The sequence below is a fragment of the Chanodichthys erythropterus genome, chromosome 12 (genome assembly GCF_024489055.1).
Source record: "Chanodichthys erythropterus isolate Z2021 chromosome 12, ASM2448905v1, whole genome shotgun sequence".
Taxonomy (NCBI): Eukaryota; Metazoa; Chordata; class Actinopteri; order Cypriniformes; family Xenocyprididae; genus Chanodichthys; species Chanodichthys erythropterus.
The window spans coordinates 33,302,677-33,424,572 of NC_090232.1; the positions used below are offsets into that span (position 1 = coordinate 33,302,677).

Sequence of the window (121,896 nt, forward strand, 5' to 3'; positions counted from 1 at the left end):
ATATAATATTTGGTGGAGGATTCGCGAGCAACGTTTTAAACTTGGTTTTCGGTAAAAGAGCAATGTAGAATAATTTTGTATGATTTAACTTACATGCGCGCTTTATTCAGTGAGAAGACGCACGGGTCCTCACTACGCACCGTTAACAAGCTGCTGTTTGTGTCTAGAAACACTGCAGGCATAGCCTTGGTTGACCGTGAAATAAACTGCAGTCCATTAATATTCAGACTTGTATGCGAAAAGGCGACAAATTTTCTGCAATACAGCTAATATTAATTTCCGCTTGAATAAACGAATTGAATCGTGTTCAGCGAGTTTAGAGGGTCGTGGCGAGATTCCTGCGATCACTCTTTCGAGGCCTCATTATATTTACCCGCTATTAAATCTGAATTTCTTGTGTCGTCCAAAAATTCACAATAGCCGGTTTGCTCCTGGGTTACGTCGTTTGGACTAGCTACCCAAAACCACGTGATCCCCGTTACAGATCTAATCGGAAAAGCAGTCCGTCTGATTTAACGATTGATGTGTGAGAGTTCGGAGCTATATCAGCATCCTGATCCAATGTTGATTTGTAACCCGCGGCGAAGGAATCCCGCAAGCGTTACATATTCGCGTGCATTAAAGTTTGCACCAAAGGGACTGATTCCCAGAGTTGTGTACCCGTGAGTAAAACGGTACACATATATTTATTAAAGAATCCGCTGAGGTTCTATAGTTGTAATCGTGACCGTGCAGTTAAAACAGCGTAAGGGTCAGAAACCCACAAGCGCGCTCGTTTTTGTATCACGAATTAAAGAAAGGGGATGCAGTAACTCTGACCAGACACCAGAGGGCAGTCTGCTCAGGTGTGCCACCCCTCCCTACTTATTGGTTGTGTGGACTCAGTGACGCCACCGCGTGGACGTTCTGAGTTAAAGCCGCTCCATACTTTGAACTGAAATTATCTCCAAGTTATCTTTTGCTTCTCTATACTGCGGGGAGTTGTAAAAGTAATTTGCTTTTGGTGGTTATGCTTTCCAATCATTGTTGGAATGTGGTTTACTGATTTAAATTTAATTTAAACACGTTTAAATTTTTAATTTAAATTGTTTCCCTTCCAACAAGGGAATTCACTTTCTGAGAGTGCGCCCCCTGGTGGACACTGTCAGATAAGTCAATTCCCTTTCCCTTGTATTCTTTTTCCTGTATTCACAGATCTACTCTATTTTATTTTATTTCAGTTTATTTATTTTATTTTTATTCTACTTTGTGTTATTTCATCCATTCCCTTTTTGTCTTTTCTCTCTCTCAAGTTATTTCTTTAGTTTTACTTTGGAAATTCATTCCCTTTTTTTTTTTTTACTTAATGTTTTATTTTATTCACTCTTAGTTCTGGGTCCTGTGTGTTATTGGCTGGCAATAATATTCACGCACACCCAAGCCTCCCTTATTTCATACACTTATTTTGAATTTAATTAAATAACATTTAATTCAATTTTAAAATTAAGTAGTGGCAATCAGTTGGCATTTTGCTATCAACAAGCAATTCTCTTTAGGAAAAATCTGCAAATAGGGAAGGCTTTCTCTTTTCTTTCTCCCATTCTGTTATTCTATGCACTCATTTAAATTTAATTGAACAAGTTTAATTCAAATTTGAATCAAGTGCCTCTGAATTATCCTCTTTTCGCTATTTCCCATCCTGTTATTCTATGCACTCATTTAAATTTAATTGAACAGAGTTTAATTCAAATTTGAATCAAGTGCATCTGATTTGTTATTGTTTTATGTTATTTTTACTTTTGTTCTGCTTCTAGCTAGTTCCTTTTATACCCCTACTCTTTTATCCTACACACTTAATTTAGTTAAATTCTATTTAAACAAGATTTAAATTGAGTTTTAAATTTACAATTAAGTCGTGTTTACCTGACTGTTTGTGCACTTGCAGATAAGGCCCTTTAGCGCCCTGGGGTGAGCTGACGGTTGCTCCAGTGAGTTCCAGTGAGTGGAGCTACCTGGCCTGGCGCTTCTTACACTAACCGTGTGTGAATCGTGGACATTCTGACCTTGTATCACGGGCAACACGCAAGGACATCAGCGAGTTGTGTATCAGGTACAGGGAGGCAACGAGACCCGGGGTGACAACAAGCGGCAATTTTGTTTAATTTCCCTGCTCAGGCTTCTGCACGACAGAACCGCCCGTTTGGAGTAACTGCCCGTAAAGGGGACAGACTCTGAGTTCAGGGAAAACTCAATCTTGACTGGTCACTCGGGCCGTTGGCGCAAATACCTTACCGAAGTGCGCAATTGTACTGGTGTTCCCTGTTTGAGAGGTTGCACCGTGGTACAAAGGGGACAGGTGGCCACGGACACCGCAGTAGAGTGTTTGATCGCCGAGGAAAGGTGGCCTGCCATTGAGTTCTTATCTGAGCACCCACAATTCTCCCAGGCCTAAATTAGTGACATACAGTCACTTCACCTAATTGAAAGCCACAGAAAATTACATATTCTTCAATTACTCAGGTGCGGGCCAACCCTTAGGCTCTCGATCCATACCATCCCTCTAGGTTTTATGACGCAACAGTGCACTCGCCTGACACCGTCATAAACCCAGCTGGAATAGGAAGTTTAAGTTTCACTTCTCCCCTCTAGCCCTTCTGTTTTAGTTTATTGCGATTCTATTTTTATTCCTTTCTATTTGTTTACTGCTCTATTTCTCATTTAATTGCATCCACCCTGTTCTGTTTTGCTTCTCTACTGTGTTTGTTTCTTTCAGTTCATGTAAAAGCAGAGCCTGTGAGAGCCATCACGGAAAACCGAGTAATAGATAGACGGCCGAGCAGCGAGAGTCATCAAAGGACTCTTAGGGCTACCGCCTGTCAAAATCTTTATTCAAATCCGGCACTCACCCACACAAATTGACCCGCGTGGTCCTTTTGGCTATCGACAATTAAGTGTCTAGCCTACATTCCACTAACTGTCTGCACCAGTTAACTGGAACCAAACCAAAGAATTATATAATCATGCATTATTATAAGTCGTTAGCCCTGCGCGTGCTTGCATTGGTTCTGTTTGTGCTGTCTTTCTCTCGCCAACAGCAAGCTAACGTGTTCAGAGCAGCCAGCCCCAGCACCCATGGGGACGGACTCAAGACTGGGTTGGGCTCCCTGACCAGCACGATCCTGCCCAACGACGCTGTGGATCCCCAGCACCTAAGCAACGAGCAGCTGGACGACAACCTGAATCGACTGATGGCCCACGATCCAATGCCGAGTTGCAAAGAGTGGGCGAGAGTCATCCGAGCCATCGCCCACAACCTCAAGCTCCAGGCGGAGGACGCCCGGAGGAATCAGGCCCAGATTCATCGTCACCACGATCAGCGACTCGAGACCCAGGACCAGCGTTGGACAGCGGACGAATCCAAACCCGAGCTGCAGGAGGAGCTGCAAAGACTTCAAAAAGCCCTTGCAGAGCTCCACCTGGAGGTGGAGCGTAGAAAACTGACTGGAAAACTCCAACACAGCGAAGCTCCCCTAGCCAAAGCAGAGACTACGCTGAAAGACAGACACACTAAAGCCCTGACCTGTGAAAATCATCTCAAACAGACCCAAAAAGGAGTTACGGCTCCGAAACAACAAAGAGACTATGTGAATGAACTTGACACTGGTTACAGAGTACTGAAAAGTGGCATGGGAGGGGAAACACACATCACCGAGTTTCCCCTAACCAGTCAAGAAGCCCTAATTCCAAATGGGGTTAAAAGTCCACTGCCCAAAACGTCCAACGGCCAAGAACCTTCGCCAGCAGCTGTCACATCCAACTGCCAGCACCTGCGACAGGTTCTGATCCAAAAGCTTTCTGACCCTGCATCAGATCAAGGGCTCCCTGCTGCCATGGACCTAAAACGGGGAAGACTGAATAACCCATACACTTTCTACAGCCGAATGCAAAGAGGGTACTACGGAGCACGTAACCAGCCAGCAACGGAGGAAGATTTCATCTTCAACCCTCTGCTTCTCCGAGAGCTGCACCCTGCGGTGAGTGATCATCTGGCAGCCTTGGCCTGCTCAAGCAGCATGTCTATTCAGCAGCCGCGAGACTTGGCCGACGAAGCTCAAGCCAAGCAGAGAACTGCGTCTAAAAAGACTGTAGAAAATCCAACCAGTTACCCAGACTCCGATCACTGCCCAGAAACCTGTCCTCACCTTTTTGAAAGACTGAGAAATGAAGCTGAAAGACAAAGCCAGACTCTCAAGTCACAAAGATGTGAGCTGAATGTGCAGTCTCACAGTCCAAATGAGGTCCACCTTGAACACACAGCTCCCATGCACCACACCATTGGTCGAGTGAGCCTGGTACCTCCTGTGTGCGTAGCGCAAATGGACACGTTTCTCTGTTTCACCCACAAAGACCCGCTAGACTGTTTTGAGCCCTTATTGAACGCCAGACCGCTGAAAATCTGGGCTCAAGTGTGTGAACTTCTGCCTTCCCAGTCACCCAGGCCACCTGAGCCAGACGGTCAGGTCACAGAGGTCGTGGGAAATCTCCCAGCTAACCGCGGGAACCCCGGCTCAGAGCACAGTTCAAGGTCGCCACCCGGCGTACTTCAACTCACCATAGACTGTAACTCTCTCTGCTCCAAGGTCACGACAGACTCACAGCTGAATGATGTAACTACAACAGACATTATTCTCACACTGGGGGCAGACAACTCAGCCTTCAGCCACACGCTGTTAAATGCTCTCAGTGAAGGAACACCGGACCTCCCATTTGTCAACAAGCAAACACACTTTCCACTAGACTTTCGTCTGCCAACCATGATGACTGTCAAGGACATCTGCGTTTTGAACTTCAAATGGAACAACCGGCATTTTACCCATCACTTCCTGGTCCTTCCAGACCTCCTGATGCACTCTAATGCTCATATGGACAGTGCAAGTGAGTTGTTGTGGGCCCCTATGACTGTACAGCTTCCTGTTGTTCCTGTCAACACTGCCAACTTCCTGTCAGGCCAGACTATCCAACAGGTCTGCATCCTGATCAACATACAGGAACCTGTAGTACCACCTTACACCAAAGGGGGTGCTGTTTGGATCAACATACAGGAAATTGTAGTACCACCTTACACCAAAGGGGGTGCTGTTTGGCTCAACAGGCAATGTGGTCAAACCCTAAGCCACATGCTGGGCTCCTTCACACTGTCACCTGAAGGCGTGGAACTTGGACTTGCTCTAAAAGCCACACCGCTAACTGAAGTGTCACCCTACGGAGTTCACAGCTGGCTCAACGAATGCATGGTCACAGACATCAGCATTCCCAAAGCCCACCATCTAGAATGGATAATGGACCACGGCCCCTATGACTTTGAACGCAAGTTAACAGTCATTAACTTAATACCAGCTGCCATGGTCCCAGAAGGAAGCTTAAGCAACACAAGTTTCACAGCATCCTTCAAGAGCATCTCCATCACTTCCATCAAACTGGTACCCACAGAACAGGTGCACAGAACGGAGCTGATGGAGGACAAACACCTTGCAGTACCCACAGTCGCTAACCAGCCTGCCTGTGAAACTCAGGAAAGCGCTGCACCTCGGACAGCCAACCTGACAGCTTACACCACAACAGAGGAGCCCTTCCCAAGGTTTGAGCCTAAAGGCCAACAGATCCAGAAAGATGCAAGTGCGCTAAAGAATGATGCAGACTGTCGAAGACTCAGAAACGTCTTGCACAAATTCAAAGTGACATTTGACAAAGACCTTTTATGCTGTGGTCTCACTAAACTTCACACAGTGCATAGTGCAACACACCCAAATGCTCCTCCCACCTTAATCAGGCAGTACGAAGGTCACATCGCCCCACATGAACCAGTACAGGAGGTTGTTCATTCAACAGAAGGAAAAGGTGTTATCTGCCCATGCAACAGCACCTATTCAGTCCCTACCTGGTCCACTGTCAAACCAGACAGCAAGTGGCGACCCACCAGCGACTTCAGGAGGCTGAACCAGCAGGTGCCACTGCCACAACGTGCCAGAAAGCACAAGTCTGCACGGAGCAGAGATTCAGCTGCCTGTCAAAACTGCTATAACAGCACACCAGCGTTGACACTTGAGATACTGGTACCCCAACAACAGCGACCAGCCTGTCACAGATACCTCAAAGAGAATGCGTGCCAAGGAATGCCCACGGCCTACGTCGATGGACGTTCCTACAACCATGAGGGCATCTTACAGGCAAGTGCAGGGGCACGATGGTTAAACAACCAACCCTGCCAACCACAGAACAGCAGGTGGGGTCCCCAGTCATGTCAATATGGTGAAGCAGCAGCGACCCTCAAAACCTTTCAAGTCTCCTCTGTCCATAACATCAGAGAACTCATGTGCACAGACTCACACTTTGCCAGACCTTGTTTCACATGCCATCTTCTGGGCTGGAAACAAACTGGTTTCAAGACTGAATGCAACAAGCAGGTGAAACATCAACACATGTTCCAGACACATGATCACCTCACCCAAGCACACGACATGATCGTTTACTGGGAAAAGGTGAAAAGATGCTTAAAGCAACCAGGGCGTGACAAAGGCGTGAACGACCAAATTAATGCCCTTGCCAAGACTGGCACCCTGCATGACAAGCTATGGTCACACCCACCCCATTCACCCACCCTTAGTGTGGCAACAACAACCCGCAGCCAGCGGACTGTTCCTGCAACATTTCCCGCCTCACTGCCACTGCCACTGACAACCAAACTTGCCAACACTTCCATGCAAAATGTTTTGTACCACCACTCATACCCCTCCAACCTCCCGTTCACGGCACCTGGTCCCATGACCGACCACATGCTGCGTGTGGGAGTGAACTTTCTAAAATATGTCCCTGATGTCTTCACAGCGCCAAAGCTTGTACTGCCACAGGGCCAAAAGGGGGGTGAACTGATATACACCCACGACACACCATGTGCCAAACACCATGGCACCAGAACTATTTATGAGACTTTGGAACAAGTGGCGTACTGGCCCAGCATGCAGAAAGATGTGGCAAAGTATGTCAGAGAATGTCAGGTTTGCTGTCAAGTCCAAACTGTAAACCCAAACTACAGAGCTCCACTGCAACACAGAGGAGTCACGTTTCCACGGTCAGTCGACCAGAAAGACTGGACTGTAAAACCTCATCTGATGCTCATGGCCATCACAGACACCATACAGGAGTCAACTTAGGTGTTCCCCACAGAACTACTGATGGCACGGCAGGTGCCACTGCCGTTGCATCTGTACCAACCAGGAGACTTGAGTCTCATCACAGCCTGCTCCCCTCATCAGCATCACAACAAGCTCCGCCTACAACTGAGAAAGCAACTCGCAACACAGAGCCAAACCCTGCAAACCACCTGCAAATCCTGGAAAGGTATTGCGGTGGTTCTCCGCACTCACAGTTTCCTGCTGATCCAAACTGCGAACTCAAGGAAGCAACTGTTTACAGTCCTCCAGAATGACTTTGCCCAAAATCAGCTGGTTATAGCTCTGTTGACAGACCTGCTGCGAGAAATTAGCTTCTCTATGGACAGAGTGGCTATGAATAGGATTCCTCAGTATCCTACACAAACTGTGCTGGACTTTGCTACTGGCAGACCCAAAGACACGGTCAATGTCAGGTGGCGGCAACGTAACACCCATGCCAAGAAACACACCTCAGTTGCGGTAGCCTACCACAACAGCAACCCACGGCTGTGCCCGGCTCCCCACTTTCGCAGGTGTAGTTTCACCAAAGACTTTCAGTACTTCTGCCCAAACCAGCTCTTCCTCAGAAACCACACTGAAGGAATGGGCCGGTTGCAGCCCATGACCAGCGACACACGCTGCCCGGCCAAGCCTCGCACCCCAGTCATCGGAACACAAGCCGAGATTGTGGGTGATCAACTGCTCATCCACACCCCCACTCATGCTGCCACCCTAACCTACAATCAGCACCGCCACTCATGTCAACCTGCCCAATCCAAGTAAGTGGATCCAGGTACCCCTGGGTTCCACCCTTCATCGTCTCTCAAGCAAAGAGGACCAGTCAGAACTGGAAATCCCATCCTCCTCCAGGAATCACCATCACACCTTAGATCCAGGACTGGAACTGAGGATTGACAAAGGGAGGTCCCAGCTAAGTGACAGTACTCCCATCGATGCAGCCCTCCAAGCACTGCCTTTCCTGACCAGCTCACCTAAAGCCCAAGCTTGGACTGCTGCCAACACAGTCCATCGCTTCTCCATGGCAATCAAGTACACACTCGCCCTGGGCTTGGCCTTCATCCTATACCAAGGGATCAAAGGGATGCAAGAGTCCATGAACAAGGGCTTATCTGCCCTCCCTCAAGGACCAGTAGGAACCACCTGCTGCGTGACCATCCGGATCCATGTGCCATCGAACTTGGTTACCGTCCAACGAAGTCCGCACAGGAACTTCGTTGGCCGAAAGGGGGAATCTGTAGCGTATGCACACGTATCAGGATAATCAATAAACTTTGGAATGTTCAGAACGCTTTTAGCATGCTGGACTGGGTTGTAAAACCCCCCCAGAGACTGACCAGATCCACATTCGAACACCCCACACACACAGGGACACACAAAAACACACACACAGACAGACACAGAAACACACAATCATACATTTTCAACTGTATTTGTAAACTACCACTATGCTGAAATATATATTTCATATATTTTTAGGGCCTATGCATGTTTCCTAGTGTTTAAATGAGTGTATTTGTGCTAGTGTGCATTTTAACGATATAATTTTGTCTGTAAACCATAACTTCTCTCCTATGCCTTTCTGACCTATCGAGTTTGGTCTCTCCGTAAAGCTCCGGACACGAGCTATTCACTGAGATATGTCACACCGCTGATAAATGCATTTTTCTATGTGTTTAATGATACTGTGAAGAACGCACTCCATTTGGAGATCTGATCTGAGAGTCATAAATCATGCAGATTAAGTCGTGAGGCCAAACAAAGGAAAAGCTTTCCCGCCAACTTTGCACCCATGTTATTGGCTACCCCACCTCAAGGAGGTGTGTCGGCTTATCTGTCATAAAAGCAAAGACGCACAATTTCTTGTGTGTTCTCTCCCGATTGTCTCACGAGCATCTCGTGCACGTTTTTCCCGGACCCCTCCGGTGACCACGCGCTGTCATCGCGCTCAGCTTCGGGATCGCCATCTTCCAGCGAAACTCACTCTCGTCCTCAGTTCAAACCTTCCCGCTGAACGGAGGAAGCCAACGAACTGCACCAGCGCTAACCTGAAATTCGACACACGCAACCAATGCAAGTATACTGCCGTTTCTCAATCTTAGATGATGAAACTGTTTCCGTGCTGGCTTAGGACTGGTTGTGAGTTTGCTACTTGCCTTCTCTCTCTTTCCTTCTCTACTTCTATTCTTGTACATAGGTGTGTATTTTCTTGTATATATATTTAGATGTATAACCTCTGTATTCGTAGTTTGCATATATTAAAACGTTATTCATGCTCGATTGTTCTGTTTGTTCTTTCAGCGGAAAACCCAAGTCACTTTAACGTTTTTTCGATCGCTTTATTTTAGTTATTTTCATGGCCAGAGAATAACTCCGTTTATAATATTCTGTGAGGGACTTAGTTTGCTGGACAAACGAGCAGTTTCTCTAAATAATTATTAAACCAGAACTAATCATATATGTAATTGATTATAATTCGTTGTAATTGATTCACAATATATGTTTAATTCCCCATTGGGTCGATATATGAATCATAATGTATTCATAACCTTATGAATTATTATATTCATATTTCATCCATAAATTGATTAATAACCGCTACATTTCGTTACAACAACATAACCTGGATGCATAATATTTTGTAAGTGCACAGTTTAAATGTATAAGTTTAAGTATGCACAGTTTAAGTGCATAGTTTTAAATGTATATCTTTTTTCCACAATATTTAAATAAATAATATAAAAAGATATAATCTTGTTCATCACCCAGATGCATCAGTGCATTATCCAGGCAGATCACTCCGGATTCTTTTGGTTGGAAAAACAGGGGCAGGAAAAAGTGAAACAGGCAACACAATCCTGGGACAAAGGGTTTTTAAATCAGCGTTATCATCCTCCTCTGTGACTGGACAATGTGAAAAATTTAATCGAACAGTTAATGGCAGAAAAGTATCTGTCATTGACTCTCCGGGTCTGTTTGACACCAGCCTGACTACAACTGAGGTGGTCAACAGAATTAAACTCTGTATTCCACTCTCTGCTCCTGGTCCACATGTCTTCTTAGTTGTGATTCAGCTGGGCAGATTCACTGATGAAGAGGCAGAAGCTGTTAAAATCATTCAAGCAATTTTTGGCGAGGAATCATCCACATACACCATGGCACTGTTCACTCATGGAGATCAACTGGAGGAGAACATTCACACATTTGTGCGGCGCAGCCCAAAACTGCTCAGTTTCATCAAAAAGTGCAGTGGACGATACCATGTGTTCAACAATAAAGAAGAAAATCCTGAACAGTTCATTCAGTTGCTCGACCAGATTGATAAAATGGTCAATGGAAATGGTGGGCAACATTACACCAGTGAAATGCTTGAAAGGGCAGAGAAGGTGATTGAGGAAAATAAACAGCTTATCCTGAAGGAGAAAGAGGAGCAGAAACAGAGGGAGATAGAAGCTCTGAGGGTTCAACTTAAAGGTGAGGCCTATGAAATAGCAGTACAACAGTTAAACGAAGAATATGATCGGCAGGCAAGATACCAGGCTGAGATTAACTTTCCATTCATGGTCGGTTTTTTTACGTTTTTGTTTAATGCATTAAGCAAATTAGTTTTTTGATTACATTCTGATGTGACTGAAAGACTGAACAATTATTTGTAATATTCAAAAAATATTAAAATGTCCTGTTTTCTTATGTTATATAAAGGTTACTCTAACGTTAGTATAAAATTGTCCTTGTTTGTACTCAAAATATAACATTCTTTGAATGTTTATTTGTAACAGTCTAAAAATGTTAAAATGTCTGCAGTTTTCTTGTCCTTATTAGAACATTTAAAGGTTAATGTTAGTAAAATATTCTCCTAACCTTACTTGTACTCAAAAAATAACATTCTCTAAACGTTTAATTGTAATTTTCTGAAATTGCTAAAATGTTGTTCAGTTAAAGGTTACAAAAACATTATTAAAATATTCCTTCTTCACAAAATAATGTTCTTGAATGTTTATTTGTAACATTTTACAACATGAACAGAACTTTTAAGCGTAACAAACAGTTATAGCATAACATGCAGAGGTGAGTTCTTTCTTTTGTAAGACTGATGCCGGAGTGCCTGAGAAAACAAAGGAAATGAACATTTGAACTCTCTCTTGCAAAATTAGCATCCTGATCCGAGACACACCTCAGCATTGCCTTAATCTAAATTTCCCTTCCTTCACCCACTCTTCCCCCATCTCTTCTCTCTACATGCAGAGATGACCTGAAATTCACCCAAAATCTATATGGTTTAATGTGAACAATCATCAAAGATGATTGTTTGGTATCGTTTTCAATCTCAGTGCAACTGGTACAATGGTCTCGTCTACATGGAAGTAAACCAAAGGTATTAAAGGTTTTAAGAGTTTAGAAATACTTTGGTTGCAACCATGGGTGTGCCCCTTTCCCAGGGTTCATCATCCAAATTACCTCCTGTTCCACAGCAAGGTGCGAACCCCCTAGGTCTGTGACCCTAATCAATGGAAATTCTGATTGTAAGTTCATGCCCCACATTGGGGGATGTTTTGTCTTGGTCTGAGTATTTAAAGAAATGTTGCAAAAGGCTCAGGGTGACTCTGTATTCAGATAAGCCCACATTGCTGAGTGTCCAGGACACTCAGCAATGTGTATTTTACTAATGTCAGGTATGCATCTTACTCTATTTCTGAGCAATTGATGTTTTGTATTGATCATCTTTGAATTGATTATATAATTGGCATGATACATTTTCCTGACTAATAAATTGTCACATTTGATTTTATTCTGACTCACTCTGAACATATTGACTTCAGTAGATTACGATGTATACATTGTTACTGCAAATCTGCATCAGGTTAGTAACTGTCTAAAGTCCAGATTTGAGTGGAGCATAGGGCACACCAACTGTGATTTTAGAGCTCCGGCTAACGCTTGGCCTTAGTTCAAGTGTACTTAGACTGTAAAGGCTAAAAAGGGAATTTCCATCAACAAAATGTTGATCAACCAACCTACATAGGGTGAGCCTTACCTCTGTTTAATGTAATGTTACTCTAGCTAAGTGTACATGGGAAACCATGGCATAACCAAACCAAAGCTACTATGAGAGAAGTAATATTGGTCGGCTTATCTGTAGTAGTGGTTGTGACCTCTGTCTAGAGATAGTGTTACTTTAATTCAAGTGTATACAGATAACAGATAACAGGGACTAAACAAATACTTTTAGGCCCCATTTACACTGCACGGTTCAAGTGGCCCAATTCCGATTTTTTCCTCCCATGTGGCACAGATCGGATATGAGTCACGACCGTGTAAGCAGGAAAAAAAGCGCATGGATTCCGATTTTCACAGATCAGTTTCAGGCCTCTTTCATATGTGGTTATAAATCGGATATGAATCGGATACGGGCGTTTGCGCCTGCAGTGTCGCCTACTGTCGTGAAGAATTTGTGTTATTTTTATGTAGGGATGTAACTATTGCATTAAAAGGGCTTCTATATGAATTCATGTCAATAAATTAAGCTCAATGTACCATTGAAATTGATTTGTGATGTCATATAGCAGGGATGGACAACTCCGGTCCTGGAGGGCCAGTGTCCAGCAGAGTTTAGCTCCAACCCTAATCAAACACACCTGAACCAGCTAATCAAGGTCTTTAGGATTAGTAGAAAGTTATAGGCAAGTAAGTTTTTATCAGGGATGGAGATAAACTCTGCAGGACACTGGCCCTCCAGGACCGGAGTTGTCCATCCCTGCCATATAGGCTATTTTTGGTACGTTTCGCCCAATGCAGTGTAAAAAGGAGACATCCAATACAGGTCACTTTTAAAAGAAATGTAAGCACGTCGTCCAAAAAAATCGGATATGGCCAAAAGATCGGATCTGTGCATTAAGACTTGCAGAGTAAATGCGGCCTTAGATAGAGCAAGCATGAAAGTGGCCTTCTAAACAGTATAGTCAATGTAACGACTGAGACAAATCAGACACAATTATTTGTTATAGTTAACCAATACTTGTTTAAAGCCCCATCCCCCGGGAAGACCAGCCTTAGTTATATTGCCCTGAAGAATGTGTGTGTTGCATGTGGAAAAGCAGAGACACAAGGAAACCTGCATTTTCCACACAGAACACAGACGTTCCTGCATTAATTTATAGACAGACTGTTCTATAAATTAACATACATATTCCCAGGAAATGGTATCCATTATTACTGTTGTGGTATTGCAGTCATTGTATTTACATGTTTCATGATTTTTAAGTTTTATGACATTTAAGGTAACTTCAATTATGACATGTTTAGTGTCTATGGGTTCATATCGAGAAGATTTAAAGGGGTGAAAAAGTGTTTTTTTTCTAGGCTTTACTGTGTTCTTGGGGCGCAGTTTAACATGTCTTTTGTTGTTTTTTTGAAAACGCTGTATTTTTCATATATATCTTACGTTAATTCTACACCTCTGTTTCCACTGTCATATGAACGGCTCGTTTGACTTCCTGCTTCTATGAAGCCACTCCCTCTGAAATACGCAATGTGCTCAGATTGGTCAGCAGGTTGGTAGCTGACCCAGTGTATCGGGATTCGCTGAAGCGTCCAGAAACGTCCTTACCATCCGTTTCCTGAGTCAAAATGTAAATAATAGCGTCTATATTGTTGCATCAAATTGAGCCCGAATTAGACCCAAAAGAAGAGGGTCAATTGCAATCGCGGCTTTTAAAGGATGTTTATGAATGGTATTTCATTTTGTATTTGTATCAAAGTGTTTAGATATGCTGTCACTGCTGTTTGTTAGCTTTCAATATACAGTTTTATCCTGATTAAAGCTTTACTGTAGCCGAATACATGACTGAGTAGTCGCATTTTTGTAAAGGTAGCGTTTAATTTATAGCATGAACAACTGTTTGTCTATGAACATAGAAGTTTGTTGGTGTTTGTTGGAGAAGTATGCACTATAATACAGCTAACTGGCTAGCGAAGTAAAAACAAGTTGGTCTTTGTATATGTCCTTGCAACCAAAAATAGCAACAGAACTATAGGTTTAAAAGACATGTACAAACAATAAAATGTACTTACAGTTTGAAGCTTCTGCTTTTAAAGTTGGAACTGCTTCATCTTTCAGTAATAGCCTTTGTGCATTCAGTAATAGCCATCCAGCATTGAACTCGTGTAGATTCTGGAAGCTGTCTTCAGTGCCGCATCCAGTGTAGAAAATATCACAGATTATAATGGGTTCTATTATCTTTTGACACGTCGCCTCGCGCTGCACTGCTCGCGTCCGGTGTACTCAACTCTTCCGCTTCCACATGCTGCACCACATGGCATGGGTTTATGATGTCACCAACCCGTTGTAGTCCAAAACAATATCTCCGTTTGCATTGAACTTTCAGCACTGTAACTTTGCAGATACTGTTTATGCTCAACCAGCAACATTACACACTAACTAAAGTTAAAAAAGTGAAATCGCATTTAACCACCCCTTTGTGTATGCGGTATGTCCATACCTGTGCAACACATTAGTATTAGAAGAATCTTTAATAGTTCTTCTTTGCAAAGGTGTTTTATTACTGAGGAAACTGATGATTCTTTTCCAGATTGCCTCTGACTTTTTCCTATAGCTCCATTAACAGTTCCCCTTCTGGTTCAACTTGATCATTACTCATTTTTACCTATGTATGTGTGTGACCTTTGTGTATGTTATGTGTTTGTTAGTTTAGCTGTGTGTTTGTGTGTTAGTTAATAAAGAATTGTGAACAATACATATTTGGTTCTGACTCCGTCTGCTAATAAATTGCCTCTTAAGTGATTTAGATCCTGACTACATGCTCTGAGTAGTACTGTACAATAAGAACGTCGCATTTCCATAACCTGGAAATGAACATTTCTTAGAATTAATAGACAATCAACACTGAGTGTCCACTGGACGAACAGGTTAATTAATTGTAATATTAATCTTAATGTAGCTACATCCAGTTAATCCGATCAACTGATTTATATATGAAGAGTTCAGATGCAAAAGCCGCTAAACGCCATCTCTGTCAAAAACGAGATAATGACATTGAACGAATGCTTACGGCACGTAGTACACGTTCAACAAATCACATGCTTCAAATCCTCTAAATCGCAGCGTCAGCCCATTCATAAATATCGGTTTGTTGGCAAAAGCCTCTAGACGCCACTTCCCTTTGGCAGCAAAAGCCGCTATATTCCGAGAACCAATCAGAAAGCGTGAAACGAATCATATGATTCCGAGCGGTTTCAATATAGCGGCGCGCTGAGGAGATTTTTTTAGAGTCAGATTCAGATTGAGTTTTTAAAATAAAAGATGGAGTACGATGAAATGGATCAGCCTGTCCTACTAATATTGAATGGCAGAAGAAAACGTTATTTACCTCAAAACTCCGCCTGTCATAAGGCAAAATAGCCTACAGTGGAAATGGCTTGGTCGCAATTGTATCATGCACTCATAACAGTTCTTCATGCAGTGCCGTTACTTTGAAGTAATCGGATTTATTATATATCAAACAACAGCTCTATTTCACCATAGACAAAGTCAAACAAGATGATATTCTTCTGTCTCATATGGAAGCTGTGCCATATAAACGGAGGAGGCAAAAAGTGGAGGCTGAATAGAAGAGACGTGTACAAAAGGCATCATTTTAAGCAATTGTTTGCAGATGGACCCAGTGTGATTCATTAACAAATTACTCTCATGAACCAATTCTTTGAGAGTCAAAAACACAGCGCAACCAAGTTCACTTACGATTTTTTTCCATATTTGTATGTGCATCGGAAATTACTGCTTCCCGGCTAACTCAGAAGTCCTGTGAGAAATGTAGTCCCATCCGAATATGTCTGAGATTAATTTTTGGCGAGCTGATTCAGCGACCGCCCGCTCCACTTTCATCATGGATAAAGGTAGCCTATTTTTGCCATCCGACGAACCAATAACATGAAATCAATACGGAGATCCCGATGATCCGATCACAGAAACTAATAGCAGAGCTGGGGTCAGAATCTAAACATATTTTAGTTTTTCTCGATTGCTAACACATTATAAGTGATTCAGTTGGTCCAGTTTCCCAAACCATTCGTTCAGTTATCAAAACAAAGACACATTTCTCAAAACATTTAACAATGACAACATTAGGTAGCAAAACTGATGACACACCAGTCAAAATCTCTAATTTACAGGGGTTTTAAACTTAAAACAGTACCATGTAGGCTACTTTAGATGAGGGAAATTTCACGTTGTACACCCTCAATGTTGTGATTGTCAACTTTCTTTGTAACCATTTGTTATATGTGTACTGTATTTTTTGCAGCACTGAGAAATGATTGCCTAGGGATATAGTTGTGTCAGAAGACCAATACACTGCTATAGTACTGTATAGCTACTGTAATTAAATTTAGCCAAATGTGCAGAGGATGCTGAATTTACTTTTACTGCAATTGAAAGTATGCTGTATTTTGGTGCATACCAAGTTCATACTTATTTTTCTCATGCTTTTCATCTACTGCAAGATCAATTTATAATAGTAAAATGAAAAGGAATTTTAGTGTTTACTGGGCAGTGCAGTAGTCTGTGTATTTGTTATGTTTTGTGTGTCATCTGATGCCAAAGTTTGATTTTGTCAGACAATAAGTTTTTGACTAGAACATTTTATTTTGACCTGGACGTTTGAGGTTTGTGCAAGTTGGTGTATAGTTTTGATATTGTATTTTGCTGTGAAAAATGTTGAATTGTTTCATGAAGTGTGCATTAGCAATCAAGAAAAACAATAGAGACTGAAAAGTTTTAAGGACAAATTTATGTTGGCTTGTCATAAACCCAACTTCAAGTCTTGTTTAAAAAATGTAAGAACTTTGGTCAGTTATAGTCCAGAATATATGTTGTGGATGATTGCTAAAGTGTTGCTAGGAGATTCTGGGTGGTTGCTAGGCTCTTGCTATGCAGTTGCTGGGGTGTTGCTAGAGTATGTGGTTGATAGGGTGTTCTGGGTGAACACACACAGACATTCCCACCTCTGTTAATAACAGAAACTCAACAATTGTTTTGTTGCTCTTTAACTTGCACTAAAATTAGATTTTTTTACCATTGAAGTAGCCTGTGTAATATTGATAAAACTGCTCATCTCCTTTAGTAATACAAGTTCAGACTCATTTAGAAGTTTTTCATATAGTTAATTTACTTGGTGCCAAGATGGATATTGAAATTTTGTTATTTATTAATCAATTTATTAATCAATATATAGATACTTTTTGGTAATGCAATGTTTGTGAACACAATTGTGTATGTAAGGCTATAAATCTCCAAAAACTATGCATGAGCGCTTGCTTTGGTATTGTCACCCCTCATAGACCTCATGCCACCCCTTTGCCACCCTATAAATAATATTCTAGATTCACCCTTTTGGATAAATCGCAATATAAGGGGGTGCCAAAAAAAATCTTGCCTAGGGCGCCAAAGAGGCTAGGGCTGGCACTGAATACACTACACGATTTTTGCCCCGATTTTCCCCCCGATTTATAGTCTGAACAAGTTGACGCTAGTTGACAAAAGTCAGAGCCAGTCTGCAGATTTGAGCCGACAGATTCCATGGAAAATCGCGTAGTATATCATGGTCATAGACTCCGATTTTTTAGCTTCAGATTTTGATTCTATCCAGTCGGAGGATATCAAACATGTTTGATATTTTGAGCCGATTTTAGAACACACATCAGTGCACTATATGTGTTGTTGTTATATAAATACAGTACACGATACAGTCATACGCTGCCCAAACAATGCAAATCAAGGGTGCAAAGTCAAAAAGATCGAGAAAAAAATGAGACTACTGTACAAAATCGGGTAATAAGGAAAAACTTACCTAAAAGAGTCTGGGAACGTGACGTCAGCAACACATTGCATTCTGGGACTTTAGGTCACGGACAGTACAGTAGAGACTGGGAAATAGTGGAGGAAGATGTTAAAATTTATATTATACAGTTAAAAACATATTAGAATGGTGAACGCTGGCTGTGTTATGAACTATCTGCCTATACTGACCAGTGTGGAAAACGGATGTGAAATGAAGCGCCATTTTATCCCATTCTCGGGACATTATAAAAAGCTTAACGTGGCGTAATGCTGGCGTAATGTAAGTAAACATCATACTAATAGCCCAGAATTTGAACGCAACGCGTTTAATTTCACGTTAAACGTTCTCCTCCCCTAGAAACTAAGCAGATTAGCCCAGAATATGAACAGAACCCGTCTTATTACACGTTAAGTCACTGTCCATTAAGTTTTTTCTTTATGAGAGGTAAATGCTTGTGTTAAATGTGCTGCGTTCATATTCTGGGCTCATCTGCTTTTCTGTAGTAAACACCAAACTAATAAAGCATACTAAGTTTTGTTTGTCTTGGTAAATTAAGCCACGTTAAGCATGCTATAATGTCCCTCATTTTCTGCCTTCCAGCTTAGAAACGACACAATGGTGAAAGTGAAACTCAATGAAAATAAACTTGACCAAAATGTGGCGTTGTAATTTGTATTTATTACAGATTCATAACTTCTGATCTGTTTGAATATGTACGTGCTCACGCCATTAATAATGTACGAAAACACGTTTAAGAAAATGTTATTTGTGAAATAGCTCATTGCGATCACTCTCCGTGTTCATAAAGCAGCACATCTTTGATTCATGGTTAAGCTTGGTTAAGCTCTCTGTAAGAAATCATGTATTTATTCCATTTAGGTCCAGTAAAACTTACTTGGTGTAGCGACTCCACAATATAATTCATTTCAGAGCTGCATTACAGATGGTCATGCTGTTATGTTATCCCTTAATGCTTTAACTTGAAGAAATCAGGGCGATATGATGATATGCTGGCTGAGATCAATCTATATTGTGTTTATTATTTTATCTGGCAGATATATCGGTGCCACTTAGTTATTAAAAACTGAAATAGAGAAATCTCTTTGGTCCTATGTGTGGTCCGATAGAAGGCGTCAGTATGATTTCTACGTGTGTGTATCGTGTCCTGGCCACACGACTGAGCGATCGAATGAACACAAGGGATTCAAATATTAGTCCTTTATTCTCAGCAAGTACAAGCAGCTCTTTAAAAAAATTAACGTAATTACAGTCGTTTTTTCATCTGGTGAGTTGTATTTATTGTCATTGTACGCTCCTGAGCGTGACATAAAACATGGCAGCGACTACCCAGAATGCAACGCGCAGTGACGTAGTTTGCCAAGCTCTATTCAGCGCACGAATCGGCACGAATAACAAGCTTGGCGCCTGACGAGTAATCATGGTAACTTAATCATGTTGAGACACTAAAATATACCGCTTACAGCCGCTAGATGGAGCCGCGCCCGCGAGATCGCACATGACATTCATGAATGAGAAAATGCAGAATCTGCCGTTTTATATTTGTTTGCGGCAGTTTCGTCACACAGTCGGGTCAATACAGCTCACGTCGCTCTCAAGTTGAAAAATACGGAAATTCTTTTTCATAACGCAATAAAAAAATCACTGAAGAATAAGTGGAGCTCCACCATGATAGAAAAATTGCTTCAGTAAGTACTGTACTGTTAGCTTTGTCTTGAGTTAGCAAACCACATTCTGAGGCAAATCCGGATTCATTTATTATTAAATATGTTAATATTCATCACTATTATACATTTACGCCAGAAGAATTATTAATTATATTACATTAAATGTACATAGCGACTGATTATGATAATTGATTACATTATAGGTAAAAACTTTAATATTTATAAAACTACACAATTTACCTCTAACTCCTGTTGTAATCTGTCCATGCTGACTGTGTCTACCCACCCCTGTCCATCTCCAAAAGCATTTGCCTCGCATCTTCCACTACTAGGGTGACCAGATTTCTCATGGTGGAATACGGGACGAGTGCGCAATATGACCATGATATAAGAAATTTTATTTCACTATATTATATATATATATATATATATATATATATATATATATATATATATATATATATATATATATATACACTGCCCTCCAAGAGTTTGAAAACACCCCTGGAAAAGTCTGGTTTTGGACGATATCAGCATAAATTCTTATAATTTTTTGGTGCAAATACATTACAGTAACTTGACATTATCCAGCAATAATAATTTTCATGTGTTCATTTCATTTCATTACATAATAATGGCAGTATATACATGTCAAAGTCAGACATGCCCCTTTGCCAGCTGTGATGCCTGGTTACTGGTTTAAACTTGGCCCAGGTTTGTAAAAGATTTTTGGGTCAGCACACCTTAATAGCTTCAACAATTGATTGCCAATTAAGTTTAGAATACAATGAAATAATTAGAACCCAGTTTAGGTCAGATAGCTGCTAATGCTGGATATTTTGATGAATCAAAAATTTAAGTTTTTTTCTATGCATAAACTGTTTATGTAATAAAATGTGTTTTTATAATTTGTGTTGTCCCTTACTAGTGCAAAATTATCACAAATTAAAAAGGATTCATTGTCCAAAACCCCACTTTTCTAGGGCGTTTCCAAACTTTTGGAGGGCAGTGTAGATATAAATATTTGTTATATATTGTTATATAAAAAGAAATTTACAAACAAGTTACAAACAATACAACAAATACGACAGAGATTAAACTTGTTTTTTCACATTTGAATATACTGACAAATATTTAATTAGGCTACTGTCCCTATAAGACCGAATCCATGGATGTAATATAGGCTACTGACACATTTCCTGTTTTTACCCACCTGTTTACGTCCACTTAACCGACTGTATTTACGTGAGATACTCCGCACGATGGACATTTTGAAAAACTATGTGTGCATTTGACCATTCAGGCACGAGGAGAACTGATCGCGCGAAAGAGAGAGAGTGCGTGAGAGAGAGGCTTCTGGTCTGTGTTATTCAGCGTGATTCCGCCTATCCCGCCTTCACTAATCGATAACGAATTGTGATTGAATGGTAACTTTGTTCTATGACGAATTGATTAGGCTGTTCTTGTGTGACAGAACTCCATCACCCAGTTGAAAGATGAAATACGGGACAAAACATTTTTTTCTTAATAAGTCGGGACACTAAAAATAGAGCTGAAATACGGGACTGTCCCGGGAAAAATGGGACGTCTGGTCACCCTATCCACTACTCATCTCTTGCATTTGTTTCGCCTGTCTGTCATGCGTCTCCTAGCAACCAAGCATGTGTTTCTGTTTGTGTTCCGAACGATTTTAAAGTCTGGTAGTGTATGATGCCCGGCTTTTCTCTGTAACCATTTACAAAGTCGGCAAGTGTATGATGTCTAGTGTTTTAAAAATCTGTTCAGATTTTAAAAATCGTGTAGTGTATTCCAGCCTTAAAGGGTATTAGAATAAACTAACCTGAACTTTGGCGAAGAAACCCCCACTTTCAGCTTTAAATGCACAAGACTTTTTCTGAGAATGGAATCTCAGATTAGCAGCACGGACAAATAAACTAACCTGATCTTGGGCAAAGAAATCCCCACTTTCAGCTGTAAATGCATAAGCCTTTATCTGATGACGGAATTCCAGATTAAGCAGCATAAATTTACCTGTGTCGAAGAAATCTCACTACAGTGTTTGTAATGGTGTTCTGGGCGATGCTCCTCAGTCACCGATTAAGGCCTTTTTACTATTCGTTACGTCACTGTATTCATATGTGACCCGATCTGGCGAAATGAGTCGGAAGTCGCAACGTTCTATTTTAAGATATGGGCCAATAATGTGGAAAAACAATGAAAAAAATAGATTTTTTTTTAAGCTAATTTCAAAGAACCGACTTTCAAAAATAATCTCCAAAAGTTTCGTAGTCCAGATAATTGAGTAAAGGTATTTAAATGGCTATTAAATTTGACATGGTTTTACTAAATTCGCTGTAAATTAATTTCTCAACTCCTCTGGTCACTTATGAGCATTTCCCGGTATCCCCTGAAACGTCATTATCTCTGCTCTACAAATATGGTGTTACACGTTGTATAGAACCAATCAAAAAGCTTAGAAATGTAAACACACTGACCTAAACGCTGATTTTTATCAATGGTAATGCCCATTTCGACTGACAAGCATGCGATTGATCCAGCCATCCTCCTGTCAGACTAGCGCGCCTTATAAAATAAAACCCCCATTTGCGTGTCTCTCTTTAAAAGCCAATAAAAATTGAATCCATATAGGTAGCACAAAAATTATTTTTGCATACAAAACCAAAGACTTTAAACTTTCATATCAAGCCTCCAACATGCTTCTGTTGCGTTGTTTTCACCCTCTAATGAGTCTGAGTAATATGCGTTTACAACAAAAACAGCACAGCCGCTAACTGAATACAAGTATGTATATTTCACGTGCTCATAACTTCATGAAAAATGCACAGATCATAAAAATGGCACATCAATATTTAAAGCAGACTCTCAAGATTAAAATGAATCCAATATCAATATAATATATTGCGTTGATCACAAGATATTACTCACGGAATGATTTAACATACTTGGCTAAAAACATGTCTCTCATCTCTCCGGGATGCAGTGTGTATCCAATGTTCCCGGACCCATCCATGTTTGTTTTCCAACGTGGAATAACACAAAATAGATATCATTTTAAAGCTTAGAATCTCATCTTTTTAATGCATCTAACCTTTTTGAAAAACTCCTAAAGCTTGCTGAGAAGCACCTCTAAACCGGAGTTTACCGCCCGTTGGCGCCACCTGCCTTCAGGTCTTAAAGGGTTAATTCAGATAAATACTTTCAAATAATTTGAGCTTCAGCCTGGTTTAGCATTTATATATATAAAAAATGTCTTTGGTCAAATTAAGCTGTAAATTAAATAGTTTATCCCTTTAAATGCAATGGATTTTGAAAGATATCAACAAAAAAAAACTTTAAAAGCGATTTTCTCAGGTTTTCAATTGGAAAAAGAGGGCAGACAACCATAATTCAAATGGGTATATCTTTAAAACCATTCAAGGCTTATTGTCTCATCTTTCCATTGATACCAAAATCTCAATTTTGAAATTTGGGTCACTGTGACTCATTTTGCTGGATCAGGTCACATAATAATGTGCTGGACCGGACATATGAAACACACGCAACAAATTTGTGGTGTAAATTCTAGCTTAGCTAACTAGCAATCCACCACTGACTGTGAAGTGATGTGCTGTTGTGATTTGTGAGTTATGTGTGACCACACTGGGGTTCTCAATGCGGACTTGCAGCACGGTTAGAACTCTGCTCTATTCTGATCGTGTTGCAGGCTGGCATTGGTCTCCTGGCAACACATGAGAACAGAGTGTGTTAGAGCAGACACCTCTAAAAGTCTGATAGCAGCACCCATATCACAGACTGTTGTACAAACAACAAACCGCGTGTAGCCAAATCTAGCTCAATAGAAACCCAGTTCAAACCCTTTACCTCGACTAAAAGCTGCTAGCACCCTGCTAGCACCTAGACACGTGCAATTTGAACTGTTGATGGGAACACAAAGCATTGTGAAGCTCAGAATCAAACTAATCAATTGAGTCACAAACGATTCACTGTTTCGAACCACTCAAAGCGCCCCCTGTGAGTCAGAACAGTAAGCATAGTGAAGACTTAACGAGACATCTTTAATAAACCATTAACAAATGTTTTATTGAAGTTGTAATCAATTAAATGTGATCAATGAATCATGTAATATCCTTAAACATGAGGTTTCTGTTAAGATATGATATTTCAATAAACTGTAGAGCTTGTTAATAAAAACTGGACTATACCAGACAAACATGACAATACGTCTCGCATAACCTGATATTGCGGAGTTCAACTTGTTCCTGGGTCAACATTTTTGTTCATCCTGGAACAACATTCAAATGAACCAATCAGATTTGAGGGACAAGTTTACAGATTATGTCAAGTTTAGACTTAAAATCATGAATTGGTGCTTCTACATCAGTGTTATTCATCTATCACTTCCCTCTGATTTTTGGGATAACTTATGGGTAGGGTTAGGTTTAGGGGTAGGAATAGGGTTAAGACTAAATTTTGTTGTTCCAGGATCAACAAAATATGTTGACCCAGGAACGCATCTAACTCAGCAATATCAGGACGTGCAATACGTCTCTTCCCTTTGTCAAATGTGTCATTTAAATGTGTTATACACATTTCATATACAAGTCAGGTATAGACATGGGTTCATAGGACTTAGAGATGAACCATTGACATTTCAAATCATTTTGAAACAGCTATGATGCATCATGAAGCCTCGTTTACTGAAATCACATAACTTTAGCACATTGAAAAAAAATTTGGAGTAGGATTTACTTGAAAAAAGCTTGGAAATTTTTTTCACTCGGAAAAAGCTAGTAAATTTACAAACATTTGCCAAGTAAAAGACTAAACATGATTATTAGTAGCTTTAATTAGAATTTTTTAAGTTAAGTTCACTTGGTAAATATTATTTATTATTGACTCTTTGTTTGTAAATTTTATTTAAGTAATGCTTATAAATATATTATGATTTATTGCATTTCTTTTACTTAAGAGTCCTAGTTATCTTTCTTAGTTATCCTAAGTAACCTTTACTTTAAATATTATTTAAACATTACTTAATATAATTTGTGATGTATTACTACTGATGTTTTCTAATTAAATAAAATAATTAAAAAAAACACTGACAGACATATTCCTTGAGTACTTTTATTTTGAGTACTTTTATTTAAACTCTTGAAAAACATACTAAACAAAGGGAATAAAAAAACAAATGGACAAAAATGTACAAAGTACAGTACAAACTTTGCTCATATTTATATTAACAAAACTTTTGAGGACATTCTCACTTGAAGAACAATTGAGCAAATAATTGACATTTTTTATTTATTTCTGTAGAAAAAAGTACAAAAAGTGCGAGTACCAAACAAAATGGCTAACAGAATTACATCAGTAGCTTTCTCTGCAAAGAGGTAACCTTTGGAGCAAATATTAAAGCATCCAGCCCAAGAAAAATTTTCTGAAAAACTTCAAATGCGTTTCTCAGCTTTGAAGGATAGCTCAAGTTCAGGGAGTAAATGAAGCCCATGAGCATAAGGCATGCATTTGTGAGGTTCTTGCATCCCGACAGTACCTCAGTTCCCTCAATGATGATGAGGATGTCAGCTATGTTGGCATCTGCCTCTGCAGTGCTCCCCAATACAATGATCTTCATTACGTGATTGGTGAAGCCATCTTGAATCATGTCTCTGCTGACATCCTGTCAAATACACAAATGAGTTCAAAGTGGTTACAATACTATACAGTAAGATGAATGTTCCCTTTAATTTTATGTGATAAGTGCCCCACACAAAGAATTGGTCTCACCATCATTAAATCTGTTATTAACCCTTATAGGGTCTTTGGGGTCTTTTTAGACCCCAAATGACATTTGCACAAAAAAAAATAATAATAATAATAATTCTCTTTGTCCAAATGACATGAAACTTTGTACAGTTGTTAACACTTTCTAGATGTACAAAGAAAAAACTGGAGTGATATCTTGTGTTAATGTTGGTGTAAAAAAAAAAGGTGACACTCAGGTTCTTCGGGATCTCCACAGACCCCAGGCAACAAAATGTCATTTTGTAAGAAAATAATTGTTTTTTAAAAAACAAATGTCACTTTACTCTGTTTATTAATGTTTTTACTTCATATTTGAGCAGTTTTTGGAGAATTTATCATATCTTTTAAATTTATATAATTAAAACCTAAACCTACCCATCACAGGAAACTGTGCACACTTTTACTTTCTCACAAAAACTCATTCTGTTTTATTTATAAGCCTTTTGAAAAGTGGGGACATGCTGAATGTCCTCATATTTCACCTCTTTTTGTAATACCCATGTCATTATACACATTTATGTCCTGATATGTCACAAAACACACACACACACACACACACACACACACACACACACACACACACACACACACACACACACACACACATCATGCTATGCTATACTAATGAAATTAAAATATTTTATTGTTTTAAATGAGTGAAATATGAGTTCCAAAAGTTATAAGTACCTACATATTACCATCAAGCAAGCAAAAAAACTAAAACAAAAAAAAAAACTAAGGTTTACCTCAGATTCACAAAAAAGAGCTGGCCATCTCTCCTTGAAATCTTTGACAGCAGGGCAGTCATTAATGATTTCTAATCTTCGATAGGAGAAAGTCTTCTCCATTTTCTCACTGATGACCTTCTTGTTGTTTTTCTTCTGAATTTCTTTAAGAAGATCAACTCTCTCCTTCTCTAAAGTTTCCTCAGTTTCCCCAAATGGAAATGGGGGCAAGTAATTTACTTCAGCCTTCCTGGGGCGTTTCGTGGCTTTGGGGCAAGACTTTTCATTTGTCTTCTTTCTTTTCAAAGAGTTGACCTCCAGCTCTGGGCAGGAAAGCTGACTGCCTCTTAATTTTGCTCGATAATTGCCCATCTTATATTTAATCCTCTGTTGCCAACCATACTGTCCATTAAATGACCCTGGCTCTTTGAGGCATGGGTACTTTTCGATCAACATCTCTACTACGTTCATAATCTGGACACCTGTTGGGTACGCAGTGAAAAGAAATATTGTCTCAGCTAGTGTCTCAAGGACACTTCTAGTTACTCTTGGATTGTTCAAGAGGGTGCCATCCTTTTGGTAGGCTTTGTTTCCTTCTGAAAGCAAGAGCTCTGTATCAAATGAGAAAGTTGGAATTTTAAACTTTGCTGGCCATCCTTGAGAACGGCATGATGTGGAACTCTCAGACGAAGATAGCAGAACAGTGTCTTGGGAACTGCTGGATCTGGAGTCTAAAGAAAGGAATGAAGTCTCATTTTCAGAAGGACATAGCACAACGGTGTCCTGAGAACTGCATGATATGGCATCAGACTCATTTTGTAGGATTGGTTCTTCCACAGCACTCAGATTCAGGGTGATGGGTTCAGTTTGTACCACTTTTATAGTACATTTATCCTGTACATCATCTATTGAGCTCAAGGTAAAAAACTGGCCCCCAAAATCCATGTCTTCATACATCAAAGTAAAGCAGTCTGGAATATTAAATGTTTCTTTGATTACATGTTTAAGGTCCTGAAGAGTACTGGGGATGCCTGAGGGCAGAACCAATTTGCGAATGTCATTCTCTTCAATAACAATTCGCAGCTTTGCTGGGGTACACATCTGCAACAGAAAAAAACAGCAATTAAAATTCAACCTAATTAAAAATGTGTACACTACAGCATTAACATCGATAACTATGCACCTAAAAAGAGGGGCAAATATAGTGCTTTAAGGTAGTCAGTCGTCTTCCTGCAACACTGTAAGCAGCCAGGGTATAGTAGTCAACCATTTCTCTTTGCTCTAGTAACTGAATGTTGGCTGTGTGTTCCAACTCATAACTCCTAAGGTGCTCGTTGTACCATGTGCTTAGTAGTCTCACTACAAAGACCAGTTCATTACAAACCAAGATAGACTGTATCATCTCACAAAAATCTGGCAAATCTGCAGTGAAACCATGACATAGCAACATTCCAGGTTTATAGTTGGTGCCTAATAAGCACACATTATTTGCAACATGTACCATTGTGACACGTGGATACCGATGTTGCACCAAATGTTTTATGTCATCCTTTAGGACATCCACAGAGACTTGTGAAGTTGTTGAGACTGAAAGTGATGACTTGATCACATTTGATTCATGAAGATGCAATGCAATCATGAGCTGGTGTTTTTTTGCAAGGGACATCAGTATGTTCCTGAAACAACCTGTTTGTCTGACAGCTTTTTAAAAAAAGGCATGTTTAGCTTCGAATCTCATGGTCCACAAGGCTGCCAGTGGACCAAATTCCTGAATGAGTTCAGGGTAGTGCTCAAGATAGTGGTGTTTGGGAAGAAGCTTTTCTTGAGGAAAAACTTCCAGAAATCGGTGTCGGTGCTCAGAAATCAAAGAGTCAAGGTAGCAAATGCTCTGCTCTGTATGAACTGGGGCCATCACAAGTTCCACAATGTCTTTTAAGGTCATTAACATCTGCCACACTTCATCATCCTCAGGTACTTTCAAGCCTATCATGAGAGGCAACAGACGCAACATACACCAATTTTCATGTGCATTACCTCCTACAGATTTTTTTTGTGGAAAAATTAGCAGGAATCAAATGTGGACGATTTGTTTGGTCACTCCACTTATAAGGGAACTGTCGAATGCAATTATTGAGCTCCTCAAGAGAAAAATATTTCTTCTTGATAAAGGCTTGAAATGACAATGCCAGTTCCACTGGAACAAGACCTTCAAGAAGGTCATGCAATGCATCTGGTGGGTAACCAGATGTTACATGAAAATGATCAAGTTTTTCAGACAGTGCACACTGTTTTTTTACACCATAGCAATGTGTGGAAGTAGGACTTGACAAAACTGTCTCAACATGCAAAGAGTGCTGCTCTTTATCTCTCCACTGAAAAAGACCAGATCTTACTTCTGTGGTCTGAAACTAGGACCTGTCTGCAAGACAAAATCGACAGACATGAGACCCTGTGAAGTTTTCAATGAATCCTCCCACAGAATGGGCTCCCAAATTATCAGCCACCACGCTGACCACAGTGCCTTTCATGACTTTTCCTAAACTTGGAATAAAAATACCATCTTTTTCCAGGCTTTGAAGATCGGTTAACAGTGGCTCTAGAACTTTCTGAAATCCAAATCGCTTTGTGTCATCTGCCTTACAAAGAATGGCTAAATTGATAAATGCCAATGTTGATCGTGCATGTGCTGGAAAGTTTACTAACACCCAGTAGACAGCAGTGACTTTGTGAATCTTGCGAGAAGTTCCCAAGGGATTGCACACTTCGAAGTCATCGATGTACAGAATAAGACTTAATCTCTCAACATCTCCTGTGAAAAATTCATTTTCATGAAAGTGAGATCCATCATTGAAGGACTGGTAATGTGATGCACATTTAGTATTTTTTTGAGTGACTAGGTCCTTTTCTTCGATATTCTTCAAGACTTGCAACAAAGAATGGAGTACCGGAACATACTGGGATGTCCTTTTGTCTTTATTGTCCAGTATGTATTCTTCTGGTTCAACAACTGAAAAATTCTCTTTCATAAATTCTCTCCTCTTTTATGCTGTTGAAAAAGGTCCATCTTTCCCTAAAGCTGAACTGACAGGGTTTGATTCACACAGATTTTTCACCAAATCTGAGATAACTGTTGGATCTATGTCACAGTTATGGCTCTTTAAAGTGGACTCAACAACATCTTTCAAAACTGGAGCAGATGCAGAGGAAGATATGAACTGAAGCTCATCTACAATTTGATCAATGCACCTGTTTGACACGTTGAAATTACTTTCCAACTTTAGAAAAAGTTGACCAAACTTCTTCTTTATAAGTTCAGTCAAATTATCTTGTGCTTCATCCAAAGTTTCATCCAGTTCTGTGTCATCCTCAGAGACCTCTGAATCATTTTGCAAAACAGAGGGATTTAAGTATTTTTTCAAGATTAAAGATTAAAATCTTCAAGGGAGTGGTTACTGTGTTTCCTGTGCTTATGTGTAGCAAAGGTTGAATAAATGCTTGTGCTGAAGCTGCAGTTTTTGTATACACAACTCACTACCTCGTACCTCCTCAGATGGTTGCTAAGGTGCTCAAAATATTGCTTCTCTGAAGTGAATGACAATGAATTGCATAGAAGACAACTAAATGAAAGCACCTCTGTTGGTTTGTCTGATTCTGTGTGGTGTCGGGACAAATGTATTCGAAGAGCATTAAATGTTTTAAATGAACAAGGACAATCAGCATAAAGACAAGGGGTCGATGACTGACAGCCATAATTTCCGTGTTTGAGTCGTAAATGTTTTAAAAGTTGTAGTCTTTTGTTCGACTCAAAGCTGCATTTTTTACACAACCACCTCATGCTGTGGCACCTAAAGGAAAGATGCACACACACACAGACACACACACACATTAACCAATTCAGAAGATGTAAACTAGGGATGCTCCGAATATTTGGCCACCGGAAATTTTCGGCCAAAATACTTTTATTATGAAACAATACGGCCGAAATGATGATGCAAACAGAAACCGCGAGATGAGCTCCTCTGATGCATCTGTAGCGGACGTTATTCCTTTAAATCGCAGCACTAAAGTTCTTACAGCTGATGACTTTGCCACTTTCTTCACACATAAAATAACAACCATCAGCGGCCAATTCTCCACACCACACTCTGACAAGAACATCTTAATTGAAAACACACAAATTCTCCCCTCCTTCTCCATGCTTTCTGAGGCAGATGTTTCCAAACTCATTCTTTCCAATCACCCTACTACCTGTCCGCTAGACCCTATCCCCACTCCTCTTCTTCAGGCCATCTCCTCCTCAATTCTACCTGCACTCACTCACATTATCAATTCCTCCCTTCACACTGGAACATTTCCCACAGCTTTTAAGCAGGCTAGGATTACCCCACTGCTTAAGAAACCCACTCTGAATCCAGCTCTTTTAGAAAACTACAGACCAGTATCCCTTCTTCCTTTCATTGCTAAGACACTTGAGAGAGTTGTATTCAACCAACTGTCTACTTATCTCTCACAGAACAACCTCCTTGACAACCACCAGTCTGGTTTCAAGAGTGGCCACTCTACTGAGACTGCCCTGCTCTCAGTCACTGAAGCCCTGAGACTGGCACGAGCATCTTCAAAATCATCAGTACTCATCTTGCTGGACCTGTCTGCTGCCTTTGACACAGTGAACCACCAGATCCTCCTGTCTACACTCATGTCGAAGGGCATCACGGGAACCGCGCTCCAGTGGTTCGAGTCTTACCTCTCAGGTAGGTCCTTCAGGGTATCTTGGAGAGGTGAGGTGTCCAAGTCACATCATCTTGCTACTGGGGTACCTCAGGGCTCTGTGCTTGGTCCACTTCTCTTCTCCATCTACACGTCATCACTAGGATCGGTCATTCAGGATCATGGTTTCTCCTACCACTGTTATGCTGATGACACACAACTCTACCTCTCATTCCAACCAGATGATCCGACGGTTGCTGGTCGCATCACAGCCTGCCTGACAGCCATTTCTGCCTGGATGAAGGACCACCACCTCCAACTCAACCTTGCAAAAACGGAACTGCTTGTGATCGGTGCAAACCCAACACTTCATCACAACCTTTCAGTTCAACTTGGGTCTTCAACCATCACTCCTTCCAGGACAGCCAGAAACCTTAGAGTGGTGATGGATGATGGTCTAACCTTCACAGATCATGTTGCAGCAACGACCCGGTCCTGCAGATTCGCCTTGTACAACATCAGGAAGATTAGACCCTTCCTATCTGAACATTCCACACAAATTCTTGTCCAAGCTCTTGTTCTGTCCAGACTGGACTACTGTAATGCTCTCTTGGCTGGCCTTCCAGCATGCACTATCAAGCCTCTACAACTGATCCAAAATGCTGCAGCAAGACTGGTCTTCAACGAACCGAAGAGAGCGCACGTCACTCCTCTCTTCATCAGTCTGCACTGGCTGCCAGTAGCTGCTCGCATCCAATTCAAGGCTCTGATGTTTGCTTACAGAACGACAGCTGGCTCTGCACCGCTATACCTTAACTCACTACTTCAGACTTACGCGCCCTCCAGAAACCTGCGTTCTGCAAGTGAACGGCGCCTTGTGGTGCCATCACATAGGGGCACAAAATCACTCTCACGGACCTTCTCCAGGACTGTTCCTGGCTGGTGGAATGACCTACCACGCTCTATCCGAGCAGCCGAGTCTCTAGCCATTTTCAAAAAAATGCTAAAGACGTATCTTTTTCGTCAGCACTTGACCCAGTAGTAGTAGCACTTACCTTGACTAATATTCTTCTCCTATCTGTGTATTTATTTATTTAAAAAAAAAAAAAAAAAAAAAAAAAAAAAAATTTCGCTATGAGCACTTTACTGACATAACTGTGACTTCACTCAGCACTTACATACTGTTGTTCTCATGTTGATTTAATTGATTCTACTACTCTCATTTGTAAGTCGCTTTGGATAAAAGCGTCTGCTAAATGACTAAATGTAAATGTAAATGTAAAAGAATATTTCAGACGGCACTTAGAGGCTTTTGCATCTGAAGTCTTCATATGTGTGTGTGTGTGTGTGTGTGTGTATTATCTACAGATATGTGGCATACTCCAAGGTTAATAAAGTTTTGTATAGGCTGTAAGAAACATTGCCAACTTACCTTGCATGAGCTTGGATGGTTAGTGCAATCTGTGGAACATATGGTAGAAATGTCAGAAATATATATATTTTTTTTTTTATAAATTTTTTTTTTTTGAATAAATATACTGATCTTATTGATTTGAAATTTGAACAGTTAAGGTTACCATCATGTGATAGTTAAGGCTGCCTGAACACGTTACGCTGTACCACTATTGTATAGGTTCAATAAGACATATAATCTCAGTCTAACTTGATTAAAATGCATCAAATGCTTATCGATTTTATCGATAAGACAAAACAGTGTAGTTGATGTGGATTAAGGGGGGATTAATCGTTTTCTCCATCACGTTTAAAGTTAATGGCCCACCCTCAGGGCTTGGGTATAATCACGGGTTCGTAAATATAGCTTTTGAGGCTGTACATTTCCAGTTTCTAATTAGGAAACTTGTATTTATAATTCAGATGGCACAATTATTTATTCAAAGATGAACAGGCCCATGGGTTCTATTGCCATTTGTCGAGACGCGTCGCGCCTCTCTTATCGTGCAAAGTTCATCTTACGTTCACTGTTCATTAAACATATCCGTAGATTACATGGAAAATACAAAAAAAACGCAACTAAATTGACCAATACACAAATATTTAATAACTTACCTTGTAAAAGTCGCATAAGTGTCGACATCAGTCGTCGAGAAAATTTTCCGTTGGCTTCCTCCGCCTGGCCGCCTCTTCTGCGCGCCACTTGAACGGACCATGAACGCATGCGCATAGTTTGCTTGGCTTCGTGGAGTAAGTTATACTTGGGTTTGTTATTTTTTTGCATTAGTTCATTAGATGACAAAACACTAAGTAAATATTACTTGGGCAGTTCCATTTGAATTTACTTGTGTATTTAAGCACAATAAATAAAAACGAAACCTCAAGTAGATTATTGAATTAAACGTGACATTTTTAAGTAAAAAGACAAAATAGTATTTGCTTGTAAAATGTACTTAAATGATGCTATCTTTATTTACAAGTTCCAAAAATCATTTTTTACAATGCAATTCGACACATGCTCCGAATCACTGATGCAAGACAAATGATTCACAGGGGTGCGAAGCTTCACAAGGCACGCCTCAAAGGCACCTACCTCTGGTTTAAACCATTTGTGTGTGTGTGTGTGTGTGTGTGTGTGTGTGTGTGTGTGTGTGTGTGCGAGGTGTCACTCGCTTTAAGTCTGAGTATCTCTATTTAGTCAAGTTGAATTTAAATTAAATTTAAAATGTAATTAAATCAACTTGTTTAGTTTCCTATCTCCTAGAGCTACAAGGAAATTCCAAGTTTACTCTTTATTTTTTGAACCCTATTCCTCTATTTTATTTCTACCTCATTCTAATACTTCGTTCACCTGACTATCCCTATGCAGCCAATTTTAATTTAGTTAAATTTGAAAATTTAATTAAATCAATTTTGTCTATAAGGAATTTCTAATTTTGTTTGTATTTCGACTTTATTCCTCCTCTAGGTGTAATTTTATTTCATTCACTTTCTTTTGTTTAAGCCTGAATATCTCTATTCAGCCAAGTTGGTTTTAATTAAACTTAGCATTTAATTAAACCAACTTGGGTATTCACCTTCCCTTTAGGTTCCCTTGAGCTAAAAGGACCTTCTGTTTTTACCCTATTTTTTTTGTGTTATTCTACCATCACCATCTTCCATCTTCTAGTAGTCTAGAAACTGTTGTTTCCTTAATGAGGTATAATGAGTTATAGGTTATTACTATCCTAATTCCTATCTCTTAGCTCCCCCTCCTTACTCCTTAGTGCCGAGTACATGAAGTACGGTCACCGTCCAAGGCACTTTTGGCTCCGGAAAGGAATAGAGACTCTTCCCTTTGTTTCTTTTCCTTTTGACCTCAAGGCATCTGGCATCTCTCTGTTAGCCTAGAGATTAGGTCATTACTTGAACAGGTGACACCTGCTAAATAGAAAACTAACTAAAACTAAATAGGTAAAACCTTTTTTTTTCTTCCTTTCCCCTTTCTTATTTCATCTTATTGTTTCTTTATACCAGTTTGTTCTATCTGTTACCCTCATGTTGACAACCTATGGAAAAGAACCATCAGTATTCTGAGTAATAGTTTAACAACATGTACCAGCCAGTCATCAGTCAACACAGCTTACAGCTGTCAACAAATATACTCAAACCCCTTAGTTGTGACCAGCACTAAGTCTCATACTGGCTCCCCCTACTTCAGCTATTCACTCCCTACATGGCCCAGTTAGCTGTACAAATTTGCCTGTGCCATCTCTCTCTCTCTCTCTCTCTCGTGTCCCCATAAGTGTTGTGCCAGTTTGACTAGGACATCCAGCCCTGCCATCCAGGACCCCCTGGAGACCCAGCAGAACAATGTGATGGACACCCTTCAGCCAAAGCAGTCAACAACCTGCAACAGCAGAGCAAGAAACGGCGAGATCAGCAGTAACAGCAGACACTTCACACCGGGCCTGAGCCACAAAGATGTCATCTTATCCTTAGCCCATGCTCATACAGGCTTCCAACAGCAGGTAAATGAACAGACTCTGCAAGTCACAGAGTTCCACAGAGAACCAACCCACTCAGTGTGAGAAGGCACAGGACAGATGCACGGACCCTAACAGAGCAGAGCAACTGAGGGAGGTCACCAGTCTTCAGGAGGCTCTGATAGTTGTTGAACTTCACTAGTTAAAGAACATAAAAAACAGTTTGAATGTAAAGAGACACTAAAGCTACGGCCCTTGAAGGCCATCCGCATGCAGAGCCGAAATCCAAACACTGACTCAGCAATTCAGCAGTGTGGGAGACAAACTTGTTGTCATCCAAAAATAACTGAAACAGCCCTACACAAAGGGGGGAGGAGCCAGAGCCCGCAGCCTAGCAGACCACAGCGCCCATGCCAACATATGAGATATTCCTTTTGCCTGAAGTCCCTGACTGGTGTGACCCACCAAGACAGGCTCTCTGTTCTGGATCACCAGAATCACAACGATTTCTGACTTAACAGCCTGAAAACCTCCAATCAGATGATTAGCAGCTGAAACCAGTCAGCATAAAGGACTTCTCAGACCCAGATGTCTAAATGCAGATTGAGTGCTGCCCTCGACACCAAGCAGGGCAGAAAGTCCCAAGGTTACTGCCACAGACTCAGAAAAACGTGGAATGAATGGAGGACACCAACAGGACCTTTGCCTCCTACACCAGTTAGTCACCTTTTTGGGCAGCACAACCTGCCCTCACACAATGCCATTCATGTGACCTGACACAGAAGGCCTGTATCACACAAGGTCCCTCAGAAGGGGTTCTTAAGACCCCATTGACTTTGAACTGCAAACACAGTAATTGATGATTCCGACATGACATTTGACACAACGTTTGATTCGCATGTAGATCGGTGTTTGCTGGCTTGTTAGATGCAGATGAAACTATAACTTGAATTGAAGCCTCTGCTATAACAGAAAGAGTCTCAACACATTTTAGCATATGTTCAAATGGTATCAGTTAAGTTAATCTGATTTTACAGAAGAAAACATAATATCAGTATTAGTCTGTTTTGACGAAGGAATCTCAGCTCAGCGGCATGTAAACTGTACCAGAATTGATTATTCTGCGTTGGTTGGAGAAATATCAATTGCAGTATTGATTAACCTGTTTCTAATGAAAAATCTCAGTACAGGGTTATATGAATGTAGATTCAGATGAAGGTTTCCTTTCTACAGAGCAAAGGCCTTAGAAATTATTGTCACGGTAAACACGAAGACAAAAGATAGATCCAAGTGCAGCAGAGAGATTTAATAAATGGTAATCCAAAAGCGTAATCCACAGAGCAGGCAAGGGTCAAAGTCCATGAAATCAGTCCAAAACAAACAGGTACAAAATAACACAAAGAAAACCCAGAACAGACAACCGGGGAATCAGAAAACGCATGACATTAAACAACGAACCACAACCAAAGACAGAAACAGCTTAATATAAATAGACAGACACTAATGACATGATACAATACAGCTGTGTGTAATGACATTGGATAATGAGTGCGGTGAGTGTGTATGGAAATTGCAGTCCATGTAACAGGTGGAAATGAAAGTCCGGGATGGAGTGCCCTCTAGTGGGTGATAGGGCACTCTCACTGGTGATCATGACAATTATAGTCAGAGGGACTCATTCACCTAAACTTTAGCTGCATCTACAAGCATAGCTACCTGGTGATTAATACTATGTTTCATTGGCCGATAGAAACATCAGTATTTATTCACAAGATGAGAATTCAACCAGTTTTGACTCATGGCAAATCTGTGTAACTACTCTTTAAATTAGTCAAGAAGATGTTTCTGTCACAGACACGCCAGGCTCCACTGACATCCTCATCTACTCCCGGAGCTTGGCCGAACATCGCCACCACGTTGCGGAGGTCCTCCAGCGCTTACGGCAGTTCCATCTCTTCCTCAAGGCTGAAAAATGCTCTTTTCATCAACCCTCCGTTCAGTTCCTGGGGTACGTGATTGATCACAGTGGCATCCGGATGGACGAGGGGAAGGTCTCCGCTATACAGTCCTGGCCCACTCCTACTACTATCAAAGAACTCCAAAGATTCCTAGGCTTCTCCAACTTCTACCGCCGGTTTATCAAGAATTACAGCACTATCGTCAGTCCACTCACCAACCTACTCCGTCACCAGCCCAAGTCTCTGTCCTGGTCTCCACTAGCCACCAATGCCTTTGAGACCCTGAAGAAAGCCTTCACCACCGCTCCCCTCCTCGGACCTCCCGTTCATCGTGGAGGTGGACGCATCTACCACCGGAGTGGGAGCGGTCCTTTCACAGCAGCAGGGGACACCAAGTAGACTCCATCCATGCGCCTTCTTCTCCCGCAAGCTCAACCCGGCGGAGGTCAACTACGACATCGGTGACCGCGAACTCCTGGCCGTCAAGCTTGCCCTTGAGGAGTGGAGGCATTGGTTGGAGGGAGCTACTCACCCGTTTCAAGTTCTCACTGATCACAAAAACCTCGAATATCTGAAGGCCGCTAAGAGACTCAACCCTCGCCAAGCTCGCTGGGCTATGTTCTTCTCTAGATTCAACTTCTCCATCTCCTACCGTCCTGGTTCTAAGAATACTAAAGCTGACGCCCTATCTCGCCTCTATGCTCCTGAGGAAAAGCCCGAAGAGCCTGATACTATTCTGCCGGAGTCCATCTTCGTGAGCCCCATCCAGTGGTCCGAGGAAACCATTCCCTCCGCCAATGCCTCCACACGCACTCCGCCGGGTTGCCCCCAAGGCTTGCAATACATCACACGGGCACGTCGCACTCCACTCCTGCACAGCATCCACTCTTCACTTGGCACTGGTCACCCGGGGGTCAAGGAGACCCTCTCGTTGCTCAAACAACGCTTCTGGTGGCCCAACATGGCCAACGACGTCAGGAGGTACGTGCAGGGCTGCAGGGAGTGCGCCATCTCCAAGAGCCCACGCCATCTTCCCACCGGCAAGCTCTTTCCTCTGCCCGTTCCTGAGAGACCCTGGTCACACCTGGGAGTGGACTTCGTCACCGATCTCCCCAAGTCTGACGGTCACACATGCATCCTGGTGGTTGTGGACCGCTTCTCAAAGTCCTGCCGATTGATACCCCTGGAGGGTCTACCTACCGCCATGGCCACCGCAGAACTAATGTTTAATCATGTTTTTCGCTATTATGGATTACCTGAAGACATCGTCTCCGACAGAGGACCCCAGTTTGTCTCCCACGTCTGGAAAGCCTTCTTCTCCCTCCTGGGTGTGACCGTCAGCCTATCGTCTGGATACCATCCTCAGTCGAACGGGCAGACGGAACGGAAGATCCAGGAGATCCTGCGTACCTTCTGTCACGGCCACCAGAACTCCTGGAACCAGTACCTGGGTTGGGCCGTGTACGCACAGAACTTCCTCCGCCAAGCCTCAACTGGACTAACACCCTTCCAGTGCGTACTCGGCTACCAACCCCCGATGTTCCCCTGGGACGGGGAACCCTCCAACATTCCGGCAGTCGACTACTGGTTCCGGGAGAGCGAGAGGGTGTGGGACTCAGCTCACCACCAGCTGCAGAGGGCCCTGCGCAGACGCAAGATGGCAGCCGACCTTCGGCGCTCCGAGGCTCCTGTCTACCAGCCAGGGCAGAAGGTCTGGCTGTCCACCCGGGACATCAGGATGCGTCTGCCCTGCAAGAAGCTGAGTCCCCGCTTCATTGGCCCATTCACCATCCTTCAGCAGATCAACCCCGTCACCTATCGTCTCCAACTTCCGGCACAGTATAGCAGAATTCACCCCACATTTCACGTGTCTCTACTCAAACCTTACCACCCTTCTGTTGTTCCCTCCACAGAGCCTGACGTGGCAGCCGCCGAGCCCCCCCTTCCACTTCTCCTAGAGGACGGCACAGCCTACGTGGTCCACGAGATCCTGGATTCCCGGCGCCGTGGTGGTAAACTCGAGTACCTCGTGGACTGGGAGGACTATGGTCCTGAAGAACGCTCATGGGTTCCCAGGAATGATATCCTTGATCCTCTTCTGTTACAGAACTTCCATACCAACCATCCAGACAGACCTGCCCCGCGACCCAGGGGAAGACCACCACGACGTCGGGGTCCGCGGCCCTCAGGAGCGGGCCGTGGGAGGGGGGGTACTGTCACAGACACGCCAGGCTCCACCTCACCACAGTACCCACGCACCCAATCACCAGCATACTAATCACCGCCACCTGCATCTCATTCACTCTGCAATCACCAGCACTACAAAGCCACCACACTCACACACACTCACTGTCCGGTCTCGTTTGCACTACTACATGTATATGCTTACCTTAAGGACTCCCCATCGACATACTTACCTGCTCCAGCGATCTCCTTCGTCTCCTGGTCCCTTCGTGTGCTTACCCTTCTGTGTGTGTGAGTGTCTCCAACGTCTCCCTCCATCTCATCTCAGCTCCTGGATCTACAAACCAAACAAGGACAGTATCACTTTATATTCATCTCTCAAGAACCTGATAACAGCCATTTTCACTCTGTGTTCCACGCATTGTTCAATAAAGCTCACCTGGATTGCTTTTATCTCTGCCTCCGTGTCTATATCATAACAGTTTCAAGTAGAGAGAAGAATTTTACATGAGTAAAATTTGCAAATGTCCAACCATAAGTGCATCTTACTGAATTTAAGTTTGAATTATTGAAGTGTAAGTGCTCTATTTTAACTTGATGCGTAACAAATGTGCAGACATTCTTCATGAACTGTAGAATTGCTCTGACATGCACTGCTTCTCATGACAACAACTTGTCAAAGGAAGTACTAACTCGACACCTTGTGACATCATATTGTAAACGAACCAGGCTAGGGAGCTAAGTTAATAAATATTGCCTATTCCCAATACCACTTCATTCTGCTGTTTTAACCCTCAGGGGTCTGAGGATTTTGGGGCCCTGGAGAAGTTTTGACATGCCCTGACATTTGTGCTTTTTTCAGTTGTTCATAAACATATTAATGGAAAAAGTATCATTACACTGTATTCAGCACAAACTAGGCTACAATAATATGTGAGGAACATGTATGTACATGTTTGTGTTTTTGAAGGAATAACATTTATGCGTGGTTATTGAAAAAACAAAAAACTTAAGTCACTGAAATAAAGCCAAAAAATATTTATTAAATCTGTGTTCACAAGACTTCTGGGTATTGGAGGTTGTAGACTAGAGTTTTTGCTTCAAAATGAGGTAAAATTATGCTGCCTGCTTGTTCATATAAAACAACAGAATTTTCTAAAACATCTTTGGTCAAGAAACACAGTATGCGTGGAGGCGTGAATCATCATGAATAATGGGTGATTCTCACCTGAGAAGACAAAAGAATCGCATAAAGAGCTCTAATGACCTGCATAAATAATGAGCTCTTTTAGACAGGTAGGCTGTGAAAAAACCCTCTGTGATCATGTCTCAAAGCTCATCATGGTGTAAAAACAGAAGAAACAGAAATACTGTGAAATATTATTACAATTTAAAATAATGTATTCTATTATATACTTTAAAATATAATGAATTTCTGTGATGCAAAGTGTCTGAACAGTTATGTTACCTCTATGGCATTTCATATAGGCTTTTAGCTTAAAAACATGCACATTTGGAGAAATATTGATGGATTCTCATATGTTTATTTCAATTTTCTATACAGAGGAGTATTATTTATTATATTAACATATATATATAACATATGAGAATCCATGATGAGATTTGAATCATGATCACAGAGGGTTTTTTCACAGCCTATCTGACTGAAAGGCCTCATTAATATGCAAGTCATTTCAGGTTATTATTATGTGATTCTTTTGTCTTCTCAGGTGAGAATCACCCATTATACATGAGGATTCACACCTCCACGCATACTGTGTTTCTTTACCAAAGATGTTTTAGAAAATTTAAATCTCTCTATTGTTTTCTATGAACAAGCAGGCAGCATAATTGTTACCTCATTTTGAAGCAAAAACTCTAGTCTACAACCTCAAATACCCAGAAGTCTTGTGAACAAAGATTTAATATATATTTTTTGGCTTTATTTCAGTGACCTACATTTTCTGTTTTTTCAATAACCACGCATAAACGTTATTCCTTCAAAAACATAAACATGTACATACATGTTCCTCACATATTATTGTAGCCTAGTTTGTGCTGAATACAGTGTAATCCATTAATATGTTTATGAACAACTGAAAAAAGCCAAATGTATCAAATGTATATTATATTTCTCTCAAATCGGGGGTTCCGGCAAGATGGCGAACTGAGCACACATACTTTGCTGTGTCTCTGATCTTTAGTCCCAGATTTTCACATTACTTACTCTTCTTGTTGTAAGGAAAAGGAAGAACGCGTTTTTGTTAAATATTTTTGTGCGACACTTAAAAAAATGCCGAAACCAAAAACGGCTGCTGCAGGTGATACTTCTCTGGGTGTACACCCGTTGTCTCATGACTACGCTGCTCCTGCCAATGAAGAGATGATGGAAACTCAAAAAGTGAGGAGACCGATGGAATCTACACCTACTAAAATCCCTGTACCTCAAAAAAGAGTAAAAGGGGACGCCCAACCTGAGGTTTCCAACGCTGCCATTCTCGACGCGATAAATAACCTGACCGCCATGATGGAGTGTTTTGGGTCGCAACTTAAGCAGAACACGGTCATGATTGCAGAACTGTCAAAAGGCGTGGAATTTAACGCAAAAGAGATCAAGGACTGTAAATCTGCGTCCAGTAACCTCGTAAAAGAAATGTCTAAGATGGCGAAGGAAAATGCGGAGCTGAAGGAGCGAGTTCAGGAGTTGGAGCGTTATAAACGACGTTGGAATCTCAAGCTCCATGGCCTAAAAGAGAAAGCTGAAGAAAGAACAAGGGACGAGGTACTTGCGATCATGGCGAAGATCAATCCACAATGGTCTGCAAAATTGGAGAGTATGGTGGACTCGGTACATCGTGTGGGAAAGAAGGAGGCAGGGCACAACCGACAGGTGATCATCCAGTTCACCATGAGACATTATAGAGATGTATTCTGGCGCCTTACGAAGAATTCTTCAGTCTGCAAAGACTTGAACATCAGCTTCGCCAAGCACATCTTACCAGCGGACAGGAAGGCTAGAGCACTACTGTGGCCGCAGATAAAGCAGGCAAGAGAAGCAGGTCATCAAGTTTATTTCAGGGGTCCATATGGCTTCGTCAATGGGAAAAGAATTTCTGCTACTTAAATGGTATGCGGTCTGACATTAAATGGACATAAGAAGGACAATTTAATGTTTATTTAGGGACGTAAATCACTACTTTCACAGCAAGGTTCATTGGTTCTTATAAACTCTGTTCTTGTTCAAATGTTCAATTTAAAAACTGATTTTTGTTTTTCATCCTTTAATGTTAGGGGTCTTAGAGATAATATAAAACGCAAAGCTCTTTTTTTATTTTCCAAAAGTAAAAAGGCACACTGTTTTATGTTACAAGAAACTCATTCCAGTAATTTAGATGAGAAATTTTGGATTAATCAGTGGGGGAACAAAATTGTATTTGATCACGGTACAAATCGTTCCGCGGGAGTTGCAATTTTGTTTCATAATTATCCTGGGAAAATAATTGCACACAAAACCAGCAATACTGGCCATTGGCTTATATGTGTTCTTGCTCTTGATGACCTTATTATTATAATAGGGAATATATATGGTCATAATAATAATCATCAAAAGAGGGAATTGATATCGGAAATATCTGAAGTCATAAGGGGCCTGAAACTTACATATTCGACGGATAATGTTATATTAGGAGGGGATTTTAACATGGTTCAGGATGATTGGTTGGACCGTTTTCCTTCTAAATTTAATACTCATCACTACAATCCTGTATTATTTAATTTCTGCTGTTCATTTGGTCTGTTTGATCCTTGGAGAGATTTATACCCCAATTTATGTCAGTATTCTTGGTCAAAACCAGATGGAACAAGTAAATCAAGATTGGATTTTTGGCTTATATCATGTCATATTAAAGAAAGTATTTCTGGTTGCTTTATATCCCCCGCACCAATTTCTGATCACTGTATGATTGGTTTAAATTTAAAGTCTCTAACTGTACAGAGTCGTAATAAGGGATATTGGAAATTTAACACCAGTCTTCTTAGATCTGAGGCCTTCTGTCAGATTGCAGATATTATTGAAGATTGTTCATTTCCCTCTAATATCAGTAAATGGGAATATTTGAAATTTAGAGTTCGTAATTTTTCTATTTCTTTTGCCAAAAAACTTAAAAAAATATCCCATTTAGAAGAAGTCAATCTGATTAGAGAAATAAGTGAAATCCTATAATAGTCACTCTGATGATTTGGAGAGAGCAAAATTTTTACTTTTACAATCTAAACTTGACAACATTTGTATTCAAAAGGCAAAAGGCGCTTACATTCGCTCAAGGGCCAAATGGATAGAAGAAGGGGAGAGAAATTCGGCATATTTCTATGGATTGGAAAAGAGTAGACAGGAAAAAAATAACATACGTTCTTTAATTATTGATGGCAATGAATCGTCCAACGCAAAGGATATAGCAAGAAACGTTTTTCTGTTTTATAATTTATATAAATCGACATTTTCTAAAATTAATGCAGACGTTTTTTTTTTGATAATATTAAACCATTTATTCCACAAATTAGTGTGGAATTTAAAGAGATTTGTGAAGCAAAAATTTCATTACAGGATTTAGAGGAGGCTTTGCAGTCTTTATCTTCTGACAAATCCCCTGGCTCAGACGGTCTAACGGCCAATTTTTACAAATTTTTTTGGGACTCAATTAAGCTGCTTTTATTTAAAGCTTTGACAGAAATTACAGAATGTTTGTCACTTTCTCATACTATGAAGCAAGGGGTTATAATTCTCATTCCCAAGCCGGGCAAAGATCCTAAGATATTAGAAAACTTGCGGCCCATCACACTGTTAAATAATGATTATAAGTTATTAGCACACATTTTCTCTAATCGTTTGAAGAGTGGTTTATCCCAGGTTATAAGTGATATGCAATCAGGGTTTATGAAGGGTAGGTCGATTTACAATAATTTACGTTTGGTCCAAGATCTGATTGATTATAGAGACAAGATTAATGATGACGGTGTTATGTTTTTCCTTGATTTTTACAAAGCGTTCGATACGGTCGAACAACCTTTTATTTTTTCTGCTTTAAAATTTTTTGGATTTGGGGAAAAGTTTAGAAGTATAATTAGTAGCTTATATCGGGACACAAATTGCTCTGTTTCTTTGCCAGAAGGGACCACTCCACGTTTTAATATAAGTCGAGGAATTAAACAAGGTTGTCCCATCTCGCCGTTACTTTTTATTTTGGCTGCTGAAATACTCGCTCTTGCAATTAAAAATTCAGATATCGAGCATTTAAAGGTTTTTAATGATTCTATAGTGATCAGTCAACTGGCTGATGACACAGCTTTATTTTTAAAAAATGCTGATCAGGTTCCAAAAACTCTCCAAATTATTAATAATTTTTCTAATGCTTCGGGTCTGTGTCTTAATTTAAGTAAATGTGAAATAATGACATTGAAAGAATCTCATCTTACACAAATTTGCAATGTACCAATTAAATCTAGGATTAAATATCTTGGGATTGTAATTACCAAAGACAAAGAGGAATGTGAAGAATTAAATATATCTAATAGAATTGCTGAATGTAAAACCTGATTGGATAGGTGGATGCAGAGAGACATTTCTATATTTGGTCGAATTTTATTGACCAAAGTTGAGTCATTATCTAGATGCATTTACCTGGCAGGATCCCTTCCTATTTCTGATAAGAAAATTAAGTTAATTAATCAGATGAACTTCAACTATATTTGGAAAAGAAAAGTTCATTATATTAAAAAAGCGACAATAGTGAAAGATTACAAAGAAAGGGGGTTTATAGGCCATAGACTTTGATTGCATGAATGGTACTTTCAAGGTTAATTGGCTTAAAAACTTTCTAATAAATAACAATAGTTTCTGGTTTTACACTCCTAGGAATATCTTTAAAAGTGTTGGTGGGATAGAATTTCTGTTATGTTGTGATTTTTCAATACCAAAACTCCCTCTTAAACTGTCAGAATTTCATAAACAGGTTCTTTTATACTGGAAGTTGATTTATAAACATAATTTCCCCGCCCACAATTCACCAATTTGGAGGTATATTTCATTTAGGAATAAGTCACTCTTTTTGAGAGAATGGTGGGAGAGAGGTATTTGGTCTGCTGTTCACCTATTAGATAAGGAAGGTTGTTTTATGAATCACAAAACTTTTTGTGAAAAATATAACTTTTATTGTGATTATAAACAATTTAATATGGTATTGAACTGCATTCCAAAGGCTTTTGTACAGATGGTTAGTCACACCGTGCCCAATCTAACTCAAGCTCTGCATTCTTTAAAAATAAATGGCCAAGATTTTTTTACAAGTAGCTTGCCAAATAAATTAATCAGAACTTTATTAACCCAAGATAAATTTCCAAATCAAGCCAGTCGAAATAACGTAACTCAAATTTTTCCCAAGAATTCCATTCAAAAGTTAAGAACTTTATATCTCTCTTTCCCCATACCCCCCAAAGCCAAGGAAGTACACTTTAAAATTTTCAATGATATCTATCCATCGTCAGAATTTCTTAGACATAGATTTAATATTGACCACAATAATTGTACTTTCTGTAATTCTGACATTGAAACGACTGTACATCTTTTCTTTGAATGTATATTTAGTAGAGCATTTTGGTCTGATATGTATGAGTGGCTTAAAGTTCCTATTAAGGTGAATTCTCAGTTTTCTAAAAATTATATAATTTTTGGTATTATTATGGAAGACATACATATTCAGTTTTTGCTAAATAATTTTCTTATTTTGGGTAAATTTTTCATTCACAAATGTAAGTGCCTTAAGACAAAACCATTATTTTCTGTCTTTCAAAAAGAATTTTGGTTGTACTGTAAATCTTTAAAGTTGTTAAAATGCATAACAGGAAGAAAACTACTTAGCTCATTGAGGAAATTTAAACTAGAAGACCCTAATGTGTAATTTTTTATTTTTTTTTTCTTCTTCTTTCTCCCTCGTTTTACTCTTATATTTTGTTGTGCTCTGCTCTATTGGATTCTCTTAAAATTGTGTATTGCCTTATTGTACTTCTTTCTTTCTGCAATAAAAAAAAAAAAAAAAAAAAATATTTCTCTCAAATCATCATTAATGTACATGCTGACTTCACCCTGTGCTGCAAGATACATTAGTTTTACATTTTTAGTTTAACAGCTTGAATAAAGTCTAAAAATATACAATAAACGTAGCCTTTTCTTTCCTTTTGCTTTGTTGTGCCATTTTTCCATGTACACTAACCTCAGTGCAAAATATTGAAGCATAGGCATATGTAACGTTTCCCTGCTGACGTAAAACACTCCCACTGTGCAGCTCTTCTATCAGGAGTCGATTCAAAATTGAGCTTGCGCGTATATAATGTAGCAGCGCTGAGCTTCGCATCTGGTGTGTGACCCCCTTTAGAGGTGTTTTTGTTCTGATGGAGAAGGGTATGACAGTCTGATGGCACTGACAACACAGGATGGAAGAACCATTAGTTGTTTTACCTTTTTTTTGTAAACAGCGTTTGACTTAGTATTTGCACGTTCAACTTGTAAACACAGACTCAGTACTTCCGCCTATGTCAAGCGTGACAGTTTCAGTGTAATTGCGCATTACGTGATGTCACGAACGCGCATTGCAGAACAGAGCAAGGCGAGCATTTGTACTTATAAAACTTAAAGGGGTGGTTCAATGTTTTTTTTGTAGGCTTGATTGTATTTTTGGGGCGAAGTTTAACATGTCTTAATGCTTCGTTTTTTTTTTTTTTTTTTAAATGTATTTTTCATATATTTTAGCTTTATTCTATACCTTTGTTTCCACGGTCATAAGAAAGGCTCGTTTGACTTCCTGCTTCTATGAAGTCACTCCCTCCGAAATACGCAATGTGCTCAGATTGGTCAGCTGGCCCAGTGTATCCAGAGCCACCGTGATTCGCTGAAGCGTCCAGAAATGCCACGCCCCTTACCTTTTGTTACCGGTTACGTAGGCTTCGGTTATTGCTGTATCAAATTGAGCCCGAATCAGAGGTGCCAGATGAACAGCAATCACGGCTTTTAAAGGACGTTTATGAATGGTATTTCATTTTGTATTTGTGTAAAAGTGTTTAGATGCTGTCACTGCTGTTTGTTAGCTTATATACAGTTTTATGTATATATATATTATGAACATAGAAGTTTGTTGGTGTTTGTTGGAGAAGTATGCACTATAATACAGCTAACTGGCTAGCGAAGCAAAAAGGAGTTGCTCTTTGTATATGTCCTTGATGCAACCAAAAAATAGCAACAGAACTATACATTGAAAAGACATGTACAAACAATAAAATGTACTTACAGTTTGAAGCCAATAAACAGCAGCTTCTGCTTTTAAAGTAGGAACTGCTCCATTTTTCAGTAAAAGCCTTTGTGCAAATCCAGCATTGAACTCATGTAGATTCTGGAAGGTGTCTTCAGCATCACATCCAGTGTAGAAAATATCACAGATTATAATGGATTCTATTATCTTTTGACGCACCGCGCTGCTCGCGTCCGGTGTACACAACTCTTCCTCTTTCATTATGCTGCATGACATGGCCTCGACCACTTTGTTGCGTGTTCCAGGGGGCATGTTTTGCAGGGTTTATGATGTCACCAACCCGGGAAGAAGCTCGTTGTAGTCCAAACCGGTTGTTTTTGTAGGCAATAAACTGCCAAGACAAGATCTCCGTTTGCATTGAACTTTCAGCGCTGTAACTTTGCAGATACTGTTATGCTCAAGCAGCAACATTACACACTAACTGAAGTTAAAAAAGTGAAATTGCATTGAACCACCCCTTTAAACTTTTTTATTATTTATTTTTTTTAAATGACCGATCGTTTCGCTAGATAAGACCCTTATTCATCGTCTGGTATTGTCTGGTATCGTTTAAAGCCCTTTGAAGCTGCACTGGAACTGTTTGGTGCCCATTGAAGTCCATTATATGGAGAAAAATCCTGGAATGTTTTCATCAAAAACCTATTTCTTTTCGACTGAAGAAAGAAAGACATGGACATCTATATATATATATAAATGATCAGCTATTAGTCAGACCTCTGCCATTATTACATCATCTTTTTGGATAGGTGCCATTGTGAAAAATGTGATACCATGCCAACATCATTTATTTGTTTACATATGTTACAGTGGGTACGGAAAATATTCAGACCCCCTTAAATTTTTCACTCTTTGGTATATTGCAGCCATTTGCTAAAATCATTTAAGTTCATTTTTTTCTCATTAATGTACACACAGCGCCCCATATTGACAGAAAAACACAGAATTGTTGACATTTTTGCAGATTTATTAAAAAAGAAAAACTGAAATATCACATGGTCCTAAGTATTCAGACCCTTTGCTGTGACACTCATATATTTAACTCAGGTGCTGTCCATTTCTTCTGATCATCCTTGAGATGGTTTTGAGTCCAGCTGTGTTTGATTATACTGATTGGACTTGATTAGGAAAGCCACACACCTGTCTATATAAGACCTTACAGCTCACAGTGCATGTCAGAGCAAATGAGAATCATGAGGTCAAAGGAACTGCCTGAAGAGCTCAGAGACAGAATTGTGGCAAAGTACAGATCTGGCCAAGATTGCAAAAAAAAATTCTGCTGCACTTAAGGTTCCTAAGAGCACAGTGGCCTCCATAATCCTTAAATGGAAGATGTTTGGGAGGACCAGAACCCTTCCTAGAGCTGGCCATCCGGCCAAACTGAGCTATCGGGGGAGAAGAGCCTTGGTGAGAGAGGTAAATAAGAACCCAAAGATCACTGTGGCTGAGCTCCAGAGATGCAGTCAGGAGATGGGAAAAAGTTGTAGAAAGTCAACCATCACTGGCAGAGTGGCCCGACGGAAGCCTCTCCTCAGTGCAAGACACATAAAAGCCCGCATGGTGTTTGCCAAGATGGTGAGAAATAAGATTCTCTGGTCTGATGAGACCAAGATAGAACTTTTTGGCCTTAATTCTAAGCAGTATGTGTGGAGAAAACCAGACACTACTCATCACCTGTCCAATTAGGGCTGGGCGATATATTGCATGCGATTGTCACGTGCATTTTGTCAGTAAAGCCGGTTCCCTGGTTACCTCTAAATCACCATCACCTGCTTTCAAATGGAGCGGCATTTAATATACAGTAGTTCACTGACAAGCTACGCAATATCGCGCTCATTATCGAAGGCGATTCATCTGCGATAATGAATGCGATATTGCGTGGCTTGTCAGTGAACTACTGTATATTAAATGCCGCTCCATTTGAAAGCAGGTGTTGGCGATTTAGCGGTAATCAGGGAACCAGCTTTACTGACGAAATGCGCGTGACAATCGCATGCGATATATCGCCCAGCCCTATGTCCAATACAGTCCCAACAGTGAAGCATGATGGCGGCTGCATCATGCTGTGGGGGTGTTTTTCAGCTGCAGGGCCAGGACGACTGGTTGCAATCGAGGGAAAGATGAATGCGGCCAAGTACAGGGATATCCTGGACGAAAACCTTCTCCGGAGTGCTAAGGACCTCAGACTGGGCTGAAGGTTTACCTTCCAACAAGACAATGACCCTAAGCACACAGCTAAAATAACGAAGGAGTGGTTCCACAACAACTCCGTGACTGTTCTTGAATGGCCCAGCCAGAGCCCTGACTTAAACCCAATTGAGCATCTCTGGAGAGACCTAAAAATGGCTGTCCACCAACGTTTACCATCCAACCTGAGAGGATCTGCAAGGAGGAATGGCAGAGGATCCCCAAATCCAGGTGTGAAAAAAACTTGTTGCATCTTTCCCAAAAAGACTCATGGCTGAATTAGATCAAAAGGATGCTTCTACTAAATACTGAGCAAATGGTCTGAATACTTAGGATCATGTGATATTTCAGTTTTTCTTTTTTAATAAATCTGCAAAAATTTAAACAATTCTGTATTTTTCTGTCAATATGGGGTGCTGTGTGTACATTAATCAGGAAAAAAAATGAACTTAAATGATTTTAGCAAATGGCTGCAATATAACAAAGAGTGAAAAATTTAAGGGGGACTGAATACTTTCCGTACCCACTGTATATTTCATATATCTTAAAAGTTTTTACAATCTTTCTTTATTACAATTGACCCTTCACAAAGACCCGCCCCCCTTAGTTACTGTTGCTTTGTTCGACAAGCCATGGCGCTGTCACGCCACACGCAGTGAAAAATACATCGCAGAGCAAAGAGGATACGGACAACACATCGACAGACAAGACAAAGCAGGTTACTTATGATATTAAACAAAGTCTCAGCTTTTAAACTGTGTAGTTTTTTAAGAAATTCAAACAATAAAAAATGTTTTGTTGCTCTTTAATGTGTCATGACCATGGTCGTGACAGATTGCTGTAGCACCTCAGCTCAAGAGGCTCGTAAATCGATCATCTCTTCCTAGTCCATTTATAGCATCAAATAAACATGAATGAACATGAGAATCAATGTTGATTCAAACGCGGAAAGACGTCAATATACACAATTTTTCAAGTTTAACTCCACTGAGGTTAATCTTCTAACTCCTGACTGCTTTGTCAGACAAAATGGCGGATTTGGCATTCTGATTGGTTAGATCACTTGTCAATCAAACTCCCGGCATGGGTCAATTACATTAAGCTCTGCAATCTGGAAATGTGGATATTGTGTGCGCCATAACACCAACAGCAGAACGGTTATCCAAACAACAAAGAAATGTACAACATTCGTGTTACAGTGTGTGTATTCACACACATACTTGATGCTATCTACCTTTACATTAGCGACAGTAACTGGGCTGTATTGGCCTACTTTGAGGAAACAGTCGTTGGTGAAATGTGTGGCACAGACATACAAAACTTTGGGAAGTTGTATCGGCGCATTACCAGAGAAATACAATTAACCCACTGTTTCTTCATAGGCTCGGATGAAGGAATTAAAAAAAAATAATACTTTGGTGTTCATTTGTATATCCAGACACGGAGCAACTGCCATGCTTCGCTCGTTTTCAAGCCATGATGTCTCTCGAGGAAAAAAAAATAAATATTGTGCTCGCATGACGACATATAGGGAAGATTCCAGATTGGGCTGTCTGAGCTTTCATTTTCTCAAATGTGAAGCAAAATACCCAGGGCTCGGTTTACACTTATCGCATTTTCTAGCCACTGGAGGACCATAGGCAGGCTAGGGGAACTCATATTAATGTTAAAAATCTCATAAAGTGAAATCTTCATGCCATGGGACCTTTAAGAGAGAATCAAATTTTGACATTTCTGAATGTTATCATGCAACAAGCACATGTGATGATGGTTGCTTGTTATTCTCTCACTCTTTTTTTTCAGTCTGATTTGATATTTAGTTATTTTTCTACATGTACATTTTATGCAGCATAATTACATAATAGCATTTTCTTTTTGACAAATCTGCAAAATTTGCAACAACAATGTTAAAGAAACATCACAGAAAGCAAAAACAAATAAAATGGATGCACAAGACCAATGAATGCTTTTTCCCCCTCCTCAGGGGGAAATTACAGCAAAGATTTCAATGAAAGAACAAACATATTTGAATGAGAAGATTTGAATTTGCAAATTGTACTTTGCATTTAGAACTTGCATTGACCTAGATGCTTGCAAAAAATGTAATTCATCAAATTCGTCTAATGCTTGCAAAAATGTATTATTATTAAAACCATTAAAAGAATTAAAGAGTGATTTCGGGGTGGGGGGGAACAAACAAACAAACATACAAAAACAAACAAACAAACAAAAAACAGACAGGGCATCTGGTTAAATGCTCTGAAAAGGAATGCATAGTGATGGGGACTGCAGTGCCCCAAAAAACTACAGTTTTCTATATGTAAAATCTGCAGTAATCTTTTGTAAGAGCTACAGCAGAAACACCAGTATGACAACCTTCTTATCCTGCATATATGTCTGGCACTGGTCCTCATTTATCAACCCCGGAGAGAGGGTGAGTCAGAGGAAGAGCTAGAGGAGCTGGAACTACCCACTGAAGGAGACACTCAGGAAGATATTCCACATCCCCACTCAACCATTCCATCTGAGAGAGTGCCAAACTCTTAGGCTGAACACTTCTGCCCCTCCAACAGCTCCTATCCCTGAGGCCCAGTCAGTGCTCTTACAGCAATTGATAGAGGAAGTAAGAAATCAAGGTAGATTAATCCAGCAGTGCATGCATGGGAGTAAGAGTAGCACCCACTGTTTAAAATTAAGAAAAAAGTAAAAGTATGCACAGTTTTTTTTGTTGGTATTTTAGTTTATTAAGATTTGTTATGTTATTTAATCAGTATTTTTTTGTAAAATATGGAGATAGTACAATAGAATTTTGAAGAATAAGAAAAAAAAACAAAAAACTGCCAGTTTAAAAGAAATAAGTAAAAATATGAAATTTCGTTGTTGGTATTTTTGTTTACAGATAGATAGTCAAAAAGATAAATTAATCAATACTTTATTTATAACAGGGCTTTATTTATTTATAATAACACACCACAGATCCTCAAGAAACAGTAACAAAAACAGTGACAGAAATGTCAGAAATAGCGTATGGGTCTGTCACGTGATTAAGGAACGACTCAAAACCCGAAAGACTCATAAAAAGAACTAATCAATTCTCTTTCCAGCTCAGAATGTCATGATGAATCACAGGAAGCAAGTGCAAGTTAACTCCGTTTATTATAATACAGAAGGAGATAGACATAAAAGGTCAGAGACAGGCAGGCGTGGCAGACAACAGGAACTGAGGTGATCGCTGCGTGGATGGTGCTGGTGTGATGAAGCGTGGTGACGGTGATAATCCAATCCAGACGGTGAACGAAGACACGAAGATGAGAACAGGAACTGGAATGAGTAACACAGGAATCTCGGTCATGAGCGGACACCACAAGACAGGACACCAAACAACGATCTGACAATGAATGGGAGAATGAGGTGAGTATTTGAAGGGTGACTGAATGAGCATCAGGTGGGGAAGGTGATGAGTGGCAGCTGGATCCAATGATGATTGTAGTGGCCTGGACACACCCACAAACACACTCGCACACACTCAACACGTGCACAACTGTCAAAACAAAGAACACGTGACAAGAAGGAAACAATGCATCTGAAAACCGTGACAGTACCCCTCCTCCTAGGAACGCCTCCCGGCGTTCCCCGACTCCCTTACTTGTCGATTGTAATCATCGATAAGGGTGTGATCCAGAATGTCCCTGGCAGGTACCCAACTCCTCTCCTCCGGACCGTAACCTTCCCAGTCCACCAAGTACTGAAATCCGCGTCCCCTCCGCCTAGAGTCCAGAATCCGATTAACCGAATAAGACGGTTCCCCATCTATGAGTCGCGGCGGTGGAGGAACCGGAACAGGCGGATTAATGGCCGAGTGAAAAATGGGCTTAATTTTGGACACATGGAAGACGGAATGAACCCTCCTGTATGCAGGAGGAAGTTTGAGGCAGACTGCTACCGGGCTAACAATCTTGGTAACAGTGAACGGACCAATAAATTTAGGAGCAAGCTTGTTAGAGACGGAGCGGAGAGGAATATCCTTAGTAGAAAGCCACACTTTTTGACCAACGACGTACACGGGAGGCCTTGACCGGTGGCGATCGGCCTTGGCCTTGGTGCGCTCCCTTACTCGGAGGAGAGTCTCACGGGCTCTCGTCCAAGTACGGTGACACCTCTGGACAAAGGCGTGTGCGGAGGGGACCGCGACTTCGGATTCCAGACTGGGAAAGATTGGTGGCTGGTAACCTACGCTACACTCAAACGGAGAAAGGCCCGTGGACAACACTGGTAACGTATTGTGGGCGTACTCCACCACTGAGAGCTGCTGACTCCACAAGGAAGGATTCTTAGAGACCAAACATCGTAACGTTCGCTCCAAATCTTGATTGGCTCTCTCAGTCTGACCATTGCTCTGGGGATGGAACCCAGAGGACAAACTAACAGTCGCCCCCAGCAATCTACAAAACTCCTGCCAAAATTTGGATACAAATTGGGGACCCGTCAGAGACCACGTCTACCGGGAGGCCATGAAGCCGAAAGACGTGGTCAATGACGGTAACCGCCGTCTCCTTGGCTGATGGTAATTTGGGCAAGGGGATGAAATGAGCTGCCTTCGAGAACCGGTCCACTACGGTCAAAACAACCGTATACCCTTGGGAGGGTGGGAGGGCGGTGATAAAATCGAGCGAAATGTGGGACCAGGGTCTCGAAGGGACTGACAGCGGTTGGAGCAACCCATCTGGAGCACGATTGGAAGTCTTACCAACAGCGCAGACTCAACAAGCCAACACAAAATCACGAACGTCACGAGCCATGCGGGGCCACCAGAATCGTTGCTTGACTAAAAATTTAGTTCTCCTGGATGACATGCAACATTGGAACAATGACCCCACTGGATAATTCTGGACCGTAGTTCCTCCGGCACAAATAAGCGGTTAGGTGGACACTCGGGCGGAGGCGTTACCCCTTCTAGAGCCGTTTTGACTCTCGCTTCGACCTCCCATGTCAGAGTGGAGACCACTAATGTCTCAGGTAAAATACACTCGGGAGTAGACGAGCGTTCGGAACGATCAAAAATACGTGACAAAGAATCGGGTTTGATGTTCTTGGAACCCGATGGTAAAATCAAAACGTCCGAAAAAAATTGCCCACCGAGCCTGCCTGGAGTTCAATCTTTTAGCTGTTCTGATATATTCCAGGTTCTTGTGATCGGTCCAGACTATAAAGGGTACCCCAGAACCCTCTAACCAGTGACGCCACTCTTCCAAGGCCAACTTGACTGCCAGCAACTCCCTGTTACCAATGTCGTAATTACGTTCGGCGGGAGACAAACGATGAGACAAAAACGCGCAGGGATGCATCTTATCGTCTGAAAAAGAGCGCTGGGACAACACTGCACCTACCCCCACCTCTGACGCGTCGACCTCCACCACAAACTGCCGTGATGGATCAGGGGCAACAAGAATGGGGGCCGAAACAAAGCGAGCCTTCAGTTTGGCAAACGCAGCCTCAGCTGCGTCTGACCACCTGAACGTAGTTTTAGGGGAGGTCAAGGCAGTCAGAGGCAAGGCTAGTTGGCTGAAGTTGCGGATAAACCGACGGTAAAAATTGGCGAACCCCAGACATCGCTGTAGGGCCTTATGGGAATCTGGACTTGGCCAATCTACCACAGCCTTTACTTTCTCAGGATCCATGCGCACTCCCTCAGTCGACACGATGAATCCTAGAAAAGGAACAGACTGTGCATGAAAAACGCATTTCTCCGCCTTGACAAAAAGCCCATTCACTAGCAACCTCTGAAGTACTCGTCGAACGTGCTGAACATGCTCCTGGAGAGACGAGGAAAAAATCAATATGTCGTCCAGGTAGACATATATGAACTGATCGACCATGTCTCTCAGCACGTCATTGACGAGTGCCTGGAAGACTGCCGGGGAGTTGGAAAGCCCGAACGGCATAACCAAGTATTCAAAGTGCCCCCTAGGGGTATTAAAAGCAGTCTTCCATTCATCGCCCTCCCTGATGCGGACCAAATGATAAGCATTTCTTAAATCCAATTTTGTGAAAACGGAGGCTCCCTGCAACCTCTCGAAGGCCGAAGACATTAACGGCAAAGGATAAGTATTCTTAACCGTAATGTTATTCAACCCCCGGTAATCAATACAAGGTCGCAGAGATCCATCCTTTTTCCCCACAAAAAAGAATCCCGCCCCCGCTGGAGAAGAGGAATAGCGAATAAACCCGGTTGCTAGTGAATCAGAAATATATTTCTCCATAGCCTCTCTTTCAGGAACTGAAAGTGAATATAACTTGCCTTTAGGCGGAGATTTACCTGGTAATAAATCTATAGCACAGTCATAGGGACGATGCGGAGGGAGAGAAGCAGCCCTGGACTTACTGAACACCTCCTTCAGGTCGTGGTACTCGACAGGCACGTTAGACAGATCCACTGCTTCCACCTGCAACACAGAACCAGAGACAGACGAACAGGCAGAAACGAGACAAGACTTATGACAACTTTCACTCCAGGCCACGATGGAGTTCTGGATCCAGTCTACCCGGGGATTGTGTTTAGTGAGCCAGGGGTGACCAAGGACAACCGGAGAGTGGGGGGAATCAAAAACAAAAAATGAGGTAAGTTCTGAATGGTTGCCGGCGATGGTCATGGTGATGTCATCAGTGATGTGCGAAATGGTGGGTAGGCGTTGTCCATTTAGTGCGTGCACTGTAATCCTGTCAGTGAGGGGTTTGAGTGGGATGTGAAGCTTGTTTGCAAGTGCTCTGTCCAGAAAATTACCCTCTGCCCCCGAGTCCAGAAGTGCCCGACAGTGGTGAACGTGAGTGGACCACCCCAGTCTCACCGGGAGGAGGGTGGAGGTGGTTGAGGACTTTCCGGCGGAGATCCCACCCGACAGTAGCCTCAAGTTTACTGCCGGGTTAGCCCCTTTTAACGGACAACTATACGCAACATGTCCAGGTCTACCACAATATAGGCACAGTCCTTGGGACCTCCGCCTCTCCCGCTCCTCCCGGGAAAGCCGAGCTCGACCCACCTGCATGGGCTCGGGATCTTGAGCTGGGCTGACCGCGCCCCCGCTGCTGGACCTCAAATACTCCGTGTTCCTCCGAATCGGGTCACGCTGCTCGGCCCTGGTCAGCCGAGCGTCCACCCGAAGTGCCAAATCCACGGGTCCATTGAAAGTAGGGGGGAGGTCCAGCGCGTAGATCTCCCGCTGGATGCGATCAGCCAGCCCATGCAGGAACATGTCCCACTGCGCCTCCTCGTTCCAATGGCACTCAGCTGCAAGTGTGCGAAATTCGATGGAATAATCAGACACCGACTTCTCTCCTTGGTGCAGTTCAGCTAGTTGTCTAGCGGCTTCTTTCCCCGCAACCGATTGATCGAACACTCCTCTCATCTCAGCCGAAAGTGCCTGGAACGAGGTGCAGCAGATGTCCTGGTTCTCCGACACCGCCGTTCCCCAGAGGGCTGCCCTCCCCGTCAGAAGGGTGAGAACAAACGCCACTTTACTCTGCTCCGTACTGAAAGTCCATGGCTGCAAAGCAAAGTGCATAGAACAGCGTGTGAGAAACGCTCTGCAATATTTGGGTTCACCTCCATAAGACTCCGGGATCGGAAGACGTGGTTCCAAACTGGGGGCCCCCTCTGGTGATGGTGAGCGAACAGGCGGTGTGGGCGGCGCAGCGGGACCACGAAACAGCTGGAATTGCTGGGTGAGCTCGGACACCTGCGCTACCAACGCCTGCACTGCTCTACCTGTCTTGTTCAGGTCTCTCTCCTGCGACTCCATGCGGCGGATGCTACCGTTGACGAAATCCTCCAGCGTAGACTGTGATGAGCTTGCTGCTTCCGTTCCTGGGTCAGATCGTTCTGTCATGATGAATCACAGGAAGCAAGTGCAAGTTAACTCCATTTATTATAATACAGAAGGAGATAGACATAAAAGGTCAGAGACAGGCAGGCGTGGCAGACAACAGGAACTGAGGTGATCGCTGCGTGGATGGTGCTGGTGTGATGAAGCGTGGTGACGGTGATAATCCAATCCAGACGGTGAACGAAGACACGAAGACGAGAACAGGAACTGGAATGAGTAACACAGGAATCTCGGTCATGAGCGGACACCACAAGACAGGACACCAAACAACGATCTGACAATGAATGGGAGAATGAGGTGAGTATTTGAAGGGTGACTGAATGAGCATCAGGTGGGGAAGGTGATGAGTGGCAGCTGGATCCAATGATGATTGTCGTGGCCTGGAAAAACCCACAAACACACTCGCACACACTCAACACGCGCACAACTGTCAAAACAAAGAACACGTGACAAGAAGGAAACAATGCATCTGAAAACCGTGACACAGAATGCATTGGCTTAGTGTATGGGTCTGTCACGTGTTTAAGGAACGACTCAAAAACCCGAAAGACTCATGAGATGAACTAATCAATTCTCTTACCGGCTCAGACTGCATTGGTTTAGCATGGGACTGCCTGTCACGTCATTAAGGAATGACTTAAACCCGAAGACTTGTCAGACAAGAGGTGAGGTGAGCTTTATCAGCTTGTCATAAACTGAAGACCCAGGTAATGAATTAATCATTTCTGAATCTTATAGCATTATAGTTTTGAATTGTTTGTAGTGGGATCAACGTTTGCATAAGTAGTAGATGTGTTGGGGAAGTAACATGTAACATTTTAATAACATTTTGCTAAAATGACCGAAATGAATCTAAAAAAGATTTGTTCATTTTGTTGAACAAGACTCAAAAGTCAGAGTCAGTTAAATGATCCGAACTTCCCATCACTAGGAACATGCTTGGTAACACTTACCAAGCACCGCTTGTCACCATGATGGTAACTCTCCAAAAACCCACATTAACAGAAACTCTTCTAAATTAGCATAACAAAACACTAATTACTGCTAAATCTCCCTTACCATTAATCTTGTGCAAAAAAACATAATATAACACTTAATTTTAGCATTTACTCTCACTTACAAGTGCCATGGGCAAAGCATGATAGGAAAAATAAATCCCAGCCCAGTTTCACTTAACTTAAGTTTGTCTAAATTAAAAGAATTGTTCATACAACTCAAAACAATGAAACACATTTACACGTCATCAGAATGTATTTTACATTAACAGAACTTAAAATTAAATACATTTTTGATTAACTGAAAAAGTTAAACTATGACAAGTCATGATAGTATATCGAATCAATAGGCATAATATGTGTGTCATCCAAGCTCAATAAAAAAAACAATTACAAGTAAAAAGTCTAACAGCATTTCAGAACTTAATGTAACTGTATTTCTCTGTTCCTTTGTAGAAACCACACACTCACATGCACACACGCACAGAGTATACTCACAATACCTGCTTGGATGTGCAATAAGACTCCTACTTGATTTGACTAGACTGGACCTGTTCTTACCGACAGCCCCACTGGCTTCAAGGTAGCCACCTAAGCATTCCCCCTTACTCCTTTTCAGTAACATTAAAATAATGTTACGGGAACATTAGAATAATGTTATAGTAATGTTAAAATAACTTCAAGGGAACATTAGAATAACGTCACAGGAACAATAGAATAATGTCACAGGAACAATAAAATAACGTCACAGAAACATTAAAATAACATTATAGAAACATTAAAATAATGTCAGGGGAACGTTAGAATAATGTTATTGGAACGTTAAAATAACGTTAGTCGAACATTAGAATAACATTATAGGAATGTTAAAATAATGTTATAGGAATGTTAAAATAAGGTCAATGGAATGCTAGAATAATGTTATAAGAATGGTAAAATAACACTATATGAACGTTAAAATAACATTATAGTAATGTTAAAGTAACCTCAGGGAATGTTAAAATAACGTTATAGGAATGTTAAAATAACATGGAAACATTAGAATAACACTATTGGAACATTAGAATAACGTTATTGGAACATCAATATAATGTTAGGAGTGTGTTAGAATAACATTATAGGAATGTTAGAATAACGTCACAGGAATGTTAAAATAATGTTAGGGGAACATTCGAATATTGTTATGGAACATTAAAATAACGTCAAGGGAATGTAGAAAAACATTATAGGAACGTTAAAATAACATAGTAATCGTTAATATAACATAGAATAACGTTATTGGAACATCAAAATAACATCAGGGGAACCGAGAAGTCAAGAAGTTTTACGGACCAAAAAAAGCATGTCAATTCAGTGGCAAGAAATAAATGTACTGCTACTTTAAGTCAAATAATTGTTTATTAATTTCATAGTGTCTGTTAATAAATGTCATATTTTAAACATAGATTGTGTTGAATTCATTGTTATTTGGTGTTGAAGACATTTAAAATCTGGGTAGGTTTTACCCCGTGAAATATGGTAAATCCTAACCCATTAATGGACAAAATTTAAACATTAGAATAACATCAAGGGAACGTTAGAAGCTGGACGTCAAGCCCCGCCCATTGTCTCTGCTGTGAGCAGCTGCTTGACTGATCTTGCAGTGGCGTCTTGTCTCCTATAGATGGTAGTCTACACCAGATAACCCTTCGCAAGTCTAGCTGGTTTAAGAGTAAACGAAACTGTCCTTTTGACAGGAAAAAACCCCGAAACCCATCTATGCTCGCACGATGTGCTCTTCACTTAGAAGTAAGTAACTTAATTTTTGCATCCATTAAAGATAAAGTTTTATACTAACATAATATGAGAAACTTAATAAAAGGAATCTGCTGATTAAAGTAGTTGTTTAGATGGGTAGATTAGATGGGTAGATGTAGATATAAAGCTTGATTTAAAGCAGTAGCAAACAGAGTTGTAAAACGAATACAAAATAAATTAGGAATACTAGCATTAAAAAAGAAAGGTGTATTTAGATTTCAACTTATTATGGAATAATAGTAATACGGTGAACAGCAGGGGTACATGTTCGGTTCAGATGTCGTGGCCACAACATATGGGCAAATTACAATCGCAAGTGAGCGTCCCTATGCCCTACTCACTTCAAAGGGCAGATTTTGACCGAGGGATCGAGCGAGTCTACTCACTGGCTGTGTTCAGAATGACACACTAGCTCATTGCTTACTGCTCAGTACACAGTGCATACTGCCTACTAGTTTTTTAAGAATAGTGTGTGAAATAGTATACAATATGCTACAAATGTTTCAGGGTAGTATGCTACAGTGTTGTCACATGACAAACGTAGAACATTAATTTAGCAGAGCTGTCCAGGTTGTTACCTTACAAATAAATGTGCTAGGCTACTTACCATTCTTTTTACGTGAAATCGAGTGAAAAATGGTCTTGATCTAACCCATAAAAGTTCTGTTTGTTGGTTTAAAGTCAAGTTGATTTGGTGAAATCATGTTTTTTTTTTAAACTTAAAATCAGTTACTTAGGTTTTATTTTGCTTGACAAAAAAACGTACTGAAAAATGTTAACATGAAAATTTGTAACGTAAATTAACTGGTTTGATTTAAGTCAAAAATATAATTATGTTTGAATCAAAACTTCTGGGACACTCTCTGGATGTTAACCCGCGATGAGAATGCAAAAATTAGAAAGATTTGTTTATATTGAATGTAATGGTCTAAATAGCCTAAGCTCCCATTATTTTACAAAAGGTTCAATTGATCGTATTACTAAACGATGGTTTATAGCCAAATTGAACTCATTTCCTAATTGATGAACTTTACACAGTTATTGAATGGATTTAAAGGGATAGTTCACCCTAAAATGAAAATTATCCCATGATTTACTCACCCTCAAGCCAGGTGTATATGACTATCTTCTTTCAGACGAACACAATCAGAGATATATTTAAAAATATTCTTAATCCTCCAAGGTTTATAATGGTTGTGAATGGCTGCCCACATTTTAAAGACAAAAAAAAAAAAAATGCATCCATCCATAAAAAAATGAATCCATACGATTCCAGGGGGATAATAAAGGCCTTCTGAATTATATCAATGCATTTGTGTAAGACAAATATCCTTATTTAAAACTTAATAAAGTAAAATTACAAGTATCCGGCACAACAGCCATATGCATTTAACGTATGACCAAAAAGCGTTAATATCCATGACGTAGTACACAAAGACATGATGTACTACATGTTATAATAGTACATAGTGTAGTACGTCATGGCGTAATGTGGAACATCATGGCATTGAAGGGGTAGATTCTTGAATCCACTGCCGCTTCAATATATACACTCTAAAAAATGCTGGGTTAAAAACAACCCAAGTTGGGTTGAAAATGGACAAACCCAGCAGTTGGGTTAAATGTTTGCCCAACCTGCTGGGTAGTTTTATTTAACCCAACTATTGTTTGAAAATTACTTTTTGGCTGACTTAAAATGAATCTAAAATGAAATTAAAAGGTTAATTTATTAAACATATTAATAAATGTTAATTTTCAAGATATTTTGGGTTCATTTTAAGTAAGCAATACTGTAATTTTTAAACAATAGTTGAGTTAAGTAAAACTACCCAGCAGGTTGGGCAAAATATTTAACCCAACTGCTGGGTTAAAACAACCCAATCACTGGGTTTGTCCATTTTCAACCCAACTTGGGTTGTTTTTAACCCAGCATTTTTTAGAGTGTATCTTTTAAGTTATTAATCAACATATATCTTTCTGTTAAATTATTTGAATTACTTCTTCAACGTATGTTAAAGCATTTATTTTCCTTTTCAAACACTAGAAAATAATTTTGAATATTGTCTGTACCTCTCATTGAGAGAAAAGAACATGTTATCAGTATGTTTTGGGAAAGTTTGCTGCTCAGAGCAGAGCTCAGATCAACTTCAACCTTGACGAAGTTGTGAATCATGTGTATCTGTGTATGTGCGCTAAGGGTTCAGTGTAGGTCCTTTATACTGGTGGACAACTGGCATTCTGCTTGAGACCAGCAGAAGCCATGTCATGACCCCAAAAGGACATCCAGTACCTACATCCAGGGTCCCCCTCGTCAGCATCGTGACGAAGGGAGATATGCTTCTGACTATCTGTCCATGTGTGGAAGATTTTCCTTAACCAGTCCGAATCATCCAACCTGAAGTAATGACGTAGTTAGTTGACTTTGTTAGAGTATAATTGATGTGGAAATGTGAATGTACGCAGAGCGGCCTACGAACTCCTTTTGAGACTTGAAGCTGGCTTCTGCTGATGAAACTGCAAACTATTCTTCAGTAAAATTTTCTTCAATTTATTAATTTTTTAAACTTTGACTCCGGGTCTTTATTCAACATATCTGGTATCAAGGGTCCTTGACTGTTTATCCCCAACAGCATTGTGTACTACAGTGGGTACGGAAAGTATTCAGACCCCCTTAAATTTTTCACTCTTTGTTATATTGCAGCCATTTGCTAAAATCATTTAAGTTCATTTTTTTCCTCATTAATGTACACACAGCACCCTATATTGACTGAAAAACACAAAATTGTTGACATTTTTGCAGATTTATTAAAAAAGAAAAACTGAAATATCACATGGTCCTAAGTATTCAGACCCTTTGCTGTGACACTCATATATTTAACACAGGTGCTGTCCATTTCTTCTCATCATCCTTGAAATGGTTCTACACCTTCATTTGAGTCCAGCTGTGTTTGATTATACTGATTGGACTTGATTAGGAAAGCCACACACCTGTCTATATAAGACCTTACAGCTCACAGTGCATGTCAGAGCAAATGAGAATCATGAGGTCAAAGGAACTGCCTGAAGAGCTCAGAGACAGAATTGTGGCAAGTCACAGATCTGGCCAAGGTTACAAAAAAAATTCTGCTGCACTTAAGGTTCGCAGCCTCGAGCCGGACACTCATTTGTCCTCCTTTTTGGAGTTGCGCTGAATCATCATGTTAACATGCCGAAACGTCAGACCTCATTTAATCCGGAATGGACAAAAGAGCATGAATTTATATTTGTAAATTCATTCATTATTTGTTTATGTATTTCTGTTATTTCCAGAAGTCCAGAAATGTTATGTTTTCTGGCACTGTGACAGTCTGCCAGATTATTTTATTTATTTATTTTATTTCCAGAAGTCCAGAAATGTTTTGTTTTCTGGCACTCTGCACTTTGCAAGACTTTTTTGAAAAATACATCACAATGTCTTGAATAAATACAAATACTGTGAACAAACACTTTTTTGACTCTTCTGTTACACATAGGTCTACATCAAATTGTCCGGCAATGAATAGAGTAGGCCTTTTCAGAATCACTGTATCATGATACCATCGATATAATGGACAAAATTGTATTACGAGTACATTGTAGTTGCGAGTACACCAGAGTCCTATGCAATTATTCTTGCCTCACTAAATGCCACAAAGTGTCCTCCTTTTTGGTGTTATGGAAATGGCCACCCTATGCATCAGCATCACACGCATGCCTTGTGCTGCTCTTGTGAACCAGCGTTCTGCTGGACATAAACAGCATAGGAGAATGACAGGGGAGAGAAAATGTTGTTGAATAAAGTTGTTATTTTTGTTTTGTTTTTGTGCATTGACTATTTTAACCATGTTTTTACTATTTTTCTAGACCTTGAATGTGGTAATTACGCTGCTTTCTATAAAAAAAAAAAAATTCTATCAAAAATACCTTAATTTGCCTTCCGAAGATGAACAAAGTTCTTACGGGTGTGGAATGACATGAGGGTGAGTAATAAATGACAGAAATTTCATTTTTAGGTGATCTAACCCTTTAAACACAGCCAGAGAAGCCATTTAGAATGCACTCGGCAAAGCGAGCAATGAAAGACCACATACTCATACACCTTATTCAGAGCAGCCAGCACCAGGAATGAAAGTGAAGCTGTGAGAGATACACATTTGGGAACAGCGCCACCTATGAGTCATGAGATACGAAAAATAAAAATTTTTGCTAATAATTTTTTAATTAACTTTTCCATCAAATTTCCTGTCCATCATATTGAAGCAAATGAAAAACAGTTTTTTTGTTACTTGTCCTACAAATTTTGCCCAATTTTGTCCAAAATTGGCTCAGATGATCTTTGGACTGAGCCACACAGGAATGACTGGACGGATTTTTGATATTCCCTACCGTTCCTGAAAAAATTCTTCTCCAAAATTGACCATGCCTGTGTTACCTACGTTAGCATTAATTTAGCTTAGCATGCTAAACTAGTTAAAATGCTAAGTAATGCTTTTGTGTGCTCATTCTCAAACTGAAAGCTCTCCTCAGCAGCCTGGTAAATGTGCATCAACTGAGTGGCTCACTCTGCTAAGCCACAGGCCCGAATCTTTCAGGTTGTGGTTTCAAATAAGGTGTGGCACATGCCCAGAGTGCAAGAGGTACTGTGGCCAGAAAGTTGCTTCTATTCCAGACATTGTGTCTTTCTAAGGTCCTGTTTACACCTGGTATTTAGATGCGTTTTGGTCGATATACCCGTTTACAGAGACATATTCCTGTTTACACCTGGTATTGTAATCCGTTTCTTTTTTCAACTTTCAACCACTGCTGTCCTGATTTCTTCGAGGGGAGGGTCTCTGGGTGGGTAAAATAAGCTTGTGCAATAACACACGGAGAGCATCAGCTGTTGTTTCTGCTCTGATAGCCACAAGTCCACATCAAACATGGTGATTTCATGTTAGAAATCAGGAATGGTTAGAGAACATTGTGCTTGGTACAGTTTTTGTATTCAAAACAAAGTTTAAATCCTGTCTGGCTAGCACATTTTAATACCAGGTGTAAACGTGTAAAAAGTGCATTAATATACCAAATATTAAATATAAAAAATATTAATTCATTAGTATTATCCATTTCTGTAATCCCAGGTTGCTGTGGTCACACAGGTTTGTTTACGCATTAAACTTGTGGAAAATATGTCATACCCTCAAGGATCTCGAGTCCATGACTTCCACAACATAAGGATGTTGTTACCTTGGCAAAATTATCTTGTGGCCACGACAAAACTAAATGAACTGGACATGTCCCCTCCCGGTCACCGTAAAATAGCATTTTCCTTTTTTTATGAAATATGTATAGCAAGAACTAAATTTTTTTATGATTTTTTTTTTTATAGCTGTGCAGGAGATTGCCCCTGGACCATCAACAAGGACTTCAAAGTCTTGGAACTCTTCTTTCTCCACTATAATAGTGGTTTCTATAATTTTTGCAGCTATTGCAATAGGGATTAAGGTATGCTTAATATTTATACTTTGTCCTTTTTCTACTCTAAGCTGATTATCTTTTTAACATGTGTAAGCAGTGTTGGGGTAACGCATTAGAGTACAGTAATGCATTACTTTTACATTTAAATTAAATTAAGTTATTTTTTCAAATAAGTTACTTTGTTTTCCTATTTATTGACTGACAGCTCTGCTGTCCCCATGTTGAGTGAAATCAGGAGTTAGCTGAAAGGTTTATTTAAAGGTGCTAAAGAGGATGTTTTGTTTTATACATTTTTGCAATATTACTTGAAACTGTCTTTACTAACTGATAAAAGACTATTTATTAGGTGCACTGGAAGTAATAATATTAATATACATCATCTGTGCACGAGGTAGGGCCTTAAAAACATCAGCCAATCCTTTATGCGATCATCGCGTAAACGATTGGCCCTCTGGCTTGTCAATCACTGCCATGACGTTCCTTGTGAGAGACGAGCTCGGCTGCGCGCTCCAGTAACTTTCCACACTCCACAGGCGCCGCATGCAATGTTTTTGTCCGGAGACAGGAGTAACAACTGCAGATTATGAGTTACCTGCGGTGAGTCCGACATAATGAATCCACTAACACAACACAGCGAATGCCGGTGGTAAACACTCGTGTTCCAATACGAGTGTTTACGAGTTTTGGGAGGCGTTCCCTCGAAAGGAGGGGGGTTGTTCTTACGCATGCGCTCATTTCAAAAACTCAGTAACAGTCTTTGGTTTCTCAGTCGACGAAAAGATCCTCTTTATCACCTTTAAGCTGCGCACTCTAATGTACAGGTGTTAATTTGCATTTCTTTCACTTCTAGATCTTAAAGCAACAAAAACAAGATTTTGATGATATAGGTATTTTTTCAAATCTTTTTTGATATACATAAATATATTACAATATAAGTTCTGTAAGGATGATGAATAGTGATAAAAAAATGTTTAATATAGGTGTATTTCAATGTTCTTTTAAATAAATTTAAATAAATTAGCAAGAGTTGAAAATGATATCATTCTTGTTAATGTACAGTGCATCAGACAGGTGAACCACTCCGGATTCTTCTGGTTGGAAAAACAGGGGTGGGGAAAAGTGCAACAGGCAACACTATCCTGGGACAAAAGCTTTTTAAATCCGAGATATCATCCTCCTCTGTGACTGGACATTGTGAAAAGTTTCATGCAATAATAAATGGCAGAAAAGTATCTGTCATTGATTCTCCGGGTCTGTTTGACACCAGCTTAAACACATCTGAGGTGGTCAACAGAATTAAACTCTGTATTCCACTCTCTGCTCCTGGTCCACATGTCTTCTTAGTTGTGATTCAGCTGGGTAGATTCACTGATGAAGAGGCAGAAGCTGTTAGACTCATACAAGCAATTTTTGGTGAGGAAGCCTCCACATACACCATGGCACTGTTCACTCATGGAGATCGGCTGGAGGACAAGAACATTCACACTTTTGTGCGGGACAGCCCAAAACTGCTTAGTTTCATCAAAACCTGCAGTGGACGATACCACATGTTCAATAATAAAGAACAAAATCCTGAACAGGTCATTCAGTTGCTGGACCAGATTGATAAAATGGTCACTGGAAATGGTGGGCAGTATTACACCAGTGAGATGCTTGAAAGGGTAGAGCGAGCAATTGAGAAAGAGAAACAACGTATCCTGAAGGAGACAGAAGAGCAGAGACGGAGAGAGATAGAAGCTCTGAGGGCTAAACTTGAAGGTGAGGCCTATGAAAAAGCTTTTAAAAAGTTAATCGATGAATATGAGCAGCGGGCAAGATCCCAAGCTGAAATAGACCTTCCATTCATATTCAAAGTGGTAAGTTCTTTGATTAATGCTTTAAGCAAATTCTTTTTTTGATCACCTTTTGATATGGCCCACATGAAAAATTGACCACATGTTGCTACTGAAAACCTAATTACAGAAGGCATTTAAAACCTCACCATTTATATTTAAAGTTAGGTTTGCAAAGTTATTAATAAATAGCACATGTGCACTGTACATTCTGGTGAAAGGACATATTAAAGTTTAATAATATGGAAGTATGGAAATATGAAGTTGAATGTAAAATGTTTGATAAATGTGTCTCTGTTATAAACTTGTTTATAAAAGAAGCATATGTGTTGCCTATAAATTCTAGCTTCTTGAGATATCTCCTGTTTTCATATTTGAGAAATATGCATTGTGACATTGTTTATCCACTGTATATTTATACAGTATAAACCTCTTGACCTTACGTTTTGTATGATATTGTTATGCAATGAATGTTTAAACTTTAATCCCCAGAATATTTCCCTTCAAGAAATATTAAAAATATAATTTGACAAAAACAAAACAAAAAATCCATGTTTTAGTATTATCTGAATGGAGAGAATGCCTACGTATTATATGTATGTGACTATGACTATGACGAATATGACTATTATTTGAAAAGAGGGCTGGCAACCTATGTAAACAAAACTCTACCTTGTGGAAATAAAAAAAAGTGCAAATAGCGATGTAAGGCCCACCCAAACGGCTCAATGGCGGTTTTCCCATATGACGGGGAAGGTTTCTTGAGCGTTCGGTCTTTTCAGCGTGACAAAGTAATTTAATTCCAGTTAAACTATTATCTGACTCCATTTTATTATGACCTCAAATTTAGTTTAGAATGCCAATTGATGATTGGTCATTTGTATAATAGTTTAGCTACACATTTGATTATTCTATTTAACTATATCTAACCAGACGTCATGACCATTACCATAGATTCAAGCTGACCAATTTAACTTCTCTAATGGTAACTTTATATAATAATGCGGTGGTTTCCCCTGTACACTAGTTAGAATAATATTACAATATTCTGAGGTTGAGGCTCACCCTGTTTACATTGGTCCAACAACAATTGGTCCAACTCTGTTCTGAATGGAAAACCCATTATTAGCCTACACAGTCTAAATATAGCCGACATAACTAATGCCAATGTGTTAGTATCAGTTGGTGTGCCCCACTGCTCCACCTAAACTGTTAGTCAGTTACTAACCTGAGCTTAGATTTGTGGGGTTATGGACTATGAATATATTAGTGAGGTAAATGTAGCATGCCAATTCCTGGACACTCAGCAATGTGGGCTGATCTGACAACAGAATTGCGCCCTGAGCCTCTTTCAACATCTCTTTAAATACTCAGACCAAGACAGGAACTTCTTTTCAATTGGAAACATTTTATAGTTTAAAATGGAAATTTGCAATAATCAGGGTGCCAGACTGGGTAGTTTACACCTTTTTGGGGACAGAAAGCCATTTGCATGAAAGACCCTGTGAAAGGGGTCACACATACCACAGGAAGCAAAATATCTCTAAACTCTTAAAACCTTATCACCTTCTGGGAATTAGACATTTGTACCAGTCGCACTGAAACATTTCAAATGATACCAAACATGTATAGCATTGTGTGATAATTGTTTACATTAAACCATATAGATTTTGGGTGAATTTCAGGTAATCTCCGCACTTAGAGAAGAGATTTGGGGAAGAGTGGGTGAAGGAAAGGAAATGTAGAATGTTTTTGTTAAAAAAGAAAAGTATCTGATTTGTATGGTGTACAGGGATATTTATTGGCACAAGAATTAAGGTTATTCGCTATATAGACATTATTTTTGTTATCGCAAAAGTCATCATGGCCTATTAAGATAATCATTAAAATATATTTAAAGTACATCATGCATGTGTGCAGTTTTAGAAACATGACATAAAACAAGAAATTCAAGTCTACCGAGATTAGAAGTGCTTATGCAAACTAAGAAAGTTTACTGATGCCTACAGGAGTTTATATTATTAATAGTCTATTATTACCATACATTTAGGCAAACTTATAAAACTTAAAGACTCTCAAGGTAAAACAGAAACAAAACATAACGAAAACAGGTTACTTAAATGCTATTGGTTCGTTTGGCGTGTCCTAATGACACCTCTGGCAAATCATGGCTGTATATTAATATCCATGTAATTCATGTGTTCTTTTGAATATTCATGTAAGCTCGGAAAAGTGTCATTGACACTAGTTCAATTTATGCTTAGCTATTTATTTAAGTGTCGAAAATGCTTCCATGTAAGTTCTGGGTGCTTGCTGTGTGAAAAATCGATCAATAAAGACATATGCTAAATGAAGTGCGTTTACACTTTATGGTTTATACTTGCTGCTGCCTGCGTGTATTAATGTGATGCGCGTGCACGCGAAGGGGAGTCAGATTTCGGTACAACCCCGGAAAAGGTAGGCTAACTCTGTACATTACAGGCATCCTGACTCTTATGAGCTCGACATCAAAGGTGAGTTTATCTTTCACTTTTGTATCTACCAGTTGTCACGGTTAGTGTGTAGCTTAATCCAAAGATAATAAATACAGATAGGGATATATATTTAACATAACCTTTAACGCGGATCATATAGCCTAACTGAGAAAACTTAAGGCTTAAATACACTGAGACTCAGGGAATCAAAGAAACAGAGAACAGGTGTACTAGTCAAAAACCATATTAATGTATATATCATTGGATTCATATACACATTCATGCCACTTTTTATAGACTAAAAATCTCCAAATGGCATTGAAATGCTAAATGTCGCCCGTGTGACTTCAAATATTGTATATCAAACTGTATCTACACTAAATCCAAGATTTTTTGTCTGCTTTTTCCATTCTCCCTATCTCTTGTGGTTTGATTTATGGATTTACAGTTTGTGGCTATGCACCAGCAACATGTACTTCATTAAAATATTTTGTAATTTCAAAATAAATTATTTCTTTTAATAGCCACAAACCGTAACCGCAATAAAGATTGATATTCAGATTTATTTTGGCTATAAATACAGTGCGCTGTCATAAACATGCAAATAATACCGAATATCATTCTCCATGATTTGTGAATTAAGGTGACTGTCCTTTGTGCCAAAATCAGTTTTTTTTTTCGTAGCGACTCTTAATTTTAAAATGGCTATAGCTCCAAAAGTTGGACACTTAGAGGAATGAAACCGGTGTTATCTTCACCAGCTTGATCTGTGAATTTTTTTCCACAGCAAAGCTCTTGTCCGTAAAACCCTTGCTAAGTCTGTCAGTAAGGAATGTGAAGGCGTTCTTCATGTTTAACGTCTATTACCAATAAGCACGCAGACTGCTGGAATAAAAGAACATTGTTTTAGGTCAAGCTCGATTTGTGAAAACTTTCACAATAGCATTTCATCTCGTGGCCGTGTTTCTCTTTGCTCTGCCCCCCGTTTTTTATATACAGGTGCTGGTCATATAATTAGAATATCGTGAAAAAGTTCATTTTTTTCATTGTAAATTATTTTTTTTTAAATTATTTTTGTAAATGAAACTTCATTTATACTAGATTCCCTACATGTAAAGTAAAACATTTCAAAAGTTTTTTTTTTTTTATTAAATTTGTTGATTAGAGCATTGTTACGGTACACAGGAGGCAGACACAGATGTAAACAGGTAACTTGACGTTTATTGACACCAGTAGAGCAAGGAGCATGAAACAGGTAAGTAGAGATGAATCAATAGATGTTTAGATGATGGATATGGAGATAGTTACTGTCCTTTTACTTTCAAATGCGGAGATCTGTGAACATGCTGGAGCTTGGAGATTGCTGGGGATTACTGGAGCTGACTGGAGCACTCACACACAGTAGACAAGGTACACAAGGGAAGGAGGCACGCTGGAGACAGGTAAGTATGTAGCGGGCAGTGCTTGAGGTAAGCATAAACATGAGTAGATGCGAACGAGACCGGACATGGAGTGCTGTGTGTGTGTGTGTTTGCATTTTATGGTGCTGCTGATGAGTGCAGTGATGAGGTTTCAGGTGGCCGTGATCAGTACTCAGGAGATGGTGTGCGCTGTGATTGGTGGATGTTGGAACCTGACGTGTCTGTGACAGTACCCCCCCCTCCACGGCCCGCTTCTGAGGGCCAAGGACCCCGACGCCGTGGTTGTCGTCCTCTTCCCCGCGGTGCCGGTCTATCAGGGTGGCTCTCGTGGAGAGTTTGGACTAAGTTGGGGTCAAGGAAGTCATTTCTTGGGACCCATGAGCATTCCTCGGGGCCGTATCCTTCCCAGTCGACTAATTATTCCAGCTGACCACCACAACGCCAGGTGTCCAAGATCTCATGAACCTTGTATGCTGCGCCGTCTTCCAGGATGAGTGGAAGGGGGGGCTCAGCGGGAGTCACGTCAGGTCCTGTGGAGAGAGCAGAAGGGTGGTAAGGTTTGAGGAGTGATACGTGGAACGTGGAGTGAATACGATACCCTTGTGGTAGCTGAAGTTGGTAGGTGACTGGGTTGACCTGCTTGATGATGGGAAATGGGCCAATGAACCAGGGACTCAGCTTTTTGTAGGGCAGACGCAGTCTGATGTCCCGAGTAGACAGCCATACCTTCTTTCCGGGCTGGAAGACAGGAGTGTTGGAACGCCAAAGGTCCGCTGTCATTCTGCGTCTGCGCAGGGCTCGCTGCAGCTGGTGGTGAGCTGAGTCCCAGACCCTCTCGCTCTCTCAGAACCAGTAATCCACTGCTGGAACGTTGGAGGGTTCCCCGGTCCAGGGGAACAGTTGGGGTTGGTAGCCGAGTACACACTGGAATGGTGTGAGTCCTGTAGTCGACTGCCGGAGAGAGTTCTGGGCATACTCGGCCCAACCCAGGAACTGGTTCCAAGAGTCCTGGTGGTCATGACAGAAGGTATGGAGGAAGCGGCCGATCTCCTGGACCTTCCTTTCAGTCTGCTTGTTCGACTGCGGATGGTATCCCGAAGTTAGGCTGACGGCCACACCTAGGAGGGAGTGAAACGCTTTCCATACTCTGGAGATGAACTGGGGTCCTCTGTCTGATACAATGTCCTCTGGTATTCCGAAATACCTGAACACGTGGTTGAAGAGCATCTTTGCGGTTTCCATGGCAGTGGGCAATCCTCGTAGTGGAATGAGACAACAAGATTTGGAGAAACGGTCTATGATGATTAGGATGCAGGTATTTCCATCAGAGACGGGGAGGTCAGTTATGAAGTCCACTCCTAGGTGTGACCATGGTCGGTTGGGAACGGGCAGAGGAAGGAGTTTCCCAGCTGGCAGATGACGAGGACTCTTGGAGATGGCGCACTCCCTACAGCCCTGCACGTACCTTCTGACATCAGCTGCCATCCCTGGCCACCAGAAGCGTTCTTTCAGCAACGAGAGGGTTTCATTGACCCCCGGGTGACCAGTGCCTAGTGACGTGTGAGCGAAGTGGATGGTTGGAGTGCGTCGTGTCCGGGTGATGTAGAGCAAGCCAGGTGAACAGCCCGGCGGAGGGTTTGTGGAGGCATTGGAGGAGGGAATGGTCTCCTCTGACCAAGTGATGGGGCTTACAATGAGTGAGCCCGGGATGATTGGCTCGGGTTCTTCAGTCTTTTCTTTGGGAGCATGGAGACGGGAGAGAGCATCAGCTTTAATGTTTTTCGAGCCTGGTTGGTAGGAGATGGTGTAGTTGAATCGGGAGAAGAACATGGCCCATCGGGTTTGTCTTGGGTTTAACCTTTTGGCGGAACGAAGATACTCCAGGTTTTTGTGGTCTGTTAGAACCAGGAACGCTTGTTTGGCTCCCTCCAACCAATGCCTCCACTCTTCCAAGGCAAGCTTCACAGCGAGGAGTTCCCTGTCACCGATGGAGTAGTTGACGTCCGCCGGGCTGAGCTTGCGGGAGAGGATGGCACATGGGTGGAGTCTACTTGTACATGCTGCGGAGGTCCAGCTTCGTGAACACAGTGGCACCACGGAGATGTTCCAGGGCCGCTGGGACGAGAGGAAGGGGATATCCTTTTTAGCCACAAAGAAGAAACTGGAAGCAGCAGGGGAAGTAGACGTCCAGATGTATCCTTGAGCCAGGGCCTCCTTGATGTAATCCTCCATGGCCTTCTCCTCCGGGATGGATAGTGGGTATATCTTACCCTTCGGCACTGGTTCACCCGGAAGCAGGTCGATGGCACAGTCCCATGGCCGGTGTGGAGCCAGCTTGGAAGCCCTCCGCGGGCAGAAGACGTCGCTGAAGGGGGCGTAACACTTTGGGATGTCGATGGGTCGTTGTTCAACTGGACTCTCGATGGATGTTGCGCAGAGGGAGAGATCAGAAGACGGAGAGGATGGCACAGGAAGTTCAGTCAGACAGCGAGAGAAACAGGTGTCGCCCCACTTCAGGATTTCGCCTGTCTTCCAGGAGATGGTCGGGTTGTGCTGCTCCAACCATGGGTGCCCCAGAACCACGTCAGCGGTGGAATCCTCCAGAATGAGCAGATGTAATTCCTCTTGATGTAATAAGCCAACTTGAAATTTGAGGGGTCCTGCGACGGTACGGACGTGCTTACAGCTGAGAGGCTTGCCTGTTATTGAGTTGATCTGGTAGATCGTCGGAGACAGAGAGGTCTTGAGACGTAACTGCCGGCAGAGGGCGCCGGAGACGAAGTTCGGACCGGCAGAGGAGCGTGTTGGAGAGTGACTGGTCCTGGTGCTCTTGGAGGCACGCCTGCATACGAGTGGCACAGCGGATTGATAGCTGGATCAACTTCTCGAGGCCCATGGAATCCTCGTATGCAGCGAGATGCAGCCGTACCCGAGGTTCCAATCCTTGACGAAATGTGGTAATTAGAGCTTGTACGTTCCATCCACTAACTGCAGCAAGCGTCCTGAATTGCAAAGCATAGTCGTAAATAGACAATTATAGAGTTTCTCACCAGCTGATGAATCTGTGATCGGTTTCCCGAACACCTCCCGGAAGTGGGAAATAAACGCTGGATAGGACTGCGTCACTGCACCACATTGTGACCAGATGGAATCGGCCCACTTCAATGCTTTGCCGCTTAACTGAGAGATGAGAAAGGCGATTTTGGAAGTATCGTTCAGTTATAGGTGCGGCTGCATCTCCAGGACCAGTTCGCATTGCAGCAGGAATCCGCTGCAATCCTCCGCCGATCCTGAGTAGGGCGCCGGTTTGGCCATGGGACTGGCGTACGGCGTCAGTGAAGGAGATCCAGTGGTGCTGGCTGCGGGGCTCGCTGGTGCAGGTGAGGGAGAAGAGACTGGAGATGGTGGCGGATTGGTGATGAGGGTTCGCCAAAGTGCATCCACCAGGGCCTGAAAGGGATCCGGTTGGCTCATACTGGGTCTGTGGTGTTGGTCCGGTCTTCTGTTACGGTACACACAGATGTAAACAGGTAACTTGACGTTTATTGACACCAGTAGAGCAAGGAGCAAGGAACAGGTAAGTAGAGATGAATCAATGGATGTTTAGATGATAGATATGGAGATAGTTACTGTCCTTTTACTTTCAGATGTGGAGATCTGTGAACACGCTGGAGCTTGGAGATCGCTGGGGATTACTGGAGCTGACTGGAGCACTCACACACAGTAGACGAGGTACACAAGGGAAGGAAGCACACTGGAGACAGGTAAGTATGTAGCGGGGAGTCCTTGAGGTAAGCATAAACATGAGTAGATGCAAACGAGACCGGACATGGAGTGCTCTGTGTGTGTGCTCTTTATGGTGCTGCTGATGAGTGCGGTGATGAGGTGCAGGTGGCGGTGATCAGTAGTCAGGAGATGGTGTGCGCTGTGATTGGTGGATATTGGAACCTGACGTGTCTGTGACAAGCATACAGCTAATGAAAGTCCAAAATCCATTATCTCAAAAATTAGAATATTTACATTTGAGTTTCATTAAATGACCATCCCTACAGTATAAATTCCGGGTATCTCTTTTTCTTTGAAACCACATTAATGGGGAAGACTGCTGACTTGGCAATGGTCCAGGAGACAATCATTGACAGCCTCCACAAAGAGAGTAAGTCACAGAAGATCATTACTGAATGGGGTGGCTGTTTACAGAGTGATGTATCAAAGCATATTAAATGCAAAGTTGACTGGAAGGAAGAAATAGGATAGGCAAAGGTGCACAAGCAACAGGGATGACCACAAGCTTGAGAATACTGTCAGACACTTGGGAGAGCTTCACAATGAGTCAAATGAAGCCGGAGTCAGCGCATCAAGAGTCACCACACTCAGACATCTTCAGGAAAAGGACTACCAAGACACTTCTGAAACAGAAACAACATCAGAAGCATCTTACCTGGGCTAAGGAGAAAAAGAACTGGACAGTGAACAGTGGTCGAAAGTCCTCTTTTCAGATAAAAGTGAATTTTGCATTTCATGTTGAAATCATGGTCCCAGAGTCTGAAGGAAGACTGGAGAGGCACAGAATCCAAGCTGCTTGAAGTCTAGTGGGAAGTTTCTGAAGTTAGTAATGATTTGGGGGGCCGTGACATCTGCTAGTGTTGGTCCATTGTGTTTTATCAAGTGCAAAGTCAATGCAGCCATCTTCCAGGAGATTTTGGAGCACTTTATGCTTCCATCTGCTGAACAAGCTTTATGGAGATGCTGATTTCCTTGTCCAGCAGGACTTTAGCACCTGCTCACAGTGCACTTCCAAGTGGTTTGCTGACCATGATATTACTGTGTTTTATTGGCCAGCCAACATGCCTGACCCCTGAATCTATGGGATATTTAAGAGAAAGATGAGAAACAGTCGATCCAACAATATACAGATGATCTGAAGGCTCAATAGTGCCTCAGCAGTGCCACAGGCTGATCACTTTCATGCCACACTTCACTGATGCTGTAATTTGAGCAAGTCATTTGCTGTAATATGTGCTGCCGACCAAGTATTGAGTGTACAAATGAACATACTTTAAAGAACTTGAACTTTTCTGTTTTGCAGATCCATTTTTTGATTGATCTTAGGAAATATTCTAATATTTTGAGATACTGGATTTTGCACTTTCATGAGCTGTACGCTCTAATCATCAAAATTACTTTTGAAATGTTTTACTTTACATGTAGGGAATCTAGAATAAACACTCTAAAAAATGCTGGGTTAAAAAGAACCCAAGTTGGGTTGAAAATGGACAAACCCAGCGATTGGGTTGTTTTAACCCAACTGTTGGGTTAAATGTTTGCCCAACCTGCTGGGTAGTTTTATTTAACCCAACTATTGTTTGAAAATGACTATATGGCTGACTAGGAACACATAGTATTTCTCATTTCTTTATTTAAAACTGTGCCAACTGCCAACAATGAGTCTGAAGCACTTTTTGTATATGTGTATATCAAGATTACATCTGCAGTGGCTTTTTCTGGTCCTGTAGTAGGTTAAAGCCTCATGCAGGGCACTGTCCCCATTGACCTGGTCCATAATATTGGTTTTACTCATATTCTATAGCAAGAACAACTGTTTCCCTCACTCTCTCATTAGCTTAGTTATGGAGGACACTGCAAATTCTCCTTCAAAACCATCAACGACCTCAGGCTCATGGGTCACATCTCCCTTCATTTACCTGGTAATCCTTGGCGTAATTGGTGTCTCTGCTGCAATAGCATTGCAGGTATGTATTTGAAAATTCAAGTCACACACTCAAGTCAAGTCAAGTCAAGTCATCTTCATTCATATAGTGCTTTTCACAATTCAGATTGTTTCAAAGCAGCCTCACAGTGATAATAGGAAAATTCATTGACAGAGATTGTTTTGGCTTTACAGCATCTCTAAGAAAATATTATTATCAAGCTAAATGAAATCACTTCCGTTGTAAAGATTGTTAATTATTAACTTAGGGGCCACATGAATTACATCTTTCCTATTGAAAACAGAGGACCTTTAATGCATTTTTGCCATTCATTTACATGTTTAGTCATGTTTCCGCGTTTGATGTGTTTGATGTTCATGTGTATGTGCGCAGATGCTTGGTCTTTTTTACAAAGTGATATTTGCCAAATTACTTGTCTGGTCCGCATAATACAGAAAAATTAGTCATGTCTGTGGATCTATGCAAACTGGAATAATTTTGATAATGTTATCTATACATAGGGAAAGGAAAGGAAAGGAAAGGAAAGGAAAGGAAAGGAAAGGAAAGGAGGCATTCGCAGGGGATAGTTAAGTTGACACTTCAGGGCTGCGTTTTCATCCTTTCTAGGCGCAGGTCCTTCATCTCAAACTGGATACGGACTGGATATGGCAGGTTATGGCAAACCTCAGGATAAACAGAGAGAGACTAGCGTAGACTAATATTATATTTAGATTTTATTTAGTTTAATAAATAATTTCATAAAAAAGAAAGCTATTACTTGATGCACTGGTATGACCTCAGTGTTTAAAGACACTTAATACTTTGTTTTTTAAAGGTGCAATATGTAATATTTTTGCAGTAAAATATCCAAAATATCCACTAGGCCAGTGTTATATATTTTGTTCACTTGAGTACTTACAATATCCCAAATGTTTCCAACTATTTGTAAATTGTGAGAAAATTGCAATTTTAACCAAGGCTTCGGGACGTGTGAAGAGTCGCCTGTCAATTGCGTCATACCCGCGTTACCCTCAGTTTCAGGTTTTATTTTGTAGAAACCATGGAAACACCAAAGACGCTTTAATATATTACACCTTTAATAGACAAGGGAACAACTGTTTTGATACATTTATAGACAGAAAACTAATTGTTGTTATATAGCTCAACAAGTTTAGTCTTATTGTTTAAATCAATTTTCTTGATTTTCCATGCCTCAGAGAAAAACAATATTTTGTCAAATAAACATAACATAATCAGATGCAACTTTATTTTATTAACAGTAATACATAATTTTTTTCCCATTATACAATATGTATTAAAATTAATTGCATGCCATTCAACACAAGACATCCAATATTTAATATGATATTCTAAAATCAATCTATCTTACTGCAGTGTGTCTCAAACAAGTGTCTCACAGCAGCCGCCGAGCGAACGCACGGAGTAACGTTATAACATCATTTTCAACACACTCAAATGTATCTAATAATAAACAGACTTGTGTTTCCTCAAACCAAAGAGTATATTCTTTGCTCATACTCATGACCAGAAAACCGGAAGCTGTGCTGGTGACTGCGGCATAATAAAAGTTCTGCTGCTCGTGAGGCGTGTGTTGCGCAATCTCTCCAGCGGCCTCGTCCAGCTCCCACAAAACTCAGTCCTGCTCTGCTTCATACTAAATAACCTCATCCATGAACATGATATGTTCCAGAGTCCTATCTCTATTCTTTTGCACCTTCCATTGAGATGGAGGCCACATGTCCTAAGATTCTGCTCTAAAACTTGCCGTCATCAAGCTACGCCTTTGTTTTGAATAGGCTTCTAGCGGCCAAAATTATTACATATTGTACCTTTAAGACATAAATAAATAGTATAAATGAGGAAATGTGATAAAATATTTGATATTGTATTCATATATTCCAGATTTTTAGGCCCCAAAATCTTCAAAATGATGTTTCGGATGATAGAGGTAAAGTTTTTTTTTCCCCTTCCCAAACAGTGGTCCAAAAATATTGTAAAATTATCATTTGAAATTTGTTTGTAATACTTGTAATTCTTTTCAATGCAAAGCATATCAGATAGGAGATCCGCTCCGGATTCTTCTGGTTGGAAAAACAGGAGTGGGGAAAAGTGCAACAGGCAACACTATCCTGGGACAAAAGCTTTTTAAATCTGAGATATCCTCCTCCTCTGTGACTGGACAGTGTGAAAAGTTTCATGCAATGATAAATGGCAGAAAAGTATCTGTCATTGACTCTCCGGGTCTGTTTGACACCAGCCTGACTGCAGATGAAGTGATCAACAGAATTAAACTCTGTATTCCACTCTCTGCTCCTGGTCCACATGTCTTCTTAGTTGTGATTCAGCTGGGCAGATTCACTGATGAAGAGGCAGAAGCTGTTAGACTCATACAAGCAATTTTTGGTGAGGAATCCTCCACATACACCATGGCACTGTTCACTCATGGAGATCGGCTGGAGGACAAGAACATTCACACTTTTGTGCGGGACAGCCCAAAACTGCTTAGTTTCATCAAAACTTGCAGTGGACGATACCACACGTTCAATAATAAAGAAAAAAATCCTGAACAGGTCATTCAGTTGCTGGACCAGATTGATAAAATGGTCACTGGAAATGGTGGGAAGTATTACACCAGTGAGATGCTTGAAAGGGCAGAGAGAGCGATTGAGGAAGAGAAACAACGCATCCTGAAGGAGACAGAAGAGCAGAGAAAGAGGGAGATAGAAGCTCTGAGGGCTAAACTTAATGACGAGGATTATGAAAAAGCAAGGGAAAAGGTGAATGAGGATTATGAGCAGCGGGCAAGAGAGGAGGCTGAGAAAGACCCTTCATTTTTAGAGAATGTAGTCAATTATTTGAAGAATCTATTCAAAAATATTTTGGGCTTATTTTATTCAGACCCATTGGACACGCCATTTTTTAAAGCATTAGTGAAGAATTTGATGAAACCCAAAGTTTTTCTGTAATTGCACAAACTTATTTTTCACCATGTTTAATACACTTGTGGTTTGTAAGTGCTATGATTGTATCATTAACCTTATAGCCGTTTTATATCTCACCACTGACTGTAAACTTTTAAACTTGAGGAAGTTGAACTATGAATATGAGCAGCTAGCAAGATACCGAGTTGAAAGAGACCTACCATTCCTTCCTAGAGTAATCCATATTGTTTTTTTTTTTGTTTTGTTATTGTTGTTTTCAAAGCATTAAGCAAATTCTGATCACCTTCTGATATGACTGAAAGACTTAATTAACTATTTGCATCTTTTAACATCGCATGCCTTAAATTGTTTTTGTGTGCAAACGTTGTGGAATTCACAGTAGACACAAGCAACATACATTCTATCTTTTCTTTCCCAAATAATGGATTTACCTGCAAACTCAAAATTAGTGAAAAAGGAGACATGTTTACTAAGTAAATTATTGTAGGGGGGTCTGGGGTATTCTCCCCCATGAGAACATTTTTATGATTTTAACATGTTAATGAAGCATTCTGGTGCAGTCTGTAACGAGGCGGCAGACTCGATGGGATCCATGTGCAGCTTTATTAATATAATCGTAGTCGTACAGGCAAGAGTCAAATACCAGCAATGACAATGTCGAAGGCAGAGATGTATCGTAAACGGGGACAGGCAAAGGATCAGGGAAGGCAGCAGACAAGGCAGAGTAATCCAGTAAACAGGCAGAATCAACAGGGCAGGCAACAAACAAACACAATGATTATAAACAGTTCAAGGTCATACACAAGAGATAACTGGAGAAAACAGGACTTCGCAATGAGTGAATGTGTGCATCGGCTTAAATAGTCCGGGTGATAGGGATCAAGTGTTTGGGTAATCAGATCAGGTATGGGGTTATGGGAAATGTAGTCAATGATAGAGTTAATATTCAGGTGAGGTAGCCCTCTGGTGGCGATCGGAGGAAGCCACAGAGGCTGTGTTCGTGACACAGTCTGACAAGAAAATGAATGGAAAAAACATTTGCTAGTAAAGTAAAAAAAAAAAAAAAACATTATGATTATTGACATTATGGCTGGGCACTGACACAAATTTCACAATTGGATTCAATTTTGATTCAGAAGATTGCGATTCCATTTGATAACCTTCTATTCATGGATTAATCAGGTAGCCAACAGTACAGGGCAAATTTCCTAATTAGGCTAATTGTTAAATAGTAAAAAAATTAATTGATTTAAGCTTCTTACATATAAATTACACATAAGGGAGGTTTTATAATTACTTTATAATACATTTTAATAACATAATTATGTTTCTACTCGTTTTCCTAAACATTTAAATGGTGTCTGCATAAAACGGATTTATACATTCAATATTGAAGCACATGTTAAGTACACATACAATGAATATGCAATAGCCTATACAGCAAAACACTCAGCTCTAAGTTCATTTTTGTTGCTGACTAATGAGTTTTTGGACATTGAAGGGCTTTTCTGATGTAAATGTAATAGCCTAAATGTGACATTTTTACAAGCAGTTTTATTCATGACTTTCCACGGTTGAAACACTGATTGATTACATGTGACCATATGGATTTCTAAGTTGTACTGTATCTTTCAACATACCTGAGGAGGATGTTCATTCATGTTTATCTCGTGTTGTAACATTTTAATTCAAAATGGCGAATTCTGCCGAAAAGCAACTAGTTTGCAGCTATAGGCCTCGTAAGAGCTAATTTTGTCCATATTTTAAACTTTGTCATGTAAGTTTCTGTAGTTTCAGTAGGGGTCACTCTTGGGTAATGGGTTATAGAATATATAGTAAGTGGGAACCTTCCTTCAGGTAAAAGCAGGTGTTGCTGGAGGGAAGGTGCACACAGATTTTTGACTACTATATGCTCCATGCTTTGCAAGTAGGAAATCTGTATTGCTGAAGGACTGTAACTGTGGATTCATTGACTGTTTATTTGGATTCTTTAAATGGAGAGCAGTCACAGTAAAATAAATCTACGACTGTGAGCATATTAACTTGTGTGTGGACATTGCAGTGAATAATCGTCCATTAACAACATCCAGTATCCCTCAGCTGCCTTAAGGAATAGACTTGGCTGCTTAAAAGTAAACATACAAGGGTAAATAATGAACTGGTTGTTTCAATAAGTACTGTACAGTGTTTCCTTTACTCTTTACTTTAAAAACTATGTCTTTAAAGGGTAATATTTTATGTATTTGAGGTCAAACAGGGCAAACAGTTTGCAGTTTAGTTCAGTATTGCCATCTAATCTGCCAATATTGTCTTAAATAGCCTGCATAGCACTTAATTTTTTATATAATAAAAGAAAAACATATAAAATAAATGTTGATATTTGTAAAATGTTGCAACAATATGTTAATTTTTTCTCTGTAAAAAGTTAAAAGTTTTGGATGTATAAAAAAATAAATACAAAATCCCTTAAATTAAATGAGCATGTTGGAGCTTGAACTTTAATTTCTACATTTCCATAACTGTTTCACATATTTTCCACACTGTAAAAATTGTAGGCTACTAAATGAATAGTGTGGGCGGGGCTGCTCCACTTCACACTAACTAGATTCAGGCCCGAATCAGCACAAGATGTGCCATATTGGGACACTGGCAGCTTCACTTTTCTACAATGGAAGAGAGTGGATGTATCTATGTTTTCTCCAGATAAAGACGTAAAGCACCGCATTAAAACCTGCAGATGACATGATTATTTTAACAACAGCAGAAACACGGTAAGCAGAAAAATACTTTTAGTCAAGATATTTTTGCTAAAATGCTGCAGAAAATGAGAATGAGAAAATGAGAAAGCCTTCTAACATTTAACTAAACAGGCACCTTTAGACACCCCTCCCCCTATTATTAATAAGCATATTAATAAGAAATGTTATAATTTGGAAGATTATTTAGAGATGGCAAGGGAAGACAAAAAAATCTGAAATTACTAATTAACTTTTTGTGCTTATGATGACAATTTTGCTTGTCTTTAGTTGTTTTTAGTGTTTTTAGTAGTATAACTTTGAGCAAATATTAAAATGGCCCATATTTTTTCTTAAGAGGTAATCACTGAACCCCCAGTATGTTTTCTCAGTCTCAAGGCCTTCTATGTACCATACATGTGTCTAAATGTAAAAAATAAAAAAAAATACATAAAAATAGCCAGATAAAACATCTGATCTAACCTTTTATATTAATTTGGGAGAAATATTTGCTTTTTTTTTGGTATTAAATATTGGTAAAAGTTTTTAGACATCACTGCTTTGGCTCTCAGGGCCCAAGATTTTCATCTTTGATGACTATTTTGAGTGTTTAAGATATTTTTTTTTCTTTTACAAAGTATTACAGCTGCCTTGATGGAATTGTATAACTGATCCAAAAAAGTATTGTCCGATGCTCCGCTGGGAAGGAAATATAGAAACCGGACCTCTTGGAACTTTGGTGATGTAAAGAAAAGAAAAACTGTGAAAATGCAAGTACAACAAACGATTAAACTATAAGGCTGGACTCGATTCCTGTTACAACTTACCAAAGATCCAGAATGTGTTGTGTGTGTTTTTCGTGGCATTCACACTGAAAACCAATGCTGCCAATCAGGTTTATTTAAGGTAGGGATAGCAGGTGAGTATAGAACTAAACTGAAAATAACAGTCGGGAGAATGCCTGAGGAATCACACAAGGAAATAACAACATGCAAAGTCAGTTCATGCAAACGCTGCCTGTTAAGTCATTTCCTGATAAGGCAGTGAGGCAACAAGTCAGCTCACTAAGCAGAGAAAACGAAACTCTTCTTAGAGAAAACAACAACGCAGCCTTGTAGTTGGAACCTGGACCTTGATTATTTGCTTCCAAAATGAACGGTGAGAAAGAGAGAGCATGTTGGTTATAGACTATTCAATGATGTAAAGCTTATACAAGATAACTAATAGGAGCACAAAATAGTAATACAAGATAAACAAGGAATAGTGGCATGAGCAAAAATCATTTCAATGCGTTCCTATATCTTAAGAAATTAAAATAGACAACTAAGGGAAATATTAATAATTTTGTAATCCACTTTAAGTGTTGTTTTTGTTTGATTAAAAAAATATTCATCAAATGCTTGATTTTTTTTCATGTCATTTTCATATTTAAAAGCAAGAACAACAGTTTTAACTTCACTTTCTCAATAGATATGGACAACAACAATAACGTGCAACCATTAAATCAACCATCAAAATTAAGTTGTTTTTTTTTGGTTTTTGCACTTATCTTTGTTGGAGTACTGATGAACACCCAGGTATGTACTAAAATTTAATACAGAAACCATATAATCATATGTTTCATTTCCACTGCGAAGAAGTATTGGGCCATTTTACGTGAGATTCCAAATTACAGGGAGTATATAAGTTCAGTCCAAGACTTCATCGAGCGCTATCAACATCATATGAAACAACACTCATCACTTCACAGGAAGTGGAGAAGGAAATTTACTTAATATTCACTACGCACCACCTCAGGACGAGGAAGTTTATCAAAACTAAATGAGATGTATTTGGGTCTCTGGCATTATTAAAAAGTTGAATGAATCTAAGATTTATCGGTTTACTGTAGTTTAATGCAATTATCATGATTCATGCAGCTAAAAACAAACACAATATTACTTAATCTTTATATTAAATATTGCAACAGAAATCAGAGATATCACCTGATTATTAGAATATTACAAATTATAAAATTCAATCTAATATATATTTTACATAAATTCACATGGGTGTAGCCTATTATTTACATTTATATATGTGATAAATAAAATACACATGGGTGTATTACATGTATAGTATTATTAACCCTTTGATGCACAACATGGGTCAAAAATGACCCGGCTGAGTTTTTATTTTCTATATCTTTGCTAGAAATTAATTTCATCATTCAGTATTCCAGGTATTCCTCAATTAACTTCTTTTTGATCATCACAAAGCCTCATTTTATTTTATTTTATTACTTTTTGAATAAAAATAATTTTTCTATCACTACCCTTCTAATGTGCAACATGGGTCAAAAATGACCCTTATTCATTTCCTATGTAATTTCAATCATGGTTGAGGGTTTCTTTGCTAAATCTATAAAAGAAATGTGTTTTATAATTCATTTATTCCAGGTATTCCTTAAATATCTTGTTTTTGATTTTCTACAAATAATTGTTTATTTTTTCTTTCTTACTTTATAAACAAACACAGTTTCTACATCAATTTTACACACATGGGTCAAAAATGACCCATATAGAAATCTTTAATATTTGCAAATTTTTGCAAGTAGGAACATATTTACTGCAGACAACTGTTCATCTGTCTCACATTTCACATCTTAACAAGGCTACTTTTGTATATTTGATGGATGCAAGTCTTATTATATTCAATATTATTAGGCTATATATTTCATAATTTTTTGTCATAAATCAATGCAATTGGTCACCCTTTAAATCTGTCAGTGTTCCTAAAAAGTAATTGGTAATGCAAAAGGTGACCAGTAGCATTGGTTTATGACAAAAAAATAAAGATTATGAAATATAATATATAGCCTATGAAATATAATATGACTTTCATCCATCAAATATACAAAAGCAGCCATGTTGAGACATGAAATGTGTGGCAGATGAATAGTTGTCTGCAGTAAATATGTTCCTACTTGCGAAAATTTGCAAAGGTTTCTAATATGGGTCATTTTTGACCCATGTGTGTAAAATTGATGTAGAAATATAAAAGCTATGATTTGTGAAAATCAAAAACAAGATATTTAAGGAATACCTGGAATAAATAAATGACAAAATACATTTCTTTCAAAGATTCAGCGAAGAAACACTCAGTCATGATTGAAATTACACAGGAAATGAATATGGGTCATTTTTGACCCATGTGTGTAAAATTGATGTAGACATACAAAAACTGTGTTTGTTTATAAAGAAAGAAAAAATGAACATAATGATTTTTGACAATCAAAAACAAGATATTTAAGGAATACCTGGAATAAATGAATGATAAAATACATTTATTTCAAAGATTCAGCGAAGAAACACTCAGTCATGATTGAAATTACATAGGAAATTAATATGGGTTATTTTTGACCCATGTTGCACATTAGAAGGGGTTTTCATAGCTTGCACATCAAAGGGTTAATAATATTCATATTTTATTATACAGATATACTATGCCATTATAACTGAAACATTATGCATAAATGTGAGTTTCATCTGTGCTTGCTGCAAGGTGTTTCATATGATCACATTTTGTCAAGTGAAGTGAACTTTGACAGATATATCCCCTATAGTGAGGAAGCAGGGAACAGATTTATTATCTTTTTTTTATATATATATAATTGCACATGTAAGCAAATGAAATGTAGAAAACAGTAATATAATGTGATATATGTGAAACATTGTATAATAATATTATGTACTTAACTTTCAGATATGTGACAACAAACAAAACACTTCCTATAAAATCAAAAAGGATTTAGGTAGGCCTACTGTTTTTTTAAATCTCAAATACAGGTCTAAACAATAGTAATACATAGTTTTATTTATACATTTATGATGAAAATGAATATCACTAATTGTAATGAATGTATATTTTGCTGTCTATGAGAATATATTAGGGCTAAATTAAAAGTAATTCTTATTAATCATCCAGACGAACCGCTCCGGATTCTTTTGGTTGGAATGACAGGGGCAGGAAGAAGTGAAACAGGCAACACCATCCTGGGAAAAAAGGTTTTTAAATCTGAGATATCATCCTCCTCTGTGACTAAGCAATGTGAAAAAAATAATGCAACAGTTAATGGAAGAAACATATTAGTTATTGACACCCCGGGTCTATTTGACACCAGCCTGACTACAGATGAAGTGGTCAGCAGAATTAAGCATTGCATTTTACTCTCTGCTCCTGGTCCACATGTCTTCTTAGTTGTGATTCAGCTGGGCAGATTCACTGATGAAGAGGCAGAAGCTGTTAAAATCATTCAAAACATTTTTGGTGAGGAATCCTCTTCATACACCATGGCACTGTTCACTCATGGAGATCAACTGGAGGAGAACATTCACACATTTGTGCGGCGCAGCCCAAAACTGCTCAGTTTCATCAAAACTTGCAGTGGAAGATTCCAAGTGTTCAACAATAAAGAACAAAATCCTGAACAGGTCATTCAGTTGTTTGAACAGATTGACAGAATCGTTACTGGGAATGGTGGGCAAAATTATGTCAATGAGATTCTTGAAACAGAGAAAAAGATTGAGGCGGAAAAATGTCACATCCTGAAAGAGATTGAGGAACAGAGAAAGAAGGAAACAGAAGCTCTGAGGGCTACACTTGAAGGTGAAGCTTTTGAAAAAGAAAAAGAAAAACTGGACAATGAATATGAACAGCAGGCACATTGGCAAGCTGAGAAAAACATTCGGATGCGATATGGTGGGTTCTCTTTTCTTAATGACGTAAGAACTTTTTTCAAAAGAAACCTGAATCTTGAAAAGAGCAATAAAATAAAAAATAAATAAATAAATAAACAAAACTGAAAATTGAATGAATAAATTAATTATATTAAAAGTAAAACAGAATATATAATATGCAGAATAAATAAATAAATATTTAATTATATATGCACACATGGACTCTCCATTGTGTCACTCTTCTGTGACACTGTGGCATCTCATGCACTCATTGCAGAGAAACTGGAAAACGTTGCAAGAAAAATGTTCTGTTTTACCACTTATCCCTTAAAAACAAAACAATACCCTACATAGACATTTGCATGTCAAGCATATGCAATTGCTGTATCCAAATGTATTGCTCACTTGTTTGCGACTGTTTTTATATAATAAATGATTTGTATGAATGTGCAGCTGGGTGTGGTGATTACTGATTGGTGAAGTGAGTGCAGGTGATTGCCAGGGAGGATTATGGGAAATAAAGTCCGGGAATGACTGGAAACGTGACAGATATATAAAATGTCAGTTTTTTCAACAAGCGGGATGCCATCCCCTCGCACCCAAATCGAGCATTGGCCACTCATGAGAATGTACTGCGGTGCACATGGTTTGTATTGTATTATTTACATTTTAAATTGAGTAAAAATATGAATCTGATTATAAACTTATAATGTGACTTGTAATTAACTATTTTATTCTAATTATCCTTTACAATTATGACAATTCAGGGAAGATTATGGTATTGTACTTTCAGGCCATTACATCTGCCTTAGTTATAACTACAGCATGTGCATTGTTCATAGACGTTGCATTCAAGAAATATGTTTTATCACATGATAATGGCCTCTCTAGTGTAATATTACTGTGTAAGCCAGTGAATCTCAACCTTTTTTTGAGTAATGGACCCCCATCATATTTGGAACCATCCTCAAGGACCCCAGAATAAAATTGGCTCGTTGGTATCATTAATGTCTTTGTGACGACCAAATGCAATCAAGTATAATTTACTACTAAGTTAGTTGACTTGTCCTATATTTAGTCATATTGTCAGTTATATTATACATATGTTATCTTCTTCTTTTATAGGAACATGTCAAATGTCAAAATATACAAAAATTCATATTCAGATATTTTATAAGGACCTCCTGGCATTATGTCAAGGACCACTAGGGGTCCATGGACCCCTGGTTGAGAAACACTGGTTTAAGCTATAGGCACACCAGAGCTAATAAAATCTAGTGTTCATATCCATAATCATATGCAGCATGTTACATTTTGACTAGTTAAAGACTTAATTAAATGTTAAATCATCAGTGTTGTGACCGCTAGGGGTCGGCCTTAACAGGAAAAGGTCACTAACAGGAAAAGGTCACTAACAGAGAGATGCCAAATAACAAGAGCTTTATTTAATTAAATTCTATTCTATTCAATTAACATGTATTTCTATATGCTTTTCACTTTTTATAGGTGTTGAGGTATAACAATAAGGGTTTAGCGTCAGTGGCAGACAAGGCCAAAATAACAACATCTTTTTTTTAAACCTCTACACTTCCTAAATCAAATTTAAGGGGAAAAAATACAGTTTAAACTTACCTGACTCCCTAAACCAAAAAGAGTGTAAAAAGATGAGCAAAATAAAATGGCGTCAAATCCCCTACATCCCTTAACTTATTTACCAAGGTATTTACAAGAGATATACAAGTCTGCAAACAGTTCAAAATCAGAATCCAAAATCGTAGTCAATCAGGCATGGGTCAAGTTAACAAGAAATATCACAGGTACAAAATTATAATCACTCACAATCTCTCTGATACAAAACAACGACAATACAAAGCAATAATAGTGAAGGGTACTTGATCAAACATTGCCTTAAATGTGCACCAGAAAAAAAATTATTTTGTTTTATTTAGTGGGTGTACTCATTTTTGCTACACAAGATTTTATCACCTTGATAAGAAAATCTTATTTTGCTGAATAATTTTGACATGCTACTTTGGTAATTGATTAAGCAGACTTGCTGGAACATTGTATCTCTAAAGAACCCTAACATGTCTTCAAGTAATTGAGTTACTTGCGCCATAATTATGTTGCCACCGGTCGCTCTCTCGCTAGGCCTACAGACCTACCTGATGATCATTAGTGGTTCACTAAATAAAATAATTACATTAGTACCTATTTACAAGAAGCACAACTCAAATAACTACTAAAGAATAAAATAAATGAACAGAGAACTGGCTGACTAAAGTCAGCTTGAAAATGCTATAGCTATCATGAAACAAAATGGATGCTTAATTTCTTTACAATTTAAAGATACACTTTCATCAGTCAACTGTGAAAGTCTGGTGTTTTTTTCTGGCAACCTTATCCAGGAGAGAGAAGATAATTCTTCAGAAAGATCATGTAAAGATTCGTGAGTGCACAGGGCAATGTTAGAGTGCTGACATGTAATATCTGAGCGAGAGCAGAGGCATATTTGAGAGCTCACTTCCAGTTTTATGAGAGTGAAAGAAATCCGAGAGATTCGTGCTTGCGCATTACATGGATGCGCTGTCGAAATGTTAATTGGTTAAAATGAATGGAGAATGTGTTTTTTTCTTAGGTGCTCAAGCCCCTGAGCACTCACAGGATTGGCGCCTATAGGCCTACTGGGATTATAAACTTACAAAGTGACATGTAATTGACTATTTTATTCTAACTATTCTTAACAATTATGAAAATTAAGGGAAAGTTATGGTATTATTATGGCCTTTACATCTGCCTTAGTTATAAAGGTCTGTTCATATATAGGCTAAATGCAGGATCATCACACTCTGTGCAAGTCATTTTCATTGCATTCAAGCATTATGTTTTATCATATGGCCCCAGCCTCGCTAGCCACAAATTAAGTCTAGTGTTCACTTTATGTGTCGTCATAGCATTCCACAAGAGCCTAACTGAGCATAATGTAGTGACGGAAACACTTAATTATTCATTTAATCAGTTGATGCAATTTGTAATAAATTAGCCTGCCTATCTATCTATCTATCTATCTATCTATCTATCTATCTATCTATCTATCTATCTATCTATCTATCTATCTATCTATCTATCTATCTATCTATCTATCTATCTAATCTTTGTAATTCCTGAATTGTCCTAAGCATACACTCTAAAAACTGCTGGGTTAAATACGGACAAAACCAGGGATTGGGTTGTTTTCACCCAGCCATTTTTTTCAACCAATTTTGGATTTATTTTTTTAGCCAGCAATATAGTAATATAGTAAAAGGCATGTTTTTACTCATCCCCAAATAGGGGCAAATTTGTGGGGTATTTTTAAGATTAAACTTGACCAGACCAGAGACTTATATTACATCATGTGAAAGAGGGCATAACAGGTGCCTTTTAACCCAACCTGCTGGGTTTGTCCATATTTTACCCAACTTGGGTTGTTTTTAACCCAGCATTTTTTGTTCTGTGCTGCTATGTGAATGATGTAGGCCACAAAAATAAAAACAAAGATTTGAAACACTTCCTAGGAAAGTATTAAATGCATGACAAGTTACTTTGATGACCAAATATATATTGACCACTATGTTCAGGGCAGAGAATATAAGCATACAGTCAGACAGGATCCAGCTTGTACAAGAAAGAGAGTAAAATCGCTTAAGAACAATCTCAAACCAACAAAACTCTATTAAATCAGAAAAAAAGGAGAAAAAAAAAATTGATTAAGAACAATAATAAACTACAGATCAATTAAAGACTAAAGAAATGTAACTAAATAAAGTTTAAAACCATGTTTGTTTTAGCTACTGGCTAATTTTAACTAAACCGAGAAGAAGAGTTTGTGATGTCTGACACATTTGCTTGTGGGCATCTGGGCGCGGTTTATTAACGCTATAGACTTCCTTTAAACAGGTTCATACTAGTTCACGCACCGGAACAGACACCAAGAAATCACAGATGTCTAATATTCATCCTAGTGTTTAAAAACAATGAGACAAATAGCCTTCGTTTTTTTTCTATCGATCGCATGATGCAACGAATGTGACACAGTCTAACATCTGTTGAGAAGTCAGCGAGTCCAGCGCTATCTCTCAAGTCAGGTCCCCGGTTGACAGCATCCTGAGTTGGCGAAGAGAATCTGTCCTGACGAGCCCAAGAACACTTCTGTGACCGCGAGTAAAAGATGTGAGTCCAACTTTATCTTATAACTCTAAATATAGCCTAATACCGGAGCTTGATAGACAGTCTAACGGGTAATCAAAATGTGGAACGTCTAAGATGCAATACAGCTTCCGCTGGTTAGCTGTCCCACCCGGGAGGGCAGCCTTTCTCTCGGCCATGTTCAAGGGCACGTTAAATATATCAGACGGTTTACACAAAGGTCTAAAGAAATCAAACTTTTATGGACTCAGAGGGAAGCACGTGTTTTGTTTTATGTGGACTCCCTGGGCCAAGCATGCACAGACATTTTATGGGGGGATGTGCTCAAGTGAAAAAAGGCACCCTTCTCATAATTATCAAAAATAATTTTACTGTGCAATGTTTTATTTACCATTTATCAAATCCATTTACATTGCAATTACAGTTGCATAACTAATGTTCAATCATGACAACTCTCGGAGTGAATTAAATTCAACCAGCATTTATTGGCAAGGGGTATGAATACATGGCTTGATTTTGGCATACGAGATCTGCTGCTGAGCAAATACAAATTGTTTAGCTTAGTCAAATAAAACAACAAGGAAAAGGCTGCTGCAAGAATGGTAGAACCCCCTCAAAGCAGTGGACCGCATGGTCCGTGCTACCCAAGTTAAGAAAGCGGCCGAGTAGCTTCGGCCTGATATCCCCCACACAGCAGATCTGAATGCCAAAATATGTGTACTGCTGCTGCTCCGTAGAGCTATAGGCACGTGTAGGACTATCTATGTGAGCCTGGGCCTGCTTTGCCGAGTGGCTTAACACTATTGAACTTACCTATAAATGTGCATCTGACCTAGTGGTCTAAGCTAGAATGATACTGAGCCAGAGCTCATATGCATAAATGACATGCCTATAAAATGTGATTAGTTTTATCTAATGCAGTGTATGGTATGCTTTTTTTTTTTTTGGATGGTGACCACTCCGAAAACATTGTCCCTGGTCCCCTGCATCAAACTTAATCTCGCAGCCGAGATCCCCCCCTCCACTACTTGAATAATTAATACCAGAATGCCCAGCGCCACCCGATAATTTAAATCAGAGATGTTTCTTGTCCTTTCAAGTCTTTGAAATTATGTCTGATGTAGCATTTGTGGACTGCCGAATTCCAGTGGCCCATTTCTTTAAGGGTAGTGGATGGTACTCTTGGGCTACGTTCACACTGCAGGCTGAAACGACCCAATTCCGATTTTTTTGCCCCTATGCGACCTGTATCTGATCTTTTCATGACAGTCTGAACGACATCCGATCTTTTCAAATGTGACCCAGGCCACTTGGGTATGTGGTCCTGAATCCGATACGTATCCGATCTTTTGAAATGCGACCTCCGTCTGAACGGCCAGACCACATGTATCCGACCCGTACGTCATTGATACGCTACAAATGTCATAATTGTGCGTTGAAGTAGGCGGGAACGAGAAGATAAACAACAACCATGGCGGACGATGCTGCTGAGACCAGTCAATGGAAGGGAAGCGAGGTCACAGATTTAATTAATATTTGGGGTGACAGCTCTATTCAGGCCAAACTCGAGGGCTCTTATCGGAAACGGGCGGTTTACGAAAAACATTTCCAGCAAAATGGCCGAGCGTGGTTACAGACAATCCTGGCTCCAATGCCAGCGAAAAATAAAAAGCCTCCGAGCCAAATACAAGGAGGTTAAAGCCTGGAACAAACGAGGTGGCCGTCTACTTCCGCAAACAACGAGTGACGTTGTTGACCGTTGCGTACTCTTCTGCTCATGCGGGTCACTTTTGGGTCATTTCACGTTCACACAGGAGATCACAAAAGGTCGCATTTAATTGAAAATGTGAACGCCTTGCAAAAAAATCGAATTTTTTCAAAAAATCTGAATTGAGCATTAAGCCCTGCAGTGTGAACGTAGCCTTGGAATGCTGACATTGCTACACCAATCTGGATGAGTGGTCAGTGTAGACTTCTAGGTTTAAGCCACGTGAATGACATGGGTGTTTTAACGAACCAGGCCCTAGTCATCAGTTTCCATCAGCTGTAAGGAAACGGTGGATCTGAGCAGCTACATTCAGTCTTAGAATTTACCAGGTTACCCATGATGGTTTAACAACAACAATTAAGATTAGCTACAATAGCCATATTAGCATCAAATTAAAACAATCTTTGGAAGATATCACTGAACATTTATTTACCAAAGCAAAAGTACATTTCTTACCATTTTTCATCTCAGTTTTTAGTGTTTATATAAAATTAGAAAAATCAGCCATTATTTTAATCTCCAATCTGTTATTTATCCGGTTAGATTCCAGAGTCCTTTAATTCTTATCTAACCAGCATAAAACACTAGCCGGGATTAAATACCCATTGTGAAGAAGGGGCTGTTGTATCACTGCGTTACAGTGTGCCCCACTATTAGAACTATGCATATTATTCTATGATGTTAGCGATATAATTATCATTAACAGCTTTTATAAATTCTATTGAGAAACCATGAGAAAGAGGTGAATAGAATTAGAAAGACTAAGAGTCAATATTCAGAAATTATTAATTATTATGTTTTGAACTATGCTCTATAGTGTTTTGCGGTATGTTTGTTGTCAAAAATGTGTTTATTTTTAATGATTAAAAAATGCCATTTTATATGAAAAAGTTAATAATTGATTTTATTGTCATACAGTGCTCAGCGTAAATGAGTACACCCCCTTTGAAAAGTAACGTTTTAAACAATATCTCAATGAACACAAAAACAATTTCCAAAATGTTGACAAGACTAAGTTTAATATAACATCTGTTTAACTTATAACATGAAAGTAAGGTTAATAATTTAACTTAGATTACACATTTTTCAGTTTGACTCAAATTAGGGTGATGCAAAAATGAGTACACCCCACAATAAAAACTACTACATCTAGTACTTTGTATGGCCTCCATGATTTTTAATCACAGCACCAAGTCTTCTAGGCATGGAACGAACAAGTTGGCGACATTTTGCAAAATATGTCTTTTTCCATTCTTCAAGAATGACCTCTTTTAGAGACTGGATGCTGGATGGAGAGTGATGCTCAACTTGTCTCTTCACAATTCCCCATAGGTGTTCGATTGGGTTCAGCCACTGAATCACTTTCACCCTGTTCTTCTTCAGAAATCCAACAGTGGCCTTAAAGGGTTAGTTCACCCAAAAATGAAAATTCTGTCATTTATTACTTACCCTCATGTCGTTCCACACCCGTAAGACCTTCGTTCATCTTCAGAACACAAATTAAGATATTTTAGTTGAAATCCGATGGCTCCGTGAGGTCTTCATAGGGAGCAATGACATTTCCTCTCTCAAGATCCATAAAGGTACTAAAAACATATTTAAATCAGTTCATGTGAGCACAGTGGTTCAATATTAATATTATAAAGCGACAAGAATATTTTTGGTGCGCCAAAAAAAACAATAATGACTTATAAAGTGATGGCTGATTTCAAAACACTGCTTCATGAAGCATCGGAGCACAAATTAATGTTTTTAGTACCTTTATGGATCTTAAGAGAGGAAGTGTCATTAGTCCCTATGGAGGCCTCACGGAGCCATCGGATTTCAACTAAAATATCTTAATTTGTGTTCCGAAGATAAATGAAGGTCTTACGGGTGTGGAACGACATGAGGGTAAGTAATAAATTACAGAATTTTCATTTTTGGGTCAACTAACCCTTTAAATGTGGGTTAGGATCATTTAGGATCATTGTCATGTTAGAAAAGTGCACGACGACCAAGGGCATGGAGTGATGGTAGCATCTTCTCTTTCAGTACAGAGCAGTACATCTGTGAATTCATGATGCCATCAATGAAACGCAGCTCCCGACACCAGCAGCACTCACGCAGCCCCACATAAGGACACTGCCACCACCATGTTTTACTGTAGGCACCATGCATTTTTCTTTGTCTTCCTCACCTTTGTGATGCCATACGGTTTTGAAGCCATCAGTTCTAAAATCATTTATCTTGGTCTCATCACTCCAGAGTATAGAGACCCAGTAGTCTTCATCTTTGTCAGCATGGGTCCCGGTGAACTCTAGGCAGGATTTTTTTGTGCCTGAGCTTTAAGAGAGGCTTCTTTCGTGGATGGCACCCATGCATGCCATTCCTCTGCAGTGTACACTGTATTGTGTCATGGGAAATAGTAACCTCAGTTTGGCTTTCTACTTCTTTAGAAAACTGCAGTGAACTTGCACTTTTGCTACAGTATTCTGACTGATAAGTAAAGCTTTGCTGATCTTCTTCTTGTAGTCTTCACCTTTCTGGTGTAAAAAAGTCTTGTGACATTTCTCTTCCATGTGGTGCCATTGCTGACAGCATGAAATGGGAAGGGGTTTTTAACACCCTTTTATAGTCAACTGTCTGCTGGACACGCATGCAATGAATAATTAAACTCACCTGTGTTTGAATTATTCTTAAATTAGACATTTGTAGTCTAAAATTTAGCTTTGCTCCAGAGACGTTCAGTGTGGTATTTGCATCACCCTAATTTCAGTAAAACTGAAAATTTTGTTCTCCAAGTTATATTATTAACCTTTCATGTTGTAAGTTAAACAGATGTTATATTAAACTTAGTCTTGTCAACATTTTGGAAATTGTTTTTGTGTTCATTGAGATATTGTTTAAAATGTTACTTTTTAAAGGGGGTGTACTCATTTATGCTGAGCACTGTATTTTAGTTTGTCTTTTATATTTTTTTGATTAGATTAGATAACATGTTAAGCTCAAGCTGTCATATGGTCGTATTACAATGTGCCCCTCACATGTTACAGCATGCACCACCTATGTGGCATGTTGTCATTGTCATGAATCCAGTCTCTGACCTTCTGTTCACTCATCACCAGAGGTCACCTGCTTACCACATGAACTCTTGCACTACACTAACTTTTGTACTTTTTTTGTACTTTTGTTTTTGTACCCTGAACTACAGTTTCCATGATCCATTGCACTGATGACACACAGCTGTATGCACTGATTGCACAATTTCCATCAATTCCATGGACTGCCTCTTTCTTACTTTTGTTTATTGTCCGCGCATATCGCTATGTTAGTGATAGCAACTTACGGAGCCCTCTCCTAGTTTTGTGTAAAGTTCCTAGTTCTAGTCCTGGTCTAGTTTCGTTGTATTGCCTCATTGACTGTTCTCCTGTTTGCCTTTGATTCTCTTGCCTTGTCATTTGCTCCTTGCCTAGACTACTGCTTATGTTATCGGATTACCTATCTTGTCAAGCCCTCTGGATGCTGTTTGCCGATCGAAGACCCACGCCAGCCCTAGGATTATTCTTTGCCCTGCCTGAGATGTACCTGTGCCGTTATCTGACCCTTGCTTGTTTTCTGACCATGCTTCTGTAATAAAGCCTTGCACGTGGATCCGTACGTCTCCTCCTCTGTTCAATCCGTAATTTCACTTCCATTCTTTCGGGGTAAATGAAGAAAAAATTATACACCTTATTAATAAATCAAAACCACATAATTGTACTAGACATGTGTGAAATTAAAATTGGAAAATAAATACTCTGAACCTCAAGTGAATTTACACAAACTGAGACAGTCAGAAAGTGTTAGGTTGTGCCCCGCTCTCCGCTACCACCAACACTACATCACCAACTGCAAAGTTCTCTCTTCTTTTGTTCCATTATTGCCTTACTTGCATTATGGTATTCATGGATTCAACATTTCCAAAAATGTCAGCAAGGTACTGCATCTGCCTCCAACATCGTCTTACATAAAGATTTTTTACTGAAGAAGTTTTACTGAGTGTGCAATTTCAAAAGTAGAATGTGGTTTGGGGTGAGCGGCTCCAGGTGTCGATGGCCATTGGAGACTATGGATAACAGGGTACCGTTCACATATGGTGTATGTAGTCCTTCTTCAGTTAACTCTCGTTGCTTTATACAGAGAGGAAAAACCCCATTCTACCCCACACTGAAATAAAACCTTTTGACTATGATCTTGATTAAGGGCAGTTAGAGCCTCTCTCACTTCTCGTTCCACACCCACAAGATTTGTTCCAAAATCAGACCTAATGTGACCTTATTACTTGGCATCTTCTTTAGATAAAGCATCTGATGGCTTGAATGCAGGAGTCAGTGTCAAACTTCTAGATGAACATCTCTGGATGTCATACATGTGAACAATACTCCATACCATTTCAGTGTGATTCGTCCTTCTTTGCTTCAGGCAGCTGAGAAACAATTACAACTGTTTAAGTAGGCTACTAATCATACTGATGACTCAGTCAGAGGTCATAGACTGCCAGTTTTTTAGTATTTTTAAATGGTTTTCCAATGTTGTATAATTGCTGCTATCAGAATGGTCATTTTAACATTTTCACTTAAAGGATTAGTCCACTTTTAAATAAACTTTTCCTGATAATTTACTCAACCCCATGTCATCCAAGATGTCCATGTCTTTTTTTCTTCAGTCGAAAAGAAATTAAAGTTTTTGATGAAAACATTCCAGGATTTTTTCCATATAGTGGACTTCAATGGGCACCAAACAGTTGAAAGTCAAAATTAGTTTCACTGCAGCTTCAAATTGTTCTACACGATTCTGACAGTGTAAACACTGCTAAGTATATTACTGCCCTCCTCAGGTCAAAGTTTCGAACTTTGCAATTTTTATATGCAATATGCTAGCATATAACAATTAGTTCAAACTTTGACCTGTGGAGGGCAGTAATACACTTAGCAGTGTCTACTCTGCCGAATTCTTATAAAGAAGAAGAAGAGAGCTAGTTCAAGATGAGCATTTATGGTTAAAATGTATAAAAAAAAAAATTTTTTTCAGAAAATGAGCAATGGTTTCACTAGATAAGACCCTTATTTCTCATCTGGGATCGTGTAGAACAATTTGAAGCAGCAATGAAACTGTAATTTTGATCTTCAGCTGTTTGGTGCCCATTGAAGTCCAATATATGGAAAAAAAATCCTGGAATGTTTTCCTCAAAAACTTTAATTTCTTTTCGACTGAAGAAAGAAAGACATGGACATCTTGGATGAAATGGGGTGAGTAAATTATCAGGAAAAGTTTATTTAAAAGTGGACTAATCCTTTAAAATGTCATGCCTATAATGCTGGAATATTATATCTGCATTATTTTATTTTGTGCTTTTTCAGCTGACTTGGGTCGAAAGAAGTGACTGAATAGCAATGGAGCAAAGAGAACCATCAGATTCAGAAAAGGTTTTGTAATAAGTTTGTTTGTATTTAAAATATTTGAGATCGTGAGGCTATTTTTTTTTTTTAATAAGTTCTAAGTTCTTAGAAATTGATTGAAGTTGTTATATTATACAATATAAAATGGCTTGTACTGACAATCCTGAACATTATTGTATGATCACACAAATATTTTCAGACATTGACTTTTTATTGAGTAAACATTATCAACATCAATTTTACATCATTGCTATTATCTTTTCAGCATGCAGAATGTTCCCCACTCAACAGACCTCCAGACAAAATGGAGGACTGGACGAAAGAGGTTGTCCGTGAATGGCTCATTGAGTTGAAAATCCCTGAGAAGTATGCTAAAATGCTTGAGGATCAGGATGTTTCAGGAGCTGCTCTCATTTTATTTGATAAACAAGACTTCCTAGATGTTGGTTTAACACATGGACCTGCAGTTCAAATCGTTAAAACCGTGGCCCTGTGCAGAACATCTTCAGCTGCAGCTGAAAGTCCTACCAATGGACCTGCTGAACTGGAGACACCCTTGAGCACTGAAGAAAAGGGTAGAGGATCAAGTGTGCAGAGATGGCCTGAGGACAGTGGAGGGGAGTCCTCCTATGATGCATCACCTCTTCAAGCCAAGAACGATCTACTACTGGAGGAACGGGATGAAGGCATGTGCACAAAAAGGGGAGGGGCAAGTGGTGCACAATCCTTGGCTTTATCTTTGACACACTGCACAAATAATGTGGGGAATGAGACAAAAGTACACCTGAGTAACTCAGTGGACAACTCAAAAAGCTCTGCATTTTGTTTGTGTAGGCCCCGCCCCTTTGATGAAAGCAGCACAACATTTGTATACAGACAAAATGATATACTTCCACCTGAGACTGGTCCAGGCAATCTTATTGACCCTCTGCATGAGTACAAGCTCGATGTAAACACAGAGAAAGCTTCAGAAAAGGATGTCTTAAAAAAATTCAAAAATGAAACATGTTGGTTTGCTGCAGCATGTATGAATTCTCGAACAAATGGAACTATCCATTTTGGTGTTGGAGATGAGCCACTGTACAAACATGGACAAATTATTGGACTAGAAAAGCCGTCTCAGAGCAAATATATCAATGAATTTTATAAGGGTCTGAAGGAGCACTTCAAAGAAAATACTAATATTGCAATGGCGTGTATTAGGCCCCCCAAGTTTGTTAAGGTAAAATGTCCAGACAACAAAGACAGGTGGGTTATTGAGATTGATGTTGTTCCAAAGTATAAATTAACTGGGAAGAAACTTTTTTACACTACATTAGACAAGAAGAAAAGGAAGTCAAAATGCCTTTTCATTCGTTCTGGTGCAAACACCATGAATTATTTACCAGAAAAGAATTCTAAAATATTTAAGGAAAACGTTAGAAAATTAAAACTTGATTTGGAATTATGGGTTGCATCCAGACAGTTAGCTGAAGAACACGGCCCTGTCCCACACTTCATATGCACTTACGGTGATCATGAAGACCACGAGACTGTGCTTGCGAGTGGTCGATATGCGCCCTCGATGCACACTTTTTCCAAGTCCGCACTGAAGCGAGCTCTGCGGCAGGCTTCTCGACGGTCAAAACGGCATTAAGTCACGAAAGTGCACACTCATAGGAAGACTGCAAGTGTTTAGGGTGTCATTTAGGACAGGGCCCATATTGCTTGAGGCCATGTGTCCAAAGTGTTTTTTCCTGAGGTCAGCATATTGTTTTAAGTGTTTGCAATCAGAGCATATTTTAGAAAGTCAGCAGCGTAACAAGGCAATCAGTATCTGTTCTGCACTGTGCTCTGCACTTGGCAAGATATTCTATTAATAAATATTCAAAAATAAATGCAGTAAAATGTAATGTAATTTCGACTGCATTTACCACTGCCACATGACCTCTGTTTTGTGCCAAGTCATGCTAATGTGAAATTGGTTTGTCATGCTAATTAATTTCCTGTGACTCAATTAGTTGTTTTTTTGAGTTGCAAATTAATAAAAACACATTTCTTTAAGAATTTTATTGTGGTTGCAGACCTTGTTGGGCATAATTTGTTATGGGCTCGGGCACGGTGGCTCAATGGGTAGCACTGTCGCCTCACAGCAAGAAGGTCCCCGGTTTGAGCCAGATCATCTTTTTGTGTCGAGTTTGCATGTTCTCCCCGTCTCCTGGTTGACCGGTCCAAAAGCATGCAGGTTAGCTGGATTGGATATGCCAAATTGAGTGTGTGAGTGTGAATGCTGGGTTGTGTCAGGAAGGGCATCTGACGTAAAACTTGCGCCAAATCAAATGTTTGTGTGTGAAGCAGACCTTGCAAATGAGCGGGAATGACACTAAGATTGTCATAACCTGTTGGTTTCACTGTTAAACAATTCCACTGTTCTCATTTTGGATAATATGGCTTGCCAATATCTACTCCAAGTGGTCGAGTGGCATCGTTGCCAAAAAGCAAAAGACTCAGTCAACCGGAGTCATTTACTCAACTGAGAATTGGGATTGTAGACATGCTAACGGTGACATTCTAGAGTGTATGTTGTTTTCCCTTATCTGTTATGCCCAAGTGTCTTTTTTAATTTAAATGTTGTTTTTTTTTTTTTTTTTTTTTTATAGCATTAGCATGCCCTAATTGGACTGAACCATTTGTAGTTTTGTCTGGGGGAAGGGGGAATAGCAGCAGAAGGATTCTTTACTTTCCCTTTTTAATTTTTATATGGTGTGTTTAAATATTCTTGGGTTTACACTGATTAATATTTGTGTATATGTGTCACGTTTCATTATTTATTTATTTATTTATTTATTTATTTATTTTCCCTTTTGTGTATAATGTATTGTATGTATGGACCCTGTTTGTTCATTTGGTATAGTCTGAAGAAGGAGCTAGCCCTTATAAGTAAGGAGCTATGGAGCTCATCAGGTCAGTCTTGTTTGTTGGAAGCCAAAGGAGAGACCCTGTTGCAAATTGGACCAAAGTATTTAGTGTAGCCTTTCTTTGCACATTGTTGCTGTTTTGTTTTGTTTGTTTTGTACAGTTTTTGTTTGTATTCCAGTATGTGACCTTGTAATTTTTCCCACCACCTCACGGTAATAAACCACCTAGCTATTTGGGATCCACTAAACCTCTGACCAGCTTGGTTGTAATTATTCCCTCTGACCACTGGGCCATCTCTTACACGCCCCCTCAGCCGATCTGAGTGGCAGGATTGGATTTAATAAGCTTTGGAAAGCTTAGGAAAATTAGAGTAAAACGAACAATTATCAGTTTAAAATAACACCATAATTAATAACAAAATCACAAAACAAAACGTAAAATAAAGAACAAAAAATAAACAGCCTACAGGGCCAAGGATAAAATAAAATACATTATCAGGGTCATAACTCGTAAGACATGGGAAATACAGCTGCAAATGGACTTTGCTTTACCATTTGAAATTCGGCAGTCATGGTGCATTCGCGACAGCGAAAACCCAGTAATGCAAGATTTGCAATTGCGTTTGGATTGTCACAATTTATGCATCCACATATGAAAAACGCAATTGCAAATACAATTTGCAATTTCTTTTGAAAATAGTCCGGAATATCAGTCCATACTTTTTTTTACCCGTTTTAGATTTGTTTTGTGTGGTTTTTTGCCTCATTCATGCTGAAAAAATCAATGCTGCCACTCAGTGGGCGAAAACGCAGTTTAAAAATGAAAATAGCGACGACTCTTGTCTCCGTGAATACAGTAAGAAACGATGGTAACTTTAACCACATTTAACAGTACATTAGCAACATGCTAACAAAACATTTATAAAGCAAATTTACAAATATCACTAAAAATATCATGTAATCATGGATCATGTCAGTTATTATTGCTCCATCTGCCATTTTTCGCCATTGTTCTTGCTTGCTTACCTAGTCTGATGATTCAGCTGTGCACACCCAGACGTTAATACTGCCTTTCCTTGTCTAATGCCTTGAACATGGGCTAGCATATGCAAATATTGGGGTCATAAATATTAATGATCTCGACTGTTACGTAACAGTCTGTGTTATGTTGAGATTCGCCTGTTCCTCGGAGGTCTTTTAAACAAATGAGATTTACACAAGAAAGAGGAAACAATGGTGTTTGAGACTCACTGTCATTTCCATGTACTGAACTCTTGTTATTTAACTATGCCAAGGTAAATTCAATTTTCAATTCTAGGGCACCTTTAATTCCTTGACTTATGCTGCTTTCATGTGCTCTTGGAATTATTGTAAATATGAGTTTCCTAGGTAAACATTGCACATGAATGCCCTCCCATTTCAAAACTTGAATGCGATGAGCTTGTTCATAAGCATTTGATATTTTTAAATGTGCAGTAACCTATGTCTTCAAACTGTTGTCTTAGTTTTTAGACAGTATTTGACCTGTTTTTAAAAATATACTTTTTCACCATTATAATGTGTTAACAAATTTGCTATTTTCACTCTTGTATGTTTTTCTTTGAATCAAATTAAGAGTATATCCTGTTGGGATAATACTTTGGTTTTTCAGACTGTTATTCTGGGTTGTTGTGTTACTGGGTTGTTGTGTAAGAAAAATGTATCTGCCATATTAAAACATTTTTACTGTTAAACATCTTACTGTCAGTCTTGTTCCCATCTGATAATTTTGCTGACAGGAGAATGCAGGCCGGATTTGAACCTGCGTTCCTATAAACACAACAGTTCTTCTACGAGTTAATGACACTGTTAAGCCTCTTCGCAATGCAGTTTTATGATTCAGCTCTGCAGCTAAAATTTCAAATCAGTTTTAATGTAAAAAATGACAATTTATACATTCAATCTTTTTTTATTTCATGACATTTTCATAAATAACAACTTGTTGACATTTATTAAAGCTGCTGTTCCCCAGAACTAATAACAGTAATCATAGTAATAAGTGCTTTGTTTTCAGAGAAAGAGGTTCTCTCTTAGAAAGAAACAGATATTTATACAGTAACATGGACCTTACAAATCCATCCATGCCCCATCTGCTATAACACCACTTCATCACCGACAGAAAGGAGGCAAGTTCTCAATGTCTATATTACAGTTCTCTTGTGTGCATGGAAAACTATAAATCAATCAGATATTTCATTATCAGCTTTCTGAGTTTTACAGCCCAATTCTATAATTCACAGATTAGTATTAGAAAACATACTTTTCAAGAACCTATAACAAGTTAATTTATTTTAACATTTCACTCGCCAAACTATAAGAAATATAACTTACTGCTTAAATCAAGAGCACTTATTGCATTCATATCTCATCTGAATTCAGATCAGAATAAGACAAAAACGCCTTGAGACAACTTCACCTCTGATGCCAGTATGAAAGGAAGTTTTGATGCGCTAGACAGCTTCTTGCCTATTGTCATGCATTAATATGTACAGATCACTCTTTTGTACAGTACTCAGCATGCAGAAACTTCCTATGCTCATCTCATAAGCAGAAGTACGTTGACAAGCATGAGGAAATTCAGTGGACGTATTTCTGAGGTGTAATTCAGCATTACAGAGATTCTGTCTGAGATTCTGCTTAAAAAAAGCAATGCAAAAAAACTTCTCAGACTGAATATAAAACACAAAGCAGATTTGTTGAGGTGTGTCATATAACTGTCATGAGTAAATGGCATCAGAAAACACTTTGTGCAAGATGCTCTTTTGCTTTTAAATACAATTCCATACCTTGAACATCACAAAAAAAAACTGAACTAGATCAAATGTGAAGGTAAATGTCCTCAAACATGACTCATGTGAGAGGAATCTGTTTAAAAAAAAACAAAACAAAAAAACAACAGCAGCTGTGATCTAACAAGAGCGTGTCCTCCTGACCACTAGGGGGAGATAAAAAAATGAATACTGCTATCCTCTACAGGCACTCCTACACATCTTCATTTGTGTAAAACTCAAACATTTTCAAAAAAAAAAAAAAAAAAAAAAAGCATATTAAACAGTACATTTTACAGAATTACCATGATTTACTGCATACACTGCATCTAAACATACATGTGTATCACAAAAATGTAACAACAAATGTCTGACATCAGAACCCAGTGTCACACACCCTCACAGCAAAGTGAAGAGCACTCAGTCTTTCAGAGGAATGCTTATCTAATAAATAAATACATGAGATATACACAAATGCTTGACATGCCACTGTTTTCACATGGGTCTCCCTTATTACAAACACAGTTTTTTTTCTTTTTCTTCATTTTAAACACAGTGGCTTTGAGTCAAACATTTATGGAGCCAAAAAGAGCACCCAATAAACAGCAGACAGTATTGTACAGTGATGATATAAGTTATTCTGAATTACAGTAATAAAAAAAGACCATGATAAAGAACTGGCACTATGGAACCAGCATGCCTTTCATTTCTCACTTTTAACGTGTGTGTATCTCATGCACACATTTGAAGGTATAGTTCACTCAAAACAGAAAATTCTAGGACTGCAAAAAAAAAAAAAAAAAAAAAAAGATATACATTGCGATTTAAAATTTTCAGCTGATGACTTATATAACTATATTTGCAAAGAATTAATCATGAAAGGGGTGATTTTGTAGGGGAGTGCATTTGCATAGAGAATACAAATAATTTAAAGGTGCAGTGTGTAATTTTTTGCAGCATCTAGTGGTGAGGTTGCAAATTGCAATATAGAGAAGCCAACACAGGACAAAAATGTTGTCATCTGAAACAGCAAAGATTATCAGGCCAAGCAAATACACTGTATAGAGCAGTTTGTCCATTTAGGGCTACTGTAGAAACATGCCGGCGCAAAATAGTGACTTAACATGTAAGGTGACCCGCAGTGTATGTAGATAGAAATGGTTCATTTTAAGGTAAAAAAGCACAATGGTCCATTATGTAAGGTCTTTATACACCACACATTTATGAAAACAGTTATGTATATTATATTGCCTTTCATTTCTGTCAATAGATCTTCCTAAAATGTACACATTGCGCCTTTAAAAAGCTGAAAAATGTGTGAACCATTCTTTTAAGGGCTGCACAATTTGAAAATTTTGGGTGTTTTCAATAACGTACTGAAAGCTATATCAGATAGCTTTAAAAGATCTCTTTCCACTTGAGATTTTACTGGCCTCAATCCCACTGTTTTTGTCATGTTTTGTTAATTGTGATTATTATTAAATAATATATGGTAATAATACTATTGTACTGTAAAATTTAAAAATTGATTATTTAATAAAAATAATTCTAATTTATAGTAAAACCACCAAATTATTACACTAATATTTGCATCTTAGTTACTTTATTTTCCAACGTTAAACTATCAAGGTTTTATTTTGGCGAGTTGCCAGCAAATAAATATATGCACTGCTGTTTTCAGAGTAAAGCGTGGCACTGTGTTCATTTACACACATGCTTTTGAAACCGGTAGTGCATATATTTATTTAATTCAATTCCAGCCTGTGCAATCTGACAATCACACTAAATTTGAATTTATTTCGATATATCGTGTAGCCCTAGAAAATGATTTACTCACCCACGTGTCAAAAGACTTTCTTATTCTATAAAAAAGAAAGAAGATATTTTGAAGAATCTTTCAAATGTTTTGTCTAAACAATTAAATAACATTGGACCTGACTGACTTTCACTGTCTAAACATCTTCTTTTGTGTTCCACAGAATTTTCTTTTTTTTGGGTGAACTATCCCTCGATTTCACTGTTTCAACCCCCACTTCATCCAGTAAGATAACCATACTGACATCGGGGATGCCTGACTGTGTTGCATTGTAAATATTGAGCAATTTCTGAGATGCTGCAGTGGTCATCTTTAGGTCTGGGCCTCTGGCAGAGGTAACCCTGGCTCACAGGTTGTACTGGATGGAGCCAGACCCGTTGCTCCCCAACAGAGCAGTCCTTTTGCTGTGGCTGCAGATGTTTCCCCTTTGTTGAAGTTCCTGTAAGGTCGTCGTGGGGGTCCACGGCGCGAGGGAGGAGCTCTACGCAGGCACAAGGAAGGGAAGCTGAACCCAGCCAGACAGCAGGTCGGACATGACATAACATCGTCTTGTTCGTTAGTGGGCGGTAAAAGTTCTGGGCCGGGGCCTCGGTATCCGTTCAGTCTAGCCCATGCAAATGGCCGCCCAGGCCTCAGAAGTCCATTGTTGTTGTCCAAACGGGGAAGGGGAGGTAATAACGGTGGTCCGTTGGAGATGGGCGTAACCCAACCATTGGACTGTAAGGATGGGGAATAAGAAGAACCACTAATAAGCCGCTTTCCTGACACGTTTCCTTCTGCTGTGTCGGGCGAACTACTACAGTCCATGGGCTCTGGGAGGCTCAGGCCCTCCTTCTCCACCTCTTCCTCCTCCTCTTCTACCCGTTCTAAAGACACCATATCTAAGTCCAGAACCAGGCCGGAGTCCTCCACTGCATCTTGCAGTCCTTCCTCCTTCTTCTCTTTCATTCCATCTCCCAGTTCTTCATTTCTCTCCACCTCTTCCTCTTTCCAGTACTCTTGGTCCCGTAAGAGTGACTGTCGACCCAGATCGGGGGTGCACGGCAGGGACCGACACCTTCGAGGGGGTCCTCTGAGCCCCGTGCTCCTGTTTAGTGGTGGGGAGGCACAAGGGTCTGGAGGTGGTGGAAGGGTAAAGGTAAGAGAGATGACAGATTTGCTAGGGGTGTCGAACAGCTTGATGCGACCACCGTTGAGGTCTTGGCGAAGAGAGAATGGGTTGACCCGTGCAGGCGTGCCTAAACATGGTGATGTGGCAGGGGGCAATACGTCTGACTGACTACGTGACAGACGCTGGTCACCAGGATAGCATGGTGAGCTTCTTCTCCTATACGGGCTGACGTCAATGGCAATGGGTTCTGAGGAAACCACAACAATGACATTACTTCTTTAAAAATGGTAAAGAAAGTGTTGTAAAAGTAGTACCTATAATTAATAAGTTTAAACCAGTAAATGTATTTTTTAAAAAGTGTATTTTAAATTTGCATATAATGTACACAACCATTGAAAAGTTTGGGGTTAATAAGAGTTTTTTAAAAGGTTTTATTTGATCAAAAATACATTAAAATCAGTAATTTTGTGAAATATTATTACCATTTAAAATAAGGGTTTTTAATTTTAAAATGTAATTTATTCCTGTGTTGGCAAAGCTGACTGCATAATTACTCTTCAGTGTCACATGATCCTTTAGAAATCATTGTATTATTTGGTGCTTAAGAAACATTTCTTATTTCGAATGTTAAAACCAGTTGTACAACTTAATATTTTTGTGGAAAAACAGATATTCTTTTTTAGAACACCATTTATTTCAAATAGAAATATTTTGTAATATTATAAATGTCTTTACTGTCACTTTTGATCAATTTAATGCATCCTTGATGAATAAAAGTATGGTAACACTTTATTTTACACTGATGTAGTTACATGTTACTTCATGTTCTTACTATAGTAATAACAGTAAATTATGCATAATTACAATTAACTAACCCTAAACCAAACCCTAACCCTAACTGTAACTCTATAGTAAGTACATGTAGTTAATTAATAGTACTCAGTACTTATTTGAGTTATTACAATGTAACTACAGCACTTTAAAATAAAGTGTAACCAAAAGGATTAATTTCTTTTAAAAAAATAACTAAATAAATAAATATCTGACCCGTGTATAAATATGCACGTGGGCTTAAAATCAATAATTTATTTCTTTAATTAATGCCTATGTTATTTGTAACATACACTTACCTAGGATGACAGGAACTTCAGTCTTCACTCTTTCTCTCTCGATCCTCTCAAGTGTCACTACTATTTCAGAGAAGGCGGGACGACTGTTTGCACTCATCTACCATAGATATAGATATAAAACACACAATGTTTTATATTTATTTATTTATTTATTTTTTAAAACACAAAAAAAATGAGTGAATAACATAAACAGTTTCATACAGTTTTATGAGTTTACAGTTTGATTGTATGTTTGGGTATGTAGCTTACATTGCAGCAACTAACAGCCAGGCAAAGGAATGAAGGTGGACAGTCTCCCACCATATGCCCAAAGGTGTCCACATCCAGTCCAAAATCCTACAGTCAAACAGAAAAATTGTATTTCATACAAATTACACTGATCAGGCATCTTCAGACATGCAAACAGAATACAAATACACACGTAGACAAACTTGAAATTACCTAAACAACAGACTTTCTAATAGACTAGAAAAAAGACTTTCACACAAGGTTTTTGTTCCAAAGTTTTTGTCTTTGATTAAATTTAGTTATTATTTGACTTTTCACAGAAACTCCAGACTTGATCTATATCTGGTAAACCAGCTTCTTGATTCTATGCTTGAATTTGTGTTTCATGATGTACCTCTGTCCGTGGGAGGATATCTGGGTCAGCCTCAATTCGAGCAATAATCTCGCAAAGGATTATTCCATATGAAAAGACATCCGCCTGTGGTATGAAAATGACATAAATAAAGTTACACAAGCACATGAGCAGAATTGGACGTTGATTTGTTAAGTTTTGAAGGACAGGATACCTTCTCATCGTACAGCTCTCCTCTTAACATTTCTGGAGCCATCCAGTAGGGGGAGCCCACAACTGCTAAGGGTTGCTTTTCAACACCATCACTGTAGACAAGCAAGACAAACATTTCATGCATCTCTTCAGTCAGTAATTGAGTTGTAATGGTTGTTTGGAATAGCATTCTGAATATAGTCTTCCCAGATAAGTGTCATACTTCTGCTTGTATTTCTGGGTTAAATGTGTGTCATAAATCGGTATTATTTCTGTTATAATATAAGGGATGCACTAACCTATAATCAGGGATTTTCTCTGCCAGTCCAAAGTCCCCAACCACAGCTGTAAAAGCACCATTGTCACAACGCACCAAACAATTCTGTAAAAGAATAATGTGTCAGAGTGTACATTTTAATATTTTTGAACAGTCTTAACCTTCCCTTTTTGTCCAATAATTATAACAATTTGCAGCAAGCACAGTAAATAGACTTTCTTTTTTTCACATTAAACCAATACAAAAAGCAGAATGTCCTGCATAGGCAGTAGTGTAGTCTAGGGTATATAATAAATAATGTTGTTTGACCACCTAGCTTTAAAGGGATTTTGCTTATGCTCACCTGAATATGAGAGACCATACATACTGTATATCAATAGCAGTTCGTGGAAGATTTTAAAACCAAGCAGAATTCTCTGCCATTATCTGATCTCTCCCACTTCACAGTGAATGGGACTTGTTATTAGTGGCAATTCTGTCTCACCGTCTGCGTTTTGATTTCAGCAAATCAGTTTGGCTGAGTGCAGACAGTTATTTAAAAAAAGAAAATACACCCTGTTGAATTCTATGTTTTTTTTACATATCAGGACATAAAAATCATCTGGTCTTTAGCAGGTCTTAAAATTAATTAAATATAACCTAAGATGAACAACAACACATGGCATATTACACTGTCATTATTTATTTAACAAAAATAAAGCCAAAATGGAGAAGCCATGTGTGACAAACTAAGTACACTGCATCCCGATAGCTTGTAGAACCACCTTTAGTAGCAATAATTTGAAGTAATCATTTTCTCTATGACTTTATCAGTCTCTCGCATTGTTCTCGAGGAATTTTGTCCCACTCTTCTTTACAACATTGCTTCAGTTCATTGAGGTTTGCGGGCATCTGTTTATGCACAGCTCTCTTAAGGTCCTGCCACAGAATTTCAATCAGGTTGAGGTCTGGACTTTGACTGGTCATTGCATTATTTACATTTTCAGCTTTTGTTGTAGATTGTGTTTTTGGGATCATTGCATGACACAATTTCGGCCAAGCTTTAGCTGTTGGACAGATGGCCTCACATTTGACTCTAGAATACTTTGGTATACAGACAAGTTCATGGTCGAATCAATGACTGCAAGGTGCCCAGGTCCTGTGGCTGCAAAACAAGCCCAAATCAACCCCCCCCCCCCCCCCCCCACCACCACCACCACCACCATGCTTGACATTTGGTATGGGGTGTTTGTGCTGATATGCTGTTTGGTTTATGGCCAAACATCTCCACTTTGGTCTCGTTTGCCCAAAGGACACTGTTCCAGAAGTCTTGTGGTTTGTTCAGTTTCAACTTTGCAAACCTAAGCCGTTCAGTCTTTTTCTAATTGTACTGTCATGAACTTCAACATTTAACATGTTAACTGAGGCCTGTAGAATCTGAGATGTAGCTCTTGGATTTTTTTCTCTGACGGCCTGAATTTGCTGGGACGTCTACTCCTGGGAAGATTGGAAACTGTCTTGAATGTTTTCCACTGTAGAATGATGGACTTCAAATTAGGGCTGCACGATTAATCGCATGCTATTCTCACGCGCATTTCGTCAGTAAAGCCGGTTCCCTGATTACCGCTAAATCGCCATCACCTGCTTTTAAACGGAGCGCCTTTTAATAGACAGAGCCGTAGTTCACAGACAAGCCACGCAATATCGCGTTCATTATCGCAGGCGATTCATCTGCGATATGAACGCGATATTGCGTGGCTTTTCAGTGATCTACGGCTCTGTCTATTAAATGCCGCTTCATTTGAAAGCAGGTGATGGCGATTTAGCGGTAATCAGGGAACCGGCTTTACTGACGAAATGCGCGTGAGAATAGCATGCGATTAATCGTGCAGCCCTACTTCAAATTGCTTGGAAATGGCCTTGTAACCCTTCCTAGATTGATGGGCAGCAACAATTGCAGTCCCAATTTATATTAGGTGGGATATATTTATTTTTTATAATATATTATATATTATCATCTAATATAAAGTGGGACCACAATCGCTTCTCTAAGATTGCTGATGTCTTTCCTCTTTGGCATTGTGTTAACACACCAGAATGCTCTAGATTAGCAAACTGACAAAACATTTATCGCACTTGCTGATCATGAGTTAATGATGAGACATTTGATTAGCAGTGCCTGACTGTTACTTACACTCTTAATTCCTATGAGAGCAGTAAGGGTGTACTTAGTTTGTTACACATGGCTTCTTCATTTTGGCCTAGTTTTTGTTAAATAAACCATGACATGGTGTAATACTTCATGTATTATTGTTCATCTGAGGTTGTGTTTACCTAATTTTAAGACCTAACAAGGACACACGACAATGCATAGATATATATATATATATATATATAATCTCAACAGTAGTGGTCAAACGTGATATTCAGCCTATGTAAACTGACCTTTTCACCCTTTATGTAAATTATTAAACATTTGCTAAAGATTTTCTTAAGCATATTGTGTCATCATGCATGGAGTCAATTGTTTTATTTGTGATAATGCAATAAAACATGCCAAATTGTGCAGACATAATTTTTTGGCCAGGCTGTCATACGAAGAAATTATGAACCCAACTAAATATTTATAACTTGTGCTGTAGTCAATGTATGTTTTTTTCCTGTGAGCTTTTTGTTTTCTATGCTTTTTTTTTTGCATAGTACAATAAAACCCGTAGCTGTAGTTAATCCCTATTTTTAAATTAAATATTTATTATAATGATAATATTTATTGTACATAAATAGGTTAAGCAAAACAAATGTTTCCTGTCAGAGATTTCCTTTCTAGCATTTAATTCAGGCAAAACAATTGCACACTTACTTAACTGCAAACACTGAGGCCCTGTTTACACCTCGTATTAAGAGGTGTTTTGGTCAATCGGATCACAAGTTGACGAGGGAGCAGGGCCGGTACTGGCCAAATGGGTGCCCTAAGCAGAACTGTATTGTTGTGCCTCCCAACCCAACCCCCTTTACAAACTCAGTACCTTTTTTTTTTTTTTTTGGTGGTGGTGGTTATAAAAATAGACCTAAGCAAACAAAAGTCTTTAAAATGACTTAAAATACATAGGCTATATAATAACAAAGAGGCAGTAATAAATGTTTCAACAAATATAACAAAAGCAAGTTATTGTATGTTTTTTTAACAACACTGCCAAAATACATAATGCCTGCAGAGGCCGTCAGCGGCTAAGTGATTGTTGTTGTTACACTTCTTGCTATTGTTTAATCAAATGTATGATCAAATCCTTTTTTAATTCAAATGTGAATTCAAATGTCCACTTAATCTTTAATATTTGTCCACATCTTTATGATATAAATGCTGCAGCCACTGTAATTTCTTCAACAAGAACGTTATCAAAACATGCAGAGTTAGAGTGAAGTTATTTTGAAACCGAGGTGAACATTTAAGTATTCTCCTATGTTAGCGTAGATTTATATATGATAGCACTATGTTATTTTATGTTATCATATTTTAAATAGTTTAATATATCATGAAACATTAGAAAATGGTCTAATTATGATTTTACTTTTTATTTAATATTTTGGCGAAAGTGAGCACTCAAAATTAATTGAGGAATCGTGAAATCTGGCTACAAATATCTTTACCATGGTTCAAAATCCAACGCCTAGCACATTAAAATATTGAAATTATAGCTATGAAAAAAATGCATTAGTATCAAATCAGGCAGATGCGTTGGTGGTGGTCAAATCCTTAACGTCGTTAAATACTTTAATTAATCTCACCCATTAACTACAATAGTCAAAAAAAATAAAGTTCCACATGTTTGTGAACATACCTAAAAATGATGCACGTGATTAATCTTGTTTTCTTTTCTTTTTCACTTCTCAGCGCCAAACTGCTGTTGTATGAGGTGGGGGCGGGGCGAAGCGGGAATTGTGTGTGCTTAAGTTACTGCATTCTCAATAATTATTTTTAATATGTTTCTGTTTACATTTATTTTTAAGTAAATATTACTAAAAAATTGCCTACAGAATATTAGTTACATTTTTTTTTGAGCAAAGGTGGTGCCCCCCTGGGAGTTGGTGCCCTACGCAAAATGCGTACTCTGCGTATAGGGAACTGCGGTACTGTGAAGGAAACACAGCTTTCATTTCTTTTATGACAGCCACAAGACGGCTGAACGCGGTGAGTGCGTGTTAGAAATAAGGAATGGTGAGAGAACATTGTGCTTGGTACATTTTTCGTCTTCAAACTAAACTTGTGTATTCAGCTGACAAAGTTTAAATCCTGTCTAGCTAGCGCACTTTCCATAATGTTTACACATTAGGTTAGTAGGCGGAGAGTAGGTGGTCTTTTGCTCTGTTTGAATGCATTCGACCACATGAGCATTTTCACTATGAAAGCAATCCGGTCGAATGCATTTTCGACTACCTCTGAAAGTGGTAGAAAGTGGACAATCCCATATTCATTATAATTTTTAATGTTCTTAAATATTTAATGCATGTTTGAATAAATAAGTTATGACAGCCACTATGTAAATGTTTATATTTCAAAAGCAAAACATTTTGGAGTAGAAATATGATAATGTAATTCTAAACTTTATTTATAATAAAAACATCATTGAGTGTAATTTAAGTGTTTGTATATAAATAAGTTAATTTAACCTTCCCAGCCCTAGTATCGAGCATTGTTAACTTGTGAGCCGATCAACTAAAACGCATCTTAATACCAGGTGTAAACAGGGCCTGAAATGACATACACTACATGGTACAGTACAAATATTTTGAGTGTCCTTTATATTGTCCAATATTTTCCTATAAAGACCCAAGATTGTCCCTTGTTTTCCTTTGCTTAAATTGGCAACCCTAGTGCTGGTAGAATAAATAAGTGAATTGAAATTCAATGTCTGTACCTTAGACGTAAGATCTCGGTGGAAAATGCCCTTGCTGTGCAGATATTGCAGCCCTCTTGCGATGTCCAGAGACAGACCTATCCTCACAGTCCATGAAAGATATATGTCACTGTCCAGCAGCTGCTCCAGGTTGCCCCCATTTATGAACTGTAAATGTAGTCACACTACAGTTATTATCACATCAACCAGGATTAACTCTTGTAGTCTGGATTTCTGTGCAATGTCTTACCTCTGTAAGAGCATGAAGCTGTCCTTCATGAACACATACACCCAAAAACCTAAGAAAGACATCAAGGTGAGTATTGAAATTATTATTATTATTATTATATTTATTTTCATTGTTTGCATTCCTTTTGTGAATATGCATCTTAACCTTGGATAATTCCTCCATGATTTAAAGCATTCCATGCATGCAGAGAGAAGTACTCCCTAATTTTTGTTTTAAAAAAAAAAAAAAAAAAAGAGGAAAAAATGGTGAGTGCCACACCTGAGGATGTTGGGGTGGCAAAGGCGGTTCATTAGTTGCACCTCTCTCAGCATGTTAGCTTTGTTACTGGCCATTGTGTTCATCTTCAGAGCCATCACCTGGCCTGTGATCCTGTGCTGCACCTGCAGAATACACACACATAAACAATGTTTTATATACTATTTTTCATCTTCAAACCAAACTTTTCGTCTGAATTAAATATGGCTTTTTGGTTCGTATTAGTGTGAGAGAGTAAGACAGAGATCCAGTGCAGTATGCTGAGTATTAATAGTCATTAGGCACTAATAGGCTTTCTGGATTTCCAGTCATCCCATCTAACCAGCTGGATTCCAGGATACAACGTCACACGCAAAACTAAACAAGGGCTTCACCCACTCCCACACATGATCCTTCACCAAACACCACAGCATTCATCATCCCACGTGTATAAATCAGATATCGGACTGACTTTGATTTATAACTACAACAATAATTCATATTTCATACTCTGTCCCTTAACAAAGATTCATTTGTCAGTCAGACGTAATTCTTTTATTATACCATTTTATTCCAAAAATGTTTTAATAAATGCTGACTTCGAAAAAGGAAAAAAGACCAATGACAGTTTGGCACAAACCACTTTCATGAAACAGTAAATTTCTTAAAAGTTAGATGCACAGCTTTCTGCAGAATCTGTGCCAAACAGCTGTTTTTCTTTATTTATAGAGAGCAATAAAAGTCATGCGTCACATATTTTCAGACCTCATGAGTTAGGGCTATTAGTCATGCTCACATAGCTTTACTACTGCAAAAAATAATATCTGTAATACTGATGTAACTAACCACTAATTAAGAATAAACAACAAGTACTAAATAGCAGTAAAAGTATAATATTCTTAAAAAGTATAAAACGAGTGTCTTACTGTTTTTGTTAATTATTAAATTTGGGATGGTTTGAACTTCATGAGAGTCAGTTGTGGTCAGGTTTCACTTACATCAAAATTATGTTTTAAACAAATAACCCAGAATATTTTTTCATTATCTGCTTTTAAAGAAGAAAATCTGAGCTACCAACTGTTGAAAGAGGTAAAAACTTTGGATGAAAGGAGTATTTTTGACTTGAAACAGTCGACGCAAACATAGGCCAACAAACACACGCATACCCCTCTGTGATGAAGCAGACAGATTAGGGCAGGTTGGTAATCTGATTATGCTGTCGAGTGGAACCGACCTGTCTTATCATTAATCACAGACACTGTTGCTCTTGGACATGTATGGACACTGTGCTATTATATACAACACAAGATGATTGAGAGGCAGTGATATCTAAAGCTATTACACTCTGTAGTTCATGAGACTTTAGGATCTATATATGTTTTTTTTAAAGGATTAGTTCATTTTCAAATAAAAATTACTCCAAGCTTTACTCAAGCCATCCTAGGTGTACATGACTTTCTTCTTAATGATGAACACAATCTGAGATATTTTAAGAAATATCCTGACGCATCCAAGCTTTATAATGGCAGTGAGCGGGACCAACGAGTATAAGCTCAAGAAAGTGCATCCATCCATTATAAACATACTCCACGCGGCTCCGGGGGGTTAATAAATGCCTACTGAAGCAAAGTGATGTGTTTGTGTAAAAAAATATCCATATTTAACAAGTTATAAAGTAAAATATCTAGCTTCCGCCAGACCGCCTTCCGTATTCAACGTACGGAGAAAGTGTAAAATGGCATCATGTCAGTTCTGTAAGTCGAATAAGGAAGCCGTAGGACGTAGCGTAAGCTTTTTGAACTGTAAGAGTTTTACACTTTCTTCGTATGTTGAATACGGAAGGCGGTCTGGCGGAAGCTTGATATGTTTTTTTACACAAACGCATCGCTTCGCTTCATAAGACCTTTATTAACCCTGTGGAGCTGTGTGGAGTACGTTTATGATGGATGGATGCACTTTCTTCAGCTCATACTCATGACCCCTGTTCACTGCCATTATAAAGCTTGAATGCATCAGCATATTTATTAATATAACTCTGATTGTGTTCATCAGAAAGAAGAAAGTCAAATACACCTCGGATGGCTTGAGGGTGAGTAAAGCTTGGGCTAATTTTCATTTGAAAGTGAACTAATCCTTTAATTGCACAGGCCTTTTTGGCACGATATTGAAATAATCATGATGCTAAAACATAAAAACGTAAAATTAATTATGAATTATTATTAATATTATTGCTACTGTTAATAAAACCATAATGATTATCAATAATAACAATCATTATTGTTTAATACATTTAATATTATTTCTCACTTCTATTTTAAAAGGTTAAGAAATTATCAAACAACACATTAAATAACTTTACCGTGATTACCACTGTTGGCTGCTATTAGAGACCCACCAAATAGTGTCATTTACTGGTAGACATAAAATAATAATAATAATAAAACATTAAAAATGTTTAAGTTGATAAGTGAATATCCGTTTAAAAATTATACAGTCAATGCCATTTTTAGTTGATTCAGCTATAGCCTCCTGAACTTTGTTGATCATAATTATTTATAGTATCCATGGGTTGTTCAAATCATGCAAACTCCTCTGCTTTCATCCCAAACTTAAAGTCGTTTAAATTGCAACTAATCAAAAGGAGCAACCTTCTATCAGGCAAAGCACGACCACTTCAATAAACCTACGAAAGTGGATAGTAGTGTGTGGACTGTTGGTTAATTTAAAAAAGTAAGTTACCTTGGTTGCCTTAAAGCGTTAGTTCACCCAAAAATGAAAATTATGTCATTTATTACTCGCCCTCATGCCGTTCCACACCGTAAGACCTTTGTTCATCTTCACACAAATTAAGATATTTTAGTTGAAATCCGATGGTTCATGTGAGTACAGTGGTTCAATATTAATATTATAAAGCGATGAGAATATTTTTGGAGCGCTAAAATACCAAAATAATGACTTATTTAGTGATGGCCGATTTCAAAACACTGCTTCATGAAGCATCGGAGCACAAATGAATCAGTGTATCGAATCATGATTCGGATCGCGTGTCAAACTGCCAACGGCTGAAATCACATGACTTTGGCGCTCCGAACAGCAGATTCGATACACTGATTCATTTGTGCTCCGAATCTTCCTGAAGCAGTGTTTTGAAATCGGCCATCACTAAATAAGTCATTATTTTGTTTTTTTGGCGCTCCAAAAATATTCTCGTCGCTTTATAATATTGATATTGAACCACTGTACTCACATGAACCGATTTAAATATGTTTTTAGTACCTTTATGGATCTTAAGAGAGGAAGTTTCATTGCTCCCTATGGAGGCCTCACGGAGCCATCGGATTTCAACTAAAATATCTTAATTTGTGTTCTGAAGATTAAAGAAGGTCTTACAGGTGTGGAACGGCATGAGCAATTAATGACTGAAATTTCATTTTTGGGTGAACTAACACTTTAAAATTCATTGAAATTAAAAATTTTAGTTAATACAATGAAGGCGATTAGTTTAATCAACAGAAACTCAAAATATTATGTTTTCTGAACCACATTAATTAAGTTGATTTGAGAAAAGAAAAAAAAAATGTTATAACAAATCATAAAAATAATTTTTACAGTGTAAAAAAGAGGAAAGATTACCTTAAACACTTCTGAGAAGAACCCAGAACCGATTTTTTCACAGAAAAAATCATCGATTCGTGCCAGACTGGACACAGCACTTCGCAGTGCCCGGTACGATGACGGCCGCATCCGGTTAGGCCCGTAAAGGGCATGCAAAGGTTCTTGGTTATCATCTTGATCCATTATTATGATGGACAGGCAGGCAGCGGGTCCCTTCAGCGCAGCCAAGTCCAAATATCCATATCCCGAGTGAGATGATGCACTACAAATAATCACTTACAAAAACAGCTCAATACTAGTAAATGGTGTACAATCCTGTGTACCACATAAAATTACTGGATTAAATATTCTCCAAAAAGGGCAAATAAGTGCACATGATGAAGAGTGAGCTCGGGCTGTTTCGCGAATGATGCGGTTGCCATGTTTCATATTCCTATATTCCGGTCGTTAAATCAGTCTTTACTCCAGACAGGTCGCGCGTTATCGCTCACAGTTCACAAGCAGATCTGTCCTCCCCAATATCTGTCGCCAGCCTGCCAGTAGCTTCACTCCCACCGGTTTTTACAACACCTGCAAAAAAAGGTTTAAAAATAAGTCTCATTGCTCATTTTTTTAAATAGACATGAGCTGATATATCAAATGAAGCCCAATAAATGACGACAGCAAGAACGAGTAAAATCATTCCAGCAGTATGAACAAATCTTATTTCAAGCTCTTTAAATAATACAGCAAAATAATTCCAATGGCAGCAAGAAATGCGGTGTGTCCGCACCATCTGTCAAGTCTGGCTACAGAGGATCCATTGCGGATTGTTTCTGACATGACCGCTGTCAGGGCTTGCTCTGAATGCAATTTATGTTTCGCCTTTAACGATTTTTATAGCGACTACCGTTTTGCAGACCTAATATTATTTTCTATTAGACATGCGAATTTATAATAAAAGCATCTTTTAAGTATGCACATGCAACCAAGGACGGCATGCACGTAGCCGGGCCCATGCGGCTGCCACCGAGCATTATGGCACATAACGTTACCTGATTTCAGCAGATCGAAGAAAACACTTTCTCGTTTGAGGACCAAGGTTGCATTTAGCAGATCTTCAATGTTTTGTCAACATCTCGTTCGCAAGCTGTCACTGTCCGTCTCGGCCATAGTGTAACGCTTACACCGCTTGTAAATTTTCCCGTTCCGTTCATTGGTGAAGAATAGGGGCAGGTCTTGGCAAGGCTGGACATTGCGCGTCGAGCATGCGCAGTAAAAGCTCCAACGTATGCCGGTGTGATTCTGCACTATTTAGGTACTTTCAGGAGAATGACAGTGTCCACAAAACAATGCGACGCCACAGGCTGCGAATCATGAAAATCTTTGCTTAAATGAGTTTGAAAGCGGCGCAATATGAATTTTAGCCAAAATTTGCACAGCAAGAATAAGTTTTTTACATTTGCTTTTAATCGTGATATGAGCTTTCGTATTTGGGCTTCTGATTGGCCGCGTTAAACATCAATCAAGCATTCGAGCCAATGAGCGACCAGTGCTCTGGAGTTGCTGAACTATGATGTCACACTTTACATTTCATGTCACAATGCAACGTTCATAACATGCGGATGATATCATCGTCGTGAGTCAGCATTACGTAAAAAGGCCATTGACCCTTTATTTAAAATAAAACTATTGCATCATATCAATTTGGTCACTGTTGTGCAATTATTCCTATGCTTCCTCTGACATTATGGTGAACTCCTCTCATCCGAAGCCATTAATACCATCTTAAATCAGACTAAATGATGGGTCCAAAATGATTTAGGCCTACTAATTATTGCGTTGTTCAGTCTTCAGCGTCGTTATATATTTATAAAATGTACATCACAATGAATTTGTACATACATTTAAACTGAAATATTATGTATAGTAGCTAATAATAGGCTATATTTATACATTTAAACTGAAATATTATGTATAGTAGCTAATAATAGACTATATTTATAAAATATAGGCCTATAAACATAATTTTTTTAATTAGAAATCGAACTAAATTTAATAAGTGAGTATATTAAAACAAAACAAAATTATTAATCTGGAATTTTCTCAAATAAAATATATTCAGTTTACTTGCATAAACTTTCACTTTCAGGTGATCAAAAGCCTGAATCACCCATAATTCATCAATAGGATTCAACAAAGTGAAATGTGGACTTCTCTTCCAAAGTCTCTTTTTTCAAATGCAGACTTGGTCTTGGAATTACTTTGTATTATTAGAACAAATTTTACTCGTAGATAAATTCTGTAGGCTATTGGCTATAATGTGTAAAAAAAAAAGTCACACTTGTAGGCTATTGTTTCAGTCAGAAATGACTAGGCTGGTCACAACCATGAATTTTGTGCTGATGATTATATCATACAAAAAATAGATTAACAATTTAATTATGTTTTGTTCATGTCACTTACTGTCATAAACAGATGAGGAGATGGCAGATTCAGTTAGGCGACAGGTTCTTTATTGTATAGCGTTGTCAACAAGGAAAGAATCAGGGAAGTCAACAGTATTGTGAAAGTCATTGAGTCATCACTTATCTATTGATAAAATGTCGCTTTGTCGTTTGCAGGTATGAAGTTATTCTGGTTGATTCAAGGAAGATGAGGATGACAATGACTGGTAGGAATCCACTAGGTAAGCAGTCAGGTAAGTCCATGCACACGGTAGTGAGCGATGAAACCAGAAAAGGATGTGTGAAGACTGTGAGTATATAACAGAGTATGTCATCTCGTGGTATCCAAGGTCTTTCTTCGGGACCGTATCCCTCCCAGACGGCGAGGTATTCGAGATGACCGCCCAGTCATCGGGAGTCCAATATGTCACAGACATTGTAGATGAACCCCTCTTTTGATTCCACTGGAGGAGGAGGTATGTGTGCTGCGACAGACCCTGTGGGAGAAGAGACAAGAGAATCATCAAAGGTTGGTGAAATTTAAAAAATGGAAGGTAAGTTTAAACGAATGGTGAACAGACTGATGTAACGGGTACTCAGCTTATGACAGGGCAGTCAGATGTGGATGGTCCCTGAGTAGAGTCAGACCTTCTGCCCTGGGTGGTAGATGGGAGTCACAGATTTTTAGGTTGGCCTGGCTCTTATGCCT

The 121,896-nt window shown here is 39.3% G+C and overlaps 6 protein-coding genes across 8 annotated transcripts; 5 read left to right on the plus strand and 1 right to left on the minus strand.

Moving 5' to 3' along the window:
• The first annotated feature begins 7,793 nt into the window (after nt 1-7,793).
• On the plus strand, nt 7,794-10,822 carry LOC137032340 (GTPase IMAP family member 7-like). The gene is made up of 3 exons (XM_067404093.1): nt 7,794-7,969; nt 8,019-8,391; nt 9,947-10,822. Exons 1-3 carry the CDS (start codon nt 7,794-7,796, stop codon nt 10,820-10,822), a joined length of 1,425 nt encoding a protein of 474 aa, XP_067260194.1.
• A 49,308-nt stretch (nt 10,823-60,130) lies between these two features.
• Nucleotides 60,131-68,286, plus strand: LOC137032176 (GTPase IMAP family member 9-like). Its single transcript, XM_067403805.1, has 4 exons — nt 60,131-60,264; nt 65,660-65,775; nt 66,599-66,635; nt 66,808-68,286. Exons 1-4 carry the CDS (start codon nt 60,246-60,248, stop codon nt 67,644-67,646), a joined length of 1,011 nt encoding a protein of 336 aa, XP_067259906.1. The 5' UTR covers nt 60,131-60,245; the 3' UTR covers nt 67,647-68,286.
• A 1,756-nt stretch (nt 68,287-70,042) lies between these two features.
• On the plus strand, nt 70,043-82,706 carry LOC137031896 (GTPase IMAP family member 7-like). The gene is made up of 4 exons (XM_067403256.1): nt 70,043-70,093; nt 77,099-77,228; nt 79,110-79,155; nt 79,257-82,706. The coding sequence occupies exons 2-4, from the start codon at nt 77,106-77,108 to the stop codon at nt 80,171-80,173; spliced, it is 1,086 nt and encodes a 361-aa protein (XP_067259357.1). The 5' UTR covers nt 70,043-70,093; nt 77,099-77,105; the 3' UTR covers nt 80,174-82,706.
• Nucleotides 82,707-83,916: 1,210 nt separating this feature from the next.
• LOC137032250 (GTPase IMAP family member 9-like) lies at nt 83,917-88,514 on the plus strand. The gene is made up of 4 exons (XM_067403953.1): nt 83,917-84,042; nt 84,355-84,461; nt 86,629-86,677; nt 86,851-88,514. Exons 1-4 carry the CDS (start codon nt 84,036-84,038, stop codon nt 87,708-87,710), a joined length of 1,023 nt encoding a protein of 340 aa, XP_067260054.1. The 5' UTR covers nt 83,917-84,035; the 3' UTR covers nt 87,711-88,514.
• Nucleotides 88,515-91,566: 3,052 nt separating this feature from the next.
• LOC137031953 (sterile alpha motif domain-containing protein 9-like) lies at nt 91,567-103,580 on the plus strand. 3 transcript variants are annotated; one of them, XM_067403353.1, is made up of 4 exons: nt 91,567-91,814; nt 97,014-97,244; nt 98,940-99,005; nt 99,244-103,580. In XM_067403353.1, the coding sequence occupies exons 3-4, from the start codon at nt 98,973-98,975 to the stop codon at nt 100,612-100,614; spliced, it is 1,404 nt and encodes a 467-aa protein (XP_067259454.1). In that variant the 5' UTR covers nt 91,567-91,814; nt 97,014-97,244; nt 98,940-98,972; the 3' UTR covers nt 100,615-103,580. The 3 variants fall into 3 exon arrangements, with proteins under 3 accessions (XP_067259454.1, XP_067259452.1, XP_067259453.1); XM_067403351.1 differs by lacking the exon at nt 97,014-97,244; XM_067403352.1 differs by lacking the exon at nt 91,567-91,814 and having other exon boundaries at nt 96,435-97,244.
• A 266-nt stretch (nt 103,581-103,846) lies between these two features.
• Nucleotides 103,847-119,951, minus strand: tesk1a (testis associated actin remodelling kinase 1a). Its single transcript, XM_067403350.1, has 11 exons — nt 119,796-119,951; nt 118,780-119,331; nt 115,171-115,292; nt 114,913-114,961; nt 114,684-114,830; nt 109,811-109,893; nt 109,534-109,624; nt 109,362-109,445; nt 108,989-109,075; nt 108,740-108,836; nt 103,847-107,856 (listed from the first exon to the last, which is right to left on the minus strand). The coding sequence occupies exons 2-11, from the start codon at nt 118,942-118,944 to the stop codon at nt 106,811-106,813; spliced, it is 1,971 nt and encodes a 656-aa protein (XP_067259451.1). The 5' UTR covers nt 118,945-119,331; nt 119,796-119,951; the 3' UTR covers nt 103,847-106,810.
• Nucleotides 119,952-121,896: the final 1,945 nt, after the last annotated feature.

Excerpts from the sequence above, each read along its gene's own strand:
- LOC137031896 (XM_067403256.1), top strand. The coding sequence starts at position 77,106 with ATGGAGGACACTGCAAATTCTCCTTCAAAACCATCAACGACCTCAGGC. Across the intron at positions 77,229-79,109 it reads CTGCTGCAATAGCATTGCAG|ATTTTTAGGCCCCAAAATCT; the intron begins GTATGTATTTGA and ends CATATATTCCAG. Across the intron at positions 79,156-79,256 it reads TGATGTTTCGGATGATAGAG|CATATCAGATAGGAGATCCG; the intron begins GTAAAGTTTTTT and ends TTCAATGCAAAG.
- LOC137032340 (XM_067404093.1), top strand. The coding sequence starts at position 7,794 with ATGGGCCGGTTGCAGCCCATGACCAGCGACACACGCTGCCCGGCCAAG. Across the intron at positions 7,970-8,018 it reads TGTCAACCTGCCCAATCCAA|CAAAGAGGACCAGTCAGAAC; the intron begins GTAAGTGGATCC and ends TCGTCTCTCAAG. Across the intron at positions 8,392-9,946 it reads TCCATGTGCCATCGAACTTG|ATAAAAAGATATAATCTTGT; the intron begins GTTACCGTCCAA and ends TAAATAAATAAT.
- LOC137032250 (XM_067403953.1), top strand. Across the intron at positions 84,462-86,628 it reads GAGTACTGATGAACACCCAG|ATATGTGACAACAAACAAAA; the intron begins GTATGTACTAAA and ends CTTAACTTTCAG. Across the intron at positions 86,678-86,850 it reads TAAAATCAAAAAGGATTTAG|ACGAACCGCTCCGGATTCTT; the intron begins GTAGGCCTACTG and ends TTAATCATCCAG.
- LOC137032176 (XM_067403805.1), top strand. Across the intron at positions 65,776-66,598 it reads CTATTGCAATAGGGATTAAG|ATCTTAAAGCAACAAAAACA; the intron begins GTATGCTTAATA and ends TTTCACTTCTAG. Across the intron at positions 66,636-66,807 it reads ACAAGATTTTGATGATATAG|TGCATCAGACAGGTGAACCA; the intron begins GTATTTTTTCAA and ends GTTAATGTACAG.
- LOC137031953 (XM_067403353.1), top strand. The coding sequence starts at position 98,973 with ATGGAGCAAAGAGAACCATCAGATTCAGAAAAG. Across the intron at positions 99,006-99,243 it reads AACCATCAGATTCAGAAAAG|CATGCAGAATGTTCCCCACT; the intron begins GTTTTGTAATAA and ends TTATCTTTTCAG.
- tesk1a (XM_067403350.1), bottom strand. The coding sequence starts at position 118,944 with ATGGATCAAGATGATAACCAAGAACCTTTGCATGCCCTTTACGGGCCT. Across the intron at positions 109,446-109,533 it reads GAGAGCTGTACGATGAGAAG|GCGGATGTCTTTTCATATGG; the intron begins GTATCCTGTCCT and ends TTCATACCACAG. Across the intron at positions 109,076-109,361 it reads ATATCCTCCCACGGACAGAG|GATTTTGGACTGGATGTGGA; the intron begins GTACATCATGAA and ends GTTTGACTGTAG.